At 39.0% G+C, this 144179-nt stretch overlaps 1 protein-coding gene and 1 long non-coding RNA gene across 8 annotated transcripts; one reads left to right on the top strand and one right to left on the bottom strand.

The window, feature by feature from the left end:
- Positions 1-25900: 25900 nt before the first annotated feature.
- ZCCHC13 (zinc finger CCHC-type containing 13) lies at positions 25901-26682 on the bottom strand. The gene has a single exon (XM_058291323.1). It carries the CDS (start codon positions 26584-26586, stop codon positions 26071-26073), a length of 516 nt encoding a protein of 171 aa, XP_058147306.1. The 5' UTR covers positions 26587-26682; the 3' UTR covers positions 25901-26070.
- A 36405-nt stretch (positions 26683-63087) lies between these two features.
- On the top strand, positions 63088-135505 carry LOC111765414 (uncharacterized). 7 transcript variants are annotated; one of them, XR_011647961.1, is made up of 10 exons: positions 63088-63148; positions 64615-64693; positions 65636-65688; positions 69124-69220; positions 75318-75458; positions 78651-78709; positions 79935-80068; positions 96771-96847; positions 131996-132143; positions 133552-135151. It is a non-coding gene; the product is annotated as an uncharacterized lncRNA (long non-coding RNA). The 7 variants fall into 7 exon arrangements; XR_011647966.1 differs by lacking the exon at positions 96771-96847 and having other exon boundaries at positions 131996-132090; XR_011647962.1 differs by lacking the exons at positions 78651-78709; positions 79935-80068; positions 96771-96847 and adding an exon at positions 66122-66267 and having other exon boundaries at positions 133552-135505.
- Positions 135506-144179: the final 8674 nt, after the last annotated feature.

Here is a 144179-nt window from a genome sequence, read left to right as displayed (position 1 = left end):
AGTAAAAAGGGAGCCCACACAGTGGGAGAAAATATTTGGCAATCATATATCTGATAAGAAACTTATAACGTGCATATATAAAGAACTTCTGTATCTTGAAAATAAAAAGATAAACAACCCATTTAAAAAATGGGAAAAAGACTTAAACAGACACTTCTCCGAAGAAGAAATACAAATGGCAAAAAAGCACATGAAAAAATGTTCCAAATCTCTAGCTATCAGGGAAATGCAAATCAAAACTACAATGAGATACCATCTTACACCCATAAGATTGGCAGCTATGAAAAAAAACAGAAGAATACAAGTGCTGGAGAGGATGTGAAGGAAGGGGAACACTCATCCACTGCTGGTGGGAATGCAGAAGGATCCAACCGTTCTGGAGGACAGTATGGCGGTTTCTCAAAAAACTAGCCATAGATTTGCCATATGACCCAGCAATACCACTGCTGGGTATATACCCAGCAGAACTGAAAACAAGGACACAAACAGATATATGTACACCAATGTTCATAGCAGCATTGTTCACTATTGCCAAAAGTTGGAATCAACCCAAATGCCCATCAACAGATGAGTGGATCAATAAAATGTGGTATATACACACAATGGAATACTACTCGGCTGTAAGAACACACTACAAACACATGTGATAACATGGATGAATCTTGAGAACCTTATGTTGAGTGAAGCAACCCAGACATTGAAGGACAAATACTACATGACCTCAATGATATGAAATAAACAAGCTGCCCTAGATAGCAAGAGACTGAACAATAGGCTTACAGGAAATCGGAGGGTGGAGGAAGGATATGAGCCGATGTCTGCAGGGGGGGAATTTAAGACGAGATGGTGGTAAGTATAAACACAAAGAAGAGATAAAATGGGGGCAAGGGGTTGCCTTTGGTTGGGGCTTTACGGGTTTGAGGGTGGCTGGGGAGGGATGGTTGGGTAACGTTGCCCAAAAGTGGGGGGAGGGAGGGGGAGCATACGAACACAGGAGAGGGTCAGGTGTTGGTGGAGAGTAAAATGCCGAGAAAATCATATCAAAATATAATAAAGAGGGTTACCTGTTTAGAATGCTCAGAGGGGAGGGTCTGATGCAGGACGGGCTCCTGGGGAATGCCTAAATGCTCATTCTGCCAGAGTGGGTGACACCATGGGGTAAAATCCCAAGTAGTGAGAGTGGGGGTGGACCCACATCCTGGGGAGGACTAATGCCACCAAATAGAGGGAACTGTATCCCTCGAGAGAAAGGGTGGCTCCCAGGGCATTGGGGCAGTTGAGCAAGTTAGGCCCTTAACACTATTCCATCTATTTCTGGAAGTGGCTCCTCAGGAAACGAAGGTTGGCTGTCACTGTGGGCACCAAGGTGGAAGGGAAAATGGACGTTAAATGTGTGGAACCAAAGTAAAAGGGGGGCAAGAGAGGAGTTTTTTGAGAGTACACAAGGATGGATATAAAACATGTAATATTACACCATAACATATAGGAGATGACAGACTGATAATGTAAACCATAATGTAAAACATAGGTAACTAAAAATGTAAAGAACTGTGTATCCTAAAGTATGCACCATAATGTAAGCACAGATATTACCTTGTTAGAAAGCTAATATCTCAGACTCTGTACATCACCTTAAGTAAATATGATGTGAAAAGGGTGTAAGAGTATCGCTGTGGAAGGAAAAAGGTTTTGTGGTAGATGTATGGGAGTGCTGTATATTATATATATGCATTGCTGTGGTCTAGGACTCCTGTGAAGAAATGCTGAATAATTAGGGGGGGGGGGGAAGGATAGGATGTGGATTTTTTCAAGTCAACATTCTTTATCTAAGTTCTTTATCTAACTTTATCCAAGTTCTTTATCCATCCTTTAAACCCATCGCTATATACCATTCCCTAGTAAGGGACCATGACATTATATTGGGCTTCAAATTTCGTGGAGTTCTGGACCACAGAGTGTTTCAACAATGGCAATGGAGGGATACTGGTATGGGATACCAATGACAGGTGATATATGGCTGACAGGGAGCTGTACAGAACTTATGTCCAGGGGGCATGGTAATGATTGGATATACTCATAATGGCAACAATTAAAAACCACAGCAGGGGGGGTACTGGGTTCCTGGCCAGTGGTGCTCTGCCGCGGTCCCTAGGGGAGCAGCGACAGTCTCCCAGGTACAGCGGCGGGGACCTGGAGGGAGTGAGGGTTCAACAGTGAGCCCCTGATGCTAATGACTATGCTTGTGAGCTGATAAAGCTAAAATAAGAACAAGGCCTAGAGCAACATTGTGCCTGGGAATTTCCTCCTGTCAGCCTTCATGTTACTCAAATGTGGCCAGTCTCGAAGCCAAACTCAGCATGTAAATGCAATGCCTTCCCTCCAGCGTGGGACATGACACCCGGGGACGAGCCTCCCTGGCAAAGAGGGACCACTATCAAATACCAACTGATGATGCAACTGGAAAAGGACCTTATACGGAAGGTTCAATGCGGATCAGCAGAATATCCATGTCTACATAAAATACCATGACTTTAAAATGCTGTTTGACCTAAAGTAAGGGGGAAATGGAAAGGAGAAATGAGTTTATATGGCTACGAGTTTCTAAAAAAGAGTCTGGAGGCTGGCAGAAGGATTGCCCTCATGCACAACTGAGCAGAGTCAGAGAGACAGATAAAGCAGATACAACCCCCAGATATTGGTTCCTTTGAAGGCTAAAGAGACCCATGAGAGTTATGGCCATGGCCGATGGGGTTAACTACCAGGGCAGATGGCCCCTCTTTGGAAATAGTGTTTATGTGTGATGAATCTGGACTCAGATGGGATCTCCCTTCATAAGACTTTCATGCTAATGTGCTGGAGGTGCAGTTAACGTTGGGATTTAAGGTATATTTAGGGGATTTGAATCTCTGGACTGACAATGTGATAGCCAGGTCCTGAACCTCAACAGACTCCAGCACCTACAATCTGATTTATTGGACTTACCACACTCAGCTAAGATGGAGTTGAAGAAGGACAATCACCACACCATGGAGCCTAGAGTGAGTACAACTGAAAATGGGAGGATTGCATCCAGCATCCATGTGGAATTTGAGCCTCCTCTTGACATAGAGGTGCAATGGACACAACCAATCCAATGTCCACATAGAAGAGGTGGTATTGGATTGAGAAAAGTGGACATGGTGGACGATGGGTATGGGGAAAGGCAGGAAGAGATGAGAGGTGGAGGTGTCTTTGGGACATGGAGCTGCCCTGGATGGTGCTTCAGAGGCAATCACCGGACATTGTAAATCCTCACAGGGCCCACTGGATGGAATGGAGGAGAGTATGGGCCATGATGTGGACCATTGACTATGAGGTACAGAGGTGCCCAAAGATGTACTTACCAAATCCAATGGATGTGTCATGATGATGGGAACGAGTGTTGTTGGGGGGGGGAGAGGGGGGGGGGTGGGGGAGCGGGGTTGAATGGGACCTCACATATATATTTTTGATGTAATATTATTACAAAGTCAATAAAAATAAATAAATAAATAAAAATAAAATAAAAAATAATAAATAAATAAATAAATAAAAGGCCAGTGTTTTCAGGAGAGATGTAAAGAGAAAAGAAAGACAATAATGTAAAGAGTGAATAAAAGACAAAAAACAAAGAAATAAAAAGTCAGAAAATTTGGGTCCAAAAAAAAAAGAGGTGCAATGTAAGAGAAACAATAAATGATGGAGGATAGGAAGATGTAGAGGAAAGGGGATAGTGTTGGTGGACAAAATCAATACACACAGGAAAGAGGAAATGGAGGATGAGGAAACACATCAGATGTGAAGCACTCCCTGCAGCACCTAATATTAAAAATGTAAAAATAAAAAAGAAGTGAAAGGAAGAAAAAGTAAAAAGGGGGGTACAAAAAAGGGAGGGAAGGAAGCTAGAAAAAGAAAAAAGGAAAAGAAAAAAGGGCCTTTGGGGGTTAAAGAGGAAGGAAAAATCAGAAGACAAACCAATGACAACAACAACAAAAAACAAATTTTCAAGCTAGGAATCCTCTTTGCAGTTAAATAAAATGCTTAGGAATCTGACATTCTCTCTTTATCCCTTCCTCACTTCCCTCTCTCCCAGGGCAGCAGGAAATCTCCATGAGGGGTCTGGTAGGAGATTCAAGTGGGTCCTTGGTGAACAAACTCAACACAGAAGACAATGACTCTTTATTTCCAGCAAGAGAGCACCTACACCTCACCAGGAACACCAAATATGCTATTGGAAACTTGGAAAGCACGTCCTATGGTCCCTCTTCCTTAGGTGTGCTAGGGAAGGGCTAATTGATACTGTGACTCCTCCTTCTCCCAGACCAAGTTACCTATCCCAGGGCATTTAGGTAAATTGGGCTTTCTTAGCAGATTCGCCTCTCCTTTCTTCCCAGTTTCTCCCCAAGCCAGCTGGTATGGTCCTCCAAGCTCATAAAAAAAAGGGGGGAGGGACCAGAGAATTGACCCTGCTCACCTTGTCCCTCCAGTTTTCCCACCAAATCTCTCACAGAGTCAGTCCAAAACCAGAGGGCTAGGGCAATCACAGACCTCAGGGTGCCATGACTGGATTCGGGAATAGGAAGTCTGGGATATTGCGAACTCAAGGTATGTGGATCTGTGGAGTGTGGGCTATGGGGGCTTAGGAGCCTCAGACCCCAGAACCACACATCCGGGAATCACAGGACTTGGGAATGCCATCACACAACCAACACTTTTCAGGGAATACCATGGCCGCCAATCCTAGGGGGAAGGGTCCCACCCACAAATTCTGACCTCTTTGTCAGAAACCCAAAATTCTACCTCTAGCAAGCACCCCTTCTGTCACTGTCTCCCCAAATCAACGTGCAGACACCTCTTGCCCTGCAAGCTCCTGAAACAGCCCACTCTGGCAAGACTCCAACCCCACGCTGCCACTTCTTTGCAGGAGAGATTATAAGGTGCACTCACTCAGATGCCATCTTGCCCTGCAACAGGAACCAGTTTCTTACACCCAGATCAACCTGCTGCTCTAGACTATGCTTCAGCCCCACCTCTGGCAGGGACGAGGCCTGTGGTCCCTGCACCCACCTATCAAGGTAACTTCAAGTACATTTGGCCAGCACAGACTGAATAATTGGAGGTCCACAGGGGCAACTGTGGTAATGTTAGGTCCACACTGCATAGATTGCTGCCCACACCTGCAGCTTCATCCCCACTCCATGCAGGGTGTGAAGCTTCATCAGTCTCTCTGGGCAATGACAGTCTAGGCTTGCATGACTTGGATAATTCCATACAGCTGTGACTCTGTCCCAACCCCTGGCAAAGAGAAAGTTGGGAGAAGCTTCATTGGTCCCTAGTGCAATGAAAGCACCTTGAGCCTCCACAGCTTATAGCACCAGCTATATCCTATGCTTCTACTGCACAACCAACAAGGGAGAAATGGCAGGGAGCCCTAAATTAAAGAGAAAAACTACACCCAGAATAAATACTCTAGTAAGTCAGAGGCCAACACACCAAAAAAAATTACAATCCACACCACGAAACAGGAAGATATGGGCTAGTTAAAGGAACAAGATAAGCCTCCAGATGACATAAAGGAGTTGAGACAACTAATCATAGATGTTCAAACAAATCTCCTTAATAAATTCAATAAGATGGCTACAGAGATTAAGGATATTAAGAAGACACTGGATGAACACAAAAAAGAATTTGAAAGCATACAAAGAAATATAGCAGATCTTATGGGAATGAAAGGTGCAATAAATGAAATTTAAAACACAATGGATTCATATAATCACAAATTTGAGGAGGTAGAAGAAAGGATTCGTGAGCTTGAAGAAATGGCCCCTGAAAGTAAACATATAAAAGAGCAGATGAAGAAAAGAATGGGAAAAGAACAAGGTCCCAGGGAACTAAATGACTGCACAATGCATGCAAACATACATGACATGGATGTCCCAGAAGGAGAAGAGAAGGGAAAAGGGGCAGAAGGAATATTTGTAGAAATAATGGTAGAAAATTTCCCAACCCTATTCCAGGACATAGATATCCATGTCCAAGAAGCACAAAGTACTCCAATCTAAACAAATCTGAATAGCCCAACTCTGAGACACATACTAATCAGAATGTCAAATGCCAAAGACAAAGAGAGAATTCTGAGAACAGCAAAAGAAAAGCAATGCATAACATATAAGGGATATCCAATAAGATTAAGTGCTGATTTCTCACCAGAAACCATGGAGACAAGAAGGCAGTGGTATGATATATTTAAGACACCACCAGGGAAAAACTTCCAGCCAAGAATCTTATATTCAGCAAGACTGTCTTTCAAAAATGAGGGTGAGATTAGAATATTCACAGATAAATAAAAACTGAGAGGATTTTTAACCAAGAGACCAGATTTTCAGGAAATACTAAAGGGTGTGCTAAAGCCTGAAAAGAAAAAAACAGAAGCCTGAAAGAGAGTCTAGAAATGTAGATTATATAAATAAAAGTAACTAAAGGTGTCAAAGGAGTGATGAAAACAAGATATGACAGATAAAACTCAAGTACACAGGAATAAATTTAACCAATGATGTAAAGCACTTGTATTCAGAAAACTGCAACTTGGTGTTAAAAGAAATCAAAAAAGGCCTAAATAACTGGAAGAACGTTCCATGCTCATGGATTCAAAGACTAAATATCATTAAGATGTCAATTCTACTCAAACTGATATACAAATTCAGTGCAATCCCAATAAAAATTCCACCAACATTTAAAAAAATGAAAACGTGATTATCAAATTTCTTTGGAAAGGAAAGGGATCCTGATTAACCAGAAACATCATAAAAAAGGAAACCAAACCCTCATCTCCAGACTTTAAATCATACTACCTAGCTATAGTAGTAAAAACAGCATGGTACTGGCATAAAGACAGACACAGAGACCATGGAACCTAACTGATTTTTCAGAAACAGACCCTCACATGTATGGTCAAGTGATTTATGACTAGCCTGTCAAACCCACACAGCTCGGGCAGAACAGTCCACTCAACAAATGGTGCTGAAAGCACTGGATATTCATAGCCAAAAGATGCAAAGAGGACCCCTATCTCACACCTTACCCAAAATTTAATGCAAAATAGATAAATTCCAATTGGTAGAATGCTAGAGAATAATCTAGAAACAGAAGAGCACAGTAAACCAAGACATGGATGACAATTGTGGTTGATGGTACAGATGCAAGAGTGTCCTTTGTGAGCTAGAGCAAATGTACATCACTACTGCAGGGTGGTGGGAATGTGGAGAAGCATGGGAAAAATACAACTGGAATGACAAATGTACTGTGGTTAGCAGTAATAATATAATATTCTTGCATCTATGCCATAGATGTACTGTGTTGATAATGAGGCAGTATGGAAAATGTGAGCCACATATACACTATGGACATGGCAACAATCAGATGCTATTATCTTATCTGCAGCAAATGTTCCACCACGGTGTGGTGTGTTGATAAAGGGGTGTTGTTTGGGAATTCTGCACATGTCCATGATTGTTTTATAAGTTTACAAATTCTGTCATAAAAATTTTTTTAAATAATAATAGAGTGAGTTGGGGGAAAACCACACCAAATTAAAGATAAGAACTATAATTAGTAGTAAGATTTTGACAATGTTCTTTCATCATTTGTAACAAATGTCTCACGACAATATAGGGTGTTGGTGGAGGGTTGATATATGGGATCCCTCTATGGTGTTATGCATGTTTGCTTCATAAGTTCACAACTTTTACTATGCAATTATTATTTATGTATGTTCATATATAAATGATATAAAAATAATAGGGTGGGTTGGGGGAAAATACTTTGTTTAGTAGTAATATTTTGACAATGCTCTTTAATCATTAGTTTAAACTGTTTAACAACAATGCAAGATATTGCTGGTAGGTATGAGAGTTCTGTATGATGTTATATGTTTGTTTTGTAAGTTCACAACTATTACTATACACTTGTTTTTATGTACGTTTATACATGAGTGATATTCTTCAATAAATTTTTAAAAAACAAACAAAAAATCAATTGACCAAAAATATGAGGGTCTACTTCAAAAGTCTTTATTTGATGCCATTGGCCAATCTATCTTTATGCCAGTACCATACTGTTTTTTAACACCTTATTAAAGTAATATGCTTTAAAGTCAGAAAGTGTGTGTCTTCCGACTTTTCTCTTCTTTTATAAGATTTTTTTGGCTATTTGGGGCCCCTGATCTTCCCAACTAAATTTAATAATTGGCTTTTCCATTTCTACAAATAAAGTTGTTGGGGGCTTTTATTGGGATCCCATTGAGTCTATAAGTCAGTTTAGGTAGAATTGACATCTTAATGGTATTTAGTCTTCAAGTTCATGAACACAAAAACTGTTCTCCCATTTATTTACAATTTCTTTTAGCAACATTTTGTAGTATTCTGAATACAAGTATTTTTTGTCCTTGATTGATATTATTCCTAAATATTTGACTCTTTTAGTTGTTATTATAAATGATTTCCTCCTCAGATTGCTCCTCAGCAGTGTATAGAAATACCGTTGATTTTTGCATATTAATCTTCTATTCTGCCACATTGCTGAACTCAACTAATATTAATAGCAGCTTTGATATGGATTTTTCAGGATTTTCTAGATATAGACTCAAATCATCAACAAATAGTGAAAGTTATACTTATTCCTTTCCTATTTGGGTTCCTTTTATTTCTTTATCTAGCCTAAATACTTTTTCTAGAACTTATAGCATAATATTGAATAACAGTGGTGACAGCGAGCATTCTTTTCTTGTTCTTGATCTCAACAAGAAAGCTTTCAATCTTTCACCATTGAGTATAGTGCTAATTGTACATATTTCATACGTGCACTTTACCATATTGAGAACGTTTCCTTCTATTCTTATCTTTTGGAGATTTTTTTTTACCAAGAAAGGGTGCTGAATTTTGTCAAATACCTTTTTGGCATCAATCAAGAGTTCATGAGATTTTTATTCTTCAATTTATTAATATGTTTATTAAATTAATTAATTTCCTTGTATCAAAACACCTTTGCATACCTGGGGCAAAACCCACTTGATTATGGCATGTAATTTTTAAATGTGATTTTGGATTTAGTTTGCAAGTATTTTTTTGAGAATTTTTACATCTGTATTGATTAGAGACATTGGTCTGTAATTTTTTTTTTTTATAGTATCTTTGTCTGGTTTTGCTATTAGCACCACGTTGGCTTCATAGAATGAGTTTGGTAGCATTCTTTCCTGTTCAATTTTTTTTGGAAGAGCTTGAGCAAAACTGGTATTAGATAGTCTTTGTTTCCTGTTGTTGTTGTTTGTTTATGGGGTTTTTTGGAATTCAGTTTTGTTGAGAAAAGTGCTGATGTACCAAGTCAGGTTGGAATCCCTAATCAGACTCAAGGGAACTCTCACCTCATCTTTATCACTATGTAGACATGGATGTACAGGGAATATTGTCTTCTTTTTAATTTTTGATAGTTTTTCGATTTCTCTCTCTCTCTCTCTTTTTTTTTTTTTTTTTTTTTAGTGAGCTACTGGGACCAGGGATTGAACCCTGGATCTCGTATGTGGGAAGCCAGTGCACTTAACCATTGAGACACATTGGCCCTCTCAATAGTCTTTGAATGATTGATAGAATTCACCTGTGAAGCCATCTGGTCCTGGGCTTTTCATTTTTGGGAGGTTTTTGATGAATGTTCAATCTCTTTACTTGTGAATGGTTTGTTGAGGTTTTCCGTTTCTTCTATGGTCACTCTAGGTTGATCATGTGTTTCTAGGAATTTGTTCATCTCATCTACATTGCCTAGATTTTTGGCATACAGTTGATCATATGATCTCTCTTAATTCTGCAGGGGCAGTAATAATGTTCTCCCCCTTGTTTTGGATTTTATTTATTTGTGTCTTCTTTCTTTTTTCTTTATCTGTCTAGCTAATTGTTTGTAGTATTATATATATATATATATATGTATATATAATCTCAAAGAACCAACTTCTGGAGTTGCTAATTCTCTCTATTGCTTTTTTCTTGAATTCATTTATCTCTGCCCTGATCTTTACTATTTCTTTCCTTTGGCTTGGTTGGGATTAGTTTGCTGTTCTTTTTCTAGTTCCACTAAGTGTGAACTTAGATATTTAATTTTAGCTCTTTCTTCTTTTTTTTAATATAAGCATTGAGGGTTATAAATTTCCCTCTCAGTACTGCCTTTGTAGTGTCCCATAGGTTTTGATACATTGTGCTCTTATTTTCATTCAAGATATTTACTGACTTCTCCTGCAATTTCCTCTTTGACCCACTGCTTATTTGAGTGTGTTGTTTTATCTCCATATATTTGTGAATATTTCCCTTTTCCATCCAGTATTGATTTCTGGCTTCATTCCATTGTGATCAGAGAAAGTATTTTGTATAATTTCATTATTTTAAATTTACAGAGTCCTGTCTTTTGACCCAACATATGGTCAGTCTTGGAAAGGGATCCATGAGCATTTGAAAAGAATGTATATCCTACTGTTCGGGGGTGTAATGCTCTATAAATGTCTTTTAGGTCTAGTTCTTCTATCACATTATTCAAGCTATTTCTTTATTTATCCTTTGTCCAGATGTTCCATCCAATATTGAAAGTGATATATGTTGTAGAGATATCTATTTCTTTCTTCAGATTTGGCAGTGTATGCCTCATGTATCTTGGAGCATCCTTGTTAGGTGCATAAATATTTGTTATAATTATTCTTGGTGAAGTACCCCTTTTATTAATATATAATGACCTTCTTCATCCCTTATAATAGTTTTGCATTTAAAATTTCTTTTGTCTGATATTTGTATTGGTACGCCCCTTCATTTTGGTTACTATTTGCATGGAATACATTTTCTCAACCTTTCATTTTCAACCTGGTTGTGTCCTTATGCCTGAGGTGAGTCTCTTATAGACAGCATATAGATGGCACATATTTTTTCATTCATTCTATTAGTCTATGTCTTTTCATTGGGGAGTTCAAGTCATTAATATTCAATGTTGTTATAGTAAAGGCATTACTTATTTCATCCAGTTTGTCATTTGGATTTCCATTGTCATATCTTACTGTTGTCTGTCTTTTACCCTTTAATTCACCCTTCTTAATAATCTTCATTTCTACACTCTTCTCCAAGTCTCTGCCCTTGTTTTTTTTCCTTTCAGGCTGTAGCACACTCATTAATATCTCTTGTAATTCTGGTCTTTTTGTAGCATGCTCTCTCATTTTTTGTTTGTCTGTGAAGTCTCTTAAACTCATCCTCATTTTTTAAGTACAGTTTTGCTGGATACAGAATTCTTGACTGGCAGTTTCTCTCTTTCATTACATTAAAAGCATCATACCACTTACTTCTTGACTCCAAGATTTCTGACAAGAGGTTGACAATCTGACTGAGATTCCCCTGTATGTGTTGCTTTTCTTTTCTCTTGATGCTTTCAGAATCCTCTCTTTATCTCTGATACATGTCATTCTGAATAGTAGGTTTCTAGGAATAGGTCTAATCAGATTTATTCTGTTTGGTGTGCATTGTTCTTGGATATTGATATTTATGTCTTTCATAAGTGTTGGGAAGGTTAGATAATTGTTTCCTCAAATATATATATATGTTTTATCTTTAGAAGGTGCCAGAGATTGAACCCAAGAACTTGTACATAGGAAGCAGGCACTCAACCCTTGAGCTATACCCATTCCCCTTTTTTATTACAGAGTCCTCAAATATATTTTCTACCTCTTTTTCATTCTTTTCTCCCTTTCTACCACTTTTTCATTCTCTTCTTCTGTTACATTGGTAAAACATATGTTTGTGCATTTTCTATTGTCATTCAATTCCTTAATACTCTGCTCCATTTTTTTCCATTCTTTTCTCTTTCTGTTTTCCTATCTTTTCACATTCATATGTTCTGGCCTCAAAATCACTAATTCTGACTTCATGCAATTCAAATCACTGCTATGTGCCTCTAATGTGTTTTTTAAGGCAAAAAATAATGAGCATCTATATCTAATATATTTTTAATCTCATCCATCATGTCTCTAAGTTCTGTTACCTTTCTTTGCAGACATTCAAATTGCTCTTTATGTTCACCTGGTGTCTTCTTAATATCCTTTATTTCTTTACTCATATTTTCCTTCACTTCTTTGAATTGATTTACTAAATTTGTGTAATTATCATTGATTAGTTGTCTTGAATCCAGATCTCATCATGATATTTGATTTGTTCCTTTGCCTGGGCAATATCTTCATCTTTCCTAATACTGAAATTTTTTGCTGAATTATAGGCATCTTAATACATTGATGAAGTTACTCTGATGGCCAATTTCTCTCTCTTGACTAGTGTTCTGTTTTTGTTCACAGCTCTTCTTTGAATTTTGGTCCAAATTTTTTAAAATTTTTAAAATTTCCCATCTTAATTTATCAAAATCCGACCAGAGAATCACTAATGGGATGCAGATTTTCTCTCAGGGATGAGATAAAGAGAGGCCTAAAAGCAGTTTTTCTCCTTGCAATTCTATGACTGACCAGCAGATGGCACTCATCAATGACTCTTTCCATGGAGGTATTTCTAACCATCGCTGCTTTCCCATCCTTCTGGTCTGACTAGAGCAGAGATTCAAAACAGGCTCTGCTGACAAATTCACTAAAGAGCCTTCTCTCTCACCCTCCCTCTTCCCTTGTAACAGCTGACAGGGAGGAATATATCTGTTTTCCTCTCAGTCAGCTGCAGTGAGCTAGGGTTTTATTCCACCTTAATGTCTTGAGGGTGGAAGATGGGAGCCCTTTCCAGCCACTGTGGGGGTTTCATAACTCACATTTTTTTCTTTCAGATTCTTTGTCTCTCTGTCCCTCACCCTCCTGGGAGTTGTGCAGTAATGTCCTGGTCTGCTTACCCTAAAAGCAGAGCTTTCAGACAGCTTTTGACCCTTTCTCTGTTGTTTTTGTGTGATTTGAACCCTGCCTGCCTACTCTGATGCCATTTTTGAAGAATGTTCTTTTTTCTTTTTTTTTCTTTTCAATCTTTATTTTTTTAAATGCTACATTAAAAAAATATGAGGTCCCCATATACCCCCACTCCCATCACCCCACTCCTCCCACATCAGCAACCTCTTGCATCATCATGGGACATTCATTGCCTTTGGTGAATACATTTTGGAGCACTGCTGTGCCACATGGATAGTGGTTTGTGGAGGCGTTTTCGGGACGTGGAGTTGTCCTGGATAGTGCTTCACGGACAATTACGGGACACTGTAGATCCCCCCAGGGCCCACTGGATGGAACGTGAGAGAGTCTGGGCTATGATGTGGACCATTGACTATGGGGTGCAGTGATGCTCAGAGATGAACTTACCAGGTGCAATGGATGTGTCATGATGATGGGAGAGAGTGTTGCTGTGGGGGGAGTGGGGGGCGGGGGCGGTGGGGTTGAATGGGACCTCATATATTTTTTAATGTAATAATGTAATAAATAATTTTTTAAAAAATTGTAGTTTACACTCTCCCCTAGTCCACCCAGTGGGCCATGGCAGGGCACACAATGTCCAGCACCTGTCCCTGCAGTACCACCCAGAACAACTCCAAGTCCTGAAAATGCCCATACATCATATCTCTTCTTCCCTCTCCCTACCCTCAGCAGCTACCATGGTCACTTTCTCCACATCAATGCTACAATTTCTCAGGAACCCTCTTTTTATGCTTTTATTGTCTGTATTTACCACTTTATATTTTGCATGTCCATTATGTTCAATTTTGCATTTCTAGTTCAGTTGTACTCTGACTCTTATAGAAATTAAGGAATAGAGCTATATATTAAAGATACAGTATTTTAAAGATAATAGATTATGGTGATTAAAGGCACTATGCAAAAGTTTTTTTGGCTTTATTTTGGGGAGGTTTTGGATTGCAGAAGGGTTGCAACTATGGCAAGGTGGAACACTGGTGTGGGGTGGTGGTGGGGAGACGTGTGCACCTTGGGCATGTCTATATGGAAAATGAATGTGTTCATGTGGTCATGGGGTGTAGTCTTAGTGGTGGATACCCACATAACAACTGATGGAATATTGGATTCCCATTCAGAGGATTCCCTCTAAATTCTCCAGTAGAGTGGAAAGTATCTCTAGGGTACATGGGCATTGCATAGCAAAGGAGGACAGACCAATATGCCAGGCCGTAGATATTGATGCTTGTACTTATGAACCTTGATCTTGTTAAATTAAAACTTAGCCTAATAATATATATTGCCTAAGAGTTACCTCCTGAAAGTCTCCATGTTGTTCAAATGTGGCCTCTCTGAGGCAAACTCAGCATATAAGCTCACCACATTCCCCTTTCCATGGGACAGGATTCTCAGGGATGAGCCTCCCTAGCACTGAAGGATTACTACCAGGTGCCAATTAGTAAAGCATTTATAAAAAGACCTTGACCAAAAGGGGGAAAGGGTAAATACAAGTGAGTTTTTCTGGCTAAGAGATTTCAAAGTGAGTTGGGAGGTCAACCCAAAGGTTATGCTCAAGCACATCTCAGCAGGATCTCATTGACTGGCAAAGTAAATATTGTCTCAAACAGAGTGACTCCTGAGGGCTCTGGAGACTTTCAGGCACTATGGTCAGGGCATATAACTCAGGAGTTTGGCATCTTGCCAGTGGGCCCTACTTTGAAATTTATGCTCCCCAGTGTGACAGAGTTGGGCTCAGGTGTGGTTTCCCTACACATCGCTCTTCTGCCCTCCTATTTGAACCTATAGTTAGTACTAGAGTTGATAGATGTATGTTCAAGAGACAAATCTTTGGGTTGCTCATGTGCTACTTGGGTCCTGAATCTCAAAAGAGTTGCAGCACCTATTCTCCAGGTCATTTGACTCACCCAGGACAGCTATCAAGGAGATAATGTTGGACAACACCCATCCCAAGGAACAGAGAGAGTCTGCAACTGCAAGCAAGATAGCCCCATCCATAAGCCCCATGAGATCTAAGTCCCCTCTCAGTTAGAGTTAGAATGGGCAACACCATCCCAGAATGCTCAGGATGTGAGGATGAATGATGAACTATAATAGATTTACAGCTATTTTACTATAGATTTATTATTAATCTACAAATGGAAGGACTTCTATCATTGATGTGGAGGCAGTGGCCACCAGAGGTTCTGAGGGGAGGGAAAAGGAAAAACAGTTGTAATATGCAGACATTTTTGGGACATTGGAATTGTCCTGACTGACATTGCAATGAAGGATACAGGCCATCATATATTTTGTCATAAGTTATAAAATTGTGCAGGACAGAGTGTAAACTATAATCCATGCTTAGTGGCAATGCTCAAATATGTGTTCCTCTGAAGATCTTTGTATTTTTCATTTTTAATTATCTTTTTTAAAGGTACATAGATCACAAAAAATATTACTTTAAAAAATATAAGAGGCTCCCATATACTCCACTCCCCACACTCCCTGATCCTCACATCTTGACATTTCTTTTATTAGTGTGGAACATTCATTGCATTTGATGAGTACATTTTGGAGCATTGTTACACATCATGGATTATAGTTTATGTTGTAATTTACATGCTTCCCAGTCCATTCAGTGAGTTATGGCAGGATATATAATGTCCTGCATCTCTCCCTGCAATATCACTGAGGACAACCCCAAGTCCTGAAAATGCCCCAATAACACACCTCTTTTTCCCTCTTCCTGCCTTCAGCAACTCCTGTGGTCACTGTCTACACATCAATGATATTACTTCTTCCATTGCTAGAGTCAAAATAATTCTACAGTAGAATACCAGTAAGCCCATTCATCCATATTTTATTCTTTCATCCTGAAGACCCTAAGATGATCATGCCCACTCAACTTCTAAATTGAGGAGGGGAGGAGTTAGATCACATGAGAGATATTTGGAATTCTTCTGCTTACAACTGTTGAATCTCTTGATTCCCTGGTGTGGTGGTTAACCATCTCACCTCCCTGTTAGCTGACTTGGGTAAGTCCCATGAACTGGAGAGTAGGTGTTGCAACTATGCTGAGGCTCAAGACCCAGGGAATCAAGTCTCCTGAGCATGCACCAACCACAGCACCAACCAGAGGTTCAGTAAAAGTGACAGAAGCATGCATAGAGAGGTCACATCTGAGTCCACCTCCATCACACTCAGGAGGACAAATTCCAAAGTAAGAGAGTAATCTGTCATCATTGTAGTACCTGGGTGTCTCTGTAGCCCTCAGGAACACCACTACATGGGGTTGTATCTACTTTGGCTGTCTCTGAGATCCTGCTGAGATGTGCATAAGTGTGATCCCTCTGGTGACCTCCCAACTCATTTTGAAGTCTCTTAGCCATATAAACTCATTTGACTTTGCCATTTCCCCATTTTATCAAGGTATTTTTATAGTTGCATCATCAGCTGGTGCTTGGTAGTAATCCCTTGGCACCATGGAGGCTTATTCCTAGGAGTCATGTCCCATGCTGGGGAGAAGGTAGTGCATTTTCATGCTATTTGGATTAAAGAGTGGCCACATTTGAGCAACATGGAGGCTCTCAGGAGGTAACTGTTAGGCACACAGCTGCTCTAGGCCTAGTTGAAATTTCAGGGACACAGGCTCATAAGTATAGTCATCAGTATCAAGTACCCATCATAGACAATCATTCTTCACTGGTCTTTGTTCATGTACTTGGGGGATTGTTGCTGCTCCATTGGGAGTGCAACAGAGTTTCCTGGAATGGGAACTCTGCACTCCTTCAGTTGTCATCTGAAACTCTTCCCCCTATGTCAATACCCAACAAATATCTGAACATATCTATGTACCCTGTATGCATGCCCTAGAGAACTCCCTCCCACCCAAGCATACCCTATCAATGATACCCCACACAAGTGCTCTTCCCCTTAGTTGAATGTCTCTATGATCCAACACTTCTTCAAAAATGAAATCAAATATACTCACAAATTCAATTAATAGGAAAATGAAATAGTACCAATAGGCTTAAAGATTAGAAACTGAATACATAATAACTTAGAAAAGATAAAGTAAAATAAAAAATAAATTGGGATATTAAAAAAAGGAAAATATCATGAAAAAAAATTTGATATTTTGCCTTTCATCGCTATAATAGGTGTTTCACTGTATGTACAGTGGCAAGGCTGTACAGTGGCAAGGCAATCTCTTCCACTTGATCTTCAGGATCTACATCCTTTTTCTTTTTTAATATGTCTTCCAAAAGTTTTAAGTCACAGGAAAATCATATGTAGAATATAGGCAACTCCTATATACTCAACATCAAACCTTTTTCCCCTTCCCCAGCCATGATCTTTTTACATGTGGATGTTATATTTGCTGCAACTGATGTACAGATATATAGAAACATAACTACTATCCATGGGTACATTATCATTTACATTATAGTTTACATACACCTTTATAAATTTTTGGTGATATTTAACATGACCTGTATCCATCATTGCAGGATCATGCAGAATACATCCAGTGCCTCCCAGTTAGACCCTCTTCAAAATATTCTATTCCTCTCTCCCCCTCCCCTCGGGGCCCACGGTGACAACCAAGCTCCACTACTTGAAGTACAAGCTACATAGATACTTGCAACAACTTGAGGGCTTGACACACTAGTCTGTCCTCACCCACTGGGAGCCACAAATGCTCTTGAGAGACACACTTCCCTCTGAGAACATCAGACCTCTGCAGGATGGGGGTACAATGCCTTCCTGCATACAGTATGGGGCTCCACCCACTGATATAACACACTATGACTTGATGAGCACTCACACACTCACACACTCCCTAAAAACCTGCCCAAAGTACACCCTGTGCCAGATGCCCCCTTCAAGCACCTTATACCAGTAACCCTTCCTTATTATATTTTCTAAAGAGTGTTCTCAACATTGTAGTTTGAACCATGTACCCAACAACTTCCTGTGTTCACTTGCTCCCTCAAGCCTCCCCAAAATTCCTTAGACAATCTGGCCCATCTTCCCAAAACTAACCCCTCTCAAGCCTGCAAAGCCCAACACAATAGTATCTCTATGCCAACCATCCTATCCCTTCACTACACAACTTCTTACCTCCACTTTATCATACATTTCACCCATGTCAGCATTAGTCCACAACCTTCATCTCTCCCCTCCCCCTTTTCCTGTAAACCTACCTTCCAGTCACTAGCTCTCTGAGACAGCTTGATTTGCTTAAATCATATCAGAGAGGTCATGTAGTATTTGCCTTTCAATGCCTGGCTTGCTTCACTCAACATAAGGTCCTCAAGATTCATCCATGTTTTCCCATGTGTTAGTACTGTATTCATTCTTATAGCTAAGTAGTATTTCATTGTATGTATATACCACATTTCATTTTATCCATTCATCTGTTGATGGTCATTTGGGTTGATTCCAACTTTTGGCAATAGGGAATAATGAACATTCGTGTGCGCATGTCAATTAGTGTCCTTGTTTTCAGTTCTTCTGGGTGTATACCCAGCCGTGGAATTGCTGGGTTATATGGCATATCTATAACTAGTTTTTTGAGGTACTCAAAATTGTCCTCCAGGATGTCTGTTTAAAGTCAGGTGGTTTGATTCATCCAATTTTATTTTTCTTTTTCAATATGTCTTTGGCTATTCGGGGCTTCTTTCCCGTCCAAATAGATTTCATTGTTTTCCTGTTCATTAGAAATGTAGTGTTGATTTTTATTGGGGTTGCATTAAATTTGTAGATCAGTTTGGATAGGAGAGACATCTCGATGATACTCAGTCTTCCAATGCATGAACAGGGAATATTCAAGTCTTCTTTGATTCCCTGTAACAGTGTTGTGTAGTTTTCTGTGTATAAGTCTTTTACATCTTTAGTTTGATTCACTGTAACAGTGTTGTGTATAATTCATTTAATGTGTTATTGAATATGATTAGCAAGTATTTTGTTGAGGATTTTTGCATCTAGGTTCATTAGAGAGGCTGGCCTGTAATTTTCCTTTCTTGTGATGTCTTTGTTTGGGTAATGTTGGCATCATAGAATGAGTTAGGCATTGTTCCTTCTGTTTTGATTTTTTGGAAGAGTTTAAGCAAGATTGGTGTTAGTTCTTTCTGGACTTTTTGGTAGAATTAACCTGTGAAGCCCTCTGGCACAGGGCTCTTCTTAGTGGGAGGTTTTTAATGACTGATTCTATCTCTTTACTTTTGATTGGTTAGTTGAGATAGCCAATTTCTTCTTTCATCAATTGTAGGCTGCTTATATGTTTCTAGGCATTCATCCATTTCATCTAAATTGTCCTTCTTGTTGGCATTTCAAAGTATCCTCTTATGATAGTGTTTATTTCTGGGATATCAGTGGTGATATCCCCTTTCTCATTTCTTACTTTGTGTATTTGCATTTTCTTTCTTTTTTAGTTTGTTAGTCTACCTAAGGGTTTGTCAATTTTCTCAAAGAACCAACTCTCAGGTTATTTTTTCAAGTGCTTTCTTATTTTCTATTTCATTTGGTTCTGCTCTGATCTTTGTCATTTCTTTCTTTCATCTTCCTTTGGGTTTAGTTTGTTGTGTTTTTTTTACTAACTCCCCCAAGTGTGAAGTTAGTTGTTCAATTGTAGCTCTTCTTTTTTGATGTATGAATTTATGGCTATAAATTTCCCTCTCAGTACTTCTTTTGCTGCATCCCATAAGTTTTGATATGTTGTGTTATCATTTTTATTACTGATGGTATCAGTATAACTGTGGGGCAATGGAAGTGTTCCACAAGATCATACAATGATGGATATAGGACATGTTAAATTACACCAAAAATGTATAAAAGTCTATAGGCTAATGTGTAAACCATAATGTAAAACATAAGATAGCTAAAAATTTAGAAAATTGTATAGTCTAAAATACAAACCATAATGTAAACCCAAATGGAACCATGTTTGAAAGCTATGTTCAAAATATGTCTGTTTCAGCTGCAGCTAATATAATATGAACATGTAAAAACATCATTTGCTTGGGAAGGGACAAAGAGTTTGATGTTGGATATGTGGGAGTACCCTATATTGTACATGTGAATTACTGTGATCTAAAACTTTTGTAACGACAAACTTAATAATTAGAAAAAAAATGAAAGAATGTAGACACTGAGGAAGAAATGAAAGAAATTGCCTTGCCACAGTACATAGAGAGCAACACCTACTGCAGTGATGAAAGGCAAAATGCCAAAAAAAAAAAAAAAGCTTTTTCATTTTCATTTATCAAGAAAATACTTGCAAATTGAATCCAATAGCATATTAAATGACTTATACACCATGATCAAGTGGACTTCATTCCTGGTATGTAAGGGTGGGTCAACATAAGAAAATCAGTTAATGTAATACACCACAGTAACAAATTGAAGGGGAAAAGCTACATGACCATCTTGATTGATGCAGAAAAGTCATTTGGCAAAATCCAGCGTCTTTTCTTGATAAAAACACTTCAAAAGATAGATATAGAAGGAAAGTTCCTCAACATAATAAAGGGCATATATGAAAATCCCACAGCCAACATTGTACTCAATGGGAAGAGGTTGAAAACATTTCTTCTAAGATCAAGAGTTTGGAAATAGACCCTTGCCTCTATGGTTAACTGACTTTTTATAAACCTACCAAATCCACTTTTCTAGGACAGAAGAGTCTTCAACAAATGGCGCTGGGAGAACTGGCTATCCATAAACAAAAGAATGAAAGAGGACCCCTATGTCACTCCCTACACAAGAAACAACTTAAAATGGATCAAAGACCTAAGCATAAAAGCCAGGACCATAAAACTCCTAGAAGATAATGTAAGGAAACATCTACAAGACCTTGTAGTAGGAGTGTGTGTGTGTGGAGGGGGCGGGGGGAGTCTCTTAAATCTTAAACCCAAAACATGAGCAACAAAAGAAAAAATAGATAAATGGGGCCTCCTCAAAATTAAACACATCTGCACCACAACAGGTTTTGTGAAGAGGGTGAAAATGCAGCCTGTTCAATGGAGAAAAAATATTTGGAAATCACGCATCCAAGAAAGAATTAATATCCATGATATATAAAGAGATCTTACAATTCAACAATAAAAAGGCAAATAACTCAATTAAAAAATAGGCAAAAAAATAGGGGTGGGTTGGGGGGAAAAATACACCAAATGTAAGATATGGACTATAATTAATAGTAATACTTTGATGATGCTCTTTCATAATTTGTTACAAATGTTTCACAACAATGCAAGGAATTTGTGGTGGGGTGATGTTTGTGAACCTTGTATCATGTTATGCATTTTTGTTTTGTAAGTTCACAACTCTTACTATACATTTATTGCGTATATATGTTCATGTATGAATTATATACTCAATAAATTGCTTTTAAGTGAAAAAAGGATGTTGTGATACATGGGGAAAATATAACTTACATAATTTATAGACTATAATTAACAACAATATTGTAATGTTTTGTAGCAAAAGCAAAGAAGGTATTATATTAATGCTAAAGGTCAAAAAAAGAGTATGGGTTTGGTTTTGAGATATTAAGTATTTTTTCTCTTCATTTTCTTCATTAATAAGGAGACCTTATTTACATCATTTAACTAATCTGTGTTCATCTTTCTGAACCCTGGAAGAGTAATTGAGTTTGTTGTTTGGATTAGATGAGATAAAAGTGCCTTGACAGAACTTCTTATGGGTAATGTTTCCATAATTGGTTGACCTGCCTTTTACCTGTTATTTTATTTTTTGCATTTGAAGTAAAGTTTGAAAAAAAACCATCTATTAAATTTATTTTTCATTTCAATTACTGTGGTCCTCAACTCCAATACATTTTTTCATTTACAAAATTTTTTGTCTTTATTGAGATTCTCATAATAATTCATTGTTTTCCTGATATTCTTTAGATCTTTCTCTGTGCTTTCCTTAATTTCCTTGATAAAGGTCTTTGTCTGGTATGTCCAAAGTCTGGTCCTCTTTTTTGATGGTTCCTAGATTTTTATGTTGATCCTTTGGATGGGCCATTATTCCCTATTTCTTTGTTTGTCTTGTAATCTCTTTTTGTAAACTATATATTTTAATATACCAGAGTGTTAATTCTGGAATTTATTTTCTGAGCTGCCTGTAACTTAAGTTTGTATCCAGATAGTGATATGACAGATGTCTTTGACTTCTAGGAGCTAAGTAAAACAAACCAATGCAAAAAGCACCTTTTGCTACCTTTGAAAATTGGCTTTGCTTTGGCTGGTGGTCTACTTCAGACTTAGCCATCCTATCCAAAAGATCAACCTCAGCTGATTATGAAGTACAGGGTCCTCTTTGACTTATCCAAGCCTATATGACATTTCCTTCTTGTCCTGGCCTTGTGTTGGCTTTAGGACTTCCCCTATTTAAAACAATTCAAATGCACCCTCTACTCCATATAAAATACTTTCTCCACCTCCAGAGTCCTCTATTTTTTTACTTAATGCATGCAATCCATTTTCCCAACTTTGACTTAATTGTACCTTACTTTGCTTTCAATGTCCACCAGCTGGGTAAATTCTGGGACAGTGAGCTAGAGATGAGTTTCTTAGCTTAGTCTTTCATGATAACACCTGATAGACTGGCATGGGCATACAGGCAAACCAGTATACATATTGGGGTTACTTTTCTTCCTCTGGAACAGGGCTTGGGTCCCAAAATAGGAGAGCAGACTGGCTCCACACCATGTGGGGTTGGAGAGGGTCAACAAGGGAACTGGGAGCTTCACCTACCTTGTTTCAAGCTGTGTTTTCTTGATTTGGCACTTGATCAGTTATTGAAACCCTTTAACTGATTTCCCAAGTTTTGAAGAAGATGGTTCTGCCAGTTTTTGCTAGTTGTTCAAAGATTCTGTAGGGGAACAGCACCTTTGAGCATCTTACACTACCATCTTGGTTGACCAGAACTTCTGTTATTTTGTTTATAAATAAGAAAGAAACTTGTATTTCATCCAATTCCTTTTTAGCTCTCATCACCATAATCTGCATTTTACTGATTTGTATCTACTAATATGAGGATTACATAAATGGTTTTAGCTAACCCTGTGTGGTGAACATATTCATGCATCCCTGTGTCCTAAAGCATACAGCAGGGACTATAAACACAAGTGCCTATAAAGGCCTGGCAGGTAATACAAAGGAGTTGGATAATTCTGGATGGAACTTTTGTGGGAATATGGAGAGAAGAGATGACAAAGTTTAGTAGAAAAGCCTGTGATTTGTCTGTTGGGAATGTGTTACTCATCTACAGTTGAAATTTTCCACACAGTAATGTGTGCCTCTTGCTTCCTGATGTTTGGTTTTCTTTTGGAAGACCAAAATTAAGTATTTTATGTGAACTGCCCCAATTTTTAAATGATGGCATCTAATTTACTAATATTGTTAAACAATGTGTAAGTCAAGCTGGCATATTTTTGAACTTGATTCAGCAAGAGGGCTAATATTTTATGACTTCTGACAGAAATACTGATGAGTCAAAGTAAGGATTCCCTTCCCCTACACTAGAAAAGATTGCTTAAAGATTTAAAAAGTGAGTGTGTCCATAATAAAGGGACACAATCCCTTTTCTCCCTTTCACTCTGGGCCAAGCTCCTGAGAGGATGGGAAATGAAATTCAAGATGTTTTTCAGAGATTCAAAGTATTGTTCTGTGTTCTTCCTTGTCCAACAGCGATGAGGCCTGAAAATTTGTGACTCAGTGTGATGTAGAGACTTCATATAATGAATTGGCAGATTGAAGTGAAATAGTGTTATGGTGGTCCTGGGATTATGCCTAAGTTTATCTTGCACAGCCCATACAGAGAGTGGCAAAATCAACTACTAGGAACCAAGAGGGTAACAGAAGTAGAAAGGAGACTCATAAAAATTGAGGGAGTCTTTCAGATGGGAATGAAGTATTACATAATAAAAACCCTTGTGGAGAGGTTCATAAAATAATGTGGCTTCAGTTAATAAGTCATAGATCTTGACCACTTGCATGTATAGACCAAGAATTTTACCCCCTACACTACTCTTTCTGCTATAAATCCTATCATATCCTAGGTTTGACATGTAGTATTAACATTGTTATTTTCTAAGCCATTTTCCATTACAATTTCAATTTTCTCTTAACACAATAGCTATTTCCCCACCCCATTTTATCATTTTAAAATGTCTTCTTCTATTTTATAGAACTTCAGTTTTTCCATTCTAATTTTTAAAAATTATTCTACCATATAGAATTTTATCACTTGTCTATGAAAATATACCTTTCAAAAACTCCTGTTACAAATGTCATTTTTGTAACTGTGAAAATGTATGTTCAAAACTACTGAAGCCCGAATTGATGCTTGATTTTCATATTTATGCTTTATTTACGCTCAAGTTACTGTTGTTGTTTTGTTTTTGTTTGGTTTTGTTTTTAAAACATATAAACCAAACTTTGCCATCAACAACTGTAGGTCCACAATTTGCTGTTAAGGATTTCTTCCCCTGATTGCTCTATCTCTCAAAGCTACTTACAGACATTACACATATTTTTCTGGTTTGTTTTCATTAAATTAAATGCTTTTTTAAAATTTTTTTTATTTTTAAAGAAGCTTTAGATTACATAAATGTTACATTAAAAATTTAAAGGATTCCCATATGCCCCACTCCCTCCCATTCCCACAATTTCCCATGTTAACAAAATCCTTCATTAGTGTGGTACATTTGTTAAAATTGATGGACACATAATGGAACATTGCTACTAACCATGGACTATAGTTCACATTACAGTTTACACTCTGTCCTGCACAATTTTTTAGGTTATGGCAAAATATATAATGGCCTGTATCCATCATTACAATGTCATGCAAGACAATTCCAATGTCCCAAAAATACCCTCATATTACACCTCTTCTTCCCTCTCCCACCCCTCAGAACCTCTGGTGGCCCCTGCCTTTCATATCAATGATAAAAGTTCTTCCATTGCTAGAATAATAATGTCTATAATAGAATAATAAGCCTACGTTAGTCCATTGTTCATTCCCCAATCTTGAGGATTTGGGGATAATGATGCTCACTCTGCTTCTAATTGGAAGGGAACTTAAATCCCAAGGAGATGGAACTATCTTGCTTGCAGTTGCAGACTCACTATTTTCCTTGGGATATGCATTGTCTGTCATCATCTCCTTGTTAGTTGTTCTGGGTGAGTCCAATGAATAGGAGAGGAGGTATTGCTACTCTGCTGTAATATTATATAGGGTCATATAGATATGTATTTTGATGTTATTTAAAAGCTAATGAAGTCAAAATCAACAGGAGTGGGGAGGTGGGAAGTGGGGTATGTGGGAACCTCTTATATTTTTTAATGTAACATTTTTTGTGATTTATGTATCTTTGAAAAAAAGACCATTTATTCCTTTAAAAATAAAAATAAAACAAAACAAACAAACGGAAAACTAATGAAGTCAAATCACATCAATATAATAAAGTTAAAATTACCTTGGCAAGATCTTAGATTTTCAGAATTGGTTTTATTTGCTGTATAGATCTCTGAACAAATGAGTTCAGAGTGGCCTTGTGTATCTAAATAAGAACCACCATCACCACTACCACCACCCATACTTGTGTGAATGTACACACACATACACACACATATTCAATCATCTTACCTTGTGCGCTTTTCCCCATGACAACTTACCTTCATTTGACACACTATACTTTTTTATGTTAATATATTCTAAGACTGTGTTCTCAAACTTGGGTTTGAATTGTTCATTGATATATCTCCAAATCTTTGAACAGTGCTTGGCAAAAGACTGCTTATTAAATTTGTTAAAGTACATCCAAAGAACGCAGAAACTGCCTAAATTTCATATCAGCTATTCAATAACCCTGTTCACTAGCGGCGCAGAAACAACGCATTAATTATGACACCTGCAAGTGAATAATTTTTTTGATGTTTTTTTTCCAGCCCTTTCCTCCTTTTACATGGTAATTAAATCTCACTGGCCTGGGAGTAGCCTCCATCTATCAGCCTTTGGTCAGTGAAGAGGTTTCAGAGAAAATAACACAATTATCATTCAGAGAAAAGGAGGGGGTGGGGACAAAGGAAATTTTAAGCGGTAGCCTCAATGGGGCATTCACGGGCTAGATGCCCAGACTTGCCACAGCGATAGCAGTTGACCTCGCCTGTCTTACTGCAGTTGATGGCCACGTGACCGGTCTCTCCACACCGGTAGCACTTCACTTGGGTGCAGTCTTTCTGAATATGCCCATATTCACCACAAGAGTAGCACTTCTGCTTTTCCAGACGGTCACAATCACGAGCCAGATGACCTGGTCTGCCACAGGTGTAACAGCATTGCTCTCTCACGCGCTTAGGCTCGATACAGTCTTTGGCTATGTGGCCACTTCTCCCACAGTTATAGCAGATGTCCTCGAGAAGGTTACAGTTCTTAGCATGGTGACCTGACTCACCGCAGCGGTAACAGGTGCCTGGTAGATTGGTGGAACTGCACTGAGAACTTCTGCCACGTCCTCTAGCTCCACGCCCTCGAGGCCCTCCTCCCTTAGGGCATCCCCGGGCCCAGTGGCCAGAGCGTCCACATTTGAAACATTCCTTACTGTTCATGGCTGCGGTGAGATCTTTCAGTGAGTGGGACTACCGCTGCCCCAGAGGCCCCGACGTAACTCCCCTTAGGGCGGATTAGAGAGAAGTGGGTATTTTCCTCTAGGGGCCTCAGCTACGTCACACAAGGTGTGCCCACGGCTTCATTCACGTGTCACAGGCGTTCCAGCTGCCCTTCCCGCCTGACTTTCCTCCTACTCAGGAAGCCAAAAACGTAATAATCGGTCAACTGACTGGCATTGTTTTCTGTTTTTTAAAGTGTTGGGCCGTTAAGCTTGAATTCGAATCCCTTCTTGTTCAGAAAATGTGAACTGTAATATTTTTCATAATTAGGACTTTGGCTTTTTCCGTGGTCTAATAGATGACTAGTCTTTATATGTGTTCTATGAATATAAGAAAAGAATGTGTAAGATGTTCCAAATCCAGGGAACAAAATAAACTAATTTTGACAAAGTAGAGCCATCCATATTTTTGTTTTTAATAAAAGTGCCCATAAAGTCTTCGAATATTTTAAAATTACAGAATTGGGGAAAACATTTAAAATGCAACACTGAGATGATTTACTCACAATTCAGACTATTTGAATTCGATAATGTTAGCTTTCAACATAATTATCTCCATTTAGGTTGGAAAACATAACACAATTGAAAACATTTGGTATAAAGTGTTATTACTTAGAAAGCAAAATAATTACAGAATCATAAACATTTAAGTACTCTATGGTATTTTTCAAATTATTTATACCTTATCTAAACCTCACAAGGATTTATGGACATGTACATTTATATACACATTGAAATAAGTCTGGATAATTAGACACTGAAACATCAAAAATACCTGTCTGCATAATTAAATAAAATTCTCACCCCCATTTTCCTTCTCTATATTTTCCAATTTTTTACAATGAGTTTATATTGTGTAACTTAAAATGTCTACAATGAATCTTTTTCTTTAAGTTAATAGTTAACTATATGTTTTGCATATAATTTTTTTTCAGGCAGCCAGCACAAATGTTTTTGGTAAGACACAGAGCCAAGAACGGTGAATATAGCAATCATTATTTTTTGCATAATTTGACTGGAATGTGTATCTGTTTTATAAATACAACCACAAAGAAAAATGTTTTCCAAAAATAACAAATATTTAGACCCATATATTATGAGCAGTTGCTATGTACAGTGTAAAAGAAAATGAGCTTTATTTCTAAACAGTGAAATGGTGCTGCATAAATGGTATCAAAGATCAAAAGCTTGCCTCAGTGGTTCAAATTTTTATATATTCTTATTACATCAACCTTATTAATTCTTATCTTGAAATACTATGTACCCCTTAGGTTTATATTTTTATCAAAGTTATACATGTCCATATTTAAAGCAGTGATTTTCAAATAGCTTTGATTGAGACGTGAACTTAGAAATGCATTTTATATCACAGTAGAAGAGATATACGTACATGTGTGTATACAACTGAAATAAGTTTTAGAAAAAATACATAACTGTTAAGGTGCGCAATGCACTTTGATGTTCTCTATTCATGTTGGGGGAAAAATGCTGGTGGTGACCCATTAAACTGATTCCTCATTTCACTAAATGATCATAGCTCACAGTTTGAAACACACTGATTTAAAGAGTCATAAGAATAAATAACACACATATTCTGACTTTTTTAATGTTTTAATTTTAAACACTATCAGTTGATTCAGGTTAATATAGGTAAAAGAGGAAAAGACAAGTCACAGCTGAGACACAGAAGAGAACATGGCTGTAAGTCCCTGCCTGGAAACCCCCTAAGGGAAGGTTTTCACTAAGAATAAAGCTGGAAAGACCTTGCCTAGACCCTGGCCAAGAGGTCCCACTTGGAACTCTTTCTGGGTTCATGGGAAGGCCCTGGATAACTCCAAACAGGCCTCCCTATTAGTCTCAGATAACCCCAAACAAAAGGCCTCATCATTGGCCGGCTGAGAGCTAACAGATGGGGCAACCAATCAGAACAACAAACAGCTCTCGCTCCTCCCCCAACATTAGGAAAGGGGAGGAGTAAATAATGGCTTTAATAAAGGCAGTTCCACAAACCCAAATGCTCTCTCTTTGCCAGGAGGAGCCTGCATCCACATCTTGGGTGTGTACTTCTGTACTTTTCTCCCATTTCTCAATAAACTCTTTTTACCGGCCTAACTAAACTGACATGTTCTTATAATTTTTATGTAACATACCAAGAACCTAGAGGAATCCAGCATCCCCTAACTTCAATATTACTTTCTATTTTGGATGATTAACATTTAACCCTCTTTTTTTTTATCTTTTTTTTAAATATTACATTAAAAAAATATGAGGTCCCCATATACCCCCCACCCCCCTCACCCCACTCCTCCCCCCATAACAACAATCTCCTCCATTATCATAACATTCATTGCATTTGGTGAATATATCTCTGAGCACCGCTGCACCTCATGGTCAATGGTCCACATCGTAGCCCACACTCTCCCACAGTCCACCCAGTGGGCCATGGGAGGACATACAATGTCCAGTAACTGTCCCCGCAGCACCATCCAGGACAACTCCAAGTCCCAAAAATGCCCCCACATCTCATCTCTTCCCCCCACTCCCTACCCCCAGCAGACACCATGGCCACTTTCTCCAAACCAATGCCACATTTTCTTCAATTACTAATCACAATAGTTCATGAATAGAATATCAGTAAGTCCACTCTAATCTATACTCTATTCCTCCATCCACTTGGAATGGTTGTGTCCACTCCACATCTATATCAAGAGGGGGCTTAGATTCCACATGGATGCTGGATGCAATTCTCCTGCTTTCAGTTGTAGGACCTCTTGGCTCCCTGGTGTGGTGGCTGACCTTATTCACCTCCATGTTAGCTGAGTGGGGTAAGTCCAATAAACCAGAGTGTAGGAGCTGAAGTCTGTTGAGGCTCAGGGACTGGTTATCACATTGTCAGTCCAGAGATTCAGGTCCCTTGGGTTTACATTAAACCCCAGCACCAACTACAGTTTCAGTAAAAGTAAAAGGCGAGACTTGTGGACAAAGATCGCATCTAAGTCCAGCTCCATCGCACAGAAACACAAACTCCAAAGTAGGGCCAAATGAGATGGCACTAAACTCCATCTGCCATGACCATAGAACCTGTGGGTCTCTGTAGCCCTCAGAAGAACCAATACCCGGGGTTGTATCTACTTTATCTGTCTCTGGGACTCTGCTCAGGTGTGAATAAGGGCAACCCCTCTGATAACCTCCTGGCTCTTTTTTGGAGACTCATAGCCATATAAACTCATTTGTTCTTCCCATTTCCCCCTTTTATTCAGGTCAAAAAGCATTTTTAACTCCTGGTATTATATGTAGACTGAGATATTCTGCTGGTCCGAGTTGACCCTTTTATTCAAGGTCATTTTCTAGTTACATCATCAGCTGGTACTTGGTAGTAATCCCTTAGCGCCTGGGAGGCTCATCCCGGGAGTCATGTCCCACGCTGGGGGGAAGGCAATGCATTTACATACTGAGTTTGGCTTCGAGACTAAGGCCAGAAAACTTGATCCTCCTCTGTCATGATGTCTTCTTCCTTCTTTCACAACTGTCACTGTCAAACAGTTACTTGGCATTGTTAGTAACATTGGGCATCCCTGCTATATTCAAATAGCATAATGGATGGATCTGGTCTCATTGTAGCCTAGACCCGAGGCCCAGGATCAAGGGGAAGATTTAGCTTGGACTCTACAGGTTGGTCCTCCTGGCTGATCACAGAGTCTGGTGAGTAGTCAGAAGGGACTTGGTCCTTGAGCCTGATGAAAAAACTATTCCTGCATGGAGTTCCCATCACTACATTCCAAGTGTGGCTGCAGAGTAGGAAGTGACACTCACTTGTTCCTTCTCCCTTGACAGCCTGGCAGTCAACCTCGTATCTATTTATTGGGATCAATAGCTGAGAGGACAGGTCCATCCTCTTTCCCTCCTCTCTCTTAAATTTTAAGATTGATTTGGATATTTACGGTTAGACATGTGATACTGAGCATAATCTTTGAAAGGATTTGTACTTGATCTTAATTAGAGTAAGGCTTCTGGCATGATTTGAGGACATAGCAACAGGATCGTTGCAATGTACTTTGTGAACCACTTTGGCTATGGAAGTTTCTTATATGGTGATTTTTAAAATAGTAAATAGTAATAGCCATAGTCATTCTGATGAATGATAACATTTTTCTTCAGTCTCTTTTTACTGCTTGCATATGCTCACTTCTCAAGTTTTGTTAATTCAAAAATGTTTATTTGAAGTCTTTTATATGAGGGGAGTAGGGAGCTGGGTATATGGGAATCCCCTATATTTTCTATGTGACTTTTATATAACTTAAATCTGGTTTGAAGATATAGTGGGAAAAAAAATAAGACACTGGAGGAATATATGGAAGAAATTGTCATTGTACATAGAAGATAGTAGATCTTACAGTGATGAAATTTTGAAAAATTTTTATTGTACTTTACTTTTTAATTTTTTCTTCTTACCTTTATTTTTTATCTTTTGTTCTTTTTATTTTTCATTTTTTATTGTATCTTTTCTTATTTTTTATTTTTTATTTGTTTATTTGTTTATATTTTTTATTTTGTTTTTGGGGAGTTTTTTTTTTTCCAAAAACTGATGGTTATGACTAGAGTCAATGCTTTGGGGAGGTTTTGGATCACAGACCACAATTGTGGCAGGGGAGAATCACTGGTGTGGGGTGTTGAAGATGGCAGGATGTATGGGAAGGAGTGCACATGGAGCATGTCTCTAGGGTGTATGAATGTGTTCAAGTGATCATGGGACACTATCTCAGTGAGTGGAGACCCACACAATAACCAAAAAATATTGAATTCCCATCCTGGGAAGTCTTACTACATTTTCCAATAGTGTGGCAAGATCCCCCAAGCACATGGGCAGTGCCTAGCAAAAGAAGACAGACTATTATGCTAGGACCTTGATAGTGATGGTTGTACTTATGAAACTTTCCTCAAGAAATTGAAACTTAGCCTAGTAGTATATATTGCCTATGAGTTACCTCCTGAAAGCCTCCTTGTTGCTCAAATGTGGCCTCTAAGCTAAACTAAGCATATAAATGCCCCCAAGTGTAGAACATGACTCCCAGGGATAAGCCACCCTGGCACTGAGGAATTATTACCAAGCACCAACTACTGATGTGTTTGGAAAAAGACCTTGACCAAAAGGGAAAAATATTAAATACAAATGAATTTTCATGGCTAAGACATTTCAAAGTTAGTCAGGAGGTCATTCTAGAGGTTGTGCTTATGCATGACTCAGCAGGACCTCATTGACCACCACAGTAAGCAATGCCTCAAATAGTGGGGCTTCTGATGGCTCTAGAGACATCTAGACCCTATAGGCAGGGAAGACAATCTCAGGAATATGGCACCCTGTCAGTGGGCCTTACTTTGGATATATGCTCCCCAATGTAATAGAGTTAGACTCATTTACAATTTCTCTACACATGACTCTTCTGCCTCTTTTATTTGAACCTATAATTAGCACTATACTCATTAAATATATGAACCACAGACAAATCTTTGGTTTCTTCATGTGCCAGTTGAGCCCTGAATCTCAGAAGAGTTGCAAAACCTACTCTCCAGTTCACTGGATTCATTCAGGACAACTAACTTCAGGATGATGATGTACAATGTCCCCCCCATAAAAGGAGTATCTACAACTGCAAGCCAGACAGCTCCATCCATCTGCCCAATGGGATCTAAATTCCCTCTCAATCAGAAATAGAGTAAGCATTACCATCCCCAAATCCTCAAGATTTAGTAATGAACAAACATATGGGGAGGATGCAACAATAGACTTAAGTAGACTTATGATTATTCTAGCAATAGAAGAACTTGTATCATTGATATTTGACCACAAGAGGTTCTGAGGTGAGGGAGAGGGAAGAATAGGTATAACATTGTGTACTATGGGGGCATGGAATTGTCCTGCATGATATTGCAATTACAGATATAGGCCTTTATACATTTTGTCAAAACCTATAAAATTGTGCAGTGCAAAGTACATAATATAATATAAACTATAGACCATTGTTAGAAGCAGTGCTTCAGTATGTACTTATCAATTGTAACAAATGTACCACACCAATGGAAGATGTTGTTAAAGGCGGAAAGTTTAGAAGGGGACAGGGGTGTGTATATGGGTGTCCCCTATATTTTTTATGTAACATTTATGCAATCTAAAGCTTTTTTAAAAATAAAAATCTCATAATTAGTAATAATTAAGTACTGTTTTAAGCACTAGGGACACATCAGTTTTAAAAACTGGCAAAATTTCTTGCCTTCAAGAAGATTACATTTTGCTGGGCAGAAACCTATTGCACTAGACACCATGTATTTTTACATGGTATTTCTATGAAAATCAAGATAAAGATAAAGTTGACTCTTTCTCAAATGGTACCAGTATAGCTGCTTTCATATTTCCATCCCTCTGCACTTCCTGGCACTTGGTCAGATTGCACTTCTTTGAGCTTTTCTGTTGAGTGGGTTCAGGTAACTAGTGATTGCCAGTAAGTTCTAAGTAGAAGTAACCTATGTCTCTTCTGGGCTGGAGCATTTAAATGTCAGTGCAAGATCCTTGAGAGTGCTTCTTTTCTTCTGACATGAAAATGGACAAGTGCAATGGCAGCTGTTTCATCAGTAGTCTGGGCTCCTTAATAACTTCTCTAAAGAGATGTCCCTTGTCCTCTTATGGACTCCCAAAGGACATGAAGTTTGACTGAGACATTTCTTTTTTAATCCTTAGAGATTTTGTGGGGTAGCCTTTATTTCTTATGTAACATAACTAAGCCTATGAGGACTTACACAGCATGTTTCCAGGAATACAACATGAGGCTTTTAATAGTAGGACCTTTTATATTTGATACCTGACTAAGTAACCAATTATATTTATGCAGTACAGACAGGCAGTTTTGTACAAGCTTTATACAATATTACTTCCATTTGAATTGAAAAGCATCATCTAGGACTTGTCTGTTATCTTTTCTATTTTCCTGTTCCTGATTACTGGCCCAATTTCATAACTATAGTTCTGGTTGCTTTCCTATTCAGTTCTTGGCATCTTCTTTTCATAAAATAATTGGACCTGACATTTGCCTTCTGAAGGACAGTTTTTGCCAGATAAAGAACTCTTGCCTGACAGTTTTTGCTCTCAGTACCTTAAATATTGTACCAGTGTGCTCTTGCCTCTTTGGTTGCTGATGAGAGATCAACACTTAGCTTTATTGGGGTTCATTTGTAAGTAGTAGATTGCTTTTCTCTTCCCACCCTCAGAATCCTCTCTTTCTTTAGCTTTTGACATTCTGAATAGTAGATATCTTGTGGCAGATCTAGTTGGAGTTATTCTGTTTGGGCATGTTGTCCTTCTCGAATATTGATATTCAGGTCATTCTTAAGGGTTGAAAATTTTTCAATCAGCATTTCCTCAAATATTCTTTCTACCTATTTTCTGTCATTTACTCCTTCTGGGACACCTGTAATGCATATGTTTGTGCATTTCGTGTTGTCATTCAGTTCCCTGAGAACTTGTTCAATTTTTTCGATTCTTTTTCCATCTTCCCTCCTGTCTTGTCAAGTTCAAATGTTCTGTCCTTGATTTCATTTGTTCTTTCTTCTACCACTTCACACCCTCTGTTATATGCCTCTAATTTATTTTTTCTTTTCTCATTTTAAAAACAATTTATTGGGAAGTGGATGTGGCTCTACCATATGGGACATCCAGGGTTCAATTCCCAGGGCCTCCTGGTGAAGGCAAGATGGCTCATATGACAAGCTGGCCTGAGTGGAGAACTGGCCCATGTGAAGTGCTAGCCCACACAGAGTGCCAACCCATGTGGCATGCTGGCCCATGCAGGAGTGCTGATCCACACAGAAAGCTGGTGCAGCAAGATGATGCAACAACAACAACAACAAAGAAACAAAGGAGAGACAATGAGAGATGCAGCAGACCAGGGAGCTCGGGTGATGCAAGAGATTTAGTGCCTCTCTCCCATTCTGAAAGTTCCTGGGAACAATTCCCAGTGCTGCCTAAAGAGAGGACAAGCAGACACAGAAGAACACACAGTGAATGGACACAGAAAGTAGACAATGAGTATGAAATAATGAGGGTGGGGATAAATAAATAAATGGATAAATAAATAAGTTATTGAAATATATCATTCATACATGAACATACATAAATAAGAGTATATTTAAAGTTCTGAACTTACAAGACAAATATGCATAATATCCTACAGGGCTCCCATACATCACCCCACCACAAATACTTTGCAGTGTTGTGAAATTTATGTAAAAAATTATGAAAGAGGGAAGTGGGTGTGGCTCAAGCAATTGAGCTCCTGTCTACCACATGGGAGGTCCAGGGTTTGATTCCTAGGGCCTCCTGGTGAAGGCAAGCTGGACTGTATGGCAAGCTGGACCACGCAGAGTGCTCGTCCATGCAGGAGGGCTGGTGCAGCAAGATGACACAACAAAAAGATAAACAGAGGAGACACAGTAAGAGATGTAGCAGACCAGGGAGATGATGTGGTGCAAGAGATTGAGCACCTCTCTCCCACTCCAGAAGGTCCCAGGATTGGTTACCAATGCTGCCTAAAGAGAAGCAGACAAAGAAGTACACACAGCAAATGGACACAGAGAGCAGATAATGAGTGATGGGGGAGAAATAAATAAATCTTTTTTTAAATTATGAAAGAGCATTGTCAAAATATTTTTACTAACTGTAGTCCATATTGTTACATTTGTGTATTTCCCCAACCCGCCATATTATTTTTTGTTCATAGACCATAAAATTTATGTAAAGTGTACAATCAATGGCACTTGGTATAATCAATGGGTTTTGACTTCATCACATCAATCAATATTAGGGCATTTTCATTACTCCAAAAACAAGAAAAACAAAAAAGAAATTATTGCCATACCCATATTTTATCACCACTAATGATAAATCTTATGATGTGCTTTCACCATTTCTATTTATTTACAAATACTTATATACAACTTTTTACCAATTCTGTAGAGATTAACCCTCAGCTTTCCATTCTCTAACTACATTCTATTCTCTGTTGACTTATATTCTAGCCATTAAGTTCATGATTTGCTCATTATATTTAGTTCTTAATAGTGAAATCACAAGATATTTGTCTTTTTGTGCCTAAATATAATCCCCTTCCAGTTCATCCACATTGTTATATGCTTCACAACTTCATTTCTTCTTACAGCTGAATAATTATCCATTGCATATGCATACCACACTTTGTTTATTCATTTTCAGTAGATGGACACCTGGGTTGTTCCCATCTTTTGGCAATTGTGAATAATGTCATTATGAACAATGTCATTATGAACATCAGTATATAGAAATCTCCTCACGTCACTGCTCTGTTATTCTGGCTATATACCTAATAGCAGTATTGCCAGGTCATATGGTAGAGCTGCATCTAACTTCCTTAGGAACTGCCAACAGACTTCCACGGTGGCTGTGCCACTCTACATTCCCAAGAAGAATGAAAAAGTGTGCCTATCTTGCCACATCCTCTCTAGCATTGAATGTTTTCTATGGTTTTCTGTTTTGCTAATAGTGGCCATTCTACTAGGTGTGAAATGATATCTCATTGTAGCTTCAATTTGCAATTCCCTTATAGCCAGTGATATTGAACCATTTTTTCATGTTTTTCACCATGTGTTTCTGCTTCAGAAAAATGTCTATTCAGGTATTTTACCCATTTTTTAATCAGGTCATTTGTCTTTTCATTGTTGAGTTATAGGATCTCTGTATATGTCATGGATATTAAACCTTTTTCAGATGTGTCATTTCCAAATATTTTCTCTCATTGAGTAAGCTGCCTTTTTATCCTCTTCAATACGTCCTTTGAAGTGCAGAACTGATTAATTTTGGGGAGGTCCCATTTATCAATTTTTTGTTGTTGTTATTCATGCTTTGGGTGTAAGGTTTAAGAGATCCCCACCTACTATAAGGTCTTGTATAGGATTTCCTTATGTTATCTTTTAGGAGTTTTATAGTCCTGGCTTTTATGTTTAGATCTTTGATCCATTTTGAATTGATTCTTGTAAATGTAGTAAAACAAGGGTCCATTTTAATTCTTTTGGTTATAGGTATCCAGTTCTCCCAACACCATTTATTGAGGAGATTGTTCTATCCTAGAAAAGTGGATTTAGTAGGCTTATCAAAAATCAGTTGACCATAGAGGTGAGGGTCTATTTCTCAACTCTAAATTGATTCCATTAACTGATGTGTCTATCTTTGTGCCAATACCATGCCGTATTTTTAGGAAGTACTGGGGATTGGACACAGGACCTCATACATGGGAAGCAGGCACTCAACCACTGATCTACAACAGCTCCCTTGAACACTACACTTAATAATACACTTCAAGATAGGGAAGCAAGAGTCCTCCAAATTTAATCTTCTTTTTTAGAATTTTTTTTTTTTGGATATTCAGGACAATTTTCCCTTCAAAATAAATCTGGTAATTGACTTTTCTGTTTCTGTAAAATAGGCTGTTGGAATTTTGATTGGTATTGCTTTGAATCTATAAATGAGTTTGGATAGAATTGACATCTTCACACTGTTTACTCTTCAAATCCATGAATTCAGAATGCCTTTACATTTGTTGAGGTCTTCTTTGATTTCTTTTACCAGTGTTTTGTATTTTTCTGAATACAGATCCTTTATATTCCTAGTTAAATTATTTTCTAGATATTTGACTCTTTGTTGCTAATGTAAAGGGAATTTTTTTCTTGATTTCACCTTCAGCTTGCTCATTATTAGTGTATAGAAATTCTACTGATTTTTCCACGTTGATCTTATATCTTGCCACTTGGCTGAACTCATTTATTAGCTCTAATAACTTTGTTGTAGACATTTCGGGATTTTCTAAATTAGGATCCTGTCTTAGGTAAACTGCGAGAGTTTTACTTCCTTTTTTCCAATTTGTATGCCTTTTATTTTGTTTTCTAGCCTAATAGATCAATCTAGAACTTGTAGCACAGTGTTGAATAATAGAGGTGAGGGTGGGCATCCTTGTCTTGTTTCTGCTCCTAGAGGGAAAGTTTTCAACCTCTCCCCATTGAGTATGATGTTGGCTGTGGGGATTTCATATATGCCCTTGAGTATGCTGTGGAACTTTCTTTCTGTACCTAGCTTTTGAAATGTTTTTATCAAGAAAGGATGGTGGGTTTTGTCCATTGCATTTCCTGCATCAATCGAGATGATCATTGGTTTTTCCCTTCAATTTGTTAATGAATTTGTAATTCATTTTCTTATATTGAGCCATCCTTGCATACCAGCAATAAAACTGACTTGATCATCCTGTATAATTCTTTTTATATGCTGTTGGATATGACTTGTAAGTATTTTGTTGAGAATTTTTGCATCTATGTTCATTAGAGAGATTGATCTGTAAATTTCTTTTCTTGTAGTAATATAGCCTGTGCATGAATTCAAAATTATCTAATTCTGTATCCAATGTGCCTCATTTCTGAAAAGGCAATTAAGTAATATAGACCCTATAGGCTTTAATTTTCAGAAAGGATGTAGACTGAATGTGTATTCAAAGTTACATCCAGATGGAATGTGGGCGATATGTTAATTCATACTTACCTGGAGGGTGAATGATATGTTAATTCAAGTTTACCTGGAATGTAGGCAATATGTTAATTCAAGCTTACCTGGAATGCAGGGGATGTGTTAATTCAAAACCTATCTGGTACTCAGACAAACACTTAAAAATCTAAGAAACTAACAAAGAAAAGTCTTTTTTTTTTTTTTCATAAAAGCACCATTTGACTCCCCCGGATCTACATCCTCTGTATAAAAAGGGCCCAGAAATCCCATCTGGTGCTTGACTTTTTGGACAGGAGTCCCTGAGCCCGGCTAGTCATTAATAAACTTTTCCTTCTCAAGAATATTCCTGAGTCCTGGCCTTCAATACATGATCCTTGAATCACTCTGCTTCCACAACAGTAGTACATTTCTCTGGCTTCGGTATTCATGTGATGTTGGCTTCATAAAATGTGTTGGGGTGATTTTCACCCCTTTACAATTTTTTTGAAGAGTTTTAAAATGATTAGTATTCATTCTTCTCATAACGTTTGTTAGATTTCACCTGTGAAACCATCTACTCCTGGATTTTTCTTTATTGGAAGATTTTTGATGACTGTTTCAATCTCTTTGCTTGTGATTGGTTTGTTGAGTTCCTGTATTTCTTGTAGAGTTAATTTAGGTTGTTTGTGCATTTTTAGGAACTTGCCCACTTCATCTTGGTTGTCTAATTTGTTGACATACAGTTTTTCAGAATATCCTGTTATGATCCTTTTCATTTCTGTGGGTTCAGTCATAACTTCCCCTTTTTCATTTCTGATTGTACATACATCTTATCTCTTTTTTCTTCATTGGTCTTGCTAAGGATTTCTTGATTTTATTGATTTTCTTTTAAAAAAACAGATTTTGGTTTTGTTGATTTTCTCTGTTATTTTCTCTATTGTTTTTCTGTTCTCAATTTCATTTATTTCTGCTCTAATAATTTTTTTCTTTTTTCCTAATTGCTTTGGAACTGGTTTGCTGTTATTTTACTAGTTTTCCATTGTTCAGGTATAGTTTTAATTGTAGCTCTTTTCTTTTTTTCCCCCCATTTCTCAATTAGATGTGCTGGACATATATAATTTTTTTTTAATCATACACTATATCACATAATATGTTTGGTTCATGTGGCGACTTGCTCAGTCGGTAGAGGTGGGGTCTGGCTGCAGACGAGGGGTCGGTCCAGCTTAGGATGAGGGGTCGGTCCCACTTGGGATGAGCGGTCAGTCCGGCAGCAGACGAGGGGTCGGTCTCACAGGGGTTGCGCGGTTCAGCTGACGGGGTCGCCTGGCGAAGCCGGTGACGAAGGGGTCGCCCGGAGAAGCAGGCAATGAACTGGGGACAAGGGAGGCCAGGCCCTTGTCGGGGGCTCTCAGGACTGGAGGGCACATGGCAGAAGAACTACCGCGGAGACAAGGTAAACACACAAGTCCAACTTTATTGAGGGAGAGGCAACAGTTTTATAGGGGCTGGGGAAGGCTGATTGGTCGAAGCCACGCCCTGTTCTGATTGGTTGCCGGAGAAAGGTCAGTGGGAGGTACTGGAAGGGGGAGGGATGGTGGTTAGGATTGGCTGTTGCTGTTGCTGGGGGAAGTGGCAGGGTTTAGGGATTGGTGGCTGCTGTTGCTGGGGTAGAGGGCAGACTTGAGTTTCCCGCCCACGCCTGGCTGTTGCTGCTGTCGGGGGGAGGGAAAAGGGCAGACTGGAATTTTCTGCCCTGCGCCTGCGCAGGGAGAAAGAAGAAGAAGGCATCATGTGGCGCTATCTGGGAGGAGGGGCGGCCACGGAAGCATGGCTGCCGAGAAGGGGAGACTCAAGGGCACTCTGCGCCCATGCTGAGCTTCCTTCAGGGGTGGCGGTGGGCCCGACCAACCACCCTATTACGGGGGCAGCGGTTTGGAATAGGCCTACTGCAGCTGCCGCCCCCAGCCAGGTCAGCAAACCACACTTCAGCCCGAGAGGCGACTGCAGGTTCATAGTAATGCAGTCATACAATATTTGTCCTTCTGTGTCTGACTTGCTTCACTCAACAAAATGTCCTCCAGGTTCATCCATGTTTTCATATGCCTTATGACTTCATTTCTTCTTATAGCTGCATAATATGCCATTGTGTGACTACACCACAGTTCATCTGTTCATCTGTTGATGGACACCTGGGTTGTTTCCAAATTTGGCAATCATGAATAATGCTGATATGAACATTGGAGTGCAGATGTCTATTTGTGTCACTGCTCTCAGATCTTCTGGGTATATACCCAGTAGTGGTATTGCAGGGTCATGTGGCAAATCTATATTCAACTTCTTTAGGAACTGCCAAACAGTCCTCCACAGTGGCTGAACCATTCTACATTCCCACCACCAGTGACTAAGTGTCCCTATTTATCCACATTCTCTCCAACACTTGTAGTTCTCTGTCTTTTTAATAGAGGCCATTCTGATAGGTGTGAAATGATATCTCATTGTAGTTCTGATTTGCATTTCCATAAACATTAGTGATGTTGAGCATTTCTTCATGTGTTCTTTTTCCATATGTTCTTCTTTGGACAAATGTCTATCCAAGTGTTTTGCTCATTTTTTAATTGGGTCATTTGTCTTTTTATTGTTGAGTTGTAACATCTCTTTATATATGTTGGATATTAAACCCTTGTTGGATATGTGATTTCCAAATATTTTCTCCCATTGAGTCGGCTTCCTTTTCATCCTTTTGACAAGTCCTGTGAGGTGCAGAAGTGTTTAATTTTGAAGAAGCTCCATTTATCTATTGTTTCTTTTATTGCATGTGCTTCAAATGTAAGGTCCAAGAAACAACCACTTACCACAAGGTCTTGAAGACATTTCCGTTCATTTTCTTCTGGCAGTTTTGTGGTCCTGGCTTTTGTATTTAGGTCTTTGATCCATTTTGTGTTGATTCTTGTATTAAGGGTGAGATATGGGTCCTCTTTTATTCTTTTGGTTATAAATATCCAGTTCTCCCAACACCATTTTTTAAAGAGACTGCTTTGCCCCATTAACATTAACTTGGTAGGTTCATCAAAAACCAGTTGACTGTATAGGTGAGGATTTATTTCTGGATTCTCAATTCTATTGTACTGATCAATGTGTCTATCTTTATGCAAATACCATGCTGTTTTGATCATTGTAGCTTTGTAATATGCTTCAAGGTCAGGCAGTGAAATTCCTCCCACTTAGCTCATTTTTTTTTAGAATGCTTTCGGCTATTCAGGTACACTTTCCCTTCCAAATGAATATGGTAATTGCCTTTTATAATTCTGTAAAGTAAGCTGGTGGGATTTTTGATTGGTATTGCATTGAATCTGTAAATCAGTTTGTATAAGATTGACATGATCATGATATTTATTCTTCCAGTCCATGAACGTGGAATGTCTTTCCATTTGTTTGGGTCTTTTTACATTTCTTTTAGCACTATTTTGTAGTTTTCTGTATTAGGTCCTGTATTTCTTTGGTGAAATTAACTTCTAGGTATTTCAGTCTTTTTGTTGCTATTGTAAATTGAATTTCCCTGATTTCTTTCTCAGATTGTTCAGTATTAGTGCACAAAAGATTACTGATTTCTGCAGGCTGATCTTGTACCTTGCCACTTTGCTGAACTCGTTTATTTATTTATGTATTTATTTAGTTATTTTTAAATAACATTTTCTTTATTATATTAGTAATACCTAATCACTGTATAATATTGGAAAACAAAAAAATCCGTTCAGGAGAAAATAAACTCCCACTCAGACCACCATCACCATCCATAAACCTATTACCCATCATAATTAACAGCTAATATTTCTTTAGCTCTTACCATGTACCGAGCACTGGACAAAGCAGTCTATGGATAAGTTTCCATCATTAACCTCATTTACAGATGGAGAAATTGAGGCTAAAGGAGGTTAAGTGGAATAGTCCCTGTTTGTACACTTTAGTCCTCCTGGATCCCAAATCTAATATCATTAACAGTCAGCAGGAGTCTCTGTCTTGGTTAGCTAGTGCTACGTTTTTTCATCCTTAATTGTTATGAACTCACTTAGCTCTCAAATTAGAAACTTGAAGAGCAAAGATAAGGACTTGAAAGGAGGATTTACACACCAGGATGCAAATTCAGAGGGCTCAATAGATAGTTTTCCCAGTTTGCAGATTATATATTTTTTAATTCATTTTTAAAAAATATTACATTCAAAAAATATGAGGTCCCCATTCACCCCCAACGCCCCCACCCCACCACTCCCCCCACAGCAAGACTCTCCCCCACCATCATGACACATCCATTGCATTTGGTGAGTACATCTCTGGGCATCGCTGCACCTCATGGTCAATGGTCCACATCATAGCCCATACTCTCCCACGTTCCATCCAGTGGGCCATGGGAGGCTCTACAATGTCCGGTAGTTGTCCCTACAACACCACCCAGGAAAACTCCAACTCCCGAGAATGCCTCCACATCTCATCTCTTCCTCCCATTCCCCGCACCCAGCAGCCACCATGGCCACACTTTCCACACCAACGCCACGTTTTCTCGATTACTAACCACAGTAGTTCGTGAATAGAACATCAGTAAGTCCACTCTAATCCTTACTATATTCCTCCTTCCTGTGGACCTTGGATTGGTTGTGTCCATTCCACATCTATGTCAAGAGGGGGCTTAGATTCCGCATGGATGATGGATGCAATCCTCCTGCTTTCAGTTGTAGGCACTCTTGGCTCCATGGTGTGCTGGTTGACATTCTTCAACTCCATGTTAGCTGAGTGGGGTAAGTCCAATAAACCAGAGTGTAGGAGCTGAAGTCTGTTGAGGCTCAGGGTCTGGCTATCGTATTGTCAGTCCAGAGATTCAGATCCCGTAGATATATCTTAAACCCCAGCACCAACTACAGTTCCAGTAAAAGTAAAAGGCGAGACTTGTGGACAAAGATTGCATCTAAGTCCAGCTCCATTGCACAGAAACACCAACTCCAAAGAAGGGCCAACTGACATGGCAGTGAACTCCATCTGCCATGACCATAAACCTGTGGGTCTCTTTAGCCCTCAGCAGAACCAATACCTGGGGTTGTATCTGCTTTATCTGTCTCTGAGACTCTGCTCAGGTGTCCATAAGGGCAATCCTTCTGACAACCTCCAGACTCTTTTTTAGAGACTCATAGCCATATAAACTCATTTGTCCTTTCCATTTCCCCCTTAATTTAGGTCAAAAAGCATTTTTAACTCCTGTTATTATATGTAGACAGAGATATTCTGCTGGTCCGCTGTTGAACCTTTTGTTTAAGGTCATTTTCTAGTTACGTCATCAGCTGGTACTTGATAGTGATCCCTCGGCAGCAGGGAGGCTCATCCCCGGTGTCATGTCCCACACTGGGGGGAAGGCAGTGCATTAACATGCTGAGTTTGGCTTCAAGACTGGCCACATTTGAGTAACATGGAGGCTGTCAGGAGGAAACTCCTAGGCACAGTGCTGCTCTAGGCCTTGTTCTTACTTCGGGTGTATAGGCTCGCAAGCATAGTCATTAGTATCAGGGGCTCACTGTTGGATGCTCATTACTTCCTGGTCCTTGCCGTTGCACCCGGGGGACTGCCGCTGCTCCCCTAGGGACCACGACAGAGCCCCCCGGCCAGGAATGCAGCACCCACCCAAATGTTGTTTCCACTATGAGTATATCCAAACATTTCCATGGACCCCGGGCACATGCCCTGTATAACTCCCTGTCAACCATATGTCCCCTGTCAATAACATCCCATACCAGTATTCCTCCACTGCCATTGTTGAACCACTCCGTGATCCAAAACTTACTGAAAAGTGAAGCCCAATATAATGCCAGATTCCCTTAATAGTAAAATGGAATATAGCAATGAGTTTAAAGGTTAGATATAGAATACATATTGATTTGGAAAAATTCTACATTCTGTCTTTTCCTTTTCTTTTTTCCTAATTATCAAGCTTCTCTTCACAAGAGCTATAGATCACAGTAATTCATATATACAATATACAGTAATCCTACATATCCAATATAAAACCTTTTCCCTTCCACAGCAATAATCTTTTAACATATTCATACCATATTTACTGAAACTGATGTACAGATATTGAGACAATAGCTTTCAAACAAGGTAACATTTGTGTTTACATTGTAGTTTATACTTTAGGCTATACAATTTTGTAAATTTTTAGTTATCCTATGTTTTATATTATGATTTACATTATTAGTCTGTCAGCCCCTATATGTTTTTGGTGTAATATTACATGTTTTATATCCATCCTTGCATACTCTTGTGAAACACTTCTATTGCCCTCACAGTTACATTGGTTCCATTCATTCAATATCTATTTCCCCCTCCCCTTGGGGCCCACACTGAGAGTCGATCTTCATTTCTTGAGGAGCCATGTTCAGAGATACTTGCAACAGTGTTGAGGGCTTGACTTGCTCAACTGCCCTAATGCCCTGGGAGCCACCATTTCTCTTAGAGATACAGTTCCCTCTATTTGATGGCATTAGTCCTCCCCAGGATGTGGGTATACCTTCACTTTCATTATATGGGTCTCTACCTAATGGTATAACTCACTATGGCAAAATGAGCAATCACATATTTCCTAGGAGTCTGTCCTGCATCAGATTATCCCCCTCGAGTATCTTAAACAGGTAACTTCCTAATTATATTTTGAAAAGGTTTTCTCAGCATTATACCCTCAACCAACACCTGACAATCTCCTATGTTCGTATGTTGCCCCACCCTCCCCCAATTTCTTGGGCAATATTACTCATCCGCCCATCCCTTGCCCCCCTCAAATACAAAAAGCCCCACCCAAAGGTAACTCTATGCCCCCATTTTATCCCTTCCTTGTACACATAGTTACCTCCAGCTTATCATAGATTTCACCCATGTAGATGTCAGCTTATATCCTTCCTCTACCCCCTGATTTCCTGTAAGCCTATATTCCCTTCTCTAGCTCTCTGAGGCAGCTTGGTTTACTTATTTCACATCATTGAGGTCATGTAGTATTCATCCTTCAATGCATGGGTTGCTTCACTCAACATAAGGTTCTCAAGATTCATCCATGTTATCACGTGTGTTTGTAGTGTATTTGTTCTTAAAGCCGAGTAGTATTCCACTGCATGTATATACCACAATTTACTGATCCACTCATCTGTTGATGGGCATTTGGGTTGATTCCAACTTTTGGCAATATTGAACAATGCTGCTATGAACATTGGTGTGCATATATCGGTTTGTGTCCTTGTTTTCAGTTCTGCTGGGTATATACCCAGGAGTTGAATTACTGGGTCATATGGCAAATCTATGGTTTGTCTTTTGAGAAGCCGCCAAACTGTCCTCCAGAATAGTTGGATCCTTCTGGATTCCCACCAGCAGTGGATGAGTGTTCCCATTTCTTCACATCCTCTCCAGCACTTGTATTCTTCTGTTTTTTTCATAGCTGCCAATCTTATGGGGGTAAGATGGTATCTCATTGTAGTTTTGATTTGCATTTCCTGATAGCTAAAGATTTGGAACATTTTTTCATGTGCTTTTTAGCTATCTGTATTTCTTCTTTGGAGAAGTGTCTGTTTAAATCTTTTCCCATTTTTTAAATGGGTTGTTTATTTTTTTATTTTCAAGACATAGGAGTTCTTTATATATGCAAGTTATAAGTCTCTTATCAGATATATGGTTGCCAAATATTTTCCCCCATTGTGTAAGTTCCCTTTTTACTTTCTTGACAAACTCCTTTGAGGTACAGAAGGCTTTAATTTTGAGGAAGTCCCATTTATCTATTTGTTGTTTTGCTGCTCGTGCTTTTGGTGTGATGTTCATAAAGCCATTACCTATTACAAGGTCTTGTAGATGTTTTCCTACACTGCTTTCCAAAGTCTTTATGGTCTTGGCTCTTATATTTAGGTCTTTGATCCATCTTGAGTTGATCTTTGTATAAGGTGTGAGATGGTAATCCTCTTTCATTCTTCTGCATATGGATATCCAGTTCTCCAGGCACCATTTGTTGAATAGGCCATTCTCTCCCAGTTGAGAGGGTTTGGTGGCTTTATCGAATATTATATGGCTATATATATGAGGTTCTATATCAGAACTTTCAATTCCATTCCATTGGTCTGTGTGTCTCTCCTTATGCTAATACCATGCTGTTTTCACTACTGTAGCTTTGTAATATGTTTAGAAGTCAGGTAGCGTGATGCCTCCAATTTCGTTTTTCTTTTTCAATATGTCTTTGGCTATTCGGGGCCTCTTTCCTCTCCAAATAAATTTCGTAGTTAGTTTTTCTAGTTCCGTAAATAAGGCTGTGTTGATTTTTATTCAGATTGCATTGAATATGTAGATCAGTTTTGGTAAGATAGACATCTTAATAATATTTAGTCTTCCTATCCACGAACAGAGAATATTCTTCCATTTGTTTAGGTCTTCTTTGATTTCCTTGAACAGTCTTGTGTAGTTCTCTGTGTATAAGTTTTTTACATCTTCAGTTAAATGTATTCCTAAATATTTGATTTTTTTATTTACTATTGTAAATGGTATTTGCTTCTTGATTTCCTCCTGATCTTGCTCATTATTGGTGCACAGAAATGCTACTGATTTTTGCGCATTGATCTTATAACGTGCGACTTTACTAAACTCATTTATGAGTTCTAGAAGCTTTGTTGTAGACTTGTCAGGGTTTTCTATGTATAGGATCATGTCATGTGCAAATCATGAAATTTTTACTTCTTCCTTTCCAATTTGAATGCCTTTTATATCTGGTTCTTGCCTCAGTGCTCAAGCAAGAACTTCTAAGACAATGTTAAATAGAAGGGGAGAGAGTGGGCATCCTTTTATTGTTCCTGACTTTAGAGGGAAGGATTTTAGGATTTCTCCATTGTAAACGATGTTGACTGTGGTTTTTCTTATATACTTTTTATCATGTTCAAAAATTTCCTTGTATTCCTATCTTTGGGAGTGTTTTTATCGAGAAAGGGTGCTGTATTTTGTCAAATGCTTTTTCTGCATCTATAGATATAATCATGTGATCTTTTTTCCTTCGATCTGTTTATATGGTGTATTTCATTGATTGATTTTCTTATGTTGAACCATCCTTGCATACCTCGAATGAATCCCACTTGGTCATGGTGTATAATTCATTTAATGTGTTGTTGAATTCGATTAGCAAATATTTTGTTAAGTATTTTTGTATCTAGGTTCGTTAGAGAAATTGGTCTGTAATTTTCTTCTGTTCTTGTGGTGTCTTTGTTTGGCTTTGGTACTAGGGTAATGTTGGCACCATAGAATGAGTTAGGTAATGTTCCTTCCTTTTCAAATTTTGGGAAGAGTTTCAGCAGGATTGGTGTTAGTTCTTTCCAGAATGTTTTGTAGAATTCACCTGTGAGGTCATCTGGCCCTGGGCTCTTCTTAGTTGGGAGGTTTTTAATGACTGATTCTATCTCTTTACTTGTGATTGGTTTGTTGAGATCTTCAATTTCTTCTTTCATCAATATAGGCTGCTTATGTATTTCTAGGAATTTGTCCATTTCCTCTGAATTGTCATTTTGTTGGATTATAGCTTTTCGAAGTATCCTCTTATGATAGTCTTTATTTCTGTGGGGTCAGTGGTGATATCTCCTTTCTCATTTCTTATTTTGGGTATTTACATCTTCTCACTTTTTTTCTTTGTTAGTCTCACTAAAGGTTTCTCAATTTTATTGATCTTCTCAAAAAACCAGGTCTTGGTCTTGTTTATCTTTTCAAGTGTTTTCTTATTTTCTATTTCATTTAGTTCTGCTCTTATCTTTGTTCATTCTTTCTTCTTTCAGTGGGGTTACTTTGTTGTTTTTTAACTAATTGCTCCTATTGTGCAGTTAGTTCTTAAATTTTTGCTCTTTCTTCTTTTTTGATGTATGAATTTATGGCTATAAATTTCCCCCTCAGTACTGCTTTTGCTGCATCCCATAAGTTTTGGTATGTTGTGTTATCATTATCATTTGTTTCAAGGTAGTTATTGATTTCTTTTGAGATTTCCTCTTTGACCCACTGTTTTTTTAAGAGTGTGCTGTTTAATTTCCATATCTTGGTGTGAAATCTCAGCCTCTGGCCCTTCCAGATTTCCAGCTTCATTCCACTGTGATCAGAGTTATTATTTTGTATCATTTTGATCTTTCTGAATTCATTCAGCCTTTCTTTGTTGCCTAGCATATGGTCTATCTTGGAGAATGATCCATGTGCACTTGAGAAAAATGTATATCCTGTTGTATTTGGGTGTAATGATCTGTATATGTCTATGAGATCCAGCTCCTCTAATACACTGTTGAAATACTTTGTTTCTTTAGTGATTCTCTTTTGAGATGTTCTGTCCAAAGTTGATAGTGGTGTATTAAAATCTCCCACTATATTTGTAGATGCATCTATTCTTTCACTTAGTTTTTCCATCGTTTGCCTCACATAGAGGCTCCCTTGTTAGGACCATAAATATTTATGATTGTTCATTCTTCTTGAGAGATTGTCCCTTTCACTAATATGTAGTATCCTTCTTTGTCTCTCACAATTGTTTCACATTTAAAGTCTATTTTGTCTGATATTAATATAGCTACTCCTGCCTTCTTTTTTTTTTTTTTTTTTTTTTTGGTTATTGTTTGCTTGTAAGATTGTTTTCCAACCATTCACTTTCAGCCTCCATGAATCTCTGGGTCTAAGATGTGTCTCTTGTAGACAGCATATAGATGGGTCATATTTCCTTATCCAATGTCCCAGTCTGAATCTTTTGATAGGTGAGTTTAATCCATTGACATTCAATGTTATTACTTTCAAGGATTTATTTATGCTAGCCATATTTTGATTGGACTTGTGTTTGTCATATTTTGTTTGTTTGTTTTTTCTTCTCTTTTCGTCTTTTTTGTTGCTCTTACACTCTCCTCCAACTCTGCCTGTCCTGTTTTTTCCTTTCGTCCTGCAGAACTCCCTTTAGAATTTCTTGAAGGGGAGGTTTCTTGTTGGTATACTCTTTCAATTTCTGTTTATCTGTGAATATTTTGAACTCTCCATCCTTTTTGAATGCTAGTTTAGCTGGATAGAGTATTCTTGCTTGGAAATTTTTTTCTTTTAGTACCTTGAGTATATCATACCACTGCCTTCTTGCCTCCATGGTTTCAGATGAGAAATCAGCACTTAATCTTATAGAGCCTCCCTTGTATGTGATGGTGTTCTTTTCTCTTGCTGCTTTTAGAATTTTCTCTTTGTCTTGAGCGTTGGATAATTTGAGAAGTATATGTCTTGGGGTGGGCCTGTTGCGGTTTATGATGTTTTGGGTGCATTTTGCTTCTTGGATATGTACATCTGTCTCTTTCAGTAGATTTGGGAAATTTTCAGCCATTATTTCCTGCAACATTCCTTCTGACCCCTTTCCCTTCTCTTCTCCTTCTGGGATGCCTATAATACCTATGTTTGTGCATTTTGCATTGTCATTCAGATCCCAAAGTCCTAGCTGGATTTTTTCTATCTTTTTATCTATCAATTCTACTATCTGTTTGATTTCTGATGTACTGTCTTCCACATCACTAATTCTCTCCTCTGCCTCTTCTAATCTGCTGCTATTTGCTGTGAGTGTATTTTTGATTTCTTGAACTCTGGTGTTCATTCCCATCATATCCATTATCTTTTTGCGTATGTCTGCAATTTCCTCTCCAAGTGTTTTCTTCATATTGTTAAACTCTTCCTTTACTTCATTAAATTTGTCTCTAATACATCTTCTGAGATCTTTAATTACTTGAGCGAAGTTCTGCTCCCCTTCCTGGATTTTAGTTTGTTCATTGGATTCAGCCATGTTTTCCTGATTACTGGTTTGGTTTGTAGTTTTTTGTTGCTGTCTGGTCATCATTTTATCTTGATGGGTTTAATCAATTCCTTAGCTTCTTTGTCTAGTCTTGGGGATTAATTAGCTGTTGTTCTTGCATAAGTGTTATATCTTCTCTTTGTCACTTTGTTCTTCTTATTCTAATTTCTTGTTGCTGGCTGAGTTCACTTTGAAGGAAAAATTAGGGCCAGGGAAAGGCAATTGTGTAAGAAAGGAAAATGTGTAAAGTAGTATTGGTAATAAATGTTAACAGAGCAACAATATGACATCTGGGAGGATGGATATTAGATTCATGTAAGTTGTGTAGAGTAATAGCAGTAAGTAGAGTACCTATAATGAGGTAGTCGACTGAATATGGGAGGAATATAGTATGAATTAAAAAGCCAGTGTTTTCATGAGAGAGGGAAAGAGAAAAGAAAGGCAATAGTATCAAGAGTGGATAAAAGACAGAAAACAAAACAAAGGTATTAAAAGTTAAGTGTCAGACAATTTGGGGACCAAAGAAAGGGAGGTGGAATATAGGAGAGACAGTAGGTGATGGAGGATATCAAGATGTGGGGGAAAATGGATAGTGTAGGTGGCCAAAATCAATTCACACAGAAATAACACAATGGAGGATGAGGAAACCCAGCAAATGTGAGATGTTCCCTGCAGCAACTATTGTATAATTAAGATAAAATAAAATAAGAAGAAAAAGAGGGAAAAGAAAAAACAAAAGAAGAAAGAAAGAAAAAAAGGGCGTGGGTGGGTAAAGAAAAGGGAGGGAAACAAGTAAGAAGAAGAAAAGAAGAAAGAGAACAATAACAGCAACAACAACAACAAAAAACCCTAAAGAAATGGAAAAAAGACCTTGGGGGATACAATGGGTGAAAAGACTAGGTGATAATTGCAATATTATCAACCAGGACAATAAAAAATGAAAAGAAAAAAGAAAAAAAAGAAAAAAAGAAAAAAGAGAAATGGAAAGAGAAAGAAAAAAAACCCACAAACGTCGAGTGCTAGGACAATCAAGGATCTGAGATGGACCTCAGGGCATGGTGGATTCAGGGATGGGAAGTCTGTGATATTGCAGACTCAAGAGGTGTGTGTCTCTGGGGTGTGGGCCACCAGGGTTTAGGGGACACAGACCTGGCAACCTCATATCTGGTTAACAGGGAGCCTGGAAGCACCGCAGTGCAACACAGCCTTCAGGGATCTCCGCATCTAGGTGCCCAGCCCTATGGGGGGGTGTCACATCTGCAAACTCTGACCTCTGTGTGAGAAACCCAAAATTCCCCCTCTCACTAGTGTCTCTTCTGTCACTGTGTCACCAATTCAACTTCAGGACATCACCCACACTACAAGCCCCCAAAACAACCTGCTGAGGGCGCCTCTATATTGCAGCCAATTTAAGGATGCTGCAGATCAGCAGCCAGGCCTAGGGGGCAGGGTTCTAGCCGTAAGTGCTGTTATCCATGTCAGAAACCCAAAATTCCATGCCTCGCAAAACTCTCCTCCATCTGTGTTTCACCTAATCAGCTTCCAGATACCTCCCACCCTGCAAGCCCCCGAAACAACCTGCTGGTGACGCCTCTGTATTGTGACCAGTTTAAGGTCACTGCAGATCAGCAGCCAGACCTAGGTGGTGGAGCCCTAGCCGGAAGCACTGATATCTGTGTCAGAAACCCAAAATTACATGCCTCGCAACAAACTCCGTCTCTGTCTCACCAAATCGGTTTCCAAAGTCTCCTGCCCTGCAAGCCCCTGAATAGCCCACTCAGGGCTTATGAATTCCCCAGCACCACAGAGCCTCCAGGAATCACTGCCACAGTGCTGCCCACCCCAGGGGGGAGTGCCTGTGTGCAGCCCGTATCTCTGTAAAAGAGAGCCTCAATTCTACCTTTTACATGAATCTTCTCTGTCACCATCCCACCAAATCGATGTCCAGACACCTCCTGCCCTGCAAAATCCTGAAACAGCCTGGTCCTGAAGAATTTCCAATGCTGCCCAACGGTTTCTTTGCAGGAGAGACTATAAGGTGCACTCACTCAGACACCATCTTGCCCCGCCCTCCTAAACTCATTTATTAGCTCAAGTAGATTTGTCATGATACTTCAGAATTTTCTTTTTTTTTTAAAGATTTATTTATTTATTTAATTCCCCCCTCCCCCGGTTGTCTGTTCTCTGTGTCTATTTGCTGTGTCTTGTTTCTTTGTCCGCTTCTGTTGTCGTCACGGGAAGTGTGGGCGGTGCCATTCCTGGGCAGGCTGCACTTTCTTTTGCGCTGGGCGGCTCTCCTTACAGTGCACTCCTTGTGTGTGGGGCTCCCCTATGCAGGGGGCACCCCTGCGTGGCATGGCAAGGCACTCCTTGCGTGCATCAGCACTGTGCATGGGCCAGCTCCACACGGGTCAAGGAGGCCCGGGGTTTGAACCGCGGTCCTTCCATGTGGTAGACGGACACCCTAACCCCTGAGCCAAGTCCGTTTCCCTCAGAATTTTCTAAGTACAGAAACATGTCATCCACAAACAGTAAGAGTTTTACTTCCTCTTTTCCTAGTTGAATACCTTTAATTTTTTTAAATTATTTATTTATTTTTAAAAATTACATTAAAAAAATATGAGGTCCCATTCAACCCCACTGCCCCCACCCCCCACTCCCCCCACAGCAACACTCTCTCCCATCATCGTGACACATCCATTGCACCTGGTAAGTACATCTCTGAGCATCACTGCACCCCATAGTCAATGGTCCACATCATAGCCCACACTCTCCCACGTTCCATCCAGTGGGCCCTGGAGGGATCTACAGTGTCCCGTAATTGTCCGTGAAGCACCACCCAGGACATCTCCTCATCCCGACCTTTAATTTTTTTTTGCCTACTTGCCCTAGCTAGAACTTCTAATACAATATTGAATAACAATGGTCACAGTGGGTATCCTTGTCTTGTTCTCAGTCTTAGAGGGGAAACTTTCAGCCTTTCCCCATTGAGTACGATGGTGACTGTGAGTTTTTATATATGCCTTTTATCATATTGAGAAATTGTCCTTCTATTTCTATTTTTTTGAAGTGCTTTTATCAAAAAAGAATGCTGGATTTTGTTGAAAGCCTTTTCTGCATCAATTGAAATGGTCATGTAGTTTTTTCCTTCAATATGTTAATGTGATGTCTTACATTGATTGATTTTATGTTGAACCAGTCTTGCATACCAGGAAAAAATCCCACTTGGTAGTGATGTATAGGTCTTTGGTATGCTGTTGGATTTGATTTGCAAGTATTTTGTTGAGAATTTTTTAATTTATGTTCATTAGAGGGATTGGCTTTTAATTTTCTTTTCTTGTAGTATCTTTACCTGGCTTTGGTATTAGGGTGATGTTGGTTTCATAAAATGTGTTGGGTAATTTTCCCTCCTCTTCAGTTTTTGGGAAGAGTTTAAACAGAATTGGGGAAGCAGATGTGGCTCAAATGGTAGAGCATCCACCTACCATATGGGAGGGTCAAGGTTTCAAGACACAGGGCCTCCTGAGCATGTGGTGAGCTGGCCCACCTGCAGAGCTGCTGTGCAAAAGGAGTGCTGTGCCATGAAGGGGCGCCCCTACATGAGGGTGCCCCATGCACAAGGTGTGTGCCCTGCAAGGGGAGCTATCCCATGTGAAAAAAGCACAGCCCACCCAGGAGTGGCACTGCACACACGGATAGCTGACACAGCAAGATGACACAACAAAAAAGAGATGCAGTTTCCTGGTCCCACCAAGGGTACAAGCAGACACAGAAGAACACACAGTGAATAAATACAGAGAGCAGAAAATGGGGCCGGGGAAGGGGAGAGAAATAAATAAAAATAAACCTTTAAACAGAATTGGTGTTAATTCTTTTCAAAATGCTTGGTGGAATTCACCTGTGAAACCATCTGGTCCTGGACTTTTCTTCACTGGGAGATTTTTAATGATGGATTCAATCTCTTTAAATGTGATTGGTTTGTTAAGTTCTTGTATTTCTTTTAGTGTCAGTGTCAGTTGCCTGTGCATTTCTAGGAATTTGTCCATTTCATCTAGGTTGTCCAGTTTGTTCGCATACAGTTTGTCATACTTTCCTCTTATGGTTATTTTTATTTCTGTGTGGTCAGTTGTAACTTCCCCATTTTCATTTCTGATTGCATTTATTTGCATCTTCTCTCTTTTTTCTTTCTTAGTCTAGTTAGGGGCTTGTCAATTTTAATGATCTCAAAGAATCAGCTTTTGGTTTTGTTGATTTTCTCTATTGTTTTGTTCTCAATTTCATTTATATCTGCTCTAATCTTTATTATTTCTTTCTACTTGCTTTGGGATTGGTTTACTGTTCTTTTTCTTGATTCTCTAGTTGTTCACTTAAATCTTTGAGTTTTGCCCTTTCTTCTTTTTAAATACAGGCTTTTAGGGTATAAATTTCCTTCTCAAGACTGCCTTCACTATATCCCATAACTTTTGATAAGTTGTGTTCGCATTTTCATTTGTCTCAATATATTTACTGATTTCACTTGCAATTTCTTCTTTGGCCCACTGATTATTTAGGATTCTGTTGTTCAGTCTCCACCCCTTTGAAAATTTACTTTTTTCCTATCTATTGTTGATTCCCAACTTCATTCTATTATGATCAGAGAAGGAGCTTCGTATAATTTCAATCTTCTTAAATTTATTGAGAACTGTGTTGTGGCCCAACATGTCATCTATCCCGGAGAAAGATACATGAGCACTTGAGAAGATTATGTATGCTAATGATTTGGGGTGCAATGTTCCATATATGTCTGTCAGGTCTAGCTCATTTACCATGTTGTTCAAGTTCTCTGTTTCCTTGTCGATCTTCTGTCTAGTTGTTCTATTTATGTGAGTGTTATGTTGAAGTCTCCAGCTATTATTTTAGAGACATCTATTTCTCCTTTCAGTTTTGCCAGAGTTTTCCTCTTGTATTTTGGGGCACTCTGGTTAGGTGCATAGATATTTATGACTGTTACTCCTTCCTGGTGGATTGTCCCTTTTATTAATATATAATGGCCTTCTGCACTTCTTATCAGCCTTTTCCTTTTAAAGTCTGTCTCATCTGACACAAGTATACCTACCACTGCTGTCCTTTGTTTACTCTTTGAAATATCCTTTTCTAGCCTTTCACTTTCAGTCTATTTGCATCCTTGGGTCAAAGGTGAGTCTCCTGCAGACAGAATATGGAATGCTCATGTATTCTTATCCATTCTGTCAGACTATGTCTTTATTGGGGACTTCAATCCATTAATATTAAACATTATTATTGTAAAGGCATCACTTACTTCAGCCATTTTATCCTTTGGTTTTCATATGTCGTATCTTATTTTTGTCCATCTTTTTACCATTTTGGTTACACTTTCTGAGAGTCTACACTCTCCTCCAAGCCCCTCTTCTCTTTTCTGATTTCAGAACTCCCTTTAGTGTTTTCTGATGAGCTTGATTCTAGTTCATGAACTCTCTTCACTTTTGCTTTTCTGTGATAATTTTAAACTCACCTTCATGTTTAAGGGACAGTTTTGCTAGATAAAGAATTCTTGGCTGGAAGTTTTTCTCTTTCAGGACCTTAATTATATCATACTACTATCTTCTCATCTCCATGGTTTCTGAAGAGAAATTCACACAGTCTTATTGGATGTCTCTTGTATGTGATGTTTCACTTTTCCCTTGCTGCTCTCAGAATTTTCTCTTTATCTTTGGCATATGACATTCTCAATATTATGTGTCTTGGCATAGATCTATTTAGGTTTATTCTAAATGAAATATTCTGTGCTTCCTCAACATGTATATTCATGTCTTCCATGAGAGCTGGGGAACTTTCAACTATTATTTCCTCAAATAACTATTCTTTCTGCCCCCTTTCCCTTCTCGCCTCCTTCAGGAATTCCCATAACACATGTTTATGTGTTTCATGTTACCATTCAACTCCCTGGGCCCCTGCTCAATTTTTCCTTTATTTTCTCTGTTTTTCTCTCTTTTCAATTTTAGTTGTTCTTTCCTCTATATCTATTCTTTCTTCCATGATTTCAGATCTGCTGTTGTGTACCTCTCTCTCTCTCTTTTTTTTTTTTTTTTGAGTTGCTAGGGGTGGGGATTGAACCCAAGACCTCATAAGTGGGAAGCAAGTACTCAACTACAGAGCTATACCTGCTCCCCCTCTACTTTTTAATCTCACTTATTGTGTCTTTCATTCCCATAAACTGTTATTTTTCTATCCAAGATTTCAAAGTTTTCTTTGTGCTAACCCAACATATTTTATATCTTTTCCCACATTGTCCTTCAGTTCCATGATTTGATTTAGGCAATTTGTATGAACCTTATTGATTAACTCTTTCAAGTCCTGTGTCTTGTTTGGAGCTTTGATTTGTTCTTTGCCTGACTTATAGCTTCCTTTTTCTTTGTATGGCTTGCAATTTTTTGATGATGTCCAAGTATCTGAATTGAATGCTAAGTTTACTCTGATGTTCAGCTTCTCTCTCTTGCCCAGGGATTTACTGCTCAGTAGCTGTGTCCTGCCACTGTTCTTTGACACTTCATTCAACTTGTTCTATATATTTAACATTACCTCTGTTTAACTGCTCAAACCAGGACTATGGACCCACTGATGGTGTGTAGGCCAGTTTCCAAGGACCTTGGAGAGAGTGGTAGTAAAGGCACTTGATTTCCTCTTTTATTTGTTATCATTGTTCCCTTTGCATGCACTCTTCTGGTCTGGCCAACAGCTGGTACTCTATGTCAGACCTCTCAGCTCAGACCCCAGTTGCTGGGAGGAATGCATTCAGTGTAATGACTAGGGCAGGTGGGTGGTGCAGAAGCAATATCCTCAGGGCTGGCCAAGCCTCACAAACTTTCTCAGAAGCTGTTCTCCACCCTTGCCTGGCTGCACGTTCCCTCCCTCTGCTTTTCAGCAACCAGTTCTGGGCAGTAGGAAGGGTGTTTGAAGAAGCAAATCATCTTTAGTTCCCTGAGGGCTCTCAGTGTAAAGAACGATGTGGCCCCACCCAGCCTGAAAATATGATACCCCTCCAATGCAGCAGACCTTGTTCTCTGGCCAAAATTTGAATTTGCTGTAGGCAGTGTCCCTCCCTCTCTCCTTTCTTGGGAAAAAGGATCCCTGTAACCCCCTCAGCCTGCAGTCTTTGCAGTTCACAGTGGCTGCTGTCTGCAGACTCCTGTTTGCTTCATAGGTGGGGGAATGGGCACCCACTGCTGCTTTTATAGCTCTACTCCAAGCATTTTTTTCAGCCAGCTGAGACTCCTTTTTTTTGCTCTTCTCTCTTCTTGGTGGTGCCTCACCTTCCCTTAGTGTCTTGAGCCCCAGAGCAGCTCTCCAAACAGTCTCTGTCTGTCCTCTGGCTATTTTTCTCTGGGAAAGAAGTGATGCCTCTGCCTCTCTAATCCTCTGTCTTCCTGGAAGCCATCTCTAATGTTTGGGTTTTTTTCAAGATTTATTTTATTTGTTTCTCCCTGTCCATTGTCTGTTCTTTGTGTTCATTTGCTGTGTGTTATTCTGTGTCTGCTTGTATTCTCATCAGGTGGCACTGGACATCTGTGTCTCTTTTTGTTGTATCTTCTTGCTGCATCAGCTCTCCATGTGTGTGGCACCACTCCTGGGTGGGCTGCATTTTTGCGCAGGGCAGCTCTCTTTGTGCAGAGGACACTTCTTGTGCAGGGGGCACCCTTATGCAGGGGCATCCCTGTGTGGGCCAGCACTCCTTGCATGCAGCAGCACTGCATGTGGGCCAGCTCACCACATGAGCCAGGAGGCCCTGGGTATCAAACCCTTCGATCTCCTATAAGGTAGGTGGATGCTCTATCTGTTGAGCCACATTCATTTCCTGTCTAATGTATTTTTAATCTCATCCATTGTGTCTTTCATTCCCATAAACTCTTAATTTCTTTGCAAGCTTTCAAATTGCTCTTTATGCTCACAGTACCATCTTAATATCCTTTATCTCTTTTGTCTTATTTTCCTTCATCTACTTAAATTGATTAAGAAAGTTTATGTGAACATCACTGATTAGTTGTCTTAAATTCTATGTTTTATCTGGATTCTTGGTTTGTTCCTTTGCCTGGGCCATATCTTAATGTTTCTTAGTATGGCTTGTTATCTTTTGTTGATATCTAGGCATCTGATTATGTTTGTGGTTTTACTCTGTTGATTTATTTCTCTCTCTTGCCTGGTGGTTTTATTTCAAAGCCTTTCTTTGATTTTGGTTTAATTTTTTCTACAACTTTAATATTGCCCTGTTTAATTTATCAAAATGGGCAAGGAGCTGCTATTTGGGCACAGACTAGATCTACAGTTCCTGGGAAAGAAACAACAGAGATATGCCTGTCTTCTTTCACTTTCTCAGCTGGCCAGCAGATGGTGCTCTTGGTAAACCCTTCCACTGAGATTACTCTTTCAAGATCCACTAACTAGCAATTCTGAAATCGCAATTTGATTTATCCTGGTTACATTCACTTAAAAGAAATCATACTCAGCTCTCAGTGGCACCCTCCCTCTTCCCAGGGAAGAACATATTCTTTCCCCTCTCCATTGGCCACTCATCCACAGGTTTTAACAAGGCTGTTTGCTTCAGAAGTGGGGAATGGGCAGCATTTCCAGCCAGGGTAGTATTGACTCATGGTTTTCCCTTTGGCCTCTCCATCTCTTTGTCCACAGTCCCTCTTAGATGATGCATGCAACACCCTTCTGATCTGCAGGTTCCCAAAACAGTTCCCTTGGACTACTTCTATGCCTTCTCCCTTATTTTGCAAGATAGTCGCATCCTGCCTGAGCTTCTCCAATGCCATTTTGGATCATTCTCTCTGTATTACCGGATATTTTCACTGCTTGTAAAAAAGTGTAAATGTATTCTAGGCTCTAGTATATCTCTCATTTTTTCTCTTGGTCAGATTTTGCCAGAAGAGTTCATTCTTAAAACAATTTTTCAGGAACTCAGTAATCAATCTTTTTTCACCTTTTAGCCATCTTGTTTACATATTCAAACTAGTTAACCTTTAGCAATGAAATCAAGGCCTTTATCAATATCAGTTTGTTACTGCGTCACCTTGCCAGTCTCTGATTTTCCCATTACCACTTTTTCCAAAGACACAATGGACACACCCATTCTCCTTGTGCTCAATTAGACTAGCACTATCTTGAAAAAATAATACTAGACTCAAAAAAAAGACAAAGGTACTTCTTATTTCCTCACTGGTTTTACATTCTTCTAATGGTATAATAGATTTTGGGAAGTTTGGTCCTGTTCCATATCAAATTTAGTCAATGTACAATTTGGCAAGACAAATTTGAGACTGGAGACTGAGAGAAAGTTCTTGACAACTCCTTTCTGCACCACAACTTCAATTCAATGTATTCACAGGTTTGAGCAAGAATTTTAAAAGAGGGCTAATCACCTGAGAAATGTTTGGGAGGGCAGAAGTGGAAAATAGAATCTCAGATTGTTAGCAAGGATGGGGAGATGATACATTAGGGATCCTCAAATTTCTCCTTTTCCATCTTTAAGGAACTGCTTGTAAGCTGGGATTTTTAGACAAAATGGTAGGCCCAGGACTGTAATTATTGTATAGGGTTCAGTATTTATTAACACAAGCCTATTTCTTGAATTTTACCTTAGGTCAGGCAGTAGTAGATTAGGGACATTTTGTCAAAAGAAAGAGAGGTGGAATGAGCAAGTAATATCATCTGTAAGAATTCTTAAATGTTGACCTCAATTTTACCATACCTTAAAAAATGGGAATGTTTTCCATTTATTAAAAATGATCAAGGTGATTGGTAATTAGATATATGGAAATATAATTTAAAATACAGTATTCAAATTGTTGATGTTAAAACATTACATTGGGAAGCAGACTTGGCCCAGTGGTTAGGGCGTCCATCTACCACATGGGAGGTCTGCAGTTCAAACCCTGGGCCTCCTTGACCCATGTGGAGCTGGCCCATGCACGGTGCTGATATGCACAAGGAGTGCCCTGCCACACAGGGGTGTCCCCTGCATAGGGGAGCCCCACACGCAAGGAATGCGTCCCTAAGGAGAGCCGCCCAGCGTGAAAGAAAGTGCAGCCTGCCCAGGAATGGCACTGCACACACGGAGAGCTGACACAATAAGATGACGCAACAAAAAGAAACAGATTCCCATGCCACTGACAACAACAGAAGCAGACAAAGAAGAAGACGCAAAAATAGACACAGAGAACAGACAAGGGGGGAGGGGGAGGAAGGGGAGAGAAATAAATAAATAAATCTTTAAAAAAATAAAGAGAGAGAGAGGATAAGTATGTACAAGTTTATGGGTCTTGGAAGTTATGGATTTCCAAATTAGCTTTCTTGGAAAGCAAGAAGAACCATCCACCAAACTAAAGCATCATAAAGAGAAAGAAAATATGATTTCCTATCCTCTCCTTTGCACATCCAAAAAGGAATTTATTATTTTAGAGCCCATAATTTAGAAATGATACGACTTCTGTCAAAATTAATATTTTAGTTTCTCACAGAGGACAGGAACAGGCCTTGTATTTAGCAGGGGAGGACACTGAACACTTTTTTTTTTAAAGATTTGTTTACTTTTTCCCCACCCTGCTGTTTTTTCTGTCTATGTCCATTTGCTGTGCAATCTCCTGTATCTATTTCTCTTTTTCTTTGTCTTCTCATCTTTCTCCTCTAGGATTCGGAGGGATTTGATCCTGAGGACCTCTGATGTGAAGCAAGATTCCCTGTCAATTGTGCCACCTCAGTTCCTGGTCTCTGCTATGCTTCACTTTGACTCTCTCCTTCATCTCTCTTTTGTTGCATCATCATCTTGTTGCATGACTCACTTTCACAGGCACTGGCTCCCCATGCAGGCATGCTTTCTCTTCTTTTTCACCAGGAGATCCCAGGGATGGAACCTGGGTCCTCCCATATGGTAGGTGGAGGCCTTTTCTCCTTGAGCCACATCCACTTCCCTGAACATTATTTTTAACGTTCACACAATTCCAGAATTGTGATGAGGAAGAAAAAGGCACTACATATTGGTGGGATATTGCTTACTGACAACAGTCTACCCTTGCCCTTCTTGCTCTTAAGTCTCTGTCTCTGAGTCTGTTTTTCGTGGGTTCATCGTCAATCAAGTTTTTTGTTTGGTTAACACCAGGGTGGTTGGGCTGAGCATGAGAGCTGCTTTGGAGATCCTTGTATGGATATACAATATACATGTAGAAAGCAAAGCAAATAAAGGCCAAGAACTGGAAGAGCTGAGCAATGGAGATATGGGCTAAGAATGCGGGAGGGATTGGTGAAAGGGTGGGATGATAGAGAGATCATGGTGGAGGCCGGTATGAGGAAGGGGAGATGAAAGATGGAAGAAGGAGTACGGGTTAGGGAACTGGGCATTGAGGAGGTGATGAAGGAGGCAGATTGGCCATTAAGGGTTAGCCTCTTAGAGGTGATCTATGGAAGGGTGGGGAGAAGGGGGCATACGCAGTGCATGTACTGGAATCACACTGCGGGAATCCTGCTGGCCTATTCTGGCTTCAGCACTGCGGCTGTAAGCACTGCAGTTTTCTCTTCTGCTTTCCACTGTCGCCATGACGTGCTTCTTCCCTGGCGCTGCGAGCCTGGGGTTGCTGCTCCTTTCATCCTGTCTTGACGGCCGATGATAAGATTCATGCAACAATATTTGATTTGGCTAGGAGGTAAAGGAACCACATAAGGGAAGAACGTGGAGGGCGGCAGAGGGAACTCGGGACAGGGAGATTCTTAGTTTGTGTATTCTTCTAGTTCTCTAGAGGGAAAAATAGGGGACAGTATACAGGCCTCAGACCTCTAAAAGAATGTTGAGCATTTAATTCCCATTATAAATGGGATTCATATTCTAGATTTCTTTCCTCTAATAGGGGTTGAGGCTTCTGAGCGTCTCTATGTCCAATACGGTTCCTTCTTTTAAAACTAGGGAGTCCTCATTTGTTGGAGATTTGGACCCGAAGCGTATCGGCAATGAGGAGAGAAGGGAGAAGGAAACAAAGAGAAAGAAAGAGCGAGAGAGCTGTGATCAGGTGGTCTGCAAGTAATAACTCCTCAGACAACTTTATTGTTTACAAGGGGCTCTTTATATACCCCAGTATACGTACCAAGAAGCAGGCATACGTAGCCTACGTGCCAATAAGCACAAACACATAGCCTATGTGTCATCAAGCAGCAACATGTATTAACTATCAGCATTACCCATAGTCTAAGGAATTTTAAAAAATCTTATCTCAAGGTACAAAGTCTAAGTGTTCTATTCACTACAAAAGGTATGTGCTCATCTTTTCTTTCAGCCTTGAACAGCTTCAGCCCTTTTGCTGGAAACTCTTAATTACCACATTCCTTGGGTTGCAAGCATAGCCATAGAGACAGCACGTCTCTCCTTAAGAGGCCATTGTGCCTCAGTTTCCAACACTCATTGAAGCAGGTGTATTTAAGGGATGGGTCCTTAGGGCGAGGCTCACCCAATTTACAAAAACTCCGCTTTTTTTCAGGTTAGCGGTTCTTATTATGTGAGTCCTAGGGTACTGTAGCCCTTCCCTTTGGGTTGGGGAGGATGCCTTTAAGGTCTGGGATCTGTGTGATACAACTCTCAGGGAAAGCCTTTCCCGTGTTCCATATCCCTAGTTTTCACACCTACCCCCATTTGGAAGGGGTAATGGCTGTCTTCCGGCACTGAGGCACACTGGCGAGAAAGAGCTGGATTTCTTCAAGCAGGAAGGTGAGGGCAGAAAGGGAGAGGCTAAAGGAAGACAGTGCAGTGCGCATGTCTATTTGACAGGCTAGATGGGGAAGCGCAGCACTTAAAGCAGCATAACAATGCAATGTATACGGGTGGGTGGGATTAGAAAAGGCGAAGACGCGCAGGCGTATTTAAGAAGGCAAAGTTCCTGGCTTGCAGTTGGAATAATTGCAGAATACAATGGCCAGGGAGAGGGAAGTCGCGCATGCGTAGTTGACACAGCATTGTGGCGAGTATAGCGTTCAACGGAAGGGAGAGGCGCGCATGCGTGTTTCAGACGGAATGACGGAGGCGAGGCGAGACGCACAGCGCATGTGCAATCAGATTGTAAAATGGCGAGGGAGCAGGTAAGTTGTCTGTACCTTTTTCTTTTGCTTAAGCATTTTGGGAGCGCCTGTATGGAAGCAAATCTACCTTTCTAGTTGGGTGAAGGGATCAGCCTGAATTGAACTTGTCCTAGGTTCTGGGCAAATCCACAAGAAATTAATCCAGAATTTTAACCTCTAACTGGCTTATCGATAACGTGGGTTTAAAAATGGAGAAGGCGATGACTATAAAACGTTGTGGCAGCTGAGTGAGTGTAGGAAATTGGGAAAAAGTGGGCACTTGGAGATAGGCCATATCTGGGCCGTGCATATCTGGAGGGCTCTGTCTGGAGTGCTGATCTCTGGCCGCTGTACCTGGCGCTAGACACTTTAATCCCCTCAGACAAATAAACCCTTGATTTACTTCCCTTGAGAAAACAGGGGTGAAGATTTGGCTGTGTTGCCAAAAATGTTTGTTACACTTTGCTTTAAACCTGGGTTTTGGGCAAATGGCTGTCTGGCACACAGTGGTGTGGACGAAGATTGGTACGTAGTAGATGGTAATGGTAATAAGGTGACCTGGGCTTGCACCCTTTCCTTTAAATTTTTTTTTTTTTCATAAATCTCGCATTGTTTAGTGAAAAGGGAAGATGGAGTTTTCTTTTTTACTTATTTTTCAGTCATCTGTGTTGTCTTGCTCTTTGGGTAAAGATCTATTTTTTATCCAGTAGGGGTCTGTTGTTAATCACTAAAACTAATAAATCATTTAGAACTTAGGTGTGTAGTAGAAAGAGCACAGGATTCAAAAAGTAAGGAGAGTAGTCTTTTCTAATAATCCTAGCTTTGACCTAAAGCTGGTCCTTTCCCTTCTCTGGGTCTTTTTCCCCATCCCTATACCTTAGACAACTTTAGGAAATAGCGTCTTTTACAGATGAGGAATTTGAGGGAAACAGGTTAAGTATTTGTCCAAGGTTTTAAAGCTAGTTGAATGGCTGAGACTGCATTTTTACCTAGGTAGGATAGCTCTAGAATCCTGTGCTTTTAAACATTTTATCCCCTAAAATGAGGGACTAGTTGAAAGGGTACCTGTTCTGTGATTTCAAATTTGTTTGTAACTTACCTAAGCTTTTTGAGAGAGGAGACCCGTTTGCTGCTTTTTGCTCAGTGCATTGTACAGAATTACACACGTAGGAGCCAAAAAGTAAAGAAATGTTGATTTGGCGCCTAGAGGGCTGGCCATCCTTTTCTATCCTTGTCTTCTGTGCTTTTTGTTCAGTTCCAGAGGGTCTAAAATGGCCGACTGCAGCCGGCTGACACACCCTTCTGGCTTAGCCGGGTTTGCCATCTGGTCTGAGGTTTACCAGTCATTTGCTGCCACAGAGCATTTTCTTTTACTTATTGTTAATACTTTGGTGTGTTAATCCAAATGTCCAATAGTAAAGGAAAGGTTATTGCCCTTTTTTCTTACTATAAAAGACTGAAAATGCATGTATTTCTTATTTCCTTAGGATAGACTCATTGAAGTGGAATTACTACATCAAAGGGTATTTGTGACTCTAGCAGGGGAAGAAATTGTATCATTGATGGGTATGAACTTTTTTTTAGATTTACTATTATATTATTTTTTATTATTTTCTCCCTCCCCCTCCTCCCCCACCCCATTGTCTGCTCTCTGTGTCCATTTGCTGTGTGTTCTTCTTTGTCCACTTGCATTCTTATCAGTGGCACTAGCAATCTGTGTCTCTCTCTGTTGCATCATCTTTCTGCGTCAGCTCTCGTGTGTGCAGTGCCACTCCTGGGCGGGCTGCACTTTTATCACATGGGTTGGCGCTCCTTGAGGGGCACACTCCTTGCGGGTTGGGCTCACCTATGCGGGAGACACCCCTGTGTGGCACGACACTCCTTGTGCGCATCAGCACTGCCCTCTGACCCGCTCACTACACAGGTCAGGAGGCCCAGGGTTTGAACCCTGGACCTCCTATGTGGTAGGTGGACTCTTATCAATTGAGCCAAATCCACTTCCTGGGTATGAGCATTTTTAACACTCAATATGTATTGACAGACTTCTTTCCAAAAAGTTTATACTCATGTAAGTGCTGAGTAGTTCTTTTTAAAATATTATTATTATGGATAAGAAATAATATTGTTTTAATTTTGTATTTCATTGGTTATTGTGAGTTTTGATTTTTTTCCTCCAAATGTTTATTAGTTTTATTTTCTTGTGATATTATTTCATACCGTAAATGGATCTGTTGGCGTTTTAGTATTTCATTGTTATTATCTATTTGAATGTGTTCTGTGCCTAAGGGCTTTTCCTCAGATTTCTGTAATATGTCATAACTATCCACTCTAGGTTATTGTTTTCCTTTTAATTTTGTTTAAATTTTTGGTTAATAGAAATTTGAAAGTATATGGTCACAACTCTCCACCTTCTGTTTTGTGATTTTCTTCCATTGCTTAAGTTTGAAAAGCTCCCTCAATCTAGAAATTGATAAATATAAAATTCATTGTAGTTTTTTTTTTTTTGAGGATAACCATCAAGTATGAGGGGGGAAAAGATCCAAAATTCCACCACCCAAGAGGTAACTAGTATTAACAAATTTGTTCACTTTTCATTCTATGCTTCAAATAGTTGGTGCTATATATCTGCTACTTTTTCTATTGTATGAAAGTATTACAGATTTTTAGAATTTTAAATTATCTGATGAATGTCTTTTCATCTAGTTTTTATTATTGATCTGTTTTGGGTTTTCTTTATAGAATAGTGTTCCAGAATTTAAAAAGAATTAATTATCAAAAGGTTTGAACATTGTAAAGATTTTCCATAATTACTTTCCCAAAAATTATGCCAATTTTTGCACCCAATTGTTTGCGTTCTTAAAAGAATCTTTTTTTTTGCTAACTTTATATATGTAAAAGAATGTTTTTGTTTTATGATACATATCTTTGATTATTATTGAGGTTGAACTCAAATGTTAAATATTCTTATTTCCTCTTGTGAATTATTCTGTTTAGGTCTGAATGCTGTCTCTTTGTAGGAGCTGTATATTATGTGCTCTGTTTAAGACTCTATTACCACTTGTCATTTGTCACTTGGGTATATTTTTGTTGGAATTGAGTCAGAAGAAATGTTTGTGATTCCAAAGAAACTGCTGACTGAGGTACTTGTGAAATTCTTGGTAGCCTTTTTGAGGTAACATTTGTCTCTCCTTTAAAGATATTGCTTTCCTTTTAGACAAAAAGAAATAGCTTTCTTGAGTGCCTCACAGCAGTGGTACTCCCTGGGTTTGTGTGTGGGGAGTAGACTTGCAATATTTTGTCCCTAAAAAGAAACCAACTTCAATAAGAAACAGAACAGTAGTTTCCCTTCCTCTCCCATTCAGGGAGTGATCTTATTTTAAGTATTACGAGTGATCTGGGGGAGGATAAGGATAGTGAAAACACCACATTTATAGATGACACTAAGCTCTTCAGGGATGAGAAATGCTAATAGGAATAAATTGCATCACCTGAGAAGGTTTTGTGAGTGGGTTGACAGTTGGCAGAATTAAGCATTGTAGGCAAAAGCAATGTAATAACTTAGGAAAAATAATGTTAAGCTTATAAAACAGTGGCCTCAGAGGTTCTGGATCCCAGGACAAGGGATCCTAGAGTAACTGGTAACAACTTATTGATGTTCTCAGCCCAATTTGCTAAAGAGACAAAAGAGCCATTAAAAACCTAGGCCCTCAAATGTTCCACAACAGTGTAAGGTGTTGATAGAGGGTGATGTATGGGAGCTGATAAAGCTCAAGGGGTTGAGTGCCTTCTTCCCATGTATGTGGTCCTGGGCTCAATCCCCGATACCTCAAGAGAAAAAATCAACTCTTCATTGAGAAGTGGATGTAGCTCAGTGGTTGAGTGCCTGCTTCCCATATACCAGGTCCTGGATTCAATCCCAAGTGCCTCCTAAACAAAACAGTCCTAAGGCCTTTTTAATAATGGCATGAGACACAGAAAAATAGTATCCCATCTTTGTATAAAACCATCAGAACCAAATAATTAGACAGTGGTAAAACTACTCAGTGCTTATGTGAGTATAAATTTTTTGGAAAGAAATCTGTCAATACGTATTGAGTGTTAAAAATGTTCATACTCTGTGATGTAGTATCTCTACTTCAATGAGTCTCTCCTAAGGAAATAAAGAAATACATGTATTTTCAGTCTTTTATAGTAAGAAAAAAGGGCAATAACCTTTCCTTTACTATTGGACATTTGGATTAACACACCAAAGTATTAACAATAAGTAAAAGAAAATGCTCTGTGGCAGCAAATGACTGGTAAACCTCAGACCAGATGGCAAACCCGGCTAAGCCAGAAGGGTGTGTCAGCCGGCTGCAGTCGGCCATTTTAGACCCTCTGGAACTGAACAAAAAGCACAGAAGACAAGGATAGAAAAGGATGGCCAGCCCTCTAGGCGCCAAATCAACATTTCTTTACTTTTTGGCTCCTACGTGTGTAATTCTGTACAATGCACTGAGCAAAAAGCAGCAAACGGGTCTCCTCTCTCAAAAAGCTTAGGTAAGTTACAAACAAATTTGAAATCACAGAACAGGTACCCTTTCAACTAGTCCCTCATTTTAGGGGATAAAATGTTTAAAAGCACAGGATTCTAGAGCTATCCTACCTAGGTAAAAATGCAGTCTCAGCCATTCAACTAGCTTTAAAACCTTGGACAAATACTTAACCTGTTTCCCTCAAATTCCTCATCTGTAAAAGACGCTATTTCCTAAAGTTGTCTAAGGTATAGGGATGGGGAAAAAGACCCAGAGAAGGGAAAGGACCAGCTTTAGGTCAAAGCTAGGATTATTAGAAAAGACTACTCTCCGAACTTGAATCCCGTGCTTTCTCCTCAAGGTGTCTTATTACCATTCAGTTTTAAAGAGGGGATGGGTGGAGTGTGTTACCTTTCTGTTTCATATTCTTATTTATAATATGTAGGTGAATTAGAGTAGATATTCTGAAAGGTGGGGGTGGTAGTCTTATTTTGGTTTCCTGAAACCCAATCTGTTTTTTATGGTTCAGAGAATCTGTTTAATTATGTTTTTTAAATAAACTGTCTAAATTATTATTTCCATTCCATGAGCTATGTACTATTTATTTTTGCTTTGAATAGCATTCTAATTATTTTTTTCAATGAAGGGTGAGGATTATGGATTTAGAGGTTGAGTTGTTACTCTTTGTTAACCAGTTAAAGTGGCTTAATCAAATTGCGAGTTATCGTTTTTCAGCATTTTGCTGTCTGCAGATGTTAAACCATGCTCATGGGGAAAATGCATTGGTTATATAATGCATTGAAGTAAGAAATTTTAGCCTGGGTGTGTTTGGGTGGGGCAGTCGAGTATAAGTGAAAAAAGGGTTTCATGTTTGAGAGGAGGTAGTTGAGAAGGTTCATTATTGGAGGTCTGTACCTATCTTAAGCATGGGAGGCCAATTTTGCACATACCAGTATCTAGTTCCCAAAATCCATCTATGGTCAGGGACTAGGGAGAGCCTGGGTATTTGAAATAGTCTAAAAGCATTTTAACCTTTGATTTCTACTTTCTTTCCTGTTTTAATACAGCTTGCAGCAGCCTGGAGCAGTTCCCCTCTGAACAGAAATTTGCATCGGCCATTATAATACAACCTGATAAGTGTTACAGCACTTATCAGATTGTATTGTAATTGTCTGTGTATTTGCCTATCTCCCTATTTTGTCAGTCTGTGAGCTCCTTGAGGGCAGGGACAGTGTCTTTTCATCTCCAGAGCCCAGCCTGGCACATTAGTAGGCCTGAGTAAATGTTTATTGGATGAATAAATGAATGACTCATCAACAAACATTTATTGTGTGCCTGCTAAAGTGATCTCCACGGGCTCTGGACTGTCAACAGTTTCTTCAAAATGCATGTGGTCTGAAACTTGAGATTTCTTTATTGTTAAATGTGTATCTTCCCAAGAATTTCTCATGAGACAATGATGTTTTTGTGTTTGGATTTCAGTCCTTGGTATTTACAGATGTTCCTCCTGTTACTACTGGACACGTGCCTCTTTGGGACATGGGTGATAACTACCAGATCAGAAACCTCATCCTCACAGGCCAGTGTTTACTAAATAGTTCCTATTTATAGATTGATCCCCTTTTCACCCCTCCCCGCCCAGGTCATCCTCCAAATAGTATTCCTAAGTAGGGCTCTACATTCTATATCAGGGATGGGCAAATTATGGCCCAGGAGCTACTTGTTTTTGCAAATAAAGTTCTTTTTTTGGAGTACAACCATACTCATTTGTTCATATGTTGTCTGTGGCCCCTTTGGTGTTACAATGACATAATTAAATAGCTACACCAGAGACATTATAGCCTGTAAAAGCCTGGCCTTTTCTGGATCATAACTCAAAAATGTTGGTTTCATTCTCTATCCATTCTCAGAAATACTTTTAGTATCTCTGAAACATTTATTTATCTACCTCACACATTGCTTATGATAAATCTTTTTTCCTGTTTTACAAATGGGACCACTAGGTTACACTTTAACTAGGAAATTATAAGACTTCCCCCCACAGTCCTGCATTCAGTTAGTTACACTGCATCCTTCAACATTAAATTTCAAGTTTCAACTCTAGAAATTCCTTTTATTATGTGGTAACTTGAAGCTGGTAGAAATACCATGCCTAAGATCCCTTATCTCGCCCCCTTTCTTCAGACACAGCTCTTTGCCATGAGAATATGGTAAATAAGGGATTATTGGGGGACAAAGCAGAAAGTTAGACTGAGGCAAATGTTTAGAGGGTCCTAATGTTAACTTTTAAATTAAGAGATGGAGTTTCTGAAATATTAACTTATTCAGACTTATAGGTAGCAAGACAGGACTTCCAAGAGCTTCCCCTCTGCCTACCCCAGTCTTAAATGCAGTAGGTAACCTGCCTGAGAATGTATTGTGATTGATTTCATTTCATCAAAAAATTGAAGAACTCCAAGTTAGATGCAAGAAAGCTAAAAAAAAAAAAAAAAAAAAAGGGAACTCTCATTCTGGGAGGAAAGGAAAGGAGGAAAAAGGCTTAGCCTAAAAAATACCAAAGATAAAGTAAGTCTCAGCCTTCTTTAAGTTTCTCACCTCAAAAATGGTATGCATGTATATTTGTGTGTATATATAAACAAACTAGTAAATAAATACTTTGTTGACAGTGCATGCCCAAACAAATAAGGGCACTATGGAGTAAGGAAGCAGAATTTTTCTAGCAGAGGTCAAAACTGATTTTTCATTTTAAAACTTCCTGCTGGGTCAACTTTTTAAAAGCTGCTGACTATATTTTCCCCAACACTTTATTAAGAAAATTTTCAAACATAAGAAAAGAAAAAGTTGAAAGAATTGTACAGTGAACATCCATATGCCCATCATCTAGACTGTATAGTCCGTTTTTTTGGTATATTTTATCACATATTTATCTTTGTTGGATAAATTTTTAAAATACTGTCATCATCCATTTTAATCTCATCAGTATCTGATCCATCATGGTGCTGCTGCAAAATAATTGCTTTTGATTCTTACCTGTATCTTCCAAGGTGGCATGAATACAGCTGCAACCTAACTGTATAAGCAGATCTTTAAGATAATGAAACATTGTGTCTGGGAAGGAGAGTTCCAAGGAGAGAAGCCATTTTGTTCCTAAAAGAAAGACTGCAGCTCACTGTTGTTTACTAGTAGTAGTAGGGGGAAGGAAAGATGGGACTCCAGGTTCAGTATAAATGTATCCTTCCAATAAACATGCTCCCCTGAATTTGATTCACTTCTTTGGCTTGGGAGGCAGGTGGTTTTCTGAGCAGCTTCCTCTTGGTTCTTTATATTCCTTTAAAACTTGATCTGAGAAAAAATCACATTGAATTGCTAATGAGATGATGTATTCAGCATTAGCACAATTATAAGAATTCTAGCAAATGGATTTTTAGTTAGCATTTATTTCACTGCCAGTTTTGGACTATTGTGTAATAGTATTATTTTGAAACTTTTTCTGTTGCAGTGTGCCACAGAGTCAATTAGGAAGCTCCATGAACTGAAATTCTTTTAATCAGGAACAAAATGATGGTTAATGATAAACCTGTCTATATCTGTCTCCCTTGATTTAATACCTTCAAGGGCAGAGACCATGTCTATTTCTCTTAGTAATATATGTTCGTATTCAGAAATAATGCAGTACATTGAACACTTGTCACATTGGCAAAGATTTTTTAAAATGTTATAATAGTGGTGGGATATATTCAATTTTAGTGAGATCCTGAATTAGTATAGCTTGAGGGGGGGCAGTTTGGCAATATATGTTAGTGGACAGAGTTAAGAATTTCATTGTCCTTTGACCCAGCAATTCCATTTCTAGGTCTATAAGACAGTGTTTAAGGATATTCTAAAAGATGTAAGTATGGGAATGTTCTCACCATGTTCATAGCAGTAAAAATGGAAAAACCTATCTGTTCATAAAAAGGGGTTTAGATAAATTTTAGTATATTCATGTAATGATACAACATAGCCATTAAAAATAAAAATAGTCTTGTAGGTGAATATTTGGCTTGGAAAAATGTATATTGTATACTAGTTGAAAAAAATCTACAAAAGCAATAGTATAGGTTAATCTAATTTTTGTAAAAAAAAAAAATCATGTTTGTACATGAAATTGGTTGGAAACAACATGCCCCAAGTGTTAAACTTTCTGGGGATCTGGATGAATTTTACTTTCTATCCTTATGTATTCCGGATTTTTTTTTATATTGTATATTTGTGACTTTCTAAGTCAAAGAAACATTAAAACTTTTTTGAAATTTATCAACATGAACAGAAGTAGAGTAAATGAGATGGTGAAGGGTCTGCATGCTGTCCTGTGAATAACCTGGAGCAGTTTAGTTTGGAAATGTGCTGGGTGAGGCCAGGGAAGGGAGTGGTAGAAATAAGATCACTGCCTTCCGAGAAAGGCCCTAAGTACTAAACTCCTGCCCTCTATTCTTGGCTCTTCAGTACAGGCATTCCACATGTCAGGGTTTACATTTACCGATTGTTTGCCAGTCAGGCCCTTTATACATTCCTTTCCCATCTTTGCCCATCTGGGCTTTAATAAGCTAAAATAATTGCTAGTGACATCAGCTGCTTGTGGGTGTACAGATCTTGTTTTAGTAATGGTTGCTTTAGTTTTTTTCAATAGAGATGGCTGAAACCTAATCAAGACTCCTGTTAGAGAAAAAATGGTACTCACTGGAACACGGAGACTGAGGATTGCAGACAGGCAGGAGTTTATTGGGAAGTTCTCCCAAAGGAGGTGGTCTGAAGATGAGACTTCAGCCTGCTTCTGGAAGGTGCAGATGTGAATTTGTATAGTACATCAATAGGTGGGAAAACCTTAGTTCCAGGGGGAGGGGGTTAGACTCTGAGTACAGCCTCTGGTTAATAAGGAAGGGGTTGTAAAGGTGGCAGTAGAGGGCTAGGAGGTAGGTATTGGAGTGCAGGGCTCTGGAGGGGATGGGTCCTTATCTGCTCCATTCCCACTGTGATAAGGCTTATCTATCCTTGGGGGGAAATAAGCTGTTCTCCCCTAGCTTGTAGGCAGCTTTGCTCAATTGATTGGAATCGAGTCACAGCCTTATGACTTCTTAATCATTGCAAAGCTTGTAAGGGGGAAGCTCTAACAACTCCTAAATATACCTGCACCACTCCCACCCCCCCAGCCCCCCATGGTCACTAGTAGGTTAGAGGACAGAGGCTCTATTGCTAGTGGTGGGTGAAACAGTTAAAAATGAGCTCTGGAAACTAATTGCTCCTTGGGAGTTGAGGGCTGCCTGCATTTCATTGAGTAACAGGAAACCTAGCAGCACTAGCTTGTGCTGCCAGCCTGTGATATCTTAACAGTAATAGCCTGGGACTTGGGCCATCAAGAAAAGCCAGTTATCTGGGTTGCTTTTCATGCTAAGCAGCTAGAGTGTAGGAATCTTACAGGAAATAACCTGCTGCCTTATAAAGAAGGGGTCCTATCACCATCCCAGGGTCCACAAAATGAAGGAATATAATATGGATTGGAGTGGACTTGCTGGTATTCTATTACAGAACTGTTGTGACTTTAGCAATGGAAGAAATAGTATCATTGTTGTGGAAACGGTGGCCACAGGAATTGCTTAGGGCAGGGAGAGGAAGAAGTGTGATTGGTGCATTTTCAGGACTTGGAGTTGTCCTGAATGATATTGCAGGGACAGATGCAGGACCTTGTTTATCTTGCCATAACCCACTGGATGGACTGCAGGAGAGTGTGAACTATGATGTAAGCTATGGTCCATATCCTGTGGCAGTACTCCAGGGTGTATTCACCAAATGTAACAAATGTGCCTTACTGATGAAAGGGGATGTTGATGTGGAAGGAGCAGGAGTGGGGGTGGGGAGTGGGGTATATGGGAACCTCTTATGTTTTTTAATGTAATGTTTCGTGTGATCTATTTATCTTTTAAAAATACATAATAAAGAATTAAGGGGAAAAAGAAAGGAAGGAGTCCTTTGGGCTCTTCGGCTTGTCCTGTATGGTTTCACATTTCAGAGTCCCCTTTCCCCTAGTGGTTGAGTCTTGGGCACAGGGGACTACCCACTGACCTACCTAGCTTCTTGTGATTGTTTTGATAACCTGGGAGACTAGATAAAAGAACAGATGTATTTGACTCGTTTTCACATAAGAGTCCTGGAAGAAAGGACAGACTCATTCTAAGTAGAAGTATCTCTGGTGGGAATTCAGATTGTAAATGACAGGACTTGGTTCAGAAGCCAGGATTTTGTTTCCTTTCCTCATCCGTGTGAACCAAATGTCATCTGATGTCTAGATGGAGGTTTCATTCACTTGGGGGTGGAGGGGCTGTTTGGTCAGCAGTATGGAACATAGGGTCATAAACTTCTAAGCATGGAAGGCCTCTAAGTGATCAAGTTTATCTCCTATTGAAAGAAAGGAATATTGGATATTGCAGTCCAAAGAGGGGAAGGACTGAGTTGTAACATTTTGATATAGTCACTTGGTGCCTCTGTACCCAAGTTGTCTCATTTAAAATGGAAGCAAGAATCCTTATACATTATTGGGAAGCAGACTTGGCCTAGTGGATAGGGCATCCGTCTGCCACATGGGAGGTCCGCGGTTCAAACCCCGGGCCTCCTCGACCCATGTGCAGCTGGCCCACTTGCAGTGCTGATGTGTGCAAGTAGTGCTCTGCCATGCAGGGATGCCCTCCCCCCCCCCCCCCCCCCCCCGCATAGGGGAGCCCCATGCACAAGGAGTGCGCCCCGTAAGAAGAGCTGCCCAGCGAGAAAGAAAGTGCAGCCTGCCCAGCTGATGGAGAGCTGACACAGCAAGATGATGCAATGAAAAGAAACACATTACCATGCTGCTGACAATAGAAGCAGACAAAAAGAACATGCAGCAAATGGACACAGAGAACAGACAACTGGGGCGGGGAGCGGGGAAGGGGAGAGAAATAAATTTTTTAAAAAACCCTCATATATTACTAATTATACATTGTAGATTATACAACAGCCTTTGACAGATGAATGTAATTGTGATACTAATGCTTTTGCTTAGAACGACAGAAATATGAGGTCCATGGTATGGGCTGAGACTTAACTGAGGTGGTAGTGGTGTAGAAGTCGGGAGAGGTTCAATTATTTGCGTATAGAAAGGCCAGGACTCAGGAATAATTTGGGGAAAGAAAAAGGATTTATTTACAACTGACCTGGCTCAGAGCTTCTCATTCAAAATCCGAACCCCAAACAAGATTTTTGAGTTCTTTTTATACAGAGGAAAGAGCCAAATGGTTCTTTTTGTTTCAGTGCTCAATAAGCTTGAATTAACGTATATCATCCACATCCTAGGTAAGCTTTTAGCATGGACTTCTTATATTCTAGATAAGCGTTTGGCACATTTGGTTTGCATTTTCCCTGAATACTTAAAGTTTATAGAGTTTGCATTGCTAAACTTTATCCAGGACTGGAGTTGTTGTCATGGTTACAAGGGCAGGGCTGCAGTTCTCACTGTCTCAAATGCACAGCTCAGGACACACACAGCTCAGGTTATCCATGAAGAGATGAACAGCTCCCCAGACCCATAGTCTATATCAGTATAAGTAAAATTGAAGCTATATCTCAAACCCTAAGTGTTTCGTTTTAAATTAGTTTCTTTTATTCTACAGGTGATATCAAATACAGTCAGAAACCATGCAACTGCTGAAGAGGTATACTGAGCCCTGCCTGCCCCAGTGAGGTAACTAGAGAATTGGGAGAGACTCAAATCAGTATCCTGCATATGGTCATCAAACCAGTGTGAAGTCTTGGTAAGTGACAGTATATTTGGTGAGCTTTCTCAGCTAATGGGAAAGTACAGGGAAAGTAGTCTTAATAGACACTGGGCAATTATGTGGTGTTTTTCCATTATGGTTTGAAAAAAAGGTCTTAAATTATTCAGGCTGTGCTAGAGATTAACTAGTTTAACCTCTTTTCCCATTCTTGCATTTTCACCGATGGGGAAATTGAATATCTTGCCCAAGATTATAAGTAATTGGTATAGAAAATGGATTTGAATCCAAGCCAGTAACGTGTCTTCTACCCAGTGCTTCCTCTAGATTCTCTCCAAATCCAGAGAGGCCACATGAGGTGGAAGAGTTTTTATTCTATTTTGAAAAATTTTTATAAAAAGCATCTGAGATTGTGCTTGCCTGATGATGAAAATTTCCATGGTATAAACTTTTATTTATAAAATCACCTGAGGTGCTTGATAAATAATACAGAACCCTTGGCAGTCAAACCTTATCATTGGTCAAGAGCAACATTAAGACTAGCCTGTTACACTGAGGCTTCCTGCTTCCTGCTCATTGAGTTTACCAAAGAAACAATGAATAGCCGTTGCCATGGACATCCTTGTGAGGGAGTTGGGAAGCCTTGCTAAATAGTCAATGGTTTTGGAGAGATTCCTCAGCACAGAAAGGAAAAGAAAGTATTCTTTTTTGTTTGTTTTGTTTTGTTGTTGGTACTAGGAATTGAACCTGGGACCTTGTACGTGGGAAGCAGGTGCTCAACCACTGAGCTATACCAGCTCCCTGGGAAAGTATTCTTGATATATCATTTACAATTAAGTACTTAACTAATTGCCAAGGACTATTCTAGATAACAAAGTCCTGATTTCATGGAACTTTCATTCTTGTGAGAATAGACAAAGGAATAAATAAACCAGTAAATGTATAATGTGTCATAAGTGTTATGTCAGGCATTTTTCCATTATATGGAAAATTTCATTAAGAATGGTTGGGATAATCCTTGGGGCTTCCTGGCTGGTCATGTAGCCATCTCTCTTCCTGGTGTCTGCTCTTCTGGTTTCCACTGACTTCCAACTTCTCCCTGTGGCCTTTTCCCCCCCCTTCCTATTTCTTCTCTTTACAAAACCTTCAGTAACCTGGATTAAGGCTCACTCAGCTTCAGTTGGCCACAGCTTAACTAAAATGAACATCTTCTAGAGGTCTCATTTGCAATGGGTTCACAGCCACAGGAATGCAAATAAAGTTTAAGCAAGTCTATATTGTGGTATCAAGTTCAGTGTACTGAGGCAGGCTAGGAAATTAGGGATAATAGATGGATCTGGAACCTGGCAGGAGGCCCACATATCCACGGGTACCCCACAAGATGGCTACTGGAAGAACCTTGTGAGAAACTCCATTCGGAACAGAATTTCCTCAGGAAGCCAGGAGAAGCCCTGGATATTCTCTGAGGGCCTTATCATTGGGCCCTCCTGGGGGATTGATGGGTGGGATAACCAGTCAGAACAGTAAACAGCTGAGATTCCTCCCCTGGTTTTAGCAAAGGGGTAGATAATTAATGGTTTAAAAAGCAAGTATAAAGGCAAAACCAAAACCGGTCCGTTCTTGCTTTTTCGCCCCTGCCTTTAATAGCATGCAAGTAAACTTGGGCATTTATAATCTGTAATGGGGAATTGTAGTCTATAAATCAGCCCTCTTTTTAGACCCTTTCCTCTCTACCTGGGACCCATAATCTGTTATTTTCCCCCACTTCTCTTCTCCATTCCTTAATAAATTACTGGCCTAACTTAAAAAAAAAAAAAAGGTTGGATTAGACTAAATAACATTTTGTGTTTCTCTGCCCTTCCTATTCTCTCTTATTACTTGCCACTTCTCTTTGAATGATTTTGATCAAATTTTTTCCCTTTATTGGGCCTCAATTTTTAATCCATAGCATGAGGGTTTTGTGTAAGTCTTCTAAAGACCCTTCCATCTTTGACCTTTTCAGGATCTCTCAGTGCAACAGAGGTTGGCCAGAAGCTGAGTGTGAGAAGGGTCATAGATAATGAAAACAATCTTAACAATCTTTTTCCTCTTAGTGATCCCTCACTAGGCTGAATTGCAAAGGATGTTTTTGAACAGTGTTTTAAAGAGGTCACTAGATCTTCCATGTGAGTGAACTTGCACCAGAAGAGGGAGGCTCTCAGCTTAATGTAATGGTGATTAAGGTAAATAGGGGAGGAAAGGCTGACTTTGCCCTGACTTTTGTGAGAGAGGACCTTAGTAATGTCATTTCCAAAGCGCAAGTGAAAAATTACTTCATTGCTGTCTAGCTTTCTGGGCCAGTAATTTCAAAGCCTCCAGTTTATTCTAAAATATTTCCTTCTCAAGCCAATTCGGATAGGTTATATTCTTACCCAGTCTGTGTTTACCCATGCTGGGACCAGAAAAATGGAAATAGTTCTCACATAAACTGGATAACATAAATTGTGCATCACAGGTAATGCCAACACAACAGTAATTGTACCCCCCTTGAGGCAAGAGTGTTCTTTCATACCAGACTTGTTAAAGGTTTTTCTCCATCACATATAGAGTTACATAAATCTTGGCAAAAGCCAGTCCATTGCAGAGGCACATTGTTTTAACAGCAGCCAACTTTATGGTACTTAGAATTTATATGAGGCAACATCTATAAAATGGCCTTTCTTAAGGGATCTGTGCAATGCCACCTCTACCTTAAGTCAGTAGCACCTCCATCCAGAGCCAGTCCATGATAACCAGACCATAGTCTCTGTCATTCTTCATGGAAGTAATAAGGGTCAATTTTTTTTCTATGGGGATGGTCTTGAGAATGCCGTAATATCCTTGGGATTGCTCTGGTGCAATTAGGTAATCCCTACTGACAGAAATCAAGTAGATAAGCCAGTTCAGGGAACCTGAATGATAGAGAAGTTGGCTTTTCCCTAAGAAGAAGTAACAAGGGGGTTATATGTCTGGAGTAGTCATTGATACAAAGGGAATCCCTGCGTTTCTTTTCCTCCACCACTACTTATTTTAAACAGACATCATGTGTAAGGAAATGAATTTAGTGTGTTGTTAAAAAAATAAAAAGTTCCTCTGTAATTCAGTTTATATGAGCCAAAATGGATTTGAATAATCTGGCTTTTGCTTTCTTTCCCTTGGTTTTCCCCTATTCTTTTCTTCTGTAAGAGCAGATCTATTGCTTTTTCTTAATAGTAATTCTGAGAAGTTGGACTTGTTCGCATTTTATACGTAATAAAACCAAGGAACATAAGGTGAGTAACCATTGTAACAAACGGAGTCAGTGGTGGCGTTATGTGTTGCATTCCAAAGATCTTAACCACCTCGCTGTATTTGTAGCACTAGAATGTGACAAGCACATTCTAAGGTGTTGGAACTTAATTGCCTCCTTCTGGGGTCCTTGTCACTTTTTATTAAGGTCCATTCCTTTTTTTTTTTAAGATTTATTTATTTTATTTCTCTTCCCTGCCCCCCCTGCCCCAGTTGTCTGTTCTCTGTGTCTATCTGCTGCATGTTCTTCTTTGTCCACTTCTGTTGTTGTCAGTGGCACGGGAATCTGTGTTTCTTTTTGTTGCGTCATCTTGCTGTGTCAGCTCTCTGTGTGTGCAGCGCCATTCCTGGGCAGGCTGCACTTTCTTTTGCGCTTGGTGGCTCTCCTTATGGGGTGCACTCCTTGCGCTTGGGGCTCCCCTACGTGGGGACACCCCTGCGTGGCAGGGCACTCCTTGCGCGCATCAGCACGGCACATGGGCCAACTGCACATGGGTCAAGGAGGCCCGGGGTTTGAACCGCAGACCTCCCATGTGGTAGATGGATGCCCTAACCACTGGGCCAAGTCCGCTTCCCTGAGGTCCATTCTTAAGGGGAGGTTCAGATATGAAAGAAGAGGCCACAGGTGATAGGAGTGATATGTATGTCCTTCTGACTTTTAATTTTTTTCTTGTCTTCATTTTTTTTTAATATTACATTCAACAAATAAGAGGTCCCTATATACCCTGCACCCCCCTCACCCCACTCCTCCCCCCATAGCAACAATCTTGCCCGTCATCATGAGACATTCATTGCATTTGGTGACTACGTCTCTGAGCACCGCTGCCGCTCGTGGTCAGTGGTCCACATCATAGCCCACACTCTCCCATGTTCCACTCAGTGGGCTGTGGGAGGACATACAATATCCGGTAACTGTCCCTGCAGCACCACCCAGGACAACTCCAAGTCCCGAAAATGCCTCCACATCTCATCTCTTCCTCCCATTCCCCAACCCCAGCAGCCACCATGGCCACTTTCTCCACACCAATGGCACATTTTCTTCGATTACTAATCACAGTAGTTCATGAATAGAATATCAGTAAGTCCACTCTAATCCATATTCTGTTCCTTCATCCTGTGGACCTTGGAATGGTTGTGTCCACTTCACATCTATATCCAGAGGGGGTTTAGATTCCACATGGATGCTGGATGCAATCCTCCTGCTTTCAGTTGTAGGCACTCTTGGCTTCATGGTGTGGTGCTTGACTGTGAATGCCCCGGCCAGCGGTGCAAGGAATGGGGGCTCGTGGCTGCGTGGAGAAGAATGGTGAGACAGGAGACGCGAGGAATGACAGCGAGACAGGGTGAGGATCAAGCTGCAAAATTTTATTGCCAGAACAAAGCATATATACTCTTGGGAAGGGGAGGAGTGGTGGGTGAGGAGGAGGAGGCTAGGGATTGGCTGTCGCTGTTGCTAGGGTAGGTGGCAGGGTTTAGGGATTGGTGGCTGCTATTGCTGGGGTGGAAGGCAGACTTCAGGTTCACGCCTTGCACCTGTGTACTGCCTTATCAGCCTGGGCAGTGGCGGAACGGAGAACAAAGGAGTGGGGAGGAAGAAGAATAAGGAAGTGGGCTCCGCTCTGGTGGCCATGCTGCTGGCATTGCTGAACTCAGTGTATACTCGTATTGACTGCTCCCAACAGTTGACCTTCTTCAACTCTCTTTTAGCTGAGTGGGGTAAGTCCAACAAACCAGAGTGTAGGAGCTGAAGATTGTTGAGGCTCAGGGCCTGGCTATCTTATGGTCAGTCCAGAGATTCAGATCCCCTGGGTATATATTAAACCCCAGCACCAACTACAATTCTGATCAAAGTAACAGGAGAGGCTTGTGAAAAAAGATCACATCTGAGTCCAGCTGCATCGCAGAGAAACACAAACTCCAAAGAAGGACCAAATGACATGGCACTGAACTCCCATCTGCCATGACCATAGAACCTGTGGGTCTCTAGCCCTCAGAAGAACCAATACCCGGGGTTTTATCTACTTTATCTATCTCTAGGACTCTACTGAGGTGTGCATAAGGGCCACCCCTCTGATAACCTCCTGGCTCTTTTTGGAGACTCAGCCATATAAACTCCTTTGTCCTTTCCATTTCCCCCTTGATTCAGGTCAAAAAGCATTTTTAACTCTTGTTATTATATGTAGACTGAGATATTCTGCTGGTCCAAGTTGACCCTTTTATTCAAGGTCATTTTCTAGTTACATCATCAGCTGGTACTTGGTAGTAATACCTTGGCACCAGGGAGGCTCATCTCCGGGAGTCATGTCCCATGCTGAGGGGAAGGCAATGCATTTACATGCTGAGTTTGGCTTCGAGACTGGCCACATTTGAGCAACATGGAGGCTCTCAGGAGGTAACTGTTAAGTACCCTGCAGCTCTGGGCCTTGTTCTTATTTCAGGTGCACAGGCTCACAAGCATAGTCATTAGTATCAAGGGCTCATTATTGGACCTTCCTTCTTTTTCGGTCTTTGCCGTTGCATTTGGGGGATTGTTGCTGTTCCTTTAAGGACTACGATAGAGCTCCCCTGGCTAGGAACTCAGCACTCCCCCGGTTGTTGTTATTAATTGTAGCCACTATGAAAATATCCAAACATTTTCATGTACCCTGGATATATGCCCTGTAGAAGTCCTTGCTAACTATGTGTCCCCTGTCAATAACATCCCACACCAGTATTCCTCCACTGCAGTTGTTGAACCTCTCTGTGATCCAAAACTTCCTGAAAAGTGATGCCCAATATATTGTCAGGTTCCATTAATAGTAAAATGGAATATAGCGATGAGTTTGAAGGTTAGATATAGAATAAATATTAATTTGGAAAAATTACGGTAAAAATAAATTGGGGTATCAAAAAATTAAAAAATTAAAAAGCTTTGTTTTTGATGTTTTATCTTCCATCACTGCATTAAGTGTTGCCCAGTATGCAAATTGGCAAGGCAACTACTTCCGTCTTTTCCTCAGTGTCTACGTCCTACCTTTTTCCTTTTTCTTTTTACTAATTATTAAGCTTATCTTCACAAGAGTTTTAGATCACAGTAATTCATATATACAATATACAGTACTCCCACATGTCCAACATAAAACCTTTTCCCTTCCACAGCAATAATCTTTTTTACATATTCATACTATATTTACTGAAACTGATGTACAGATATTGAGACAATAGCTTTCAAACAAGGTAGCATTTGTGATTACATTGTTTTATATTTTAGACTATACAATTTTCTAAATTTTTAGTTATCTTATGTTTTACAGTATGATTTACATTTTAGCCTATTGGCCCCTATATATTTTTGGTGTAATTTTACATGTCTTATATCCATCCTTGCGTACTCTTTGTGTAACACTTCTATTGCCCACACATTTACATTGGTTCCATCTATTCAATACCTCTTTCCCCCTCCCCTTAGGGACCACAGTGACTGTCAATCTTCATTGTTTGAAGGGCCATGTTCAGAGATACTTGCAACAGTGTTGAGGGCTTGACATGTTCAACTGCCCTAATGCCTTGGGAGCCACCATTTCTCTTGAGAGATACAGTTCCCTCTATTTGAGGGCATCAGTTCCCCAGGATGTGGGTATACCTTCACTCTGATTATATGGGTCTCTATCTAATGATATAACCCATTATGGCAAAATGAGCATTCACATATTCCCTAGGAGCCTGTCCTGCGTCAGATTATCCCCTTTAAGCATCTTAAACAGGTAACTTTCCTTATATTTTTGAAAAGGTTTTCTCAGCATTATACTCTCAACCAAGTACCTGACAATCTCCCTCCTCCCAATTTCTTGGACAATATTACCCATCCTCCCATCCCTAGCCCCCCTCAGTCCCTTAAAGTCCCACCCAAAGGTTAACCCTATTCCATTTTATCCCTCCCTTGTACAAATACTTACCTCCAGCTTATCATAGATTTCACCCATGTAGGTGTCAGCTTACGTCCTTCCTCTACCCCCCAGTTTCCTGTAAGCCTATCATCTAGTCTCTAGGTCTCTGAGGCAGGTTGGTTTACTTATTTACAGGATAGAGCTGTCCAGGGCAGGGAGAAATACGAGTAAACACACTGTAGTTTGAAAGGAATACTGAATCTTTGTACTTTGAGATAAGTTCTTTAATTTATGAGTCTCGTTAATGTGTAGTTACACTGCTTGTTATTTCTATAGTTTGAGTATATATAATGCCACATGTAGAAAATAAAGTTGTTTAAGGAGTCATTACTTGCAGACCAGACCCCCTGATCTCAGCTTGTTCTTTTTATAAGTCTTTTCATCTTGCTCAGTTTAATTTGGGCTCCAAGAATATTTATTTACATATATAACTGCATATTTAATTTTTAACAATTTGAATAGAGCTTTTTAAAGAATTTTCACTTTTTAATTTTATAACACTTTTAAACACCTTTTATTCAACTTATAACATTTTAAATGAACTTAACTATTACTTTAATTTTTCTTTTAGGGTAAAAGAACAAATTTACAGTTAGTTTGAAATAAAAAACTACTTTTTAGGATTTTATTTCTAGAATATTGTTCTTTTAAAAGAGATAAGACCCTTCTTCAAACACTGAGGAAATGAGGTTAAAGCACAAGAAGCTATTTTTATAAAACAGACTTTCTTTGTATATTGATTATTCAGGAAACTTTTACTAAAAGACACTAATGACTTGAGAGACTTTGAGAAAGAACAGTTTTAACTTTGCATCAGTACACTGTTTGATACTAAACCTTTTAAAACTTTATAGACAGACCCATCAAATCTTACTCAAATTTAATCATAAGAATTTCTCTTCTACAAAGTTCTATAGTCTTTCATTCAGGTTTTGTCCCACACTCTACTCTTTCCAATAATTAATCATTTTATCTTAGGACAAAATCATCTCCTTTTTCCTTAACAATAAAAACACATTCCATATATCCCACATACTAAGTTACCAGGCAAACTTTCTACAACATATAATTGCCATTAATACTAAACAAGTTTGTTAAAATAATGAACTTTTCTTTACTTTAAATAATTAGTAGCATGTAATACCAGTCTTTTAGAAGCAAGTTGGCAGGGGAGGCTAGGCCACCAACAAGTTTTCCTGTTATAAAATTACTTTTTATCAGTAGTGTTATCAAGTCAGGTTTTGTTTAATAAAGACTTTTTGGAATTAACCATTTAAATACTTTAATTTAAACAATGCTTCCTTAAACTGTTTTATAATTATTTATAATTTTAAGACAAATTTTATTTTCACAGAACACATTCCCTTACTTAAAAAGTTACCACAATACCTTCTACAACTTGCCACATGCATCTGAGTTCCAAGAGTTCATGAAAATCAGCCATGCTATTTTAGGACAAAACATATCCTTCCCGAAAAATTTCAGTCCGCATTCCCACAAGCTTTTAACCTTTAATATTCATTTAGGTTTTACATTCTTCATTTTATCCTGTGAAGAAAAATATTCATTTCAATTTAGACAGGAACTATTTTTTAATGAAATAACAAAGTAATTTTGTTAAAACTTACAATTTTTTGTTATTGTAGAAATCCCATTAACATTCAAGCTTATGTATTAATATAAGCGCTTATTTTATATTTGGCCATTTGAATAGAGCTCTTTTTTAAAAAAAATTATTTATTAATTTTTATTACCATCCAGAGGTATCAAAATATACAGTGACATTGAATAAAGAGACAAACACAAAACAATTACAACACATTAGCAGAAACATACAGTTTACAGTTGACTCATAATTTTTCACAAATTACACAGAACAGAAATACAAAAACAATTAAAGACAGATGGAAAGACAAACCAGACAACCTGAACCGAGGTCAAGGGTGACGTCTCACTCTGACCGGTGGGTGGGATCTATTTGCTGCATTCAGCAGATCCATTTCCCACATTCCACAGACTCTGTAGAGGTTTTCCAGAAAACAGACTCACCTAGGGATGTCCCCTTTGCTGATTCTGGGCCCAGGAATTCCTGACGCTCTCCAGATAGAATTTAGGTGGAGACAAGTTTCAGGGCCGGGTCGCGTCCAGGGCGGAGGAACGTGTCTCCGAGGCCTTCCCCTAGACTACCGGTTCGTCCCCAGAATGTACCCGTCTCCCTGAGTCTGAGGAGATCAACCCCACTGGAGCGGGAGATGTTGATCAGTCTCACTGGGGCCTCCAAATGTTATAGATTAGCAATATTGACCAGACTCAGACTTTGAATAAAGTTCCAATTGAGCGCTTTATTAGCTGCGTGGCGACTGTCTCATCCTACGCAGAGGAGAGAGCAGCCCCTTCTGACGTTTAAGGATGACTGCGTTGATTGGACTGTCCTTTAATTCCCTCCCACGTAGTCCTTCACTATGTATGTATTGTTGTTTCTCATCTCACCTTTTATTACTGTCTTCTTCCCCTCCATGATGTTTTTGCTGGACAATTTCTATGAGGTTATACTTTTTTCCATACCAAACAAAGGAATCGAGTAGAAGTCACAACTGAAAATCCAGTTATCTTACAGAATATTAATTCAGGTGCTGTTGCATTTGAGGGTCTGGAGTAGCCTGCTATGCAGATCCCAGTGTCCCAGTTGGAATCCCCCACAAACATTACTTTCAGGTAGCAGATACTACTGATGAAATTACTTTCTTTTCATAACAAGTAGAAAACAACAAGAATACCTATTAATCCACTAGTGCTTCTGCAAATTTTATTGCTGACAAGGTATGGATGTCCAGATTGTTAGTAGAACAGCACTATGCAAACTGTGGCTCATGCAGTGGCTGCTTATTTTATAAAGTTTTATTAGCACACAGGCTTATTCCTGATGATTCATGTATTGTCTGTCACTGCTTTTGCACTACAATGGCAGAGTTGAATGGTTGTGACAGAATATGTATGGCCTACAGAACCTACAGTATTTACTATCTGGCCCTTTACAGATGGAATTTGCTAACTCCTGTCATAGGTCAAATATATTATCTCTATAAATCCCCCTTCCTCCATTTTCTTTTCTGTGGGACTTGCATCTGTGGCTGATCATAGAATATATGAAATCTTATGTAATTGGTTTGGATCTATAAATTTCTCCCCACTCAAGTCTAAGCTCACCAAGAAAGCAAATTCCCAGATTTGGCTATATCTACAGAAAGAACTACTTTTTATGTGCCTCATTATAGTTAACAATTTATCCTATATGGTTTCCACATTCTTTTTTTCCTTTTCTGTGATATCAATTTAAAATTCAGCCTTTCATGCTTATCCAAAACCTTGCTGCTCATTTCCTAATTATGGCTTTAACCTAATTTTGATACTTCTCCCCCTTCTATTTTTTCTGCATATTTCTGTGGATATTTTTACTTTTCTGGATAAAAGTCTACCTTGGAAGGTTAATTTTCTGAAGTTCTCCATTGGGGAAATATTTTCTTGACTTTTTTTTTTTTCCTTAAACATCTTATTTTTAAAATAATTTTAAATTTAGAGGACACCTGCATAAATAATACAAATCCATACAGAGAACTCCACCATTCCCTCTCAATACACAGATTCAGCAATTTTAACATTGTGCCACATTTGCCATGTCATTCTATTATCCATCTATCCATACGTTACATCTATCCATATATCTTTTTTTTTAAAGATTTATTTCTCCCCCCTCCCCCTTGTTTGCATTTGCTTTGTCTGTTTATTGTGTGCTGGTCTTCTCTTTCTAGGAGACACTGGGAACCAAACCTGGGACCTCCTGTGTGGGAGAGAGGTGTCTAACGCTTGAGCCACCTCTGCTCCCTCTATTGTGTATATAATATTCCTTGAACACATAATACTTTCATGTGCATTTCCTAAGAACAATGATACATAGTTAATGTAGCCACCTTAAGTATAATTATCAAGTTTAAGAAATTTAACATTGGGACTTCCGGCAAGATGGTGGCTGAGTGAGCTTGCCTTGCCGTCTCTCCTGGGAAGAGGCAGCTGGGCACCGCTGGAGGTTCTCCGGGACCAGGCTTTTTCAGGATTTTTTCAGGGCAGGAAGTGTCTGGACATCGATTTGGTGGGAAGGTAACGGAAAGGACTGGTCTATAAGATATAAATTGGGACTTTTCAGGAGGGGGAGGCAAGATGGCGGCTGAGTGAACTTCCCGGTTACTAGCTCCTGGGGGGAATTGGCTGGGAGGCGTCGGAGACTCTTTGGGACCGGCTGTTTCGGGAGTTTTCCTGGTCCGGACGTGTCTGGACATCGATTTGGAGGGAAGGTAACAGAGAGGATCCATCTGTGAAATATACACGGAGATCCCAGCTACGTGTGGAGGATTCCCTCCTTGGGTAGGTGGAGCCGAGACAGCTAGCACCGCGCGGAGCCCCAGCGGGCGGCGGCCAGGGTAGCTGGGTCCGGCCGAGCCCGGCTGAGCCGCGGCGGGCGGAGGGGAGGAGCCCGGCTGAGCTCAACCGAGCCCAGCCGCGCCACGCCGGGTGGCGAGCGGGAGAGCCGAGCCGCGCTGCGCCGCGCCGGGCGGCGGGCGGGAAAGCCGGGCCCGGCTGAGCCCAGCCGAGCCCAGCCGAGCCTGGCTGCGGGGTTTCTGTTCTTTGGTTTTTTGTTTTTGTTTTTTTATTTTTTATTTTTTAATTTTTTTTTTTTTTGTTGTTGTTGTTCTTTTTTTTTTTTTTTTTAACCCTCTCTTTCTTGTCCCCAATATTCTTCTTATACTATTTTACCTTAACAATACAATAGGTCCTACAGGAAATACCTCACATTTGCTGGGTTTCCTCACCCTCCACTGCCTCATTTCTCTGTGAATAGATTTAGCCTATCTACACTATCCCCTTTCCCCTACAACTTGATATCCTCCACCATCTGCTATCTCTCCTATATTCCATCTCCCTTTCTTTGACCCACAAAGTGTCTAACTCTTAATTTCTAATACCTTTGTTTAGTTTTCCATCTGGTATTCGTCCCTGAAACTATTACCTTTCTTTTCTCTTTCCCTCTCTCACGAAAACAATAGCCTCTTAGTACGTACCACATTCCTCCCATATTCAGTCGTCTACCTCATTATAGGTACTATAACTCTACACAATTTACATGATCTAACCTCCATCCTCCCAGAACTCATATTGTTGCTTTGTAAACATATATCACCAATACTACTTCACACTTTCTCCTTCCTTACACAATTGACTTTCCCCAGCACTAATACTTTCCTTTAAAGTGAGCTTAACTAGCAATAAGAAATTGGAATAAGAAGAACAAAGTGACAAAGAGAAGATATAACACTCACGCAAAAACAACAGCTAATTAATCTCCAAGACTAGACAAAGAAGCTAAGGAACTGATTAAACCCGTCAAAGAAAAAATGTTGACAGGACAGCAACAAAAATCTACAAACCAAACCAGTAATCAGGAAAACATGGCTGAATCCAATCAACAAACTGAAAATCAGGAAGGGGGGCAGGACTTCGCACAAGCAATGAAAGATCTCAGAACATTTATCACCGACAAATTTGATGAAGTAATGAAAGAGGTTAACAGCGTGAAGACAACACTTGGAGGGGAAATTGCAGACATGCGCAAAAAAATAACAGATATGATGGAAATGAACACCACAATTCAAGAAATCAAAAATACACTTGCAGCAAATATCAGCAGACTAGAAGAGGCAGAGCAGAGAATTAGTGATGTGGAAGACAGTGCATTGGAAATCAAACAGATAGTAGAAGTGGTCAATAAAAAGGTAGAAAAAATCCAGATAGGACTTAGGGACCTGAATGATAACGCAAAACGCTCAAACATACGTATTATAGGCATTCCAGAAGGAGAAGAGAAGGGAAAGGGGTCAGAAGGAGTGTTGCAGGAAATAATGAATGAAAACTTCCCAAATCTACTGAAAGAGACAGATGTACATATCCAAGAAGCACAGCGCACTCCACTGGTCATAAACCCCAACAGGCCCACCCCAAGACATATACTTGTCAAATTATCCAATGGTCAAGACAAAGAAAAAATTCTAAAAGCAGCAAGAGAAAAGAAAACCATCACATACAAGGGAAACTCCATAAGATTAAGTGCTGATTTCTCATCTGAAACGATGGAGGCAAGAAGGCAGTGGTATGATATAGTCAAGGTACTAAAGGAAAAAAATCTCCAACCAAGAATACTCTATCCAGCTAAACTAGCATTCAAAAATGATGGAGAGTTCAAAATATTCACAGATAAACAGAAACTGAAAGAGTATATCAACAAGAAACCTCCCCTTCAAGAAATTCTTAAGGGAATTCTGCAGGAAGAAAGGAAAAAACAGGACAATCAGAGATGGAGGAGAGTGTAAAAGCAACAAGAAAGACAAAAATAGAAGGGGAAAATAAAATAATACAAACAAAATATAACAAACACAAATCCAACCAAAATATGGCTACCATAAATAACTCTCTAAACGTAATAACACTGAATGTCAACGGATTAAACTCACCTATCAAAAGATTCAGACTGGGACACTGGATAAGGAAATACGACCCATCTATATGCTGCCTACAAGAGACACATCTTAGACCCAGAGACTCATGGAGGTTGAAAGTGAATGGCTGGAAAACAATCATACAAGCAAACAACAACCAAAAAAAGGCAGGAGTAGCTATATTAATATCAGACAAAATAGACTTTAAATGCGAAACAATTGTGAGAGACAAAGAAGGATACTATATTTTAGTGAAAGGGACAATTTGTCAAGAAGATCGAACAATTATAAATATGCTCCTAACAAGGGCGCCTCTAAATATGTGAGGCAAATGCTGGAAAAACTAAGTGAAAGAATAGATGCATCTACAATTATAGTGGGGGATTTTAATACACCACTATCAACTCTGGACAGAACATCTCAAAAGAGAATCACTAAAGAAACAAAACATTTGAACAGTATATTAGAAGAGCTGGATCTAATAAGACATATATAGATCATTACACCCAAACACAGCAGGATATACATTTTTCTCAAGCGCACATGGAACATTCTCCAAGATTGACCATATGCTAGGCCACAAAGAAAGGCTTAATGAATTCAGAAAGATCGACATCATACAAAACAATATCTCTGACCACAGTGGAGTCAAGCTGGAAATTTGCAAGGGACAGAGACCCAGACTTCACACGACAATTTGGAAATTAAACAGCACACTCTTAGAAAAACAGTGGGTCAAAGAGGAAATCTCAAAAGAAATCAATGACTACCTTGAAACAAATGATAATGATAACACAACATACCAAAATTTATGGGATGCAGCAAAAGCGGTACTGAGAGGGAAATTTGTAGCCATAAATTCATATATCAAAAAAGAAGAAAGAGCAGAAATTGAAGAATTAACTGCACATTTGAAGGAATTAGAAAAACAACAACAAAGTAACCCAACAGGAAGAAGAAGGAAGGAAATAACAAAGATAAGAGCAGAACTAAATGAAATAGAAAATAAGAAAGCACTTGAAAAAATAAACAAGACCAAGAGCTGGTTTTTTGAGAAGATCAACAAAATTGACAAACCTTTAGCGAGACTTAACAAAGAAAAAAAGAGAAAAGATGCAAATACACAAAATAAGAAATGAGAAAGGTGATATCACCACTGACCCCACAGAAATAAAGACTATCATAAGAGGATACTTTGAAAAACTATATTCCAACAAAAATGACAATTTAGAGGAAATGGACAAATTCCTAGAAATACATAAGCAGCCCATACTGACGAAAGAAGAAATTGATGATGTTAACAATCCAATCACAAGCAAAGAGATAGAATCAGTCATTAAAAATCTCCCAACTAAGAAGAGCCCAGGGCCAGACGGCTTCACAGGGGAATTCTACAAAACATTCCGGAAAGAACTAACACCAATCCTGCTGAAACTATTCCAAAAAATCGAAACAGAAGGAACACTGCCTAATTCCTTCTATGATGCCAACATTACCCTAGTACCAAAGCCAAACAAAGACACCACAAGAAAGGAAAATTACAGACCAATTTCTCTAATGAACCTAGACGCAAAAATACTTAACAAAATACTTGCTAATCGTATTCAACAACACATTAAACGAATTATACACCATGACCAAGTGGGATTAATTCCAGGTATGCAAGGATGGTTCAACATAAGAAAACCAATCAATGTAATACACCATATAAACAGATTGAGAGAAAAAAACCACATGATTATATCTATAGATGCAGAAAAGGCATTTGACAAAATACAGCACCCCTTCCTGATAAAAACACTCCAAAAGATCGGAATACAAGGAAACTTTTGAACATGATAAAGAGTATATATAAAAACCTAAAGCCAACATTGTTTACAATGGCGAAATCCTGAAATCCTTCCCTCTAAAATCAGGAACAAGACAAGGATGCCCATTGTCTCCGCTCCTATTTAACATTGTCTTGGAAGTACTGGCTCGAGCACTGAGACAAGAACCAGATATAAAAGGCATTCAAATTGGAAGGGAAGAAGTCAAAATTTCATTATTTGCAGATGACATGATCCTATATATAGAAAACCCTGAGAGATCTACAACAAAGCTCCTAGAACTCATAAATGAGTTTAGCAAAGTCGCAGGTTATAAGATCAATGCGCAAAAATCAGTAGCATTTCTATACACCAATAATGAGCAAGATCAGGAGGAAATCAAGAAACAAATACCATTCACAATAGTAAATAAAAAAATCAAATACTTAGGAATAAATTTAACTAAAGAGGTAAAAAACTTATACATCGAGAACTATACAAGATTGTTCAAGGAAATCAAAGAAGACCTAAATAAATGGAAGAATATTCCCTGTTCATGGATAGGAAGACTGAATATTATTAAGATGTCTATCCTACCAAAACTGATCGACACATTCAATGCAATCCCAATAAAAATCAACACAGCCTTCTTTAAGGAACTAGAAAAACTAACTATGAAATTTATTTGGAATAAAAAGAGGCCCCGAATAGCCAAAGACATATTGAAAAAGAAAAACGAAATAGGAGGAATCACACTTCCTGACTTCAAAACATACTACAAAGCTACAGTAGTGAAAACAGCATGGTACTGGCATAAGGAGAGACACATAGACCAATGGAATCGAATTGAAAGTTCAGATATAGAACCTCATGTATATAGCCATATAATATTCGATAAAGCCACCAAACCCTCACAACTGGGAGAGAATGGCCTATTCAACAAATGGTGCCTGGAGAACTGGATAGCTATATGTAGAAGAATGAAAGAGGATTACCATCTCACACCTTATACAAAGATCAACTCAAGATGGATCAAAGACCTAAATATAAGAGCCAAGACCATAAAGACCTTAGAAAGCAGTGTAGGGAAACATCTACAGGACCTTGTAATAGGAAATGGCTTCATGAATATCACACCAAAAGCACGAGCAGCAAAAGAACAAATAGATAAATGGGACTTCCTCAAAATTAAAGCCTTCTGCACCTCAAAGAAGTTTGTCAAGAAAGTAAAAAGGGAACCCACACAATGGGAGAAAATATTTGGCAACCATATATCTGATAAGAGACTTATAACTTGCATATATAAAGAACTCATATATCCCGAAAACAAAAAGATAAACAACCCATTTAAAAAATGGGAAAAAGATTTAAACAGACACTTCTCCAAAGAAGAAATACAAATGGCTAAAAAGCACATGAAAAAATGCTCCAAATCCCTAGCTATCAGGGAAATGCAAATCAAAACTACAATGAGATACCATCTTACTCCCATAAGATTGGCAGCCATGAAAAAAACAGTAGAATACAAATGCTGGAGAGGATGTGAAGAAAGGGGAACACTCATCCATTGCTGGTGGGAATGCAGAAGGATCCAACCATTCTGGAGGACAGTTTGGCAGTTTCTCAAAAAATTATCCATAGATTTGCCATATGACCCAGCAATACCACTGCTGGGTATATACCCATCAGATCTGAAAACAAGGACACAAACCGATATATGTACACCAATGTTCATAGCAGCATTGTTCACCATCGCCAAAAGTTGGAATCAATCCAAAAGTCCATCAACAGATGAGTGGATCAATAAAATGTGGTATATACACACAATGGAATACTACTCAGCTGTAAGAACCAATACACTACCATCGCACGTGATAACATGGATGAACCTTGAGAATCTTATGTTGAGTGAAGCAACCCAGACATTGAAGGACAAATACTATATGACCTCAATGATATGAAATAAGTTAACTGCCTCAGAGAGCTAGAGTCTGGAAAAGTGGCTTACTGGAAATCGGGGGGTGGAGGAAGCCTGTGAGTTAATGTCTGTAGGGGTGGAATCTGTGATGAGCTGGGGGTAAGTATGAGCACAAAGAAGGGACAAAATGGGGGCAAGGGGTTACCTTCGGGTGGGGTTTTCTGGGTTTGAGGGGGGCTGGGGATGGGAAGAGGGGTAATATGGTCCAAGAAATAGGTGGGAGGGAGGGGCAACATACAAACATGGGAGAGTGCCAGAAGTTCATTGAGAACTAAATGTTGAGTAAAACGTATCAAAGTATAAGTAGGAGGGTTACCTGGTTAGGACGCTCAGGGGGTATGGTCTGATGCGGGACGGACTCTGGAGGGAATAGCTGAAGGCTCATTTTGCCAAGGTGGGTTCTACCATTGGGTGGGGTGGACCCATATCCTGGGGAAGACTAATGCCGTCGAATAGAGAGAACTGTATCTCTCGTGAGAAAGGACGGCTCCCAGGGCATTAGATTGGCAAGCGTTGTGGGCCCTAAGGGGAGGGGAAAATGGACGTGCAATGGATGGAACAAAGGTAAATAAGGGGGCAAAAGAGGAGTTATGTGAGAGTACACGAGGATGAATATAAAACAGCTAATATTACACCAAAAACATATACGGGACGACAGACTAATAATGAAAACCATGAGACAAAACATAGGATAACTAAAAAATTTAGAAAACTGTACAACCTAAAGTATGGACCACATAGTAAGCACAAATGTTACCTTGTTTGAAAACTATAGTTTCGGAATCTGTACATCAGTTTCAGGAAATATGATATGAATAAGTTAAAAGATTATTGCTGTGGAAGGGAAAAGGTTTTATGGTGGATCTGGGGAAATACTGTATATTGTATATATGAATTTTGGTGATCTAAGACTCTTCTGAAGCTGGCATTATGTTGGGATTCACTTTACGGGAAGTTTTGGATCACAGAGTGGTTCAACAATGGCAGCGGAGGAATACTGATATGGGATGTTATTGACAGGATATATATGGTTGACAGGGAGTTATACAGGGCATATGCCCAGAGTATATGGTAATGTCTATATATACTCATAGTGGAAACAATTAAAAACAACAGCTGGGGGGGTACTGGGCTCCTGGCTGGGGGGTCACTGTTGTGGGCCCTGGGAGAGCAGCGGCAATCCTCCAGGTGCAACGGCAAGAACCAGGAAGGAAGGAGGGCCCAACAGTGGACTCTTGATACTAATGGCTACACTTTTGAGCCTATGCACCTGCAATAAGAACAAGGCCTAGAGTAGCATTGTGCCTGGGGGTTTCCTCCTGACAGCCTTCATGTTACTCAAATGTGGCCACTCTCACAGCCAAACTCAGCATGTAGATGTGATGCATTCCCCCCAGCGTGGGACACGACACCCGGGGATGAGCCTCCCTGGCACCGAGGGATCACTACCACATACCAGCTGAAGAAGCAACTAGAAAATGACCTTGAATCAAAGATTCAATGCGGAACAGCAGAATATACCTGTCTACATATAATAACACGACTTCGGGAAGCGGTTTGACCTAATGTAAGGGGGAAATGGAAAGGAGAAATGAGATTATAAGGCTGTGAGTCTCTAAAAAAGAGTCTGGAGGTTGTCAGAAGGAATACCCCTATGTACAACTGAACAGAGTCTAAGAGACAGATAAGGTAGATACAACCCCAGGTATTGGTTCTTTTGAGGGATAAAGAGACCCACGGGTTCTATGGTCATGGCAGAAGGGGTTCACTGCCATGACAGATGGCCCTTCTTTGGAGCTGGTGTTTCTGCGTGATGGAAATGGACTCAGAGGGGATCTCTTTTCACAAGGTTTGCATGCTACTTTATTGGAATTGTAGTTGGTGCTGGGTTTAAGATATATGTAGGGGATTTGAATCTCTGGACTGATAATATGACACCCAGGCCCAGAGCCTCAACAGACTTCAGCTCCTACACTTTGACTTATTGGACTTACTCCACTCAGCTAACATGGAGTTGAAGAAGGTCAACCACCACAACATGGAGCCTAGAGTGTCTACAACTAGAAGCGGGAAGAGTGCATCCAGTACCCATGTGCAATCTAAGCCCTCACTTGACATAGGTGTGCAATGGACACAACCAATCCAATGTCCACAGAGAAAATGTGGAATGGGTGTGGGAACAGTAGCCATGGGGGCTGCTGGGTGTGGGGAACGGGAGGAAGAGATGAGATGTGGAGGCGTTTTCGGGACGTGGAGTTGTCCTGGATAGTGCTTCACGGACAATTACGGGACACTGTAGATCCCCCCAGGGCCCACTGGATGGAACGTGACAGAGAGTGGGCTATGATGTGGACCATTGACTATGGGGTGCAGTGATGCTCAGAGATGAACTTACCAGGTGCAATGGATGTATCATGATGATGGGAGAGAGTGTTGCTGTGGGGGGGTGGGGGGCGGGGGCGGTGGGGTTGAATGGGACCTCATATATTTTTTTTAATGTAATTTAAAAAAATAATAAATAAATATTAAAAAAAAAATTTAACATTGATATAAAACAGTCTATATTCCAAATTTTTCACATCAATAATGTCCTTTTGAACCTTTTTTCTATTAGATACAGCCCAGGATTTTGTGTTGCAACTAATTGACACTGTATCTTTAGTGTGTTTTTTTTGTAATTGTGGAAACATATGACAATCTTTTCATCTCATCCACTCCCAAGCATAACCATTCAGTGTGCTTAAACATTCACAATGTTGCACTACCCTCACCACCATCTGCCAGAATTTTCCCATCACCCCCAGACAAACCGTACACCCATTAAGCATTAGTTCCCCATTCCCAATTCCCCAAAATCATGGTAAGCTGTAATTTCTCTATGTATTTGCATATTCTAGATTTTCATGTAAGTGGAATTATTGTTCAGAATATCTGTGCCTTTGTGTCTGGATTATTTCACTCCACATGATGTCTTCAAGGTTGAGCCCATATAGTGGTAGGAATCAGAACTTTTATTCTTTTTTAAGGCTGAGTAATATTCTATTATATAGATATACCACATTTTGTTCATTTATTTGCTGATCAACATTTGGGTTTCTTCCACCTTTTGGCTATTATAAATCATGCTGCTGTGAATTTTGGTTTAGAAGTAACTGTCTTAGACCCTCTTTGAATTCTTTTGAGTATATACCTAGAAGTGGGATTTCTGGGTCATATGGTAGTTATATTTTTAACTTTTTGAGGAGCCATCAAACTCGTTGCCATAATGCCTGCACCATTTTACATTAATTACCTTCTACAGTGACCCAAGGTTCCTGTTTCTCCACATCCTTGCCAGGACTTATTTTTCCATTTTTTAAATAATAGCCATTTTAGTGGATTTGAGGTGGTATCTCATTGTGGTTTTGTTTTAGTCTTTTTTTTTCATTGTGACTTTGATTTGCATTTCCCTAGTGGTTAATGATCATGAATATCTTTTCATTTGCTTATTGGTGATTTATTTTCTTTGGATAAATGTCTGTTCAAGTCCTTTGCCCATTTTTAAATTGGGTGTGTCTCTTTGTTGTTGAGCTGTAGGGATTCTTTATATTTTCAGGATATTAAGCCTTTATCAGATAAATGGTATCCAAATATTTTCTCATTCTGTTGGTTGTTTTTCACTTTCTAGATAATACTCTTAGAGTCATAAATTTGTTTTTTTTTTAAGATTTATTTCTCCCCACCCCCCTTGTTGTCTGCTCTGTGTCCATTCACTGTGCATTCTTCTGTGTCTGCTTGTCTTTCTTTAGGCACCACTGGAACCGATACTGGGACCTTCTGGAGTGAGAGAGAGGTGCTCAATCTTTTGTGTCACCTCAGCTCCCTGGTATGCTGCATCTCTTACTGTTTCTCCTATGTGTCTCTTTTCATTGCATCATCTTGCTGTGCCAGCTTGCCGTGCAGGCCAGCACTCCTGCACAGGCCAGGTCTCTGCTCAGGCCACCTTCACCAGGAGGCCCTAGGAATTGAACCCTGGACCTCCCTCCCATATGGTAGATGGCAGCCCAATCCCTGGAGCCACATCTGCTTCCCTCATAAAATATTTTAACATTGATGAAGTACAATTTATTCTCCTTTTGCTCTTATGTTTGGTGTACAGTCTTAAGAATCACTGCTTAATACAAGGTCCTAAAGATATTTCTCTATGTTTTCTTCTATGGGTATTATAATTTAAGTTCTTACATTTAGGTTGTTGATCCATATTGAGTTAATTTTGGTATATTTTGTGGGGCAGGGGCCCATCTTCATTCTTTTGCAAGTGGATATCCAGTTTTCCCAGCACCATCTGTTGAAGAGTTCTTTACCCTTATAGTGAAACTGGCTCCTTTGTCAAAATCATTTGGCCATGGTGTACGGGTTTTTTCTTTGCTTTCAACTGTGTTTTGTTGAACTATATGTCTGTTCTTGTGCCGGCACCACACTGTAACTTCATAATAGCTTTGAAATCTGGAAGTGTGAGTCCCCCAGCCTTGTTCTTCTTTTTCAAGATTGTTTTGTTTCTTTGGGGTTGCTACCTTTCCATATTAAGTTGATGATTAGCTTTTCCATTTCCATGAAGAAGACTGTTGGAATTTTAATTGGAATTGCATTAAATCTATAAATTGCTTTGTGTAGTGTTGACATCTTAATGATATCTTTTAGTCCATGTGTGTGGAATAGCTTTCCATTTATTTAGGGCTTTAATTTCTTTCAGTAATTTGTACTTTTCTGCATACAAGTCTTTGTTAAATTTATTCCTAGATGTTGTGGGAAAATGGTAGGAACATGGTTTGAAGTTGAAATGTTTCCATAATGCAGACAAAAAGTGTGGGCTTAGCTCTGGTTTATTGGACTTAACCCCAGCCAGGTAACAGGGAGGTGAAGAAGGTCAACCACCATACCAGGGAGCCAAGAGTGCCTACAACTGCAAGCAGGAGAACTGCATCCGTCATCCAAGTGGAATTTAAGCCCCCTCTTGATATAGAGGTGGAGTGGACATAACTATCCCAGAGTCCACAGGGTGGAGGAATAGAGTATTAGAGGATTAGAGTGGACTTACTGATATTCCATTATGGAACTATTGTGATTAGTAATGGAAGAAATTATAGTATTTATGTGGGGAAAGTGGCCATGGTAGTTGCTGCGGGTAGGGTAAGGGAAGAAGAGATATGATGTGGGGGCATATTCAGGACTTGGAGTTCTCCTGGGTGGTACTGCAGGGACAGATGCTGGACATGTCCTGCCATGGCCTACTGGGTGGACTGGGGGAGGGTGTAAACTACAATGTAAACCATTATCCTTGTGGTACAGCAGTGCACCAAAATGTATTCTCCAAATGCTGTGAATGTGCCATGATGATGAAAGAGGTTGATGTGGGAGGAGTAGGATGGAGGGTGGTGGAGGGTATATGGGGACAAGACCTCATATTTTTTAATGTAACATTTCAAAAAAAAAAGAAAAACTGTGGGCTTAGGAACACCAGGCCTTGACTACACAGAACACCGTCTGGTCAGCGTGAAAAAATGTTTGAGTGATGAGGCGTTTGAACTTTGTATGACCTGTTCCTTATTATTGTACATAATAAACAGCTGCTTGTTAGTTCCTAAATAAATATGTTATGGAAACTAGGGTCGAGGCTCTCAGTTCCAGAAGCTGGAGGTCCCCTGGTCCCATCTTTGTTTCATCTCTTGTGTCTTTCTCTTTCTGTCCTTTATTTCTTTAGGTTCTACATCGCCTTCCCTTTGAGGTAACCAGTTGCTTCCCTTTGAGGTAACCAATTGCTGAACTAACAGCAACTGGTGCCCAAAGTGGGGCTCAAAGGGAAGAAGAGTTGCTTGGAGTGAAACCAAATGGTGGTGTAATGACATAAAGCCCTGAGTGGTATAGAAGGCCTTCCAAGCCCACATTAAGTAAGGACACTTGGGTATTTTTGCAGGGTTATGATGGGAAACAGACAGTTCAACAAAATATTGCCTGTATGTCTGTCTCTTGAAACAGCTTCTCAAAGCAGGAGGAGTTAAGGTCAGTGAACCTTGTATTTTAGAACTCTTAGAGATTATAGAAAAATATTGTTCATGGTTCCTGGCAATAGGAAGTTTAGAATTAGGAGACTGGGGAAAAGTGGGAAAAGAGTTAGAAAAATTAACTTATATGAAGTGTTCCACTCCTTGTTACTATTTGCCCACTTTGACGATTATTAAATCTGTTTTGGAACCCTTGCAAACAGAAGATGAGGAAGAGAAGAATGAGAATAGAGAATGTGATTAAGTTCCTCCCACTAAATTTTTTGATGATACTAAATCTAAAGTTGTTTTGCCTTCACCTCCTTCATTAACTGACATTAGGCTAAAGTCATTTTCCCCTCTGCCGACATCTTCTCCCCCTCCCCTACCTTAAAATGCTCAGCCAAAGTTGTCAGCTTTACAACAGGGCATTTTACAGGCTAGAAGGGAGGGTGACTTGGAAGCATTTCAAATGACCTTTCTGGTTTCCATACAAGAAAGAGTAGCTCCCAGAGTTGACCTCAAAACCCGAATGGAGTTTACGAGTTCACCCATGAACCCTTCCCATTTAAAATTTTGAAAGCGTTAAAAGCAGTAGTGCAACAATATGGTCCAAATTCTCCTTTTATCTATGCTGCAGTGCAAGGTCTTACTGTAGGCTCTAGGCTGATTCTGCCTGACTGGTCTGCGTTATCACACATCACCCTAGGGTCTGGAGAATTTTTACAATTCAAAACTTGGTGGGCAGATCATGCATAGACTCAGGCTGCTCATAATAGAGCCCATAGTATCCCCAGTTCCTTGGACCAATTAGTGGGGGTGGGGAACTGGGTGGGAGTAGATCAGCAATTAACTAACGATGAATGATCAAGCCTTCACACAGATTCGTCACTGTTCCTTAAGAGCCTGGGAAAAGAAAGATAGTGGTTAAAGGCCAGTCTCTGGTGTCATTCCAAAAAATGTTATAAGGACTTAAAGAACCCTACCCTGACTTTATCATCCAGTTACAAGAGGCTATTAAAAAACAGGTAAATAATTTAGAGGGTGATACTATTTTGTGGCTAATGAAAATGCTAATCAGGATTGTCAGAAAACTATAGGGATTATGAAAGGTAAAGTGGATTTACCTGGATATATTAAACTGTGCTAGGATGTAGGGACAGAGGGCCACCATGCTGCAATGATGGCTCAAGCTATGGCAGGGATGAGAATCAATGGGAGGTTCCCTGGAAAACGTTTTAATTGTGGAAGGATTGGTCATATGAGAAAAGATTGTTAGAAAAGGTCTGAGAAAAAAAGTGCCACTTGGACAGAATATTTTTGCTCGGAAACGACCTGAGCCATTGGTCTAACTTATGTTGGTCTAAATACCATAAGAATGGCACCTCTTGTTGGGAAACTTCCAACAGGGCCTGTTCCCAGCCCCACTCCAAAAGGGGGCTTTTCCGGTTCAGCAGAGCAACGCTGGCACTCCCCAATTCTCGGCAGTGTCCTGGGCTTATCCCCCACCACAGCAGAAAGCGCAGCTGTAGATATGCCTAAGGCTGAACCTGTTACCTTGCTTCCAGGGGATACCCTGGTCTGTGTAAAAATGGGAATAAAAGGACCTTTACCAATTGGTATGGTCGGACTTCTCAGGAGAAGCAGTCTTACCTCCCAGGGAGTTAAGAGTACATACAAGATTAATTGATTATGACTATCAAGGAGAAATTCAAGTTATGTTCACCTCAGTTCCTTGGAAAGCCGGTATTGGAGATTGCATAGCACAGTTGTTGCTTCCTTATGTTTCTATAGGAGCTAGTAAGAAAGTTCGAAAGAAAGATGGTTTTGGAAGTACAGGAATGACAGGAATATTCTTAACTGAAAAAACCTTTAGAATCTTGTCTCTTTGTGAAGTAACTATTCAGAACAAACTGTTTAAAGGATTTATTGATACTGGAGCTGACATTTCTATCATTAGTTCTAACCATTGGCCCCCTGCTTGCCCATTACAAGATGCATCTGTTTCTTTTGTGGGACCTGGCACTTCCAGAGATTTGAAACTGAGTGTGCAGATTTTTCAGTATTTGGCACCTGATGGGCAACCTGCCACTCTGCAGCTGTATGTTGCAGAATTGCCTATTAATATTTGGAGATGTGATCTATTAGAACAGTGGCAGGCTGAAATTCATATTACCCAGGTTGGCCAGTACAATAAACAAAGTCAACAATTAATGTGGAAGCAGGGATATGTTCCAGGGTTAGGATTGGGTAAACAGCATCAGGGAAATGTTGAACCAATATGCCCCTCAGCTCACAGTAATCACGAGGGATTTGGATTTTTCATAGTGGACACTGTTCAGTCTAGCCTCCTTGGACCACCCAAACCTATTCCTCTTAAGTGGACTACAGCCTCTCTGGTTTGGGTCAAACAGTGGCCATTAATTCAAGAAAAGTTGGAGGCATTTCATAAATTGGTTAAGGAGCAATTAAACAAGGGGCATATTGAAGAATCTTAGTCCTTGGAACTACCCCGTGTTTCCTATTAAGAAAAAATCAGGCGAATGGAGACTTTTACTTTTAATGGACCTCCAAGTTCTTAATGCAGTCTTTCAACCCATGGGTGCATTGTAGCCGTGTTTGCCTACACCATCAATGATCCCTTGTAGCTGGCCACTTGTTGATTTAAAGGATTGCTTCTTTACAATACCTTTGGCTCCCCAGGACTGTGAGAAATTTGCGTTCTCTGTGCCTTTCAATAACAAAGAACCTATGAAACGGTTTCAGTGGAAATATCTTCCTCAAGGAATGCTCGATAGGTCCACCATATGTCAAAATTTTATAACTAAAGCCTTAGATCCAGTCAGATTGGCTTTGCCTTCCTGTTACGTTATACATTACATGGATATATTATGTGCTGTTCCCTCTTCCCAGATTAGCTTTAGCATATGAAGCCTTAGAAAAGAACTTAACTGCAGCAGGGTTAAAACTTGCCCCTGAAATTCAAAAGGTTACTCCCGTTTCTTATCTTGGGACTATTGTTGATAAAATTACAATTAAGCCTCAGAAAGTTCAGATTAATAGAGACTCTATTAAAACTTTGAATGATTTGCAAAAATAATTAGGAGATATAAACTGACTGAGGCCCAAGGTGGGCATTGCCACATACGAACTGTTCAATCTTTTTTCCTTATTATAGGGAGATTCTTAATTAAACAGCCCCTGAGCTCTGATGAAAGAAGCAGAACAAAAACTTAAAACTCATAGAGGAAAAAATTCAAAGTGCCCAAGTTGAACGCATTAATCCAGAAGAGTTGCTGCAGTTGCTTATTTTGCCTTCTTTATACTCTTCCACGGGAGTCCTTATGCAACAAGATCATACTATAGAATGGATATTTTTGCCTAAAAATGTTAAAACTTTTATTATCTTATATGGATTTTATGGACCAGATTATACTTAAAGACTGTGAATGCACTCGTGCCCTTCACAGAAAGGACCCTTCTCATATCATTCTCCCACTTTTACTCAAACAAGTTGAGGCTTGCTGCCAAAACCAGGTACAATGGCAAATAGCCATTGCTGATTATATTGGACAAATAGATAATCACTACCCTAAAAATCATACATTACAATTCATTAAATGCACTCAATAGATTTTTGCCTAATGTAACTAGGTCTCAACCAATACATGATGCCCCTACAATCTTTACTGATGGGTCTGGAAGTGGTGCAGCTGGATATATTGGGTATTAAACTAAGAAAATTCCTACTCCTAGATTCTCGGTCAGCAAGATGAATTAATAGCAGCACTTACTGCTTTGCAGGACATACCAGAATCCATAAATATTCTTTTGGATTCTGCTTATGTTGTTTAAATAACCCAATTAATTGAAACAGCTCTTATCAAACCCAATTTAAACCAATTTCTTGTTTTTTTTTTCTCTCCCTCTACCTCGTTGTCTGTTCTGTGTCCATTTGCTGTGTGTTCTTCTGTGTCTGCTTGGATTCTTGTCAGTGGCACCAGAATCTGTATGTCTTTTTGTTGTGTCATCTTGCTGCGTCAGCTCTCCAGTGTATGGTGCCACACCTAGGCAGGCTGCACTTTGTTTGCACAGGGCAGCTCTCCTTACAGGGCACACTCCTTGTGCATGGGGCTCCCCTATGTGGGGACACCCCTGCGTGACAGGGCACTCCTCGTGCACATCAGCACTGCGCATGGGCCAGCTCACCACATGGGTCAGGAGGCCCTCCGTTGAGCCAAATCCGCTTCCCTAAACCAATTTCTTTATAAGCTTTTTCACAAACTTCAACAGATAATTAGGAATAGAAAAAGTCCACTTTTTATTACTCACATTCGATCACATTCAAATTTACCGGGACCACTGGTAAGAGGCAATGGTGCCGCTGATAAATTAGTTACTCCTGTTTTACAAGAAAGTATTCATTTTCATAATTTAACTCATTTGAATGCAGCTGGTCTCAGTTTGTTTTCCTTTAACATGGACACAAGCTAAGGATATTGTTCACACTTGTCCATCCTGTCAAATTCTTTATCCAAAATAATCAGAATCGGGAGTAAATCCTCATGGTCTAACTGGTAACTCATTGTGGCAAATGGATGTAACTCATATCTCCTCCTCTGGAAAATTATGTTCATGTCTATGTAGATACTTGTTCAGGATTCATTTGGGCTGCAGCTCAGACTGGAGAAACTGCTCAACACACAGGACAGCATTTGTTAGCTTGCTTTGCTGTAATGGGTCTTTCTCAGTCTCTAAAAACAGACAATGCTCCTGCTTATACCAGTGTCTCCCTTAAAATATTTCTAGATACTTGGAGTATTTCACACACTACAGGAATTCCTTATAACCCCCAAGGGCAAGCTATTGTTGAGCGAGCAAATCAAACCCTTAAACTCATGCTACACAAACAAAAAGGGGGGAGACAGGAAGACTCCGCAGGTGCAGTTACACAAAGCACTATCCACTCTTAATTTTCTTAACTGGAACACCCCTGGAAGGGAAAGCAACTGAAAGGCATTTTCAAACTAATTCTAAAACTCAAACCCAAACTCTGTCTGAAAAACACTTAATTTTGTGGAATGATCCATTCGGAAGCTATTAACTTGGGGAAGAGGGTTTGCTTGCATTTCCCCAGGAGACAGAGAACGTCCTGTGTGGGTACCAGCTCATCTAATAAAGCCATACCATGAATGCCAAGAGACAATGAAAGTTCCTGTGGGACCCAGAACCTCCAGGCATACAGATGGAGAGACTGATGCTGAAAACTACATGGCTGGTCCCATTCCGAAGCCTAGGGCAACTTTACCTCCCACCTGGGGGTGAATTAAACATCTGAGTCAAGAAGCTGAACAACAGCTAGAAAGGGAGGAATTGCCCTTAAGCTCCCAACTTGCTGGTAGCTATGTTAGCTATAATAGCCACTGTAAGAGCTCTGCCTTCTAAAACTAATTATGTCTAAATTTAACATGTCAAGAGTGGTTGTCAATCACCCCTAAGCATGGGAATGTTTCAAGAGCTCAATTACATCTTATATCAGGATTGAGTCTTTGCCTGATATGCATGCTTTGCTATTATTCTTACAAAAAGTGTTTCAGCATGCAAAAAGGTTTATGGGAGTATTAATAGCAGCTATTATGCGCATTATTGCCCTTACTACAGTAGCTGCTGATCTAGAGTGGCTTTATATCAAAGTATCTAAACTACAGAATTTGTTCAAGCATGATATCATAAAGCAAGTATGGCTTAGGGAAGTCAAATTAAAATCCATGAAGAAAGTAATTCTAGATTAGTAGATTTGGAACTGCTTTTGTGTTTGTCCACTGCCAGTGTGTATGTTGTAATTTTTTTTGCATGTTGTAATTGTTTTTTTTTTTATTGTTCATTGTCAGTATGTTTAGATAACTCTGAATGGTGATATAATTTGATAAATAAAGTTCTGAAAGAGCTCTATTCAAGTTCCCAAAAATAAGTGCTTATATTATTACCTAAGTTTAAAGTGTTAATGAGATCTCTAATAATAAAAATTGTAAGTCTTGATTAATGGAATTACTATGAGTCTCTTCATAAAAAATAGTTCTTGCTTAAATTGAAATGAATAATTTAGTTTTCTTCATGGGATAAAATGAAAGATGTAAAAGTTAAGCAAATATTGAAAAAGGTAAAAAGTTTGTGGGAATGCTAACTGAAATTTAATAAGGTGTATTTTGTCCTAAAATAAAAGGGTTTTATTAAATCAGAAATGGAGATATGCGGGACAGAACTAGTATGCATAATAAGTTATAAAAGTATTATAGTAGCATTCAGTAAGATAATGTGTTTTGTAAAAGTAAAACCTGAACGAATACAGAAAGTGCAAAAACTGATCAGTTCAACAGACTTGCAGTTCTTCCTCAAGGCTTTCTGCCTCGGCCTGATAGCAGAGAGTCTGGCTGTGTAGAAGAAACCTGTAGCAGCGACCCTACTGATGAAACTATGTTAATGAGTAATTTTTTTGTTTCAAAATTAAAAGAAACATCAGAGACAATGGTATCTTAAGGGCCTGGAATAGGCACACAATCGGGACAAGTTGTAAGGTCTCTACTACTCTATCAAATTCTTAAATATTGTTTAGTTGGGTAAAACAACTATACTATCTACTGTAATTGATAAAGTACAATGTTTTCTTATGTTAATGAAATTTATAATATTGATGGAATACTAAAAATCTTCCATCCCTCACTTAGTTCAAAACCATTATATATATTCATTTTAAAAGACCCTTGAAGCAGCAAGAAATTGCCAAATCTGTCATCACTACTTTGTGAAAACAAAAAGGGGGAAATGTGGGAAAATAGTAGGAACATGGTTTGAAATTGAGATATTTCCATAATGCAGACAACAAGTGCAAGCTTGGGAAACGGACTTTGGCCCAGTGGTTAGGGCGTCCGTCTACCATATGGGAGGTCCGCGGTTCAAACCCCGGGCCTCCTTGACCCGTGTGGAGCTGGCCATGCGCAGTGCTGATGCGCGCAAGGAGTGCCGTGCCACGCAAGGGTGTCCCCCGCGTGGGGGAGCCCCACGCGCAAGGAGTGCGCCCGTGAGGAAAGCCGCCCAGCGTGAAAAGAAAGAGCAGCCTGCCCAGGAATGGCGCCGCCCACACTTCCCGTGCCGCTGACAACAACAGAAGCGGGCGCCGCTGACGACAACAGAAGCGGACAAAGAAACAAGACGCAGCAAACAGACACCAAGAACAGACAACCAGGGGAGGGGGGGAAATTAAATAAAATAAATAAATCTTTAAAAAAAAAAAAAAAAAAAAGTGCAAGCTTAGGAACACTGGGCCTTGATTAGACAGAAAACCATCTCGTCAGCATGAAAAAATGATTGTGTGTTGAGGCATTTGAACTTTGTTCCTTATTATTGTAAATGTTGCACCAGTTCCTTATTATTACTAATAACAAACAGCTGCTTGTTAGTTCCTAAATATGTGGAAACTAGGGTTGAGGCTCTCAGTTCCAGAAGCTGGGAGTCCCCTGGACCCATCTTTATTTCCTCTTGTGTCTTTCTCTTTCTGTCCTTTATTTATTTAGGTTCTGCATCGAACCAATCCAAATGCTGAGCTAGAGCAGCACCTAGATATTCTATTCTTTTAGTTGTTACTGTAAGTGTAACTGTTCTTGATATCCTTTTCAAATTGTGCCTTGTTGGCTATAGAAACACAGATTTTGTGTATTGGTCTTGTACCCTGCTACTTTTTAAAATTTGTTTACTAGCTCTGTGACTTTCTCGTTCTTATGGATTTTCTGTATATACGATGATGTGACCTGTGAATGGGATAGTTTTACTTTTTCCATCCCAATTTTTTTTCCTTAAACTTTTTATTTTGAAATAATTTCAAGCTTACAGAATGGTTGCAAAAATAATACAAAACCTATACAGACACCTGCCTCCAGATACCCAGATCCACCAATTTTAACATATTGCCACATTTGCTCTTCGTTCTATCTAGCTATTTACCTATCATTTTTATAAGCATTTGAGAGTAGATTGTATACCTCATGCTCCTTAAGCATATAATACTTCCGTGTACATTTTCTGAGAACAAAGATATTTGCTTATATAACCTCAACCACCACACCAAGAAATCAAGAACACCTACAACTGCAAGCAGAAGAATTGCATCCATCATCCATGTGGAATCTAAGCCCTCTCTTGATATATAGGTGGAGAGGACATCACCATCCCAGGGTCTACAGAATGGAGGAATAAAATACAGACTAGAGTGGACTTACTGATAATTCTGCTATAAAACTATTGTGACAAGTAATAGAAATGTTAGCGTCAAGGTGAAGAAAGTGGCCACAGTAGTTGCTGAGGGCAGGGAGAGGGAAGAAGAGAGGTGATGTGGGGGCACTTTTGGGATTTTGGGTTGTCCTAAATGATGTTGCAGAGTCAGTTGCTGGACTTTATATATCCTGCCATAACCCACTAAATGTGCCAGGGGAGAGTGTGAACTACTGGGTAAACTATTACATATGTAGTGCAGCAGTGCCCCAAAATGTGTTCACTGAGTGTAACAAGTGTGCCACAGTGATGGGGGAGGTTGTTGGTGTGGGAGGAGTGGGCTGGGGAGGGTGGGGGGTTTATGGGAGCCTCATTTTTTAATGTAACATTTTTTATGTGATGTATATATCTTCAAAAAATACAACTTACAGAAATGATGGGAGTGGGTTGAATGAGAATAAATGAGTCAGTGATAAATAAATGCAATACATGATCCTGGACTGGATCTCATAATAGAAGAGAAAAGGCCCAAGAGGACATTATTGGAGCTTAGAAGAAAATTGGATTGAGAGGATTGAGGTGAGGGGGGTGGGAGGTATATGGGGACCTCACATTTTTTTAATGTACCATTAAAAAAGAAAAAAGGCTTTCTATCTGTTAAAATTCCTGAATTTGGTAATTGTATTTAAGGTGGTTATGTAAGTGAATATCCATCGCAATCTGGATGCCTTCTACCTGTTTTGCTTGCCTAATTGCTCTGGTTAGCACTTCCAGTTTAACACTGAATTGCGGTGGTGATACATGGTATTGTTTTGTTCCTGATCTTAGGGGGGATATTTTCAGTCTTTCATACTTGAATATGATGTTACCTGTGTGTTTTTCATTTATGACTTTGTCATTTTGGGGGAATATCCTTCCATTCTTTCTTTTCAGAGTGTTTTTGTAAAGAAACAGTGCTGGATTTTGTCAAATGACTATCATTTGAGATGATCATGTGGTTTGCTTGCTTTTACCTCTGTTTATGTGGTGGGTACCACATTGATTTTATGTTGAACCATTCTTGCATTCCTAGGATAAATCCCACTTGATCATGGTATATCATCCTTTTGATTTGCTGTTGGCTTTGGTTTGCCAGTATTTTGTTGAGTACTTCTCCATCTATTTTCATAAGTAATATTGGTCTGTAATTTTCTTTCCTTGTGATATCTATATGTATCCCTCCTCTCATTTTTTCGGGAAGAGTTTGAGAAGGATTGGTATTAATTCTTTGAATGTTTTGTCAAATTCGTCAGTGAACTATCTGATTCTGGACTTTTCATCCAGTCTTCCTGTATTTTTTTTTTTCGTGTTTATACTGTATTCTGTTGAAATGGTGTTTTAAATATCATTGTATAGGAACTAATTTTTATCCTTCAAGAACCATCCCTTAGAAACAGCATTGTAACATTATTCGTGCTATGAGATAGTGTGTATGCACCATTCTTTAATTAATTAAATTTTTCTTCACTGTGTAATATTTGCTGTCAAACCCTCTGGACGTGAAATATAAGTACACGTACACACATACATATGTCAATTTCTTATTGTTTCAGAAGTTAAAAATGGTGTACCCTTCCGTTTGAGCAACAAGAGGGCTGAATGGGAGGTTTATATATGTATCTTATTACAGAAGATGTGAGCTTGCAAGAGAGTCATGCACATGTGTAGAATTCCCATACAACAACCCTTCAACATACCATACCATTGTGGAATATTTGTTACGGATTATGACATGATAAAAATGATATCAAAAGACTTGCCACAAACTGGTCCATATACATTTGGCATATTTTTCCCATACCCCCTATGAATAAAGTACATCTTTGGCATTGATGCAAGGATAATACAGTATTTCTGTTAACTATAGTCCATAGGTTACATTAATTGTATTTTTCCATACTTCTCTACATTCTTCCATACATCTGTTGTAGTTCATGAAAGGACATTCTTGAATTTGTACTATTAACCACAATTCTCATCTACTCCTGGGTTCACTGTGTTATTCAGTCCCTAGATCATTCTCTAGCTTTCTTTCAATTGACATTTACATCCCTGGACTACTGAATGGGAGATTTTTGATTACTGATTCAATCTCTTTGTTACTGAGATATTTATTTCTTCTGGATACTGTTTAGGTAATTGTGTGTTTCTAGAAATTTGTCTGTTTCATCTAGATTGATTTTATTGGCATACAATCACTGTTATTTCTCTAAGGTTGGTAGCAATGTTCCCCTTTTCATTTCTGATTTTAGTTATTTTTGTCTCTGCTTTTTCTTTGTGTAACATATTGTCAGTTTCATTGATTTTTTCAGAGAACCAACTTTTTTGTTTCATTGATTCTATTGTTTTGGTTTTTTTTTCTTTTAAATGTTACATTAAAAAAATGAGGTCCCCATATACCCCCTACCCCCCTCACCCTACTCCTCCCATATCAACAACCTCTTCCATCATCATGGCACAGGGACTGCATCTGGTGAATACATTTTGGAGCATTGCTGCACCACACTCCCCCAGTCCACCCAATGGGCTATGGCAGGACACACAATTGATTTTATATTCTTTTTTTAGTTAATACTTGGATATATATATATAAACTTTATTTTTAAAGAACTTTTAGATTATAGAATGTGATATTGAAAATATAGGGAATTCCCATATACCCCATTCCTTCCCCCTCAAAATTGATGAACAAATATTGAAGCATTCCTAACCTTGGTCTATAGTTTACATTATGGTTTACACTTTGCACTGTGTAATTTCATAGGTCTTGACAAAATGTTTAATGGCCTGCATCCATCATTACAATATCGTATGGAACAATTCCAGTGTTCCCAAAATGCCCCATGTTACACTTATTCTTCCCTCCCTCTCTTCAGAACTTCAGGTGATCACTATCTTTATATCAGCATTACAAGTTCTTCCATAACTAGAATGATAATGTCTGCTTTAGTCTGTAGTTTAATTCCTCCCTTGTGTTTGTTCATTCCTCAGTCTTGAGAATTTGGGAATGTTGATGTCTACTCTGCTTCCAATTGAGAGGGGGTTTAGATCTTATGGGGCAGATGGGTGGAATTGTCTTATTTGCAGTTGTAGATACTTGCTGGTTTTTGGGATGGGCATTATCCATCTTTATCATTTTGTTAGTTGTCCTGGCTAAGTCTGATGAACTGGAGAATAGGTGTTGACTGCAATTCTGCTAGGATTTACGACTCAACCAGCATGTGAACAGATAGACCATTTAAGTCTCTAGGACATAGTGCTAATTATAGGTTCAAGTAAAAGGGGCAGAAGAACCATATGTAGGAAAATTATAAATGAATACAACTCTGTTACATTAGTGGAAAAGGTTAATATATATTCCAAAGTGTAAGGGTCACTGACTAGGTACTGATTTCCTAGGGTTGTGTGCCCTGCCTATAGTGTCCAGCCGTCTCTAGAGCCCTTAGGAGCACCCCTTCCAGAGGCATTGTTTCCTGTGGCAGTCAGTGAGATCCTTCGGAGAGGTGAATAAACATAATCTTTGGAATGACTTCCCAACTCACTTTAAAATCTCTAACTGTAAAATCTCTTGAATTTAGTATTCCATTTATTTGTTTCCTTTTCACTTTGAGTTTAGTCTGCTCTTTGTTTTCTAGTCCTTTCAGGTGTGAGGTTAATTTTATAATTTGAGATCTTTCTTTTTAATATAAGCATTTAGAGTTATAAATTTCCCTCTCAGCACTGCCTTTGCTGCATACCATAAGTTTTGGTTTGTTGTGTTCTTGTTTTTATTTTTTTCTAGATATTTTCTAATTTCCTTTGTGATTTCTTTGACCCACTAGTTGCTTTTCCCTTGACATTAGGTATTTGTTAATTTCATGTCATCTTTTGAGCATGTACTATGTGTCTTATGTACACTATCATTGAATCTTAATAAAAAAACTAATAAATTGGGTAATCTCTATCACAAGATGAACATTGGAAAGGTTAAGTAAATTTACATAATTTACATTGCTAGTATGTGGCAGAACTGGGATTTTAAGAACATAATTCATGATAGTGTTTTATTTTTTTGTAATCTTGTAATTCGGCTTTTAGTAGGTATAGAATAGCAAAGTGTAATACCTGAATTAAGAAAAATAAAAGTCCTTGAATTCTTTAGGAAAGAATTAGTTGATAGGTACAAAACCATTTCTATGCTCATTGGTATCTGGAATCATCCCTACTGTCCTTCACCCTTCCTTGGCTTATTATGCTTCCTATATAGCAGTGATAGTCCTTTCTGTAGTCTCTCTCAACAACCTAGGTAGGGAATAGGTAATTCTCTTGATAATACTCCTCTAACTAAGATCCTTCTTAGCAGTTTTTCCTTTCTACTTCTTTCTATCCAAGGACAGACAGATTACCCACTTCCCAAGAACTTTTCTTACTATCCTGTATGTTCAACACATGTGACAGTTTTATATAGTAAATAATTCCTCATGTTCAAAGAGACTGACTCAGGAACCTGTTCTTTTTCTTTCAGTGGCTAAATGTTTTGGGGATGACTGGGCTTCTGGCAGGGCTCAGGAATCTTTAAGAATTCTCTTTATTTTTAAAGTATTTAATGCCAGATGGGGCCAGATAAATCATCGTAAGTAAAAAAATTCCCAGCATAGGAATGTCAGTGTCAGGGTTAACCATGGTCCCTCCACCAGGTTGAATACCTGGATGTGACTGTTGTTTCTACAGAAGTCTTAAAATATGGCAGACGCAATTATTCCTCAGACAGAAATGAACTGTTAAAAGGCTCTGAAAGCAGAGATGGCTCATTGTTTTAGGACATTCAAGTATATGGCACTGAAATAATTTCAAAGGCTGCAGGGCCTTCATGATTGCATGTCCTTTTAAACAGTGGAGTTGCATTCATCATTGGCCTTTAATGGTGTAGCCTCTTATGGGGCCATATGGAAGATTGAAATTGTTTACAAGTGAAGTGTAAAATGGTTACATGTGGTGTATCAGCCTTATCCTGAGCTCCTAGAGCCTCTGTCATGCTTATAAAGGTAATTTTTATTCCCAAGACCATCTTAAGAATGATGGAGCCTTAATTTTTCTCCTGATCCATGCAGAGCATTCCTGAAGGCTCTGGAGATAATTTCCCAAGTCATGGTGACTGGAAACAAGACATCACCAAGGATGACAAAGAGCCAAGTGGTCCTCCTATTGTCCTTGGGCAGAAAGAATTGCATTTTATGGAAAAACTTTGTTTCCCTCTTTTTTTTTTTTTTTTACTTAAATGGTTTTTATTTTTAAAGAAGCTTTAGATTACATAAGTGTTACATAAAAAATATAAGGAATTCCCATATGCCCCACTCCCTCCCCCGCCCACACTTTACCACATCGACAACATCCTTCATTGAAGCATGCTACTGACAATAGTTACAGTTTACATTATAGTTTATACTGTCTTGCACAGTTTTGTAGGTATGACAAAATATACAGTGGCCTGTATCCATCACTGCAGTGTCATACAGGACAAATCCAATGTCCTGAAAATGCCCCCATATTACACTTATTCCCTCTCCCATCCCTCAGCACCTTGGTAGCCACTGCCTTTATATCAGTGCTAAGAGTTCTTCCATTGTAAGAATAATAAATCTATAGTAGAATAATAATAAGTCAACTTTAGTCCATTGTTCATTCCCCAATCTTGAGGATTTGGGGATGGTGATGCCCACTCTGCTGCTCAGTGAAAGGGGGCTTAGATCCCATGGGTCAGATGGTTGGAACTATCTTGCTTACGGTTGCAAACACTCTCTTTTCCTTGGAATGTGCATTGTGCAGCATCATCTCCTTGGTAGTTGTCCTGGGTGAGTCCAATGAACTAGAGAGTAGGTATTGCAACTCTGCTGAAATTCAGGGCTCAACTGGCACATGGATGGACCAAAGAGTTAAGTCTCTGAGACATATATTTACCAAGTATAGTGCTAATTATAGGATTGAGTAAAAGGGGCAAAAGAGCCAGGTGTAGAGAACATACAAATTAGTCTCACTCTCTTACACTGGGGAACATAAATTCCAAAGTAAGGACCACTGACAGAGTGCTGAATTCCTGAGCTGTCTACCCTACTAATTGTTTCTGGATGTCTCTAGAGCCCTGCTATTTGAGGCATTATATACTGTGGTAGTCAATGAGGTCCTGCTGAGACTTGAATAAGCGCAACTTCTCAACTCTCTTTGAAGTCTCTTAGCCATAAAAATTCATTTGTATTTACCATTTCCCCCTTTTGGTCATGGTCTTTTTCGAGATGCATACTAGTTAGCACTTGGTAATAATCACTTGGTGCCAGGGAGGCTCATCCCTGGGAGTCATGTCCCATGTAAGGAGGAAGGTAGTGTGTTTATGTGCTGAGTTTGGCTTAGGGAGAGGCCACATTTGAGCAATAAGGAGGCTTTCAGGCGGTAACTGAGGTAGTATATAATACCATACTAGCTTTTAATTTCACAAGAATAGATTAATAAATACAGTCATCAATATCAAGGTCTGACTTTCTTCACTAGACACTGTCCTTGCATTTGGGATTCTTGCTGTCCTATTAGAGAATGTAGCAGAATTCCCCAGGATGGGAATTCAGTATTATTTCAGTTATTGTGTGGATCTCCACCCACTGAAGCAATGTCCCGTGACCACTTGAACATACTCATATGCCTTAGAGGCATTCCCCAGGTGTACCCCTTCCCATGTATCCCCCCTCACTGACACCCTGTACCAGTGATCTTCCCCAGCCACTGTTGTGATCCAAAAACTCTCCAAAAATGAAGCCAACAAAACAACTAAATAAAAGTAATAAGAAAATGAAATAATAATTTTAAAAATAACCAATAAAATGCAAAAATATCTCCCTTTTATTGTAATTCTGGTATTAAAGCAAGGTTTTGCTGTCAGAACCAGTCTTTGTTTACTGTTTTTTCCCTTCTCCCATGATCACATTGTCCATCTTCCTCTTTGTTATAGGCAAGTCCTGTTTCTAATTCCCTTTATCCTTCCTTCTTAGGTCTGTCTTTGAGCCCCCACAGTACTTCCCAATTTAAAACCATTTTGTAAAGTCATAACAGTATTGGCATCTATCCAGGACATGAAGTACACACAGAAGTTTTCTGTTCTTTTTTTTATTTCAGAAGATTTATGTTTATGTACATAAAGACGTTATTGTAGAAAAATTAGAAAGTATCAAAAAGTAGTAGTAAGAGGGAAATAAAAGAGTAATTCTGATCCCACAACCCAGCTGTATGCTATTTTTAGTCTATTTTATCTAATCATTTTTCTCTCTATCCCTGTAATCAAACATACTTTTGGGCTTAAAAAGAGAGAGAATTTGTAACCCTGCATTTTGCCCTAGAGGTTTTTTGGTCACTTAGGTTGCTTTTAGTGTTTGACTAAATAGCACTGGTTATTGGGATACTTAAGTGTACATCTTACTATTTTTCTTTTTTTTAAAGATTTAATTATTTCTCTCCCCTCCTCCCCACCAGTCGTCTGTTCTCTGTGTCCATTCACTCTGTGTTCTTCTGTGACCACTTCTATCCTTATCAGAGGCACTGGTAATCTGTGTTTCTTTTTTGTTGCATCATTTTTGTGTCAGCTCTCCGTGTGTGCAGTGCCATTCTTGGGCAGGCTGCACTTTCTTTTGTGCTGGCCAGCTCTCCTTACGGGGTGCACTCCTTGCACATGGGGCTCCCCCACATGGGGAACACCCCTGCATGGCACAGCACTCTTTGCACATATCAGCACTGTGCATGGGCCAGCTCCACATGGGTCAAGGAGGCCTGGGGTTTGAACCGCAGACCTCCCATGTGGTAGGTGGACGCCCTATCCATTGGGCCAAGTCTGCTTCCCCTTTCTGTTTTCTTAAGAGAAATTTCTAGTTTCATAACCAAGCTTAGTAGAGTTTAGTTTGTACATTAGCACAGTTCAAACTCGCTGCTAGATCCAAGAAGCAGTATTGAACAGATAATTTTATTCCTCCTTCTGATTTACTATCCCCTGGTACTCCCAGCTAAGTTGGTATGTGTAGCAGTAATCCATCCTTTGGTCTTTTATATTTTGTGCTCTGAAATATCTTTCTTTCCTCATCTGCCTTCTCAGCTCCTCCTCCATCTTTCCCTTTTTCAGGACAACCATGTTCTTTCTTACAAAATAATTCTCCCTGCTGTGCTAAGTAGCTTCTTCATTTATGCAATGAGTAAGGTCACATGGACTCAAAGTAGAGTGGGGCTGGGGATTCCATGTGGTTCTGATAGGGTCAGGAACTCTAATCTTTTTAAAAATTAATTTGGGAAGTGGATGTGGCTCAACTGATAGAGCATCCACCTAACTTATAGAAGGTCCAGAGTTTGGTTCCCAGGGCCTCCTGGCCCATGTGATAAGCTGGCCCATGTGCAGTGCTGCTACATGCAAGGAGTGCTGTGCCATGCAGCAGTACCTCTCATGTAGGGGTGCCCCACATGCAAGGAATGTGCTCTGCAAAGAGAGCCACCCTGTGTGAAAAAAGCACAGCCTGCCCAGGAGTGGCACTACACACATGGAGAGCTGATACAGCAAGATGATGTAACAAAAAGAGACAAATGACCTGTGCTGTCTGACATTGCAAGCAGACACAGAAAAACACAGTGAATGGACACACAGAGCAGACAATGGGGGGTGAGGGAGAAGAGAAGAGAAATAAATAAAAATAAATCTTTAAAAAATAAATAATAAATAAAAATTAATTTAATTTTAATTTAGTTTGGTTTAGTTTTAATGATAGGGCCAGATAGACTTTTATCATGGTAATAGTTTTGTATGCACTGTAATCAGTTGTACTTAATACATCATCCTCAAGCTCCCAATACCCCATGACAGTCCTAAGTTATCCATCCTGAATTGTCATCTAATATTGCAGAAAGCACAATAAGATGGGAAACAATATAGAGGTAGTTGGAGATAGTTCTAAATCTCTTTCTTAGGTTAATGGTTAATTTCCATTTATTTGATTTACTATTTTGTTTCTGTGTTCAAAAGTGAGTTTTTTGGGGGAATAGCAGTCTTAGTTGTTGATGTTAGGCTTATTAATGAAATCTTTTGTTTCCTGCTCTTTTAAACTTAGTAGATCTCAAACATATCCCATGCCATTAAAAATGCTTTAATAACATCTTTTTAAATTGAACCTAAAGATTTAATTTGAATCTTATATTTAGACTCCTGTTTCAATTACTACCCTTTTAATTTTGTGTGAAATAATTTTCTACAGTGAACATCCTTATAGATATAGCCTTGCTCATGTCCATGCTTATTTCCTAAAGTTGGATTAAATGTGTGTGAGCATGCCAATTTCGTCATACTGTCACCAATACACTATATTAAGGTTTTTTAAAAAATCTGCCAGTTGCAAAGGTGAAAAATGGCCTCCAATGATGTTTTAAATTGCCTTTCTTTGATCCTTGATAGAGTAATGAAAAATCTTTTTTGAATCTTGTTTATGATTTCTTTTTTCTTACTAATTTTATTCTATCATGTTGCAATATTTTTCCTAGCTTTGCATAGAAATTATTAATTTTTAGGTAGCTTAAGTATTCCTTTATGGTTTATTCTCCACCTGCATTTCCCTATATGAGGATAAATATATTTTTATATGGTTCCTAACTTAGTAATGCTTTTTTTGTACAAATCCTTTTTATTATGGCTCTGTTTGCTGGATGATATGCCACTAATTTATTTTTCTAAATGTCTAGCACATTCAGGGTTTAGAGGGTTATATTAAAGGGTATCTCAGTGGAAGGAGTTTCAGAATCTTTTCTCTGGTGCTCTGCATTTAATGACTTAGCTATTCTGTCTAACCCTCCTCTGTATGTCTCCTCAGTTTTACTACCACTGGCTATGCTCTCTCCTCTCTGTGATATGTGCCAGCAAACTTTTTCTGTAAAGGGCCTGGATAGTAAATATTTCTGGCTTTGTGGGCTGTATGGTTTCTGCCATAGTAGCAAAAAGGCAGCTTAGGATAATGTACAAAGAAATGAGCATGAATGTGTTTTAAAAGCTGTAGTTAGAAACACAGGTGGTAGGCCAGATTTGGCCCCTGGGCTAGTTTGCCAACCACTGCTCAGTCTTTTTTTTTTTTTTAACTTTTTTTGAAAAACTTTCAAACTTACAGAATAGTCACAAAAATAAAAAACAAACCCTAAACTAAACTCCAGCATACCCCTACCTTCCCAGATACCCAGATCCACCAAATTTAACTGTCAACCAACCTATTTTTTGAACACTTGAATGTAAGTTGTATATGTCATGCTCCTTGAACACTTAATATTGCCAGGTACATTTTCTAAGAACAAAGGTATTCACTTATGTAACCACCTTAAGTGCAGTTATCAAGTTCAAGCAATTTAGCATTGATACAAAGCTTAAAGTCTACATTTCAATTTTTCCTTATGTTCCAATAATGTCTTTTTCAGCCTTTTCTCCTCCCTTGCTAGATCCCATCCAGGATTACATATCCCATTTAACTGTAACTGTCTCCTTTAATTCTTCTTTCTTTTTTGTTGGTCAGTTGTGGGAACACACATATAATATAAACATTTACAGCCTGAACAACTCCAAAGCATATCATTCTAAGAAATTAATCATACACATTATAGCACCTTTACCACCTTCCATTACTAAAACTTTTACATCTCCCCAAATAGAAATCCTATGTCCATTATGCATTAACTCCCCATTCCCCCCTGACTCCTGCCCCTGGTAATCTATACTATAATCTCTGTCTGTATGAGCTTGCATATTCTCTGATATTTTCTCTGTGGTTACCATGCTCCTTAAATTTCACATCTTAAATCTATAACAATCTCATTTGCTTTGGTATCAAGTTAACTTTGATAGTGTAGTATATACAAACTGTGTTCCTATACTACTATGTCTCCCCATCTTTATATAGTTCTTGTCACAAATTACATATTTATACATTGAGTCCAAAACCACTGGTTTATCCTTACTCTTTATAGGAAGAAAAAACAGAGTTAGGGTCTGTTTGACTTTATCCTGTTTGGAGTCCATTGAGCATCTTGGATATATATATTTGTGTCTTTTATTACATTTGGAAAGTTTTCAGCCATTATTTCCTTAAATATTCTCTCTACTTCTTTCCCTCCTTTTCCTTCGGTGACTCCTACAATACATACATTGGGTAACTTGATGGTGTCCCATGGTTTCTGTTCAATTTTCTTCACTCTTCGTTCTTTCAGCTCCTCAGACTAGGTGATTTCAGTTGTCTTATAAGTTCAGGTTCTTTCTTCTGCCTGCCCCAATCTGTTGTTGAGCCCCTCTAGAAATTCTTAATTTCATTACTGTGGTCTTCAGCTCTGGTTCCTTTTCATAGTTTCCATCTTTCTATTGGTATTGTTTGTGTTTAGTTTTTTTCCTAGAAATGAAGTTTGTTAGCTTTTTTAAAATTTCTCCCCCCACCCCATTTTCCCCATTGTCTGCTCTCTGTCCATTCACTGTGTGTTCTGTGTCTGCTTGTATTCTCATTAGGAGGCTCCAGGAAGCGATCCTGGGACCTTCCAGAGTCAGAGAGAGGGAATTACTCTCTTGCACCACCTCAACTCCCCTGTTCTGCTGTATCTTCTTATTGTCTCTTCTCGTGTCTCTTGTTGCATCATCTTGCTGCGCCAACTCTCCACATCAGCACTCCTGCATGGGGCAGCTTTCCCACATAGGGCAGGTCTCCTGCCTGGGTCCACATTCCCACATGGGCCAGCACCCCTGCATGGGGTGGCTCTCCTGCACAGGGCCACATTCCTGCATGGGCCAGCACTCCGCTTGTCCAGCTTGCTGCATGGGCCAGCTTGTGGTTTGGGCATCGAACTCTGGACCTCCTATATGGTAGACAGGAGCCCAATTGGTTGCGCCACATCCATTTCCCTCGTTTAGTTCTTTGTCCATGTTTTCCTTTATCTCTTCAAGTGTATTTCAGTATTTAGGACCTTTTTTTTTACATCTTTGTTTGAAATATCCTAGGTCCAGTCCTCTGCATTGATGGTTTCTAGTACTTATAATGTTCTCCTTTGTCTGGGCCCTCACTTCTGCTTTATTTTGTCATCTTTGGTTGGAACTTGAAGTTTTTGTTGAAACCTGGATATTTTAGTGTTATCACTGGAATTTAGATGCTCAGGCATTTGTTCTTTATGCTTGTTTCCAGTTAGTGTTAGACAGAGCTTTCCTTGAATTCTAGGAGCTAACAAAAAGAGAAGGAAAAAAGGAAACACCTTTCCCAGTCTTTGCAGATTGACCTGTGCTAGTGCTCTCTTTCAAAGCTTATTGCTACAGTGTGTTTAGAGAATAACTCAAGGCCTTCCTGGGTTGTTGCGATTTGACACTGTTTTCCACCGGACTAAGGTGTCCCCCAGGCCGGCGGGCTCGAACTAGTTGGCCCCGGGGGAGTGAGGACGAATACGGAGACTATGCACGCTCCAGAGACGGGGTTCTGGACCAAGTCTAACTTTATTATGTAGGAACAGCAATTTTTAGTTCAGGGCAATAGGGAAGGGGGGCTAGATTGGCAGGGGTGAGTGTATGTCCAAACAAGGAGAGGGGTAAGCTATGGGGGATGGTTAGGTTGATCATGTAGGCTGAGTTTTTTCGCGCCATACTGCCTGATTGGTGGGGATTAAGCAAAGGGAGAGGGGTTCAGAGAGGAGGAAGAAGACGTGGTGTAGTTGGACAGGGCTAGGTTGCTATTCTGTTTGACCTCGTGGTCAACCGCCATTCCGTTCAGCTGTGTGGTTGCCTTAGAGACAGTGTGTCAGCAATTGACAAGCTATGCCTTGTCGGCTGTGCACAGGGTGCTCTTGGGCACTTTTATTCTCCTACACTGGGTCGCTTTCTGTACATGTGTCATCTTGGGTATGTGCATCTGGCCTTAGGAATTTCCTCATTTACACAGATATGTATGTCCCCTATTCTGTAGGAAACAGTTTCCTCATGGTCCAGGGCAGTGCGATTACATGCCAGCACTCACTTGCCCTAGGCAGCCTACTTGCTTTCCCATAGAGTTCTGTAGGAGAAGTATGTGAGTTGCCTTCTACATGCAGGAAAGCTCTGGTATAGTGTCCTTCAGGTCAGCACTGGACAAGGGACCAGACATTATATGCTCTGGTATATACAGGAAGGTTACTCTTCCCAGCTGGAACCTGGACCAGGGATCTGCCCTTGGGGTGTGGGTTAGCTTTGTGCTAAGCCAATATGGGGATGAGGTAGGGGCCAGCCAGTGTTCCAGAAGATTATACTGCTTTTAAGTGACCTTTTCCTTGATGTGGTGCTTGCCCTGTTACTGCAGTCCAATTCTTTAACTGTTTTCTGGAGGTTTGAGAAAGATTTCTTCTGGTTCTTGATTGTTATTCAAACATCCTGGGAAGGGATGGAGCCCTGAGGTTACTCACAGGACCTTTTGAACAACAATCTTGACTGCTGTAGGGCCTAAACCTGCCTCCTTATAGTTTTGATTTTCATATCCCTGATGATCAGTTGAGCATCTTTTCATGTCCTTATTAGCCATTTGTTTATCTTATCTTTAAAAATACCTACTCAAGTCCTTTGTCCATATGAACGTTTTATTTTTATAACCTCATAGCTTCTGCTCCTTCATAATTTTGGCTCATTTATTTATTACCTTTTTTTCATGTGGTACAAAATATGGATGAGTATTATTGCCCTTCCAACTCAGTCTGGGATTGGTAGTTTTCCTTGAGTAGTGTTTAAAACTGGGTCACAGCTTATAAAATTTGGTATAGATAAGAATGGAATAGATTAGAAAATAATAGATTAAGATAGCATATTGATAATAAGAAAATACCAGTTTCCATATGGCAAAGTAAAGGATAAATATTGTTTTGTGGAATTCTTGTTTCAGATTTGTTTATATGTATGTATGTGTGGTTTTGGTCCAATATAATTGTGTTTCTTACCCTGATTTCAACAACTTTATATGACACTTTTCTAGAGGTAAAGAAGCAGAGTAAACCATGTAAGCAAAATAAAATACAGAATTACGAATTGGTGCCTGGACCAGATTCCCTCCACATAGTATTTCTTAAAAGTTGGGTCACTGTTTAAAAATGTAAAAGTTTTTTGTATATAAATCTAGATTTGCAGTTTCTCCTCAAATATTAAACTAGGTCTAAATTCCCACTGAGCCTGAGTAATGGTGTACTCTTTTTAAAGAAGAGTCTTCTGCTTTACTGTACTGTATACAAGCCTACTTTATTTTTAAAAATATTTAGAGGCCGTTTGAGCATATAGCTTACATTCTGTTGTCCTTTTATGATTGCCTGTAGCAACCCCACAACTTGCCTTTGGTGGGCTTGAGGTCTAATTCCAAGAGTCCAAAGGGAAAGGGATATAATAATTATTAGTCTTTCATTTTGACCAGTCAGTGATATTCTCAATGTGTTTTCCACTGGATAAACAATTCAAAACATACCACATTGTGTTGTATATGTCCTATCCAATCCCATTCTTGATACCACTTAAAAATTTTTTTTATTTGGGGTTTTTTGTTTACAAGCAGTAGAAATTTACTTTGGCTAGGTCAAGTAAGGTGGGAATTTATGAAACTATACATATAGCAATTTAATAATATCACATTTCACAAGGGTATTTATAGAAGCTTGGCCAATCTTTTCAGCAATAGCAAGGGATTTAAGGAAGCTTTAAGAACCTTATCAGGAGTCATTAGATTGTCTTTAGAGCAGTAGTTTTCTACCTGAAAATATCCCTTTTATTTGCAATTAAATTTCAGTTTTGCTGTAAGCAGTAGCTGTTGTTGAACTCAATTCCTTTTCTTCAACCAAATTTGTAATTTGTCAAATGTATAAATTTTGTGCTAATATCCCTGTTCTGTTTAAACTTCATTTTCTTAGATTTCTGTACTGTTTAACTTCATGTCAATGTTTCATGATTATTATGAACAAAAATACTTATTTTTATTTATAGTGGAGTTAATATTTTAAAGTTCCATGGAATGCAGGACAATTCTTGAGTTTGAGGGACTATCTGTTACATGGCTTCTGTTAGTAGACGTTAGTAGTGCCCTAATCATTGTGACAACTAAAATTCTTCATGTAGAAACATGTATTCTGGTTAAAATAATGGATGTATTTCTTGTGGTGATTAAGAATTGACATATTGAAAATTATTTTTCTCCCATTATATGTCAGCTGTGAATAATGTCCTTGTAATTTATATTTGCACAGTTGACCAATCATTTCCCTACCAATCCATAATTCTTTCTTAGAACCTGCACTAAATTCTCTCAGATCCAAGAAACATTTTTTTTTTACCATGTGAAAGAAAAAGCCTAACAAATATTGACGGTCTGGACATGTTCCTTGCAGCAGACTTGAGAATAAATATGCAGTTGTAGGTATTAAAGAAGGGAGTATGATAATAACAATCAATGGTTATTGATTTATTAGAACAACCTCCCTTATTTTCTAATCGTGCCGAGAGAATTAACATTGTAAGTTTGGAGATAATATGATGTATATGCTTTGCCTTGGTCCTGAGGCACAGTTGTTGGTAATCAACTCTGTGCAGTTAGCTATAGTAAGCCACCAAAGCATTTTTAAATTCCTTAAAGGCATCCAAGTAGAGAGGGATTGCATGAAGTGTTGGTAATTGATAGTCTGAAAAATATTAGTTCCTACCTTTATTAGCTTGTAACTTTATAGTAATGGCATTGACTGAAAGTAAGATATAAAACACATATTTTAGCTGAGACTAATGACTTAATATGTAAAAGGAACTTCTGCATAACTAAAGAAAAGGTACCCTCCAAAGAAAACATGACTTTGCCTAGCTAAGAAAACAAGTTGTTGTTGTTGTTTTTTTAATAAACCAGCTTGGCATTTTGTGATTATATAATGTAGAGGTAATTACAAATCTGTGGCTTTGTTTCTGTCCATGTAATATCATTTATTGACAGTTCTAACACAGAGATAAAAAGTAAATAGTAAGGAGAATTATAAACTGAAAAATCTAATGGTTATGATGTAAATATATGCTCTATTTAATTGTGATCTTGAAAATGCATTTTCAAACTTGGAGGAAAATAGAAGTTGCTGTTGGAGATTTGGACCTGAAGGGTATCAGGAATGAAAGAAAGAGAAAAAGGAGAGTGAAAGAAAGAGAAAGAAAGAAAAATAAAGAACGAGAGAGCTGGGATCAGGGGGTCTGCGAGTAGAGATTCATCAGACAATTTTATTGTTTACAAGAGGCTCCCTATATACCCCAGTCTACATGACAAGCAGCAGCAACATGTAGCCTATGTGACAACAAGCAGCAACATGCAGCCTACATGACAACAAGCAGCAACTTGCAGTTAACTATTAACGTTACTAAGGAACTAAAAAAAACTTATCTCAAGGTACAAAGTCTAAGTGTTCTATTTACTACAAAAGGTATACGCTCATCTTTTCTTTCAGCCTTTAACAGCTTCATCCCATTTGCTGGGAACTCTTAATTACTGCATTCTTTAGGTTGCAAGCATAGCCATGGAGACGGCATGTCTCTCTTGTGAGGCCACTGTGCCTCAGTTTCCAACATCTCCCCCTTGTTTTAGTTGAGGTGACCGTGCCTGTCTTAGGTTGCCCTCCTCTGAGAGTCTTACCCATCATTGACTACCAGTCAAGCTCTTCAACTTGGGGAAATTTTTTTTTTTTAAGATTTATTTATTTATTTAATTCCCCCCCCCTCCCCGGGTTGTCTGTTCTCTGTGTCTATTTGCTGCGTCTTGTTTCTTTGTCCGCTTCTGTTGTCGTCAGAGGCACGGGAAGTGTGGGCGGCGCCATTCCTGGGCAGACTGCACTTTCTTTCACGCTGGGTGGCTCTCCTTACGGGTGCACTCCTTGCGTGTGGGGCTCCCCTACGTGGGGACACCCCTGTGTGGTGCGGCACTCCTTGCACGCATCAGCACTGCGCGTGGGCCAGCTCCACACAGGTCAAGGATGCCCGGGATTTGAACCGCAGACCTCCCATATGGTAGACAGATGCCCTAACCACTGGGCCAAGTCCATTTCCCTTGGGGAAATTATTGAAGTGCTTTTACTAGCACCAGATTATTTGCATGTCCCATGGTTTTTACGCATTGCAATTTTCTTCAAAAGCACTGTCCAGCACAGGCAAGAATCATGAGCAACAGAACAAATAAGATTAGCCCTATTCTTAAAGCTGACAGGAAATGCTGTGATTTCCATCAGTTAACTGGCTTAAATTTAGTAAAATGGGAAATCATATCTGAGAAAATATCCTTATCATTGGCTACATGAATTTGATTATGACACATATCCAATATGTTCCTTTGTAATTCAGTTATTTCCAGAGAGATTACTTTTATGGCCTAGCAAATGATTCTTAATTTTTTTTTCATTCTATATCAGATGAATTATAGGCAAGAGGAGTAATACAAAAGTTGCTTTCATTCCAGTCACACCTCAATCCCCTTAACAAGTTTAAATTATACAATTGATCTCCAGTGTGCAAAACAGTCAATTCTAAGTCATTAACCCAATTATTTAACTGTTTATCAATGTGCTCTTGGCTATGCCACAAATCACTAGCATTTTTATGCCAATCATGCACATATTGTTGAGTCTGAACAGTCTCATGCAAAGCCACAGCAGAGGTTGCAGCAGCTGTGATGATTCCAATTAGTTCCATTATACTAATTATTAGAAGTCCAACAAATCTTTTTGTCCATTTCATGATTTCTTGTGCCATGTGGAGCAATAGCTGACTTTCAGGTGATGACTGCCATATTTGGTTCATTTGGACAGGAATTCATATACCTCATTGTCTTCTGGCTATTGTGATGGTGTCTCCATCCTGCAATACACTTTCTGACAGACATTTATACAAGGCACCATTTTTATAAAACAAGGCATTATCTTTTATAGTTATTTTTCCAGTAATGAATATGAAAGGAATCCCTGACACATGCTTTCAATTGATAGGTTTGATTTAATTGTAGATATTGACCTGTTTGACTGTAATTACCAAACCATTCATAAGTAGGGGCAATTCCAAGAAATACTTTCCACAAGTTTTTATGTATATTAAGATTTTAGGTGTCATTAATTCAAGGGGTTGGTAACCATTTTCCTTTACACTCCCAAATAGTAAAATTGTTAGTATATACCACTTGTTCACCCAAGAATAGAGATTCTGAAAAAGGATATTGAATATTACTAACTCGTTGACCCTTGTTGTTAAGTCCATACCATATAAATCTGCCATTATATTCTTTGGGGGTCTCCATAGGAGCACTTTCCCACGCTATTCCATAGGAATCATTAAAAATGACAGATCCTCTCCCTATATGACATTCCTACCATCCCTCTTTCTCTTCAGTTTCTTAGGGTGGACAATTATAATTTTGCTTTTTAGTTACTAAAGAATTATATATGAAGGAAACAAAGTTATTAATAATTTTGTACCATTATTTTTCATGATAACCATAGTCCGATTTTTTGTTTGCATGCAAGGGGGACTTTTTCCAATACATAATGGTCTATGATCAAAAGGAAGGGTAAGATTATATATTTCCTTCCCTTCTTCATCAGGTTTTAAGGGTAGTCTGTCATCTGTAGGCCCAGGAAACACATGTGTTTTGTTCAAAAATATAGGAAATAATGGGGTCTCTCCATGTTAGAGCACATACTAGAGGTGGGTTAGGAATATATGCCCATTAAATGTGATTTTCACCTGCATGACCCAGAGTTATCATTAATATGATCAAGAGAGGAGACATCATTGTTAACATTCTCTTTCTTTATACACAGTTTAATCCATTGAACTGGCAGCCAAATTTGTTCCCCATCTTCTGTAATGACAAGAGCATATCTTTGCCCCCATACTTTAACCTTTCCCTTTTGCCAAGTGTTAATTAGTACATCTTTCCAATATATTGGCTGATATTCAGTGGAGTCACACAATACCTTTTCTTCATTCTTTTTCAATGCATACTGCCATTCAGCAGGTGTTATTGAATCATACACATTAAGGAAATTTAAAGTGAATAAAGCTTTTGCCATTTAGTCCTTTGGTACTATAATGCCATCATTTCTGTCTTGCTTTTAGTATTTGCAATCCACCCCTGGATAGGGATGGCAGTCTTTAGAGTGACCAGACAGTATTGGGTTAAGTCTTTCACTTTTAGCAGGATCTGCTATGCTGCACACAATTGCTTTTTTATATTTTGCTTTTGGCTCCATTTTAGAATTGTGATTAAAACCCAAGGGTTACTTGTTTAGAATTTTGTTTTTGCCACAAACTCCACCCAAAGCCAATATGGGTGCTTGCCACATCCAGTTCATAGGCTAAGTTAATGTCCACAATTTACCTTCCTTTTATTATTTAAAGCAGCATGCTGGAGGTTTTCCTACTTCCATGAAGGAATTTTCCCAATTAATACATACAATGGTTTTAATATTTGAGCTAAATGAGGGAAGAAAGATTTTCAGCACTTCAACAATATTACAAACTCTGTTAACATGAGAAGACATTGCACTCCATCAACTACAACAGAGGGCATAGTTTTTATACCACCCAACCAAACCACATTTAGGAATTTGATAGAGCAGCAGGGACTTTGCATCCTGTCCCAATTGTTTGCCTAGTTCAGGCTCTTAAGATACCATTGTCTCTGATGTTTCTTGATGTTTCTTTTCATTCTGAGAAAAAGGATTACTGGTTAACATAATGTCATCAGTAGAGTTTCAGCCACCAGTTTTTTGTTGTTGTTGTTGTTTTTTTTATGCAGCTAGATGATTATCACCATGCCAGGACAGATGGTTGGGCTATGCACACAGCCTTGGGGAAGCACTGCAAAAGTCCATGGTTGACTTTTCTATAGGTAGGACTTGCCTAAGGAAATACTAAAGAAAGTCTTAGCATATTTTAAAACAAAATGATAGTGACATAGTTGGATATTACTTTTTTGCAACAAACTAGCAATATTTGGGACTATTGCATACTACAGTGTTATTTTAATTTATGATAAGAGGTTTCTGTGACATACCTTTTTATAATAATTAAAACCATAATTAACCACATTGTACTTCTGTTTAATATTATGCTGAAATATTGGTAAATTTATACACTCAAGTACTCATTTGAAACTTTTACTCATACAACTTTAATTGAGGGTTAAAAAATCTTAAATTTTATAACACTTTTAAACACCTTCCATTTATATTAGATGAACTCAACTATTTAAAATTTTTTTTCATGGTAAAAGAACAAATCTCTTGTAATTAGTTTGAAATAAAAAGCTACTTTTCAGGATTTGATTTTGAGAAAGCAGGTTTGAACATATGTTCCTTTAAAAGAGATAAGACCCTTTCTTCAAACACTGAGGAATGATGAGATTAAAGCACAAGAAGCTATTTTGATAAAACAGACTTTCTTTGTATACTGATTATTCAGGAAACTTTTACTAAAACAGACTAATGACTTGAGAGACTTTCAAAAAGGACAAAATTTTTAACTTTGCATTAGTATACTACTTGATACTAAAGCTTTTAAAACTTTATAGATAGAACCATCAAATTTTACTCAACTTTAATCATAAAAATTTATTTTTCTTGAACCTTCTACACTTTCAATATTCATTCAGGTTTTGTCCCACATTTTACTCTTTCTTAATAATCATTTTATCTTAGGACAAAATTATTTCTTGTTTCCTTAATAATAAAAACACATTCCATATATCCCACATACTAAGTTACCAGGCAAACTTCTTACAACATATAATTGCCATCAACACTAAACTAGCTTGTTAAAATAATGAACTTTTCTTCACTTTAAATACTCAGTAGCATGCAATACCAGAAACAGCCCCCTAGAAGCAAGTTGGCAGGGGAGGCTGGCCACCAACAAGTTTTCCTGTTATAAAATTACGTTTTATTATTAGTATTATCAATTCAGTTTTTGTTTAATAATGACTTTGCAATTAGCCATTTAAATAACTTAATGCTTCCTTAAGCTTCTATTTATAATTTTAAGACAAATTTTACCTCCTGAGAACACATTCTTTTTAAAGTTACCACAGTACCTTCTACAACTTGCCACATGCATTTAGGTTCCTTGAGTTTAAGAAAATTAGCCTTCCTATTTTTGGACAAAACACACCTTTTAAAAAAACATTAAATTTCAGTCAGCATTCCCACAAACTTTTAACCTTTAATATTCATTTAAGTTTTACATCCTTCATTTTATCCTTTGAAGAAAAAAGAATTATTCATTTCAATCTAGGCAAGAACAACTTTTTATGAAAAGACATAGTAATTTTGTTAATCAAGACTTACAATATTTATCATTATATGGATCTTATTAACATTTAAATTTAAGTATTAATATGTGCTTATTTAATTTTTGAATAGAGCTTTTTTTTTTATTAGAGCTGTTTGAATAGAGCTCTTTTAAAAATTTTTATTATTTTATATCACCATCTGGAGGTATCAAAATATACCCTGACATTGAACAAACAAACAAACAACAATTAAAACACTAATACAAACATACAGTTTACAATTGACTCATCAACAATGCTTTTGTATTAAAGCAGCAATTCTAGTAATTCATAACTTTTTACAGCCAGCCCATAAACTTTCAATACAGTTTTTAAATATGCTTCCGCACATCCCATTTGATTACCCATTACCCTGATGACTTCGCAGAAAATGTTACTTACCTAAAAGAAGACTCGAGTCACACTGCTTTGGATGTCACACAACCCTCGACAAGGTCTTTTCTGCGGTTCCCGACACTGATTTGGAAGACTCACTAACTTCTTCAGGCCCCATGTTGGGCCTGATGTTGGAGATTTGGACCCAAAGGGTATCAGGAATGAAAGAAAAAGGAGAGTGAAAGAAAGAGAAAGAAAGAACGAGAGAGCTGGGATCAGGGGGTCTGCGAGTAGAGACTCAGACAATTTTATTGTTCAGGGCCTCTCTATATACCCCAGTCTATGTGACAAGTAGCAGCAACATGTAGCCTACATGACAACAAGCAACAACATGCAGTGTTGGAGTTGCGGACCTGAAGGGTATCAGGAATGAAAGACAGAGATTGGGTTCAGGGGATCTGAGAGCATTGAAGCCTCAAGCTCATCAGACAAGTTTATTAATATCAGAGGCTTCTTTATATACCCCAAGCAATCGTGAGAACCAGCAACTATTCTAGCTAACTATTCCCATTACCTCATTCTTAACACAGTGGATAAGATAGTAACCATAGCTCAAGATGTTCTATTATATTATTGAAACAAATATACTCATAAATCTTGTTACCCAGGTTATTCTGTTCTATCAAGTCCTGGTTCTGTGGGAATACTGTCTGGTTCTGCCAGAATGTTACATCTCCCTGAGAGATTAGCCACCTGCACATAAATCTCTAGGGACAGCATGACCCAGTGGTCAGGAAGTAACTTCCTATTATGGAAACAACATGCCTTTGTTTCCCACAATGTGGCCAAATGACAACAAGCCACAACTTGAAGTTAACTATTAGCATTACTAAGGAACTGAAAAAATCTTATCTCAGGGTACAAAGTCTAAGTGTTCTATTTAGTACAAAAGGTATGTGCTCATCTTTTCTTTCAACCTTTAACAGCTTCATCCCATTTGCCAGGAACTCTTAATTACTGCATTCCTTAGGTTGCAAGCATAGCCATGGAGACAGCATGTCTCCTTGTGAGGCCACTGTGCCTCAGTTTCCAACAGGTTGCCTATGTGATTTGGTGACTTACTATCAACAAATAGATGGTGCATTGGGGATCACTATATCAGAATTCACTAGAAGGTCACAGGACTCAGAATATAGTTGTATTCATTGTGGCTAAGTTTTATTAAGAATACATAGTCTTTTTAATGATAGCATAAGGGGAAAAGACAGAGGTAGAGTCTGGAGGAATTCCTACACAAGCTTCTTTATGTTCTCTGCCTCTCTTGAAGCAAGGGCTGGGGTAAGTGTCAAACAGCACATTTCTTTTTCCCAGAAACAAAATGGTCATGTATTAAAATCCCAGATTCCAAGATGTTCAACATAAACTGCATTATTTATACAAGCATTCTAGGCATTATACCTCTCCATTCCCCCACCTTTATATACTTGTCACAAATTGTATATTTATACATTAAGATTCAAAAATCATTACTGTATTGTATTTTTTATTTTTTTTATTGATGTATATCATTCATACATGAACATATGCAACAATAAGTGTATGGTAATGTTGCAGTAAAGCCAGGAGTTCGGAACTGCAGAAGAAATCCAAGATGGCATTCAGAGAGGCGGAGGAACAGATTTATTGCACACAGGCCCAGAGGAGCATCAGTCTACAAATTCTGAGTCCTGTTTTTCAATTTTCATTGGTTTATATAGGATTTTATGTGAGATCAGCATGACTTTTGCTCATTGGCTAATGTTGCTAGGCAAAATTTTGCAAGCAGGGTTACAGAAGCAGAATGCAGGTGTGAGGCTGTGCTTTGCAGGCTGATTTACAGAAGTGGGGGTCAGGAGTGGTTTGTTAGATTACAGAAGCAGGGGGGCAGGAGTGGCTCATATATTTTTTCTGCAAGGTTATGCATTTTATTTCTCAACAGTAAAAGTTGTGAACTTACAAAATAAACATGTATAACATCACATAGGGGTCCCATACATCACCCCATCACCAATTCATTGCATTGTTGTGAAACATTTGTTGCAAACTATGCAAGAGCATTGTGAAAATACTACTACTGAATATAGTCCATATCTTATATTTTCCCCCAACCTACCCTATTTTTAAATATATTTTTATTATAGATGTGAACTTACCAAACAATCATGCACATGTGTAGAATTTCCATATAACACCCCTTTACCAACACACCACATTGTGGTGGAATATTTGTTATAGATATAAGTGTATGCATTTACCTTTTTATGCATTTACCTTTTAGATTCTGTGGGAAGTGAAAAGTGGAGTTCCAAACTAGAAGTACAATAGTACTGGCATTTATATTTACCTATGACATTGTCTTTACCAGAGATCTTCATTTTTTCATGCAGCTTTAATATATTGTCCTTTCCTGTCAACCTGCAGAACTCTCTTAGGATCTCTTAAAGGGTTGGCCTAGTGATGACCTTCCTGGGCTTTTGTTTATATGGAAATATCTTAATCTCATTCTCATCTCTGCAGGTTGCTTTTGCTGGATATCCATATTGTTGCATATATCAGAACTTTGTTCTTTTTATGGCTGAATAATACTAAATTTTTTGTAAATGCCACATTTTGTTCATCCATTCTTCTGCTGATGGACAATTGGGATGCTTCCATCTTTTGGCAATTGTAAATAATGCCAGTATGAACATCAGTGTGAAAATACCTCTGGGTCAATTCTTTAGAGTATAAACCTAGAGGTGGTTTTGCTGGGTGTTTCAGTTTGCTTAAGGCTGCCAATGCAATATACCAGAAATGTGTTTTTTATAAAAAGGGAATTTATTAGGGTAAAAGCTTACAGTTCTGAGGTGGTGAAAATGTCCACCTCAAGGCATCATCAGAGGTACTTCCTCACCAAAGGTCGGCTTCTGATGATCCTGGATTCCTGCCACATGGCAAAGCAAAATGGCAGCTCATCTCTGCTTTCTCCTCCAGGAGAGCTCAGCTGTGGGTGATCCAGGAGAGCTCAGCTGTGGGTGATCAGACATTCTGCTGATTCCAGCCTCTGGCCTCTTTCTCAGCTTCTCCAGGTTTGTCTTTCTGCAGCTGCAAGCGATTCTGGAGTCCTCCCTCAGATAACAGGGTAAAAATGGCAGCTCTCTTTCTCTGTGTGTTTCTGCTTTCAGTTCTCCACTTATAAAAGATTCCAGCAAGAGGACTGAGACCCAACCAGGATCATGCCTCACTGACATTCCCCCAACTGAATTCCATACAATCAAAGGGTCTCACAATCTAATCCAAGGCCCTTAGCTGAAGTGAGCTAATCAAATGTGGTCTAATCAGAAAGTCCTTTAACTGAATATAATGTAATCTAAGGGACTCAGAACCACAGGAAAGGATTAGTTCAAGAACATAATTTTCTAGGGGTCCACAAAAGACTCACCCTGCATTATATGGTGGTATATTTATCTTTCTAAGTAACCACCAAATTGTTTCCCACAGCTGCTGCACCATTTCACACTCACACCAACAATGAATGAGTTTTCCTATTTTTCCATATCCTCTCCAACACATTTTGTTGTGTGTTTTTTTAATAGCCATTCTAGTGGGTACAAATGGTTTTGATTTGCATTTCCCTAAAGTCTAATGATGTTGAACATCTTTTCATATGTCTTTCTTGGAGAAATGTCTAAGTCTTTTGCTCATTTTTTAATTGAATTTTGTCTTTTTGTTGTTGAATGATACTGTTTCATGATATACTCTGGATAATCTTGATCAGGTATGTGGTTTCCAAATATATTCTCACTCTATAGGTTGTATTTTTGCTTTTATGATGAAGTCCTTTGCACAAAATTTTTACTTTCAGTAAAGTCCATTTATCTTATTTGTCTTTTTTTTGCTCATGCTTTTGGTGTAAAGTCTAAGAAACCATTGCCTAAAATGAGAGTCTAAAAATGCTTACCTACATTTTCTTCTAAGAGTTTTATACTTTTGGTTTCTATATTTAGTTTTTGATCCCTTTTGAGTTATTTTTTATAGTATGGTGAAAGGTGGTTGTGCATAATGAATATCTGGTTTTCCCAATACTGTCTGTCAAAGAGACACTTCTATAGTTAATGGACTGGGCACTTATATCACAGATCAGCTGGGTTTATTTCTGAACTTTAACTTTAATTCCATTAGTCTATATGTTTGTCCTTTTGCTATTAACCCTGCTGTTTTGATTACTGTATCTTAATAATAAGTATGAAAATTAAGAAATGTGAGTCTTCCAACTGTGTTTTCTTCTTCATGCTGGCTTTGGCTATTCAGGACCCTTTATCTTTCCATATAAATTTCATGATTGGTTTTTCTGTTTCTTCAGAGAAGGCTATTAGGATTTTGATTGGGATTGTGTTAAATCTATAAATTGCTTTGGATAGAATTGGCACCTTAACAAAATTTAGTCTTCTAATTCATGAATGTGGGGGTGTCTTTCAATTTTTTTAGATCTTAATTTTAGCAACATTTTCATGTATAAGTCCTTTACATTCTTTTTTTTTTTTTTTTAGGAGGAACTGGGAATTGACCTCACACGTGGGAAGCAGGCATTCAACCCCTTAGCTACACTTGCCCCCTATATTCTTTTTTTTTTTCAAGTTTTATCCCGTAGTCCAAATTCTGGCCCCCTTCATTGATAATTTTTGGATTTTTATCTTGTTTCTCAGGTTTTTTTTTTGTTTTGTAACCTTTTGTTGTACACTATACATTTTAGTATTTTAAAATGTTAACTCTAGAATTTAGTCCCTGAGCTGTTTATTCCTTAGGTTTGTATGCAGCTAGTGATATAACAGAGATTGAGTGTCAGGAGATAAGAAAAACAAGCATAGAATAATACCTTTTAGAGAAATTATATCAGTATATGATGAGAAATGGGGAAAGGTTACTCTAACAATTTTTCCAAATTTCAGTAAAGTTAATATATTGATGGAAATTTTATTTGTATTTAGAATTGACTTAATGTCTTTTTTTTTAAAGATTTATTTTATTTCTCTCCCCTTACCCCCCCCAGTTGTCTGTTCTCTGTGTCTATTTGCTACGTCTTCTTTGTCCACTTCTGTTGTTGTCAGCAGCATGGGAATCTGTGTTTCTTTTTGTTGCATCATCTTGTGTCAGCTCTCCATGTGTGTGGCACCATTCCTGGGCAGGCTGCACTTTCTTTCGCACTGGTCGGCTCTCCTTATGGGGCGCACTCCTTGCGCATGGGGCTCCCCTACGTGGGGAACACCCCTGCGTGGCACGGCACTCCTTGAGCACATCAGCACTGCACATGGGCCAGCTGCACATGGGTCAAGGAAGCCCGGGATTTGAACCGCAGACCTCCCATGTGGTAGATGGATGCCCTAACCACTGGGCCAAGTCTGCCACTGACCTAATGTCTTAATTACCATATTGTTGAGCTTTTTCCCCAGGAACAAGTCATATTTAAATATAAATGTTACATGTTTGGAAAGCTATTTCCAGAATGGATTTTCTCAACACTTGTTTTCTCTGTGTGTGGCAATTTGAAATTATTTATGAATCCCCAAAAGAGAGATTATGTTTGTAAACTATTCCTCTGGGTGTGATACCCTTTGAATGCACTAGATTCAGCTGGTATGTCTTGATTAAATTACTTGTTAAGATTAGGGCTTTGATTCAACCAAGTCAGTAGGGCATGACTCAGAGTTGACTACCTGCCCCTTTGATGGGCTGATATAAATGGACACTCACTGAAGGTGACACACAGGGAGAGAGAGTGCTCCATAGACATGGAAGAGGAGAGAACTTTGATCCTGTGGCCCTGGGAAGAGAGATGGTCCGTTCACCTGATAGTTTGCAACCGAAGTGAACAGAACAGGCCTTACTGATAAGGCCTGGAAAGAAATGAGCCTATGCTAGACTGATACAGTAAGCCCTGAGAGACCAGCCCTATGCCAGCCTACAGCTGAGATTGGAAGAAGCTGGACCCATGGGGCCTTAAGAAGAAGGAAGGAGAAACCAAGCACAGATTGCCCACTATCTTGCTTCAACATGTGGTGGCTGACATGGGAAAGCAGCCTTGAGTCTAACTCTTTAGGGCGTTGTAATTGTAAGCTTTTACCCCAAATAAATACCCTTTATAAAAGCCAATAGATTTCTGTTACTTTGCATCAGCACCCCTTTGGCTAACTAGTACAATGTGGTTTCCTCTATCAAAACTTACAGCAGTATTTAAAATCTATCTTATGTTTTTCATTGGTATTCTAGAAGTACAAATGATCTCTAGTAGTTTGAATATGATTATATTCTGGGTCCCTAATGGTTAGGCAATTTATACCTTTATTTGTGTTGGAATTCTAAAAATAAATATAAAATTAACTTGCTCCATCAATGCAATAATAAAATTTTTATTACATTGGTATTGCATTTATCATGAACTTTTAAGAATAATGTCATTACATTAGAAATGAAACCAAGCAAATAAAGTTTCCAGTGTTGTCATCATTTATTTTGTTCATTCTTTGTCCTCATTCACTAAAAGACTTAGGTTTGAAGGAGTTTCCCCAAGATGTGAAGAGGCAATTTCCTATTGATGAAACAAGTCTGGTATATATACAAGAGAGTTGTTGAACCGAACATACTGAGCCCTGTCATTTGCAATTACAAACACTGCAGTTTTAAGTACGTTTTGAAAAGCTTCGGTGTGTGAACCTACATTTTTTAAAATGTAACTTTTATGAAATCTTTTGGATCCAGTGTTTAATGAATTTTTTAGCATCAGAATAGAGGTGTGATGTAAGTGTAAAAAAAATGGTTTTAATGCCTTTGTATGATAAAAGTAAAATATCTTAATGATATATATTGAAGTAGGATATATTTGAGTAAAATATATTAGAATTATTTTTACCTGTTAAAATTACGTATGGTTTACATTATACTTCTAATGGACAGCTCTGCTCTAGAAAATGCACATATCTTCGGTTGTTTCTGCATTTTATTAGGCTAATTAACTTGACTAATTGTAAATTGTAGCCTAGAGATTTGTTGTCGAATTCTTGGTGTAAAAGTATTGAAATGAGGAAGCAGATGTGGCTCAAATGATAAGGCTTCTGCTACCATATGGGAGGACCTGGGTTTGATCCCTGCAGTCTCCTGGTAAAGAAAAAGAGAAAGCATGCCTGCACAGTGAGCCAAGTCCTCACACGAGTGCCCATATGGCAAGACAAGTGCCCATGTGGCAAGCCAGTGCCTGCTCAAGTGAGTCACTCAGCAAGATGATAACACAACAAAAAAGAGACAAAGGGGACAGTCAATGGCAGAGCAGCAGAAACCAGGAACTGAGGTGGTACAGGGGACAGGGAATCTCTCTCCACATCCGAGGTCCCCAGGATTGAATCCCAGTGAATCGTAGAGGAGAAAAAATGAGAAGAAGAAATAAATACAGAAGATCACACAGTAAAAACAGCAGGACAGGGGGAGGGGAGGGGAAAAAGTCTTGAAACGACTGGAGTATCAAGACACAACTTTGGACTATTAGAATTATGAGGCAGCTTGTAGCAGTTTGATATGGTCATGAATTCCAGAAAGATACTGGGTTATGTTTGTAATCTGGTCTGTACCTGGGTGTGATTGAGTTATGATTGGGGCTTTGATTAGGCCACATCATTGAGGACTCACAGATAAAAGGCATGGCAAAGGACAGAGTTAAAGGGCTTTTAATATTGGAGTTTTGATGTTGGAGTTTAATGCTGAAGCTGGAGCCCCAGGGAGAGAGAGAGAGCTGTTCACCTGATAGTCTACAGCTGACCTTGTGGAGAGAGGCAAAGCCTAGAGAGCCTCATAGTCTATGGTTAACATTGTGGAGAAAACAGGAGCTGAGCCTAGAGGAACCCAGGAAGCCTGAACCCTCACAGAAGTCAGCAGCCATCTTGTTCCAACATGTGAAAATAGACTTTGGTAAGCAAAGTAACTTAGGCTTATGGCCTGGTATCTACCCCAAATAAATACCTTTTATAAAAACCAACCAATTTCTGGTGTTTTGCATCAGCACCCCTTTAGCTGACTAATAGCTATATTAATAGAATAAAAAGGATTGCAGAAATGTTTTCTTTATTCTAGTTATAGTATCTTTTGACATCATTGCTTATTCCTTTCCTTCCAAATTAAAATTAAATGGTAACCCTAACTGAGGAAAATAACTTTATGTGGTTTGAAGAATATTTTTCCAGCTGTCATTTTAAATGTAGGTCTGTGTGTCGTGTTGTAAAACTGATATCTACTCCCTGAGCAGCCACTCTACTCTTTTTTTCCTTTTTAATTCCTCCATATTCTCTGAGGCCCCTATGTCAATTTTTTCTTTTAGGGAGGAATAACTCAAAATGTATATATATTGCACAAGGTTACAAAGAATCATTTTCTTCCCCCTTTATACAATTTTTAAAATTATGAAAGGCGTAAGTATTTATTGTAAACCCTAGGAAAAAGAATAAAACTATATACAGAACCACTTGAATTTTAAATACATTTCTTTCTGGTATGTTTGTGTGTGTTGATAATTTTTTTATTTTATTTTTCCCATCCCCCTCCCCCCACCCTTCTGTTTTTGTTTGTGTCCATTCTGCTGTGTGATCTGTATCCTTTTTGTCTTCTCATTTTTTTCTCCTCTAGGATTCATTGGGATTTGATCTTGGGGACCTCTGATGTGGAGAGAGGTTCCCTGTCAGCTGTGCCACCTCAGTTCCTGGTTTCTCCTGCGCTTCACCTTGACCCTTCCTGTCGTCTCTCTTTTTTTGTCGCATCATTGTCTTGCTGCATAGCTCCCTGCATGGGCACTTGGCTCACCGTGTGGTCACTGGCTCACCACATGGGCACTTGGGTTGCCGCACAGGCACTTGCATGGGCACTCGGCTTACTGCATGAGCCCTCATGCAGGCACTCATCTTTCCATGCAGGCATGCTATCTCTTTTTCACCAGGAGGACCCAGGGATTTAATCCAGGTCCTCCCATATGGTAGGCAGAAGCCCTGTCACTTGAGCCTCATCCACTTCCCTGATAACATTTTTAGATAGAATATTTTCCTATCTTTATGAATTCATAGAAATGTCTCATCTGGATCATGGTTTTTATAACATCTAGATCCATTTTTCCTTCTTAAACAGGATTATTTTTAGTTTTTCAAATATTTGAATATAACAATGTACTTGACAAGTTTATGGGAATGTCTTTGACAATTTCTTTTATAATAAATAAGAAACCAGATACTTTGGGGGAAACAGGAGGGAGCCCTGTTCTGCAACCCTTGACTAGCTGATATGAGCAAAGCTAAGTGTAAGCTAATTAGATGTTCCTACCCTTCTTCACATTTAATTCTCACCTCTGACAAACAATCATCCTGTGCCCTCTTGTCATTTACCATTCTTTGTCTTCCTGTATAAGCCCCATGTTAGGAAATGGCTTTGCTTATTTTTCTTAATGTAGTTTTAATATTTGCAAGATTATTTTACCCTTTTAATCTGCTTTTCCAGCACTTTTTTTTACTAAATACAGCTGCATTCTTCCCATTTAAGTACCTCTTAATCATTTCATACCTCTTTATTCTTTTCAAGATAGCAGCTTTATACAACTCTATTTTTAAATAGTCTTTTGGTAATAGTTGTACCTATATGTGCATTAACTCAGTTAATCCTCATGCAGTAACATTCTAATCTTGTCCCTTATTTTTCAGATGGGGTAATTGAGGTCAGTTATGCATATTAATATGTCCCCAAAGGTCACAAAGTGCTTAAGCACTTTGGCCCCAAAGTTTCTGTTCTGTAATCTGATCTCTTATTGTCTTTATCAGTGATGCTTCAGCTGGAGGTAAAAATGAGGTCCTTTTCAATATCCATTTGCACCATGGTACAGTGTGCCTAGAAGACCGGGGACCCTGTAAGAATCATTTTTTTTTTTTTTTTTTTTACATTTAAATGCTGGATAGGGCAAATTAGGTACAGGCAGAAAAGTTTACAGCATAAGTATGACAGTTTTAACTGCCATTTCATTGGGGCACCTGGATGTGACCATTGTCTCCACTGATAGTTTTCAAACATGGTGGATACAGTGTCCTCATACACATGACCTTTACAAAAGGGCATTTCCTCTCAGGTTTGGCTTGTTTTAGGAATGGCCAAACCTAGAAATTGTCCTAATCTATTCTAAGAGATGTAATCATCTCACCAACTGTGATGTCAATATTTTTATGACATTTCAAAGATAGGGAATTTAAATCAAGAGGTTCAGAACTTGGTCAAGTATGACCAGCCAGTAAATGATAGACTCCCTTGTTGTACCCATATCTTTTAATGTAAGAGCCTACCCTAATTGTCTCAGTGTCAGCTTTGGTCCTCTGGTCTACTCTCTCATGATGTCTCCATTCTAACATATATGCACATGTTTTTGCAACTTAACCGCACTTGAAGGAAGGAACCCTTTAGAGTAAGACTTGTTCTAAAGTACACCATTGGCTCCCCAGGCAGAGAACTGCTTTTTAATGTCTCTATTTGGCTATGAGGACAGATTCCTGGGAGCCAACCTGCCATCGAATCAACTGTTTTGCCCTAGATGTTTCCTTGCAGGTTCAGCTTTGGAAATTTAGACACCTCCAACTTCAGGTCTTTAGCCTCCATTTGACTTCCCAGTCCTTCCACTGAGGATTGCAGAGTTAAGTGAGGAATCATTCTGTCCCACAGTAAGGAAGGCTGCTGAGAAGAGAGTTGCTTTTCTTTAAGATGGAGAAGTCTTTTGATATATAAATATATCTGGGATAGGGATCAGGGTCTCCTGGGATATCAGGAGTGTCAGTGACTCAGTTATATTTTGTGGTATGATAAAAGTTGCTTTTGTTTGCTGGCTTTTTGGAGCTCACATCTAGAGCCAGACAACTGGGGGGAGGAGGGCTGCCACTTTACGGTAATGCCTAAATTTATCCTTTCACCAGTCTCATTTTAAGACTTCTCCCTTTACCTCCTAAATTGAAGTTGTTTGGTTGGCCTATTTAGACTGTACTCATGCTCTGTGCATTACTCTGGTTTTGCCTGTGAGTCTTTCTTTAATCCCAGCTACTCAGGCCCATTTGAATAACAATTTAGCAGTTATGAAAATGAATGCTCAAATTAACAGTGGTTTTGAACTGACTTACCATGGAATGAGCCAGTGTGATTAGGGGGAACATGCTAGATTTTTCTCATTCTAGCTTTGCATATCTTCAGTGACCTCTCATTTTCACAGTGCTAGGGATTTAGAATAGTATGTCCAGGAAGTCACTTTTTTTCCTGTTGGCCCCTGAATAATGCCAAATATCATGGATGATAGTCACAACATTTATCCTGCCATTGGATACCTGGTGCCTAATGTCCTATCACACCAAACTTAAGGTAGCTTTAGGCAGAATCTGAAAGGTGCCTTCATTCTGAGGTACAGTGGGCAGTATGGTTAAATCAACGGCCTGTTCAGCATTAGACTTTTCTATGGTGGACAGCTTGTTACCTCTTCACAGAATGGTGGAATCAGATCCAAGGCCTTTGATCAGGCCCCATCAGATTTTAGGTGGTAACATTAAGATCTGGAGACAGCTTTTCTTAGCTTCCTTGGGGTAGATTGAAAACCCACTCAAACTGCAGCCCTCCCATTATTTTTCCTTCCACCATTAAAGGGTATTAGAATCTAGCCCCCCCTTTTTTTTTGCATAAAATTCTTTATTGCTTGTGTAGTTTTATGCAGATTTTCACAAAAATATGTATCATTCATTTAATAAAGATTTTACTATATAATGATGATGCTATGACAGACACTTTTTAAGATATATATATATATACATACATATATTATATATATATATATATATAAAAGAAAGATTACATAAATGTTGCACAAAAAATATAGGGGATTCCCATATGCCCTGCTCACTAGCCCTCCTACATTTTCCCACATCAACAACATCCTTCATTAGTGTGGTACATTTGCCACAATTGATGAACACATCTTGGAACATTGCCACTAAGTGATGATTATACTTTACATTGTAGTTTACACTCTCTCCAGCACGTTTTTGCAAGTTATTACAAAATATACAATGGTCTGTATCTGTCATTGCAATGTCATTCAGAAAAATTCCCAAATCCTGAAAGTGCCCCCAAATTACACCTCTTTTTCCCTCTCCGTCCCCTCAGAACCTCCAGTGACCACTGCCTTCACATCTGTGATAAAAGTTCTTTTATTGCTAGGATCACAAGTCTATAGTAGAACAACTGTAAGTCTACTCTAGTCCATTGTCTTATCCATTCCCCTGTCCTGAGAACTCTGTGATAGTGATGCCTACTCCACCTCTTATTGAGAAGGGTCTTAGATCCTATGGGGCAGATGGATGGGACTTGCTTTTTTCTATCATTTATTTTTTAAAAGATTATTTACATTTATTTTTTAAGGATACATAGATTGTACAAAATATTACATTAGAAATATAAGAGGAACCCATATACCCCCCTCCCCACCTCCACCCCCACTCTTCCCACATCACTGAACTCTTTCATCAATGTGGCACATTCATTGCATTTGATGAATATATTTTGGAGCACTGCTACACAGCATGGATTATAATTTACATTCTCTCCTAGTCCATTCAGTGGGTTGTGGCAGGACATAATGTCCTGCATCTGACCCTATGATATCATTCAGGACAACTCCAAGTCCTGAAAAATGCCCCCATATTACACCTCTTCTTAGACTTTCTTGCTTACACTTGGGGACTCTCTTTTTCTTGAGATGGTTCTTTTTTTTTTTTTTTTTTTTTTTATTTTTATTTTTTATTGACTTTGTAATAATATTACATTAAAAATATATATGTGAGGTCCCATTCAACCCCACCCCCCCACCCCCTCTCTCCCCCCCCCCAACAACACTCGTTCCCATCATCATGACACATCCATTGGATTTGGTAAGTGCATCTTTGGGCACCTCTGCACCTCATATACATTGGTTCACATCATGGCCCATACTCTCCTCTATTCCATCATGTAGGCCCTGTGAGGATTTACAATGTCCGGTGATTACCTCTGAAGCACCATCCAGGGCAGCTCCATGTCCCGAAGACGCCTCCACCTCTCATTGAGATGGTTCTTGTTAGTCATCATCTCCTTGTTAATTGTCCTGGGTGAGCCCAATGAACTGGAAAGTAGGTGTTCCAAGTCTGCTGAGATTCAGGGCCCAGCTGAGACATGGACAGCCCAAAGATTTAAGTTTCCTTGACATAAAACTATCAACTCTAATACTAACTATAGGTTCAAAAAGAAAGTACAGAAGAGCCATGTGTAAGGAAACCACAACTGAGTCCAACTCTCTCACACTGGGGAGCACAAACTGTAAAGTAAGGCCCACTGGCAAGGCACCAAACTCCTGAGCTATCTGCCCTCACCATAGTGCCCCTGTGTCTCCAGAGCCTTCAGGAGCCCCACTATTTGTGGTAGTATCTAATTTGGCAATCAATGAGATCCTGCTGAGATGTGCGTAAGGGTAATATCTGGGATGACCTCCTGACTCACTTCGAAGTCTCTTAGCTATATAAACTCATTTCTCTTTACCCTTTCATCCTTTTGGTCAAGGTCTTTTTCCAGTTGCATTGCTAGTTTGTGCTTGGTGGTAGTCTCTTAGTGCCAGGAAGGTTCATCCCTGGAAATCATGTCCCATGCTGGGGGAAGTTATTGCATTTATATGCTGAGTTTGACTTAGAGGCCACATTTGAGCAACAAAGAAGCTCTCAGACAGTAAGTCTTAGGCACCCTATAATACTAGGCTAAGTTTCCATTTCAAGAGTAAAGGTTCATAAGCACAGGCATCAATATCAAGGGCCTGGGGAAGCAGATGTGGCTAAAGTGATTGGGCTCCCGTTTACCATATGAGAGGTCCTGGGTTCAAAGGCGAAAGTGGCCCTGCATGGAGAGCTGGCAGCCCATGTGGAGAGCTGATGCAACCAAAAAAAGTCACAGAGGAAAAAGACAATGAGAGACACAACATACCAGGTTGCTGAAGTGGCTCAGGTGAAGTCATGTCAGAAGTTCCCAGGATCAGTTCTCTGTGTCTCCTAAAGAGAAGAGGAAAAGACAAGCAGACACATAACAGCATGCAGTAAATGGACACAAAAAGCAGATAGCAAGTGCAAGTGGTGGGGGGGGAGGCAATACATAAAATAAATCTTTAAAAAATATATGTCAAGGGTCTTTGACCATCCTCCTGAAGGCTAAGGCTAGCCATTGCCTCTGTACTTGGATGATTCTTGCTGTTCCATTAGAGAATGTGACAGAGCTCCCCAGGGTGGGAATTCAATATTCTTTTGATTATTGTGTGAATCTCCACCCATTAAGTACATTGTCCCTTTAGAAATTACATTAGGTGCAAATTTCTCATGAGGTATTTCACAGTACCATTTCAGTAGAATCTTGATCCTTCTCTGCCTATAATATAAGACTTTTTAGTGAAACCTTAATTTACTATAATTTATTTTCAAAGGTTGAGAGACCTTTACTGTTTGGGGGATCATCTTCCTATAAATTTTTTATTTTATTTCCCCTCCCCCCTTGCAGCTTGCTTGCTATCTGCTCTGTGTGTCCATTCACTGCATGCTCTTCTGTGTTTTTGCTTGTCTCCCTTTTTTTGTGTGTGTCACCTTGCTAAGTTGGCTCTCTGAGGCACTTGTGGGCCAGGTGGCACTCAATGGCATCTGCGGACTGGGTGGCACTCTGTGGCATCTGAGGGCCAGGTGGTGCTCTGGGGTGCTTGCAGGCTGGTGGGTGACTTTCTGCAACATGCAGGCAAGACCGCCTTCACAAGGAGGCCCCAGGACATAAACCCGGAGATGGGAGCCCAACTGATTGAGCCACAGCTGCTTCCCACCTTCTTATAAATTTTTATCAGCATTGTTAGACTCTCACTACCCATCATATTTTTCACATGTTAATAGATGTCAAATTTGATACTGTGTTGTGGACCAAAATAAGCATTACCATGAAATTTTTGTACTATTTCTTGTTCTCATGTCACCCTTTTATAAGTTACTAGATACAGTTTCCTTTGAAAGTTCCCCCCTGTATAGGAATATTGGCCATATTAGAAACCATTCATTCACTAATAAAGACATCTGAATGTGTA

This window comes from Dasypus novemcinctus, chromosome X (assembly GCF_030445035.2).
Source record: "Dasypus novemcinctus isolate mDasNov1 chromosome X, mDasNov1.1.hap2, whole genome shotgun sequence".
In the NCBI taxonomy this organism is placed as follows: domain Eukaryota; kingdom Metazoa; phylum Chordata; class Mammalia; order Cingulata; family Dasypodidae; genus Dasypus; species Dasypus novemcinctus.
This window is presented reverse-complemented; position numbering and strand designations above follow the sequence as displayed.

Coding starts and splice junctions, on each gene's coding strand:
- ZCCHC13 (XM_058291323.1), bottom strand. CDS start 26,586: ATGAACAGTAAGGAATGTTTCAAATGTGGACGCTCTGGCCACTGGGCC.